The sequence below is a fragment of the Oncorhynchus mykiss genome, chromosome 5, assembly GCF_057628025.1.
Source record: "Oncorhynchus mykiss isolate SJ-2025 chromosome 5, ASM5762802v1, whole genome shotgun sequence".
NCBI lineage: Eukaryota > Metazoa > Chordata > Actinopteri > Salmoniformes > Salmonidae > Oncorhynchus > Oncorhynchus mykiss.
In genome coordinates, this window is record NC_143026.1 from 30,085,522 (window position 1) to 30,229,700 (window position 144,179).

The 144,179-nt window shown below is 41.0% G+C and overlaps 2 protein-coding genes, 1 long non-coding RNA gene and 1 pseudogene across 7 annotated transcripts; 2 read left to right on the forward strand and 2 right to left on the reverse strand.

Annotated features, from left to right (window-relative positions):
* Nucleotides 1-19,530: 19,530 nt before the first annotated feature.
* Nucleotides 19,531-30,763, forward strand: LOC110523583 (T-box transcription factor TBX3). Of its 4 annotated transcripts, none has more exons than XM_036977237.2 (7): nt 19,531-22,184; nt 23,091-23,358; nt 23,793-23,957; nt 25,241-25,317; nt 25,951-26,108; nt 27,073-27,716; nt 28,886-30,763. In XM_036977237.2, the coding sequence occupies exons 1-7, from the start codon at nt 21,793-21,795 to the stop codon at nt 29,309-29,311; spliced, it is 2,130 nt and encodes a 709-aa protein (XP_036833132.2). In that variant the 5' UTR covers nt 19,531-21,792; the 3' UTR covers nt 29,312-30,763. The 4 variants fall into 4 exon arrangements, with proteins under 4 accessions (XP_036833132.2, XP_036833134.2, XP_036833133.2 ...); XM_036977239.2 differs by having other exon boundaries at nt 20,401-22,184; nt 23,811-23,957; XM_036977238.2 differs by having other exon boundaries at nt 20,629-22,184; nt 23,091-23,373; nt 23,811-23,957.
* A 19,198-nt stretch (nt 30,764-49,961) lies between these two features.
* Nucleotides 49,962-74,101, forward strand: tbx5a (T-box transcription factor 5a). Its single transcript, XM_021602422.3, has 9 exons — nt 49,962-50,375; nt 51,271-51,443; nt 52,088-52,182; nt 53,921-54,040; nt 55,527-55,674; nt 61,982-62,134; nt 67,127-67,218; nt 69,884-70,116; nt 70,290-74,101. The coding sequence occupies exons 2-9, from the start codon at nt 51,300-51,302 to the stop codon at nt 70,877-70,879; spliced, it is 1,575 nt and encodes a 524-aa protein (XP_021458097.1). The 5' UTR covers nt 49,962-50,375; nt 51,271-51,299; the 3' UTR covers nt 70,880-74,101.
* A 20,576-nt stretch (nt 74,102-94,677) lies between these two features.
* LOC149983237 (uncharacterized) lies at nt 94,678-95,841 on the reverse strand. Its single transcript, XR_016495977.1, has 2 exons — nt 95,591-95,841; nt 94,678-94,784 (listed from the first exon to the last, which is right to left on the reverse strand). It is a non-coding gene; the product is annotated as an uncharacterized LOC149983237 (long non-coding RNA).
* Nucleotides 95,842-126,667: 30,826 nt separating this feature from the next.
* LOC110523591 (ATP-dependent RNA helicase DDX54-like) lies at nt 126,668-136,326 on the reverse strand (annotated as a pseudogene). The gene is made up of 20 exons (XR_016496444.1): nt 136,086-136,326; nt 135,444-135,573; nt 135,262-135,332; nt 134,990-135,180; nt 134,507-134,556; nt 134,378-134,419; nt 134,039-134,256; nt 133,872-133,933; nt 133,584-133,713; nt 133,267-133,479; nt 132,932-133,066; nt 132,585-132,714; nt 131,002-131,062; nt 130,280-130,405; nt 129,971-130,175; nt 129,677-129,819; nt 129,467-129,571; nt 129,302-129,397; nt 129,075-129,166; nt 126,668-128,762 (listed from the first exon to the last, which is right to left on the reverse strand). The product of XR_016496444.1 is annotated as an ATP-dependent RNA helicase DDX54-like (transcript).
* Nucleotides 136,327-144,179: the final 7,853 nt, after the last annotated feature.

Sequence of the window (144,179 nt, forward strand, 5' to 3'; positions counted from 1 at the left end):
ACGGTAGGATGGGGAAATTTCCCTAAGGTCTCTATGTTTACATGTATTTATTTACATGTTTCCATCAGGAGAAAAGAGGCTAGAACGCTCTGGGTTGGTGGTCACAATGTCTATGCAGTATCCAATCAGAGAGTGGCTTTAATATGTGGCTGTGGGCCTTGATATCCCATTGCTCACAACCACAGCAGAGATCAATTCTCCTGGAGGGCCCTGAACTTGGTCATCCTGTGATATCTTTAGCTTCTACTGGCAGCTCCTGGAAGGCTCCGGGGGGAGATGGCCGGAGAGAGATAGAGAAGAAAAAAAACCTGACTCCATATCAGCGGATCCATTTTCACTGGACCTTGAATATTTCATGTAGCAGGTCTTACAGCAGACACACAGAGGAGATAAATGGCAAACGACCATGTCCGTAACCCCCACTCATCCACACAGACAGCACTCACCCACCCAGCCACTTCACCCCAAGGGCCACGGCAGAAGAATCATGTCTGGATCAGATTTCTGGTCACACTGACCATGTGGTTTATGTAACGCTCTAACACTGTGACATCTGTTAAGATGCACCAGACCAGAACATCCACATGTCCCATATATTAAAAACAAAGTAATGTCTTAAATTTACCAGAGATTATAGTTTCTATACAGTGGTTTAGGCTTAAAGGCTACAAACCACAAGGTTTTAAGATATCATTGTAAATATTAGAATGATACAAATTCAAGATCCTTTTGTTCAGTTCAAATGTTTTACGTCTTTCTGATAGATGTGTGCATAAAAATAACACAAAATGACAGCAATCACATGAAAGGGGGATTTTGGTTGCCAAATGTTTTTCTTTCTAATATTTTCAATATGACACCCTGTTCCTTACATACACAAAACTATGTCCCACATATTTGCAAATGTAACAGAATTTGCCAGCTAAATGCTATAAAATAAAAAACAAATAATTTCAGAGAAGCCAGGTTATAACCAGACAAACCAAGTACGGTAACTATTGAAATTACGCAAAGATGGTATGGGAAAGACCATCCACCCACATACATGCTACATTCAAATATTACTCACTGCAAGAAGTGAATAACTTACCCGCAGGAGCCGACAGGCCATCTTGCATTTCAGGCAAATGCCATATGGGCTTGTCCATTTTTAGCCTAGTGGGCCTGTCTAACTTGATCGTTATCTGGCTAATGATGGGGGCCTCTTGCCTGGCTACCCATCCACATTGCTCCAGCCAACTGACATTTCTTCTCCATGAGGATTCTGGATTTTCTTCCTTTCTGACGATTTCTAGAATGCAAACACATTCTGACCATTCTGATTGGTCCCAGAAACCAATGGATTGGGCCAGAGCCGGCATACATGATGATGTTATCAACGTTGATACTCTGGTTGGTTATATTTATTAGAGATGATCCAGTCGCTGATTCATTTGTTTTGTACAACACCCCTCATTTCGAAGTCACACAAACAACTTCTAGCGTAGCCGTTTCAGACTGAATGTATGTAGCGATCAATAGAGCACCTGAATTCAATTCAGGGTGAGTCGTCAGGCAAGGAGGCCTCAAGGAAAACAATGGACCGGTGTGGGGACCTCGAGGAGAAAATGGGCCAGTGTGTTAGAAATGCCAGGGTCGATTTCTGGTCCCAGTCTGCCCCTGCCTACCCCTGACCTCAAGACTATAGTACAACCTACTATAGCGATGCCGTTTCACTGGCTGCTTCCAAATACTTTCCTCTCTGAAACCGGAACAAGTCAAACCCTGTATTTGTTTATTATGTAAGTATGCTTTTGACCTGGCTTTCTCCCAAGATGGCTGTAACTGAGAGATTTGTTTGTGGAGGCATCAGTGCTGGCTATCAGTGGAGAATTATTTATAGAAATCCTCCCGTCCAAGATAGATGAGGGGAAAGTATAGGTTAGGGTAGATTTTGACAGGATGTCACGAACATCGATGTGAAGAACACCTTCGACATCAATGAATTATAGAAAATGTAAATGTTAGACGTTTAGATTACGGTCATCTCATTGCAAACGTCTTCTATTATATTGGTGTAATGTAGGCCTATGAGGCCAGATCACTCAGCAAGCTTAATAAATATGCGATACACATAATGAAAAGGGCCTGTCAAGCCGACCATGTCTGTGTTGTAGAAAGAAAATACTAATTTCAAGGGGAAGCACAAAACAAAACCTTTAACTGATCAAATCTATTGCATTCATTTGCCAATTAAAACAGAATGTAGGCCTATCATCCATTATGAGGAGAACTGAAGATTAGGAGTATTGACATAACAAACACACACACACACACACACAATGACATCTTATTTAGGAAGTGGGTGTAAGTGACTCTTATGGATAAAAGAGACTCCAAATGTTTCTGATTTAGTTCATAGATAATCTATAACTGCTTTATCAGTTCTCTAACTTTACACGTGTCACAGTTTTAAAAAACTATCCCACTTGTTAAAGCGCAATAGACTCTGTCAGTACATCCTTAAGAAATGTGAAATATGTCTTCTGTATGAAGCAAATATGATAAGCTGCAGTGCATATATTCACAGTGTCTTGGACCTAAAATTCCATAGTGGAGCTCCAGTGATTGCAGGACCCTCTTGATAAGATGTCCTCGCTCTCTTTCTCTATCTCTGCCGTCGGCCATAATAGAATACATGAAGGCCTCGAAATCTGACAAGCCAAAATGTATTTAGTATTGATGTCCCTCCCTGCCAGATTCAACAACAAATCAAATTGGCTGATTTCTCCCCTTTTTCTGAATGTTTTTATCTGCAGCAGAAGGGCCTGGCCATTGTCATTCAACGGCAGAACCATTTTGGAAATCACTGCTCTCTTTGTGCTCCCTCAGTCTCCTTGTCTGTATTCCCTGATGGGCTGCCCTAGATGGAACACTTCCTTTTGTAATTTCCAAGTTATGTATACAAATCCCCCGCTGGCAGAGAAAGGAAAAGGGGAAATGAATGAATGAATGACGGTAAGAAAAGGTCTCAGAGTGAATCAAATTATGGCTTACTTTTTTAGATAATTTTAGTCGTTCTCTCAGCATTTCAAAATAGAATACATGTTGGAGTCTCCAGAATTTACATGACCTGACTTTACATGAATTAGCTATGCCACAAAATGCATGTTCAACTAAAAACTCTTCGATTATCAATAATGACTGATAATTGTGATGGATCTACTAAATCAGCAACACTATCAATCATTTTCTAAGCATGTCAAAACATGCACTTAAGGGTGTAAAAAATAAGAATGAAATAGCAGGACCTCTGCGAATGGTCTGCATAGAAAAAAATATAATGTTTTAACTTTTTTTCAAACTAAACAAACTACATAAAGCTCTGTGATGCATACATAAGTGTGATTTTATACAAAATACAAATACAAATGCACATGACTGACATATGGATAAATCTTCAATTAATACAGGCTTGAACTGGAACCTTAACAGCATAAGCAGACTATGACACTATTACACATGCAGGGAAAGTCTATGAGTCAACGATATCATTGAACGACATCAATAAAAGGGTCAGCTAAAAACACTAATCCATTCAAAGTCATAAAACGTAGTAAAAACTAAAGAGGTTATAACAAAAAACATACATTGATTTTCCTATTTCCTAGAGCCTGCAGTGCATTCAGAAAGTATTTAAACCCCTTGACTATTTCCAAATTTTGTTAAGTTACAGCCTTATTCTAAAATGGATTAAATTGTTACCTTTTTTCTCATCAATCTACACACAATAGCCCATAATTATAAAGCAAAAATAGTTTTTTTAGAAATGTTTGCAAATGTATTTATTTAAAAACGGCAATATCACATAAGTATTCACATAAGTTTTCAGACCCTTTATTCAGTACATTGTTAAAGCACCTTTGGCAGTGATTACAGCCTCAAGTCTTCTTGGGTATGACGCCACAAGCTTGTCACGCCTGTATTTTGGGAGTTTCTCCCATTCTTCTCTGCAGATCCTCTCAAGCTCTGTCAAGTTGGATGGGGAGCGTCACTGCACAGCTATGTTCAGGTCTCTCCAGAGACGTTTTCTTTCTTTTAATTAAATGTTTAAAACATACAATACACTTGTAGTGAAGCCGCTCAACAACTACATCACATTAGTCATCTAACAGCCTCCCATCCAGAGCGACACACAGAAGCAACCAGGGTCAACACTCTGCTCAAGGGCACGTTGACGCCCTGCCCAAGAGCATGTCGTCAGATCTCCAACAAGGTCAAAAAAATGGGACCTGAACCAGTGATCCATCAGCCACCGGCCCAAGCTCCCAACTGCCAGCCCTCCAGAGATGTTAGATTGGGTTCAAGTCCGGGCTCTGGCTGGGCCACTCAAGGACATTCAGAGACTTGTCCAAAAGCCACTCCTGCGTTGTCTTGGCTGTGTGCTTAGGGTTGTTCTCCTGTTGGAAGGTGAACCTTCGCCCCAGTCTGAGGTCCTGAGCGCTCTAGAGCCGGTTTTCATCAAGGATCTCTGTACTTTGCTCCGTTCATCGTTCCCTCGATCCTGACTAGTCTCCCAGTCTGAAAAACATTCTCAAAGTATGATGCTATCACCCTCATGCGTCACCGTAGAGATGGTGCCAGGTTGGCATTCAGGCCAAAGAGCTCAATCTTAGTTTCAACAGACCAGAGAATCTTGTTTCTCATTGTCTGAGAGTCTTTAGGTGCCTTTTGGCAAACTCCAAGCAGGGTGTCATGTGCCTTTTACTGAGGAGTGGCTTCCACCTGGCCACTCTACCATAAAGGCCTGAATGGTGGAGTGCTGCAGAGATGGTTGTCCTTCTGGAAGGTTCTCCCATCTCCACAGAGGAACTCTGGAGCTCTGTCAGAGTGATGATTGGGTCCTTGGTCATCTCCCTGACCAAGGCCACTGTGTTCTTGAGGACCTTCAATGCTGCAGAACTTTTTTGGTACCCTTCCCCAGATCTGTGCCTCGACACAATCCTGTCTCGGGGCTCTATGGACAATTAATTCGACCTCAAGGCTTGGTATTGGCAATGTCAACAGTGAAACATTATTTAGACAGGTGTGTGCATTTCTAAATCATGACCAATCAATTGAATTTACTACAGGTGGACTCCAATCAAGTTGTGGAAACAACATCAAGGAGGATCTATGTAAACAGGATGCACCTGAGCTCAATTTCGAGTTCCATAGAAAAGGGTCTAAATACTTATGTAAATAAGGTATTTCTGTTTTGTTTTTTAAAATAAATTTGCTAAAATTTCTAAAAACCTGTTTTCGCTTTGTCATTATGGGGTATTGTGTGACGATTGTAGAGGAAAACAATAATGTAATAGACTTTTGAACAAGGATGTAACATAAAAAATTGTGGAAAAAGGGAAGCGGTCTGAATACTTTCTGAATGCACTGTATATCACTCCACTCTGCCTTTGATAAGGTATTCATAGATGTGATGATGACTAAACGCTGAAAGTAAAAGACTACAATAATCGTCCTCCTTATTTTTAGAGCAACCTGTTGGTAGGTTATAATTGCTGTCAGATATCAGGGACTTTCACACTGCCTATTACACGTCATGGAAGATTATCTTCATCTGGGGCCTGAAATGCACTGCCTCTTCCTCGCCAGCTCCCTCTCCCTATCCAGCTCCCTCTCTATCGCCAGCTCCCTCTCCCTCTCCAGCTCCCTCACCAGCTCCCTCTCTCTCGCCAGCTCCCTCTCCTTCTCCAGCTCCCTTGCCAGCTCCATCTCCATCGGCAGCTCCCTCACTCTCTCCAGCTCCCTCTCCCTCGCCAGCTCCCTCTCTCTCTCCAGCTCCCTCTCTCTCTCCAGCTCCCTCTCTCTCTCCAGCTCCCTCTCTCTCGCCAGCTCCCTCTCCCTCGCCAGCTCCCTCTCTCTCTCCAGCTCCCTCTCCCTCGCCAGCTCCCTCTCCCTCGCCAGCTCCCTCTCCCTCTCCTGCTCCCTCTCCCTCTCCCTCTCCAGCTCCCTCTCTCTCTCCAGCTCCCTCTCTCTTTCCAGCTCCCTCTCCCTCTCCAGCTCCCTCTCCCTCTCTCTCTCCAGCTCCCTCTCCCACTCCAGCTCCCTCTCTCTCCACCTCCCTCTCCCTCTCCAGCTTCCTCTCCCTCTCCAGCTCCCTCTCCAGCTCCCTCTCCCTCTCCTGCTCCCTCTCCAGCTCCCTCTCCCTCTCCAGCTCCCTCTCCCTCTCCTGCTCCCTCTCCAGCTCCCTCTCTCTCTCCAGCTCCCTCTCTCTCTCCAGCTCCCTATCTGGAGCTGTGAACCAACCAACAGTGTCAGAACTCTGACTGGCATCACAGACCTCTCAGGTCAACCTACTGAGTTAGCACACGCTAGAGGGTTAATACACTCTAAGAAGGGCTTGTTCTAGGGCTTTTCTACAGTCAAACTCGTTAGGGTTTTGGTACAAAGCAAAAAGCTTGTTGTTGCCTGCATGCAGCATGCGCCGTAATCACAATGTTTCATTTGGCATAATGTTGTGTTACTTCAACTGCATTTGGAACTGCTGCACACTCTCCAACATGTCAAGGAAAGAAAACTATAGTATTTTCCCAATGAACCGTCTTTAGACATTTCAATGTGTTATTGGTAAAATAACTACTGTGGAATATTCATATTCCATGTCAAGTAAATTGTCATGATCAGCATTCTGTTAACTTTTTTATTTTATTTTACTTTATTTAACTCTAGGCCTACACCCCTAAGTGATCCCAGAAATATTTGTAAACCCAACAATATTAATGAATAGCCTATATGAAAAATATTAAATGATTGTGACATACAATTTGGAAACCTTAAAGTCTTATCCAGTCATGATGTAGACCTACAGACAAAAGTCATGAGTCATCAGTCATGATGTAGACCTACAGACAAAAGTCATGAGTCATCAGTCATGATGTAGACCTACAGACAAAAGTCATGAGTCATCAGTCATGATGTAGGCCTACAGACAAAATTAAGATTGGCCCCAAAAGGTTGATCTTTAGAATAACATCCATTATAGCTGCATTGTAACAAGAGTATTGATTAATAACTATTTCAATTTCAATTCATTATAATCATGTATTCTTATGAATTAATGATGGTGATCACGTAATTTACAGATTAGGTTATTTGTGAAACATTATACTCAAAGAAAAGCCAGAACACTTGAGCATTGGGGCGCTTGTGTGTGTGTGTGTGAGGGTTGAGCCTTGGGACGCTTCTGTGTGGGTGTATGAGGGCTGTGACTAAATGTGTAGTGTTAGCAAATAGTGATCTCCCTAAGGATTAACATCAGGGCAGCGTAATGACCTAATGATCAGGCCACGTCCTCTATAATCCCGCTAATTGTTTTCACCAGGTTGAAGGATTTGGGAGCCGACCCTGCACCCAGCATTTACCTCCTGAAAAAAAAATCGTAAGGGAGGCGTTACAACCATTTTGTAGTCATGGTAGGATGAGCTAACATGTTGTAACATCCCTAGCCTACATATTTATTAGTCCAGAGCCTAGACCTATGTGCAGGGATTCATCATTTATGTCAGTGAGGACGTGAAGTAGGCTAAATAGGTAAAACTGTGGAAAAATGTAAGTGAAATGCTGACTGGGCTAGATGACTTTGAGTTGCAAATTATAACGCTACCTATAGGCCTACGACATATATTTATATACATATTATGTATATGTATTTTCGACGTTTTTTAGAGAGAAAAGTGTAATCTCGAGTAGCCTATTAGTTCGTCATCCTGCAGTGATAGCCTATATTGTCGATTCCACCAAAATACCCTGATACATTTATTCTCCTGTTAGGCTCTAACCTATGCCCGGATGATTGAGGTATTAGTCTCACGGGATAAATTTCATGATGATGCAAAATTCATTGTTTTTGCTGAAAATGTGTCACCCAATAACTGTTGCTGTGTGTAGGCCTATGTCTGATTAACCAAATTATTCTAAATTAAATGGCATTGATTCCTCTCCGTTAGGGTACTCGTTAAGATTTATGTTAATGCCGATACAAATCAAATAAATCAAATCAAATAGTTTTCGTCACATGCGCCGAACACAACAGGTGTAGTATACCTTACAGTGAAATGCTTACTTACAAGCCCTTTTAACCAATAATGCAGTTTTAAGAAAATACCTAAAACAATTAAAAATAAAAGTAAGAGATAAGAATAACAAATAATTCAAGAGCAGCAGTAAATATCAATAGCGGAGCTATATACAGGGGGCACCGGTGTCGATGTAATTGAGGTAATATGTACATGTAGGTAGGGGGATGCAAATAGTCTGGGTAGCCATTTGATTAGCTGTTCAGGAGTCTTATGGCTTGGGGGTAGAAGCTATTCAGGAGCCTCTTGGACCTAGACTTGGCGCTCCGGTACCGCTTGCAGTGCGGTAGCAGAGAGAACAGTCTATGACTAGCGAGGCCTGAGTCTGACAATTTTTAGGGCCTTCCTCTGACACCACCTGGTATAGAAGTCCTGGATGACAGGAAGCTTGGCCCCAGTGATGTACTGGGCCGTACGAGTTTAGTTATACGAGTTTAGTTATTAGATTATTTATGATTATTCAACAGCTGAACATGGCTGTTACTTTTCATATCAGAAAGCTGCTTTGCGAAGTTAAAAGCCCAGAAATAACAGGTTTGTCAAGAAGTTACTCTGTCTCGCAGAGATTTCTTTTGAAACAAGTGACCCGCAACAGACTGGAGACTCCTAAACCCATAGCCATAACATCAAACACTCTCTACTATTTACACCGCAGCAGGGCGAGCCGGCCGCTGCCCAGCAAAATGAGAGAAGGTTAATGCACACATGTCAGCGGTGGGGTGAACCGACGAGTACAAGGAAGAGAGAACACTGGTCGCCGGCGCTCTGCGATTTGTGCTGCTCCATTTAGATAACTTGCCTTTAAACATGGTAGTGGAGCGCCAGGCACCCAGCATAATCATTTGTTTACAGTGCGTGCGTTGATAGTCATTTTTTAGGGTGACGTTTAATCCAGACTCGAGGGGAGGTGTCTTGCAGAGCCCAGACAACCTGGCTCCACCGGCCATCTCTATAGGTTATATGGCTGTCTATTTGAGGAGACATGGTGTAAATCTCTTTAGCAATCTTTACTTTACACTCCCTGTGACACTCACCTGAAGGTAACTTAATGGTTTATGGCCAATCAAATGAACCACCTTTCTTTCCCTGTACCAAGAAGGACAACATGATACTGCATACTTGGAAGTTCATAATTTTTCAAACGTGTTGGGAGTTATTGATTTTTTAAGTTGGAGTATTCACTGCATAGCTGCTTCAAACTAATATTTATGGTTGTTATCTTGATAATATGGACATTAGCAAGCCAATTGATATTTCATTAGCAATGTATTGTCCATGAGCAAAGTTTATTAAAATTCATATAAGCCTAAACAAGCACAATCCGTTCCACGGGAATTTATTATGGACCAACAACTATTCGTTTGGAAATTTGGAGAGAAATGGTAACTTGTAAAATAGTTTTCTATTATTTAAACCACTATCTACAAAATTAGTCTCCCCATTCAAGTGTGATTAGACCAATCTCCACAGTAATATAATAAGTGAATATGTAAATAAATAAACTAAGAGTTAAATTAACATCTGCAAATGGCTCCACTTTAGGGCATAACATTGTTGTTGCTACATTATATCTCACCCTTGATGATAACTCTAGCACTCAAACACAAACACCACACATGAATAAAGCCAACCTGGACTCAGGGGTAGACATAACATAGTATTGTAAATCCGGGCCCTCTAATCAGTATGATATGTTATGTTTGGTATGGTATGTATTAATGTCCATCATCCATTTTGTATGATATGTTACGATTTACAAATGTAAGGAATTGCAATTCATACAATATGTTACAAATTTGCAAAACGTATGATATGTTCTGAATTCCAATTTGTTGTGGCTAATGTTAGCTAGGTGGAAAACGCTAACATTAGCTAGGTGGCTAACGTTAGCTAGGATAGGTTAGGTTTAAGGTTAGGGTAAGTATTTAGGTTAAGGTTAGGGTAATGGGAAGGGTTAGGTAACATGCAAAGTAGTCGCAAAGTAGATAAAAAAAAGTTGTAAGTAGTTAAAATGCTAAAGTTGTCTGTGATGAGATTTGAACACGCAACCATCAGGTTGTTGGACATTCACGTTATCCACCCACATAATCCCGAAGCCCCCCTACTTTCGTTTTTGCCATAAGTAACCTTCTGTCTCATGTTACCTTACCAATTGTAACATATCTTACTAATTGAGTGTCCCGGATTTACATTTACTATGTTACTTCTATGAGACCAGGCTGATAAAGCATGATCATTCAATTATGTTACTTTTAATGCTTGTCTCAAAAGTGTTGATCTCCTAACTCCTCCTAACTGCAACCGTCTTTATATTGTTGCACCATGGACAGAGAGAGGAACTTGAGTTAGTGTAATATTTACTGTTCACGTTTTATTGTTTATTTCACTTTTGTTTATCCATTTCACTTGCTTTGGCAATGTAAACATATGTTTCCCATGCCAATAAAGCCCCTTGAATTGAGAGAGAGAGAGAGAGAGAGAAGCCCCTTGAATAGAGAGAGAGAGAGAGAGAGAGAGAGAGAGAGAGAGAGAGAGAGAGAGAGAGAGAGAGAGAGAGAGAGAGAGAGAGAGAGAGAGAGAGAGAGAGAGAGAGAGAGAGAGAGAGAGAAAGAAGCCCCATTTCACCCAGTGCTCAGCAAAGTAGGTCTGTGCCACTCTTGATTAGGGATTGTTCTCAAAAGATGGTTTCAGACATGAGATAATGAGGTCCTGATAATGCGGGTCTCCTTTAAGTTTTTCCCATGAATCCGAGCTGTCGCCAGTTCACTAAACGACACTGTACATCGGCACCAAGCTACTCACTTCTAATTTGTTGCGCACAAAAGCTGATCCACCGCAAATCCCTACTAACAAACGAGGGGCAGGGAACAAATCATATAGGCCTAAAGTTCAATCTTCCTCATTTCTCGACTAATTAACTGGAATCCCACCTTATTCTTAATACAGTGACCAATTAATTTGCGATTTATGTCAAAGGTCCAAGGGGCCCAAGTAGGTCGCCAGGAACATTTGTGAAGGCCTGTGGCTTCACTATGGGCTATGGATCTTATTAGGCGGATGACCCTGGTGCGTAAAGGTTACAGGCTTTTTAGTGCCACGGTTTGAAACCTAAGATTTTTCCTAAACGGATTTTAATTGGTTGGTTGAATGGTTTGTGTGCATGTGTCTTGTATGTATCAGATCCATCCGAATACACACACTGACATTTTAGCACAGAACTGAATGTTTGCTTATCTGCACAACAGCACACAACTACAAAGGCCTGGGAACGTTACAGGTTTCACTATCAAATAGGAACAGGACAGGAGGCCTACAACAGGTGTTAACGTAGGCCCATAGTTGTATTTCCAATACATTTCTATCATTGTTTTAAATAGCCTATAGTGGCTTAAACTTATCTATCTTAAGGAATGTGCATGCTTGTAAGCACGTGGTGTTAATGCATGCTCGCAATTGTGTGCCCAGTATAACTTTTGAATGTATATTTTGTAATCACGTTGTTATTAACTCTTTAGGTGTGCATGACAACCAATGATATCACCATAACAGTTAACTTAAAATGCAGTCACATTTTTCCCCCAGCAAATCTTTTTTTCAACCTTTGCAACAGTTAATGGAGACCCTACCCCTCCTATTCTATTTGATGTTACAGTAGATGCTAGTCCAACCAGGTTCAGTTGACGTTCAAACACTCCCCCTCATTACACCAAAAATGCCTTTATGCAAAACATCTGCGGGAACTTCAATAAGGCAAAGCACAACTTCTGATCGTTCAGTTGTATTGTCTGCCTTTGTAAATATGGCCAGCCGCATGTTTCAAATGTCACAAGACTCTGACAACTTTAAATGTGGAAACACCAAGTAAAGATAGCCTATAATATGCAGGGAGCCAATGGAAAATCCGTCTGCAATGTGACTTTTATTAAAGTAATGTTCTATGACTTGAAACGAACAAATCATTAGGCCATTTTAGGATACAAACGAGAAAACAACCATTTTGATTGTAAAATAAATGGTGTTATTTATGGAAGAATTGTACGTGTTTAAACAGTTATGTTTGTCGTGGGGTGGATTGTTAGCATGAAGCATGCATGGACATATGGTCACTAAAGTGGTGTATGAATCTGACTTTAGGATCATGCCACTCAAATCCCCAAATCCCCAAATTGTACACGAGTCATGTCAGTGTTTGCACTAACATAGACCGAATTGTAAATTAAATGTAAACACATTCGATGGGCCTAGATAGGTATATTGTTAAATTATAACTTGTGAGTTGCTGTTTGTAAATGTCAAAAAATATTATAATCACAAGTGGAAGTAACTGTCGCTTAAATGACTGAAGATATGGCAAACACATAAACGAAAGCATGTAAAGACTGCTAGATAGTTTACGTTTTCAAAAGTTTTATAAGCACAGGAATTAACCCTGCATGCCAGCAGCGCTTCCCACACTTTAAAGCGCTTCCAGAACTGAAATCTATATGTGGCATAAGGTTCTGAGTTCCTTATAGAGATAGAGATATGAGTATAGGCGTGTAGCATATGCTTTCTTTTATTAGGCTTCTTCATTATTAGGATGAGCATAACGCTTTTATTAAAACCCATCATATATAGCATTTTTCAGTATTGAGTATTGAGTATTTTTCAGTATTGTGTATTGAACCACTGTTAGCCAATTTAGGCTATACAAATTCATAGATGTTGCTAAAATAGGAAGAATGAGAATATAAACGGTGAGAATATAAACGGTATGTTTGTTCTTGGGTGATATAGGCCTAACCTAAGGCGGGATGCCCAGAGGAATTACCAATAAACATTCAGAAGGCATTATGGCTGAATAGTTTGGAGAGGAATCTATCCAAATCACAGAGGAGCAAGGGATGGATTCAATTGACCGCACTCAACCGTTTTAGTTCGCCGTGTATAGTTTAGATTGTTGTTCCCGCTGCTGACAAACCCGTTAATTCACCTAGTAGCAGAGGCAAGGGAACTGGCAGGCAACTTCCAAAACATTTGGATTTCAACCGCAAACTCTCTACTCAAAATCACGTCTAGCCAATCATGTCCCTACATTATTTTTTTAAATGATAAATATCCTAAATGAATCACGTGTGTTGGAGCCTATATCCTTTACGGTTGGTGGGTGTTGGGGAGAGAGAGCCCCACTGCAAACGGTTGAATGCGCAATGAACACTAAAACTCACACTAAAAGCACGAGATGTAAGCCTATAGGTTTTCACCCTTGTTTCTGGTGAAGCTTTGAAACGTTAAAAACATAAACGACTTGCTTCACAGCATGTTTTTCCAACAGGTAATTTAGTTATTTACAATTAGCCTACTACACTCTAAATAAAAAAATAACTAAAACTTGTTGAAATGAATTAACTTTTTCCTCCAAAATGTGTTTATGCTATTAGATAAAAATATTGTGTTATTAAATGTTTCATAGACTCTCTAGTTCAGCCTTTCATTTGGTGAGGACTTCGTCAATATTTCCCTTTTATCGATTTTGAAGCGCGGTGATGTAGGTAAGCTACATGTTAGGCTATATCAGAAAAATAAACATCGTGGTGATTCCCACTTTTTTAAATGAAATAAAATAGACAGTTGAATTGTATAAAAACACAAATTTGGGACACATTTGATGTAAGATTGCGTCTATTTCTCTAGGGAAAAACATATCATGTCTTAAAATTACTCTACAGCTCACCATTACTCATTTTGTGTCATAACATAGTTAATCAACCATTTCATCTTATAATACATTTGAAAATATCTTACACTTGAGCCTGTCACCAAATAATTTCTAACATACTCATAAATCAGAAAGTTAAACCACAGTATTCATTCTAGAATACAATATTCTTCAATCCACATAGTTTCCTAACAATTACAAAAAAGTGTATCCTTCATATTGTCATCCATTTGGCCTTGCTTGGATGATATCCAACAGCACATATTCCAAAGAACTCTGCTCTGCTGTACACCTCAAATAAATCACACTTTTCAGACCAAAAAACAACAGCTATTGTAGCCATTTGAGTTCATCCAGTTGCCCCTGAAGCCCATGTTGAATGAGATGGATTAAGGGGCTCAGCCCAACAGCCTGGGGAGCTACAGGAGAATCCTCCTCATAATGAAGCAGAAAAACCCTCTGAGAAGGTATGCATAGTGCACCGGAGACATGGACCGCTAGACTCAACCCAAAGCTCCTGGACGGCTAGACTCAACCCAAAGCTCCTGGACGGCTAGACTCAACCCAAAGCTCCTGGACGGCTAGATTCAATCCAAAGCTCCTGGACGGCTAGACTCAACCCAAAGCTCCTGGACGGCTAGACTCAACCCAAAGCTCCTGGGGGGGATGACAAAGTCCTCTCCACAACCTTTTAAGGCTGTCAAGATATTGGGTTCTAGATTTTTTAAAAAAACAATAATCATGTTAGTAAGTGATTACTGAATACATGAGTTAGTAAAAGAGCTGTCTGGAATATGCAGCTGAATACAGAATGGTGTCTTTCAGACTGGTGTTTCGGGAGGGAAATTGTGACCACTAGGATGCATGTTTAAGGCACTGGATTGGATTTAATGCTCAGCAATGTACTTGATATCTACCCAACGACAGGGAGAGAACTCAATACTCAAGTAAATATTCATTACTCAGAATGGTTGATTCCAGAGCATGAAGACCTATTCTACTGTATTCAAGCCATCCATGGAAATCCGCTATAGTCCCCTTAGCCCCTCAGACTACATGGTACTTGCCTTTCTGCCTATGGTTTTCCATTTCAAAGGTCTCTATCTCCATGTAAATTCCAAAACAATGTAATACAATCTGACCCCATTGCACATTTTCCAGAACTATGAGGGGGGGTCCAGCGTTTTGACATGAGCCACACTCTTATCCCACTTAACCTGTTGAGAGTACCCACCCTAACCCAATCCTAAGATTATTTCTGTAGGATTGCAAGCTTTATGCCGTCCTCAACCTAAAGACAGAGAGTCTTGGTTAAATATTCAATGGAAGGGCCCTGTAGGGTCCAGAGGTACTATAAAGCCACACAATCAAGTACTATGCCTATTGCCAAGGCAGAGAACTAAATGGACAGAAGATATCCCCATTAGGCCTTCCTTGTCCCATGCAGCAGGGAACCATACTCAAAAACAATGCACTCCCCATCAACAAAAAAAACAGTCTGTGAAAAATGTTCCTCTTGTTCCTCTTGTCTAGAAACATAGTTGTATATTCTTTACAAGCCCAAGGGCTTATATGAAAACCACACCGCAAACAAACTATATACAATACATACGTACAAAAATAGAAAAGGTTTGTTAGAACAGATAACACATCCTACTACTTATAAATGTATAAATTAATTGATCAGTAATAGAAACCTGTGGTGAAAAATAGATATTATTTCTAAAGCGGGCAAATGACCTGCGGATTGCTGTCTTTTATACACTCTCTAATTGTGTATTGTTTGTAATACTGAATGTGATTCTATCAACAAGAGCAACCTTTTCAGAAGAAAGATCTGAGTTTTGACCAATTGCTGATGAGTGGTGGCAAATAAGACAAAATAAGGTGTTTCACATGAATGGCCCACATCTGAGTCATTTACCACTGGAATGTACTGCACAGCTACAGGGAGTATAGCCTACTAACATACTAATGTACTGCACAGCTACAGGGAGTATAGCCTACTAACATACTAATGTACTGCACAGCTACAGGGAGTATAGCCTACTAACATACTAATGTACTGCACAGCTACAGGGAGTATAGCCTACTAACATACTAATGTACTGCACAGCTACAGGGAGTATAGCCTACTAACATACTAATGTACTGCACAGCTACAGGGAGTATAGCCTACTAACATACTAATGTACTGCACAGCTACAGACATGAATCAATTTGAAAAAAGTGATATTACTTACACCTTTGGGGTAAATAATACATGTTTTTATTTTTTTATTTTACCAGGCAAGTCAGTTAAGAACAAATTCTTATTTTCAATGACGGCCTGGGAACAGTGGGTTAACTGCCTGTTCAGGGGCAGAACGACAGATTTGTACCTTGTCAGCTCGGGGGTTTGAACTCACAACCTTCCGGTTACTAGTCCAACGCTCTAACCACTAGGCTACCCTGCCGCCCCATGTTAACTATGTTGTCATTGCAATACCTAAAGAACAGTTACGACAACTGTATATCGACACATATTAATTTCAAGCATTGCACAACTTAATTGACTAAACTTGTCCCTATCATGTGAAGTTGTGTCTAAATGTTCCAAAAGAACAACAACATTGCCTTTACTCAACCCTGCACCTTAGAGGAATGGAATCACTGGTTACTTTAATAATGGAACACTAGTTACTTTGATAATGTTTACATACTGTTTTACTAATTTCATATGTATATACTGTACTCTACTGTATTTTAGTCAATGCCACTCCAACATTGCTCATCCTAATATGTATATATTTCTTAATTCCATTATTTTACTTTTAGATTAGTGTGTATTGTTGTGAATTGTTAGATATTAATTAACCGTTGGAGCTAGGAACACAAGCATTTCACTACACCTGCAATAACATCTGCTAAAAATGTGTATGTGACCAATAAAATGTGATTTGATTTGATTTGACATACTCCATTCTCAGGTAGTGCCATAAAGTCTCATCCCATTTATCATTTACAATCTGCAAATAAAGACGGAAGCAAAAATGAAACACGGGACCTCCATAATCAATTCTCAGAAAGACTAAAAAGTTTGACTTAATAAACATACAAACAATATACATTACATTAATCCAGTGAGCTATAGCTTTAGTCTCTGTCGGTATTACTAACTTATATCCAGTCTTTAGTTTTTCTGACTGTACAGATCACCTAGGGAAAGGACAGTGTGTATCAAGTGAGAGAAAACACTACTTGATAGTTTATGGGCATTGTACCAACAAAACTTCTGGTTTTGTCCAGCATAGATAACATTAATTATAAACATTGATAAATAGATATACATGATTCATTGACTCGTCTCTCTAAACAAAAACAGTTATTTTCTCTAAAGATTATTTCTTAAAACAACATTGTCTATGCCTATACTATAACAAACACACTATTGATAAACAGTAGGGCATATAAACAAGTCACCTTTGTATTTAACAGGCCCAAACTACTTAGTATCCCTACAGTCTACTACACAGACTGGAAACAAACAGAATGGGATTTCGGAGCCTATTAAACAAATATATAACTTTTTGATTGTGATATACATTATCACTCTAGATATGAAAAGATTGACAACACCACCTCATCAATCAGTTGTGTTAGGTATGCATTTGTATTGACACTTGGGAGTCCCTAATAGCCCTAACCCTGTAAAACTTTATATAGTGTATTGACCGCTCTCTCAGGGCTGCTTAGCTAATTAAGCCTGGTGGCCACAAAGAATGAAAGGGTGCCGCTCTGTCAACAATGCTTCCTATTTGGTGACATCTTACACTAAATTGAAATGTGCTGCTAATAGGGGTGAGTGACCTCTTAAGGACTGGACCCTTTTTTTCAATTTTCGTTAAAATGACATAGCCAAATCTAACTGCCTGTAGCTCAGGACCTGAAGCAAGGATATGCACATTCTTGATACCATTTGAAAGGAAACACTTTGAAGTTTGTGGAAATGTGAAATGAATGTAGGAGAATATAACACATTAGATCTGGCATAAGATAATACAAAGAAAAAAACGTGTTTTTTTCCGATCATCTTTGAAATACAAGAGAAATGTCACAATTTATTATTCCAGGTTATGCACAATTTCAATTTTGACCACTACATGGCAGCAGTGTATGTGCAAAGTTTTAGACTGATCCAATGAATCATTGTATTTCTATTAAAAATGTTGTATCAAGTCTGCCCAAATATGCCTAATTGGTTTATTGATACATTTTCAAGTTCATAACTGTGCACTCTCCTCAAACAACAACATGGTATTATTTCACTGTAATAGCTACTGTAAATTGGACAGTGTAATTAGATTAACAAGAATGTAAGCTTTCTGTAAATATCAGATATGTCTATGTCCTGGGAAATGTTCTTGTTACTTACAACCTCATGCTAATCACATTAGCCTACGTTAGCTCAACCATCCCGCAGGGGGGACTCTGATCCTGTAGAGGATATAGAAGAATAAGCATGTAATCGGCACAGGCCTGACCTCACAAACACAAAGAGGACTATAGACCTACTGTATGTGCCCTTTTAATAAGTGAACAGCATGTTCAGGCTAAGATGACTGGAGGGAAGAGTTTGCCATAGCTTAGTAACCATAGGCCTATAGTTTGATCAATGCTGAATTTGTATTTAGGCCTATTGTGTCAGCAGTTATCTCATTAGTTAGTCCAGCAAATATCAATAAATATTGACACCTTACAATACACAATATATGCTGCCCTCCCCTAATTAGTCATAGAGACACAAAGGATAGCTTGGGGACAGTTTCCCTGCTCTGACATAGCGGCTGACAAAAGAGAGCACACAGGGTGTCACTCCATTGACAATAACTAAGCTACACTCACATATAAAGTCTGGAGAACTGGACAGTGAAACTGCAAACTGGTTGTCCCTAATGATTGCATTCAAATGTTAAAGATTAACTTCATAAATACAACACAAGGAAACTATTTACAAACTTAAAATGAGGATAACCCTACACTGTTGCAGAAATCTGTCATGTATACAGTCATTTTAGGTATCATCAACAGTCAAACATTCTGAAACGTTTTACTGCAGCATACTGTAGATGATGGTGAATTGTGGGAATATTGCTGGATTTCAAATGGTACTGTAATTCAACCCCACAGAAGACAGTACCGTACCCTATCTTTAGAGCGCCAAACACCTATTGACCACTAGTGGGTGCATGGTATTGTTGTTTCTGGCTCATTAACATCTTTTGTGGCACACCTTGTAAGAGGCTATATTTGTTGCACCAATTTATCTCTTCTGTGGTTATAGTGCACCATCAACTAAAATGTATAGGGGACAGGATGTGGCAGCAAATCTTTAAATGGTTTAACATTTTGCCATGTCCTTTTGGTCTGTTTTGCCCTGTAGTTGTCGTCAGTTTGGAAGCCTTTTGTTTAGGCCTCTAAGAAGTGCAAGTGATATAAAACACCAAATATGAATTAATGTGCTGTAATGTGTAAACACTTTACCTAGCAGCCAACCTGCTTGCACCAATCCCTTTCCATACCCAATTCTGATTACAGTAGCATTTACTTTTTTTTACAGTATAATACAGTCAATTTTATGGTATTGTACTGTGTGTCATTACACAGTGGTTGCTTTGATACTGTATGTATTATACAGCGGGTGTACTGTAATGTAAAATACATAACTGTACTTGCCACTGAGCTGCCTGTAAATTACTGTCAAATTCATGGCAGTCCCTTTACATTGTAGGGACAACAACTCTCCTGTCACCAGGAGCTGGTAAGACTACTGGGTATTCAGACACGCAATACACTATGCCTCATGCAACTAACTACCCATGCACTCATACCATCAAATAGTCTACTCAAAGGACCATGTCACCAGCATCTGTCTTATATTGCTCAGTCAAATTGACAGTATAAATAGGTGCGTTTCCCCACTAACAATCGTTTGGTTAAAGGATAAAGAACTTTCGTGAAATAATGGATAGTACTAGTTCAAAATCTAGCTCAGAAGATTGGCAAGTCCCTATAGTTCAACCTTGTAGGACTACGATTGGATGGGATGTTATTTGGTCAATATGGCTGACCACTGCCACTCCCTCTGTAGTTTACTTGTAAATGAATACTTAAATATTTGGCTGGTGCAGCTGTCTAGACTTTCGCTTAATGTGCTTAATGTCCCTTGAATGACCAGATAAAACCAACCTATAAATGATCCAATATCACCAACATATTATCACCACCAACAACGTTTTTAGTGGGTTTTGTTTTCGAAATATCGTTATATCAGTGTGTGTGTGTGTGTGTGTGTGTGTGTGTGTGTTCGAGAGAGTTTTATTCACGCTTTATTCATGTTAACCTGCCTTAAAGTGTGTAAAGCAATATTATCCACAGACAAAACCACACACTACCGGCGCCATGCATTCAGCACACGGAATGTCCCTGTCATCTCTTCACATTCAAGGTAAAATGAATACTGCAATTTCGGAGAGTTAATGTCGAGTGATGCTTAATGATGACAAAATTGGCTATCAAACGCATCACTGTAGGCCAATGTGACAGATTGAATCAACAAGACATATTATATGCAATGAAGTGTCAGCAAACATGAACATGATCGTTTATGTAACGTATTGTCATATTATTAACATGCTAACTGGACATCGGGTCATCGCGCGACAACCGGTCAAAATTCACTATAATATTTCACGAATATGGTGCTGATAATGGTAGCTTGTCGTGTTGCTCAAGCATTCCTCTCCGGTGTTGTAGATCGCTACAACAAAGAACAACGGACAACGGACGATTTCTGTTCATCAAATCAATTCCAAATGATCAAATCAGTGACGATAAATGATGTATATTCATTCACTCCATATAGCCTAAATTAAGCGTCCACGACTTCGCACAAACATTTTGTCAGTCAATATTTTGATGACGGGGCCAACCCTGCCGCTCTGACTGCACACGAGACAGTAAGTACTATCTTACGGACAAAGCAACTGAGACTGGCTACTTTTCATTTGCAGGGTCCCACAGACCGAGTGATCGCACTAGTTCTAATGATGTTGACATATTCACACAATATTGACTGAGGCAGTGGTTTTTCACAGCAGCATTTGAGTTTCCAAACACCTTTTTATAAGTCTGAAGTCTGTCCCCTCCACCCGACCTGTTAAAACCACGCCTACGAAGCCACACAATTGGTCCAAAAGCGTGAAAGAGCCAATCAACAGAGCCCAGCTTCTCGTAACATGCAACACATCCATACAGTTTGAAGCCTATGGGGCACAGAAGCGCTAGGAATATCTTGGTGCTGGGACCTTACCACCTCTCTGCCGTCAAACGACTCCTTTCTCTGCATAAGTCTTTACTGAAATGTGTGTGTGCGTGAAAGAGAGACGAAGAAATAGTGTGCGTGCGTGTGAGGGTGCATGTCTGGAACAAGTAAAGACAGAGGAATTATTCCGCGCTATCGAAATATTTCAACACATCGCTTTTACAGGAGGACTGACGCCAATGAAAGCGAATTCATTTGAAGAGGAATGCCGATGTTGTAGCCTAGACAACAGCAAGAAAATAAGGCAGCAGTCAATTAAAGCGTAGTTACTCACCCGTGTTGGTTTAATTCGAAAATTGTTCGCAAGACAACGCATAGCAAAGTGCTCAACGCCCGTCAATCTCGGAAGATAATCTTTATCTCAACACAATTGAAGACTAATGGAGTGCATTTGTTCATTTCTCATTGCAGACACTTTGTTGGAACTCATAGAACGACAGTAAAGATAATTCATACCATCCAGCCGAACACAAGTGGATGCTTATTTCTGCAGTGGTGACAGTGGACTTCTCAAGACTTCTCAATTTGAGACAGTTTTGCTCGTCAAGAAATCTGCATAGACTGACTATAGTATTCAACTAAATAAATCCATATATTTGGTACCTGCCTGGACTTGGATGAGCTTCCTGATGAGAGATCCAGTCATACAAGGAACGAGTATGGCATACCATCCGTTTTTACCTCACCGGGGTCCGGAATTTGCCATGAGTGCAATGTTGGGTCACCATCCTCCATTTTTCCCGGCCCTGGCGCTACCTCACAACGGCTCCCTCTCTCTCCCGGGCGCCCTGGGGAAGCCTATCATGGACCAGCTGATGGGCGCCGCCGAGTCCGGCCTCCACTTCTCCTCGCTGGGGCACCAGGCAGCCGCAGCCCATCTGAGGCCTCTGAAGACTCTGGAGCCTGAAGAAGAGGTCGAAGACGATCCGAAAGTTCACCTGGAAGCGAAGGAACTTTGGGAAACGTTCCACAAGCGAGGCACTGAAATGGTTATCACGAAATCCGGAAGGTGAGCTCAACTTTGATGTGTTCGAATAAGACATATTTGTGTTCTGCAGTCGAAATACATCAGTATGCATCTTGTTATTATGAAGATCATTCTGATCAACAATACTATGGCATGCCTCTCGAGTGAATTGATTTAATGATGGGTGCTTGGAACTGGACCTCCGCGAATGGTGGCCAACGTTTTGATTTCAAACTAGGGTGGTTATAGGCTACGTGTAGGCTACTGAATAGAATAGCCTAACTTTGTCCTATCGACAGAATCTGTATGGCCACATTGCATGGTCATGTAATCTCAACACGAGATAAAATAAAACCCAACCCAAACTATAAAAATATACAACACATAAGGCTGTTACATTTTAACTTCTTATGACACAATACAACTGTGAGCATTTCTAAAATGTACTCTACAAAACATTTTGTCCACGTTTGTAAATCTAAAATCAGCCCACAATACTAGGCTATGAAACGGAAACATGTATGTCTATATGCCTATTATACCAAAGTGTAATAACAAAATGTTATTATCACAACAAACAAATAGTAGGCCGTACAAATACATTTACACAATGCATGCTGTACATATTATGCGATTTAAAAAAAATATTTCTAGGTGGCAGATATTTGTGGGTGTTTTATGTTCTCGCACAGCCTCTGTTAGATTAATAATTTCTTCATGCACTAAATCGTATGGCTGACGCATATACGTAAAGGCATACAAGTAAATGTAAAATGTGTCATATTTGAGTATTCGCAGTGTTACATTTTCATTATCATAACCAGTATAATAGCAATGTAAAGATAGCTGCTCCATATGTATGTATGAACATAGGATAACAATATTCAGTCACAGTGTAAGGGAGGCCAGTCCACTGTTTTTAAGTGATTTTCTCATTCAATTTTACAGGCGAATGTTCCCTCCGTTTAAAGTGAGATGCACAGGCTTGGACAAGAAAGCAAAGTACATTCTGTTGATGGATATTGTTGCAGCCGATGACTGCAGGTATAAATTTCACAACTCGCGTTGGATGGTGGCAGGGAAGGCCGACCCCGAAATGCCAAAGAGGATGTACATTCACCCGGACAGTCCGGCTACTGGCGAGCAGTGGATGTCAAAAGTCGTCAATTTTCACAAACTCAAGCTAACGAATAACATCTCCGACAAGCATGGATTTGTAAGTTCATCTAATGTATGTTTTTTTCTTATTTGCATGCTTCTCGACATTTTTAGCATGTATTATTGTTATCATGATTGTTATTAGTATTATCAGAGGTATTATTATTAGTAGCCTAATATTAATAAGCCCGTTAACGTTGCCTCTCTGTGGTCATATGGAGTCGAGGGCTGAAAAGGCTTCACCAAAATATTCAGGCCTAATTTCAATTGAATAGGTTTGTGTCCATCATGAATGAGGTTTTAATATTTTCACTGCAACATGTTTCTCCAACTTTTTCCCCAACTGCTTCGGCCTATATAAATGAGAACTTTCCAATACAGTCCATTGCATCAATTAGGCTAGGCCTGAACTACGATTGAGTAAGCTACAAAAATGGCTAATCTTCATCAAAAGTTAGAAATCCGTGTGTGCTTATCTTTTTTTAAATCCAGAATTCTTTCCTGTTCCAGACCATCCTGAATTCCATGCATAAATATCAGCCCAGATTTCACATCGTGAGAGCCAACGACATTCTCAAACTGCCCTATAGCACGTTCAGGACTTACGTTTTCCCAGAAACGGATTTCATTGCTGTAACTGCCTATCAAAATGACAAGGTAGGCAGAAACACACTTTATTCGTTTATTTTCATGAAATTGTTGGATATTTATTTTTCATCCATTTTTAGTCAAACAGTTTATATAGCCAATGCTAGCACTGCGCTATTTGCCATCATAAAATATGAAAGATTTGTTTAATCTTGTTTGAGTGTTGGGCTTACAAGCTATCGTGTTAGATAAATGTAAACCTCATCTCATGCCGTGTTTCCTACTAAAGCAATTGGGTCAGAATTCTCAGGAATGTATGTAATACATAATACTTCATTATATTTAATCACATGGAAAGGATTTGGCAACGACCCAGACTGTGTGTGTGTGTGTGTGTGTGTGTGCGTGTGCGTGTGTGTGCGTGTGCGTGTGCGTGTGTGTGTGTGTGTGTGTGTGTGTGTGTGTGTGTGTGTGTTTGCGAGACATTCAGAGAATGGGGGAGGTAGAGTGTGAGAAAGAGAAAGAGAGGGGAACAGAATGTGCAGTTACTCAGAGAAAAGAGCATTTTGATTTTAACAGGCTGCGCTGGTGGTAACATTTAATTCCACATGTGATACACCGCTAATCAAAATCATCTCTTATGTTGGCTCTTTGATATAAGGGAGAAATGTTAGCTAAATGTTACCTCTGGGCACTTGGGTCAAGCAAAAATGCAGTTAATGTTTGGCAGCCACATGAGTTGAGGAATATTGTCAATCGTGCCAAAATGTGCACTTGGGAGGGGTGGAAAGCGAGAGGAAGTGAGTGGGGGGAAATAATGTGCTCTGCGAGGTTGACATTCAGTATGCATTGCACGTGTGTGTGTGTGTGTGTGTGTGTGTGTGTGTGTGTGTGTGTGTGTGTGTGTGTGTGTGTGTGTGTGTGTGTGTGTGTGTGTGTGTGTGTGTGTGTGGAAAATAAAATGGTCTCTAGTAGCATCAACAAATTTCCAACCATTCAGATGGTGGCTCAAATATGCAATTTCAAAAAAAAAAAATGATTGCACTGAGATGCAGCAACAATTAAGGTTAACTGTTGAACTTTAAGAATAGAAATCGAGGATAAATGTCACTAAATTTACCCACTTCTACAAACATTTATTATCAATTTAATTAGGCAAGTCAGTTAAGAACAAATGCTTATTTACAATGATGGCCTAGTGGGTTAACTGCCTTGTTCAGGGGCAGAACGACAGATTTGACCTTGTCAGCTAGGGGATTCGATTTCGTAACCTTTCGGTTACTGGCCCAACGCTCTAACCACTAGGCTACCGGCAGCTACCTACAAATATTTATAACTTTGATTTATTTCAGATTACACAATTGAAAATCGACCATAATCCCTTTGCCAAAGGATTCCGTGACACTGGCAATGGAAGACGAGAGAAGAGGTAAGGAGAAGTTTAAACTATTCCCTAACTGCGCAACAAACATTTTACGATTTCTGATGTCAGATTCTATAGAAGCAATGGCTGACAGTAATCTTCGTGAATTCCAAAAAGCGGTACGACTGTCTTTGCAATTGCACAACCCCTTCAACCTAAAAGTATGCTATGTAGTTCACGTTTTATTAATGATTTGGCAGAGGTAATAGACATAGCTTATCATGTTGTATTTACATTGTTATGGTTCTACGAGTGCAGAGGTCTACAGAGCAAAATACAATTTTGAAACTCCTACTTTAGAAATAGTGTGGAGTTATTGATAGTTAGCTCTTCAAAAGCTTTTCTTTACCGTTTTGACAACATAATACAAGAAAATGGTTTGGGTGGTGGGTTATTAGTGGTCTACAGTGGGTTTGAATAGCTTGATTTATTCGAACAGATATATATATTGATTTATAAAATGCATCTGGATAATCTGCACTCAAAATGAATTGCAGGCCTGTGAATTTGCCTATACGCAAAGACTGTACATAGCAAGCCATGTCCTATGCCTTGAATAAATGATCCGTTTTCTTATAGATAGTTTTTTTATTACAAAATAATAGTAGTGATGACCAATAACCTGTCTGTATAATGTAGGAAACAGCTGGCCCTGCAGTCAATTCGCTCATATGAGGAGCAGCAGAAAAAAGAGAACGGAACGTCCGACGACTCCTCCGGCGAGCAGGCTTCATTAAAATGTTTCGACCAGGCCTCGTCTCCCGCAGTGTCTACCGTGGGGCCTCCCAACCTGAAAGGTAATGGAGCCCACAGCCTCTGCTTGGGTTAAGATTCAGAACTAGGCCTACACGTTCCGCATCTCACAGACCCACATAGTATAGACACCTACATTAACCTTTGCTTGTAAAAAAAAAAAAGTGTGCTGTGAAATATTTTCCAATTTGCTACATTTTGGATTTAGTTTGAATTCAGTTGGATGTCTTTGTATATCAGTAGACCTATTGTGTTGAATAATTGCACGACAAATTATATAATTTTGTCCAGCACCAACAATAAAATACAAACTATGTAGCCTAACTTTTATGTAGGCTCATTCTTGTAATTCCCATTCACATGATGGGTCTCTCGTGCTAAGCATTTAGCAATAAAATGAATCATACATCTGCCAGAATGATATACTGGATATAAATATATATATATATTTTTTTTTGTATAAAATAAACTTTCGAGATGTAGGCGTAGTCAGTTATCTGAATGACAAAAATCGTTAGAATTGTGAAAACATGACATCGGTTAAAATGAGGAAAATTTGAAGGACTTGATCATATGCTGAAGGTTCATTTAAAAATAAAAATACATCTGTAGCCTATGGATTTCAATGTATCTCAATACATTATGAACACTAGCCTACGTAGCCTAAAGCATTAGGCCTAGTCCTTTTTACCATGATTAGCGTACAGTAGTATCCTACAGATAATTACATCTCATTGACAGCACAAATTACGATCCTCCAAACGAGCATGGATTCAAATCTTGGCATATTTATTTATATGAGATATAATTTTGACGATACTGATTGTATATCTAGTTGTACATTTTTATTTTCATTTTTTATTAATATTGCATCGAAAGTCATGAAGAAAATTTAATAAAGTTGGCTATATGAGAATTTAGGAGAATAAAACCAAAAACTAAATTAATCCTGATTAACTTTGATCATAATTTCTCATGTATCACTAACTTTTGACTCATTCCTGATAGATTTCTGTGAGAGTGATGAAGACAGCGACGATGAAAGCAATGGAAACCTAAAGGATGGGCCGGACTCCAGTAAGATCTCAACCACTACGGAGGATGGGAAGGATCGTGAGGCAAGCCAGACTAAAGGCCATCAATTTGGTGGCAGTGATTCTAACGGCCGGTCTCGGGAAAGCGCCCGGAGGACTGAGAAAAGCCAAGCGGACTCACGACAGAGCCCCATCACGGTGATCTCCAGCACGACTCGGTCCGGAGAAGACTTCAAGAGTCCAAGCCGGGACCAGCCCAACGCGGACGAGTGCAGGTCTATAAGCAAGGAGAACTATATGCCTTTGACTGTTCAAACTGACAGCAGTCCGCACTTAAGCCAGAGTCACATGCATCATTTTGGATTTCCACCGGGTTTCGCGGGACAGCAGTTTTTCAATCACTTGGGGGGGGCGCATCCCTTTCTTTTGCACCCCAGTCAGTTCAACATGGGAGGCGCGTTCTCGAATATGGCCGCGGGCATGGGCCCCTTACTGGCAGCGGTGTCCTCTGCAGGGGTTAGTACCATGGACACGGCCAGTATGGCGTCACCCTCGCAAAGCCTGACGGGAGCTCATGGACTGCCTTTTCATCTGCAGCAACATGTCTTGGCATCACAGGTAAAACCAGTTTTTATTACCACCAGCAGTACATTAATGCCTGTGTAAAACACATGCTATGTGCTCCTGAGTTTTTCGTTACATTTTGACGCATATACTGGACTGTGTAGCCTATTTCATCTTAGGTGTCCTTGTCACCATTACTTTATGTGGAAATGTCAACATGGTGTAGAAGAACAAATAGTATAATTTCCATTTCGTTTTAATAGCCTAGTTTATTCCTTATAGTGTTCAAAACCACAACAGGGCGAGCATAGCCTATTGTAGACAGTCGTGTTATAGCCTAAATAATAACCGAATATGTTTTATAGGGACTCAAGTTTGATTTAGATTTTAGGAAGGTGTGGATATTATTTGTCTCAATTGTTTACAGCATATGTTGGGATTTAGGCAGAGACCACCTAGGCGTTACAACAAAAGTTTTAGGCTAGTGTTGATTTGAACTCATTAATTAAGTCTGTGTTTTAGAGGAACATGGCGAATGAGATGTGCTTAGTTCTTCACTGGTTCGGGGAGTGAAAACAACTTCTCCTAAATACATAACAGATTTGCTGTTTCCATCTAGTTTCAAAACACATGTGTTGCAGAAATAGTTCCTTTTAAATTGCTATTTTATGAGCAACATCATATATAAAGAATGTTTATTTGGATTCACAATTCATTAACTATTTGCAAAGCTACACAAAACCCGATATCACATAGTGGTGGGTCTAGATATCACTTAACACAAAAAAAAAAATCGAAATATTTTGTCAATTTGATTCTCGGAATGTTTTCATGGTTTTACACGTGGATAGCGTTATATATTCCATATTTAAGGCTAAATTCAAGAAAATGTATTGGTAATGGGTTTACACCCATCTATGTATAAAATCAGTACGCATAGACACAGAAAAGCATCATCATGAAAATCGCTTTATGAGAAAAGTGAAAGGAGGCTTACACAGCCACGTAACATTTCCCGTGAAGCTCACGTGTCTGCTGGATTCATTATTCACACTCAGTCACTACATGACCTCAATTCAATATATAGGCCTACATAGACAGTGTACATTGTGAACAATTTAAATGTAGCATATTTTTCCTGTTTTGCTGTGTTATTATGGTGACTAGCGCCTGTTAAATTTGTGCATAGTTCTATTCATATCATTCCCCTCCTCTCTCCCCAGGGCCTGGCCATGTCTCCATTTGGGGGCCTGTTCCCTTACCCTTACACGTACATGGCAGCAGCCGCGGCAGCCAACTCCGCAGCCTCCTCTGTTCACCGACACCCCTTCCTGAACGCAGTGCGCCCCCGCCTCAGGTACAGCCCTTACTCCATCCCTATGAGCGTTCCGGACAGCAGTCTGCTCACCACAGCCATCCCCTCCATGGCGAGCAGTGCGGCGGAGCTGAAAGGGGACGGCATGGCCACGAGCCCCGTCTCCGCCACCCTGGACTCCACCTCGGAGGTCACCAGCAGGTCATCCGGCTCGGTCTCCCTGTCCCCAAAAACTTGCTCTGGGAAAGATTCCATTAACGAGTTGCAGAGCATTCAGCGTTTAGTCAGCGGACTTGATTCCATACAGGACAGGTCACGAAGCGTGTCCCCATAGATTTTAATGTTGTTGTTTTTGTTGTTGTTGTGATGATCATATAAGGACGACGAGGATGAGTATGACGACACCCTTCTAGCGAATGCGGGTTTAGAAAACTGACCTATTGAACAGTTTAGATTTTGAAATGCACTTTGGTTAAATACACATCTCATATGTATATTTCTCTTTTGTTAAATTAAACAACACTTTTGAATTTTTCCTGTTATTTGAATACCATACAAGTATTGAAACTGAAAGGTTGGCATGGATAATACTCACAGATCTTTGATAAGTTGCTGCTGTGTGATGTCCTTACGTCGAGTTACTGAGGTAACGAAATTTGTTTGATTTAATGTGCACTCTGAATTGGTTATAATTATTTGAATTCACTTCTCTTTATCTTATAAAGACTGCTGTGTTTGATGTATTAACTGCATAACTATTTGAAGCATATCATTATGCTTATCGGGGGTAGGTGACACTTTGCATGCCCTACAAAACGCTACATGTCTCTTTTATGACTGTCAGTTTGTTGTTATGATTTATTTTCACGACCAAATTCAAATGATACGAATAAGGCTAAAGGACTGCTTCAGGCTGATCTTAAAACCAATCTGGAGGAGAGAAAAAAATTGCTCCCTCCCTTTTTTTCTAAGGAATCAATCAATTGGTCTTCGGTTATTGATTTTACGAACGAATGTCTCTGTTTGTCAAATTATAAACGCAGGATTATGCTGCGAAAATCCATATGCTGGCACTTGTTTGAAGTATGCCAAAACAGAACCGAGGTTATAAACTTCATGTGCGAGTGGTTGAGACTGTCCTAATTTCGCATGCCGAATCCAACATAAGTATTCAGCTGGCAAAGGGAATCTGAAATACAATTGAAAAGGTAATATTGATTATAAATGTAAATAGTGATATATACAAATATTTATGTAATTATTTCATATTGATATTGATATTGCGTGTAAATACAACGGAGTAGTTTGATTTTAGGGATCTGTCCTTAATTTATTGTCGATACCTGTGTAAAGATAGTTCGTGGGCTATTACCCTTGTTTTTCCATCTGCATTTTAAATCCCCCTGAATACGGATTTACCTGTACCCCAAATATCCACAGAGCTAGTTGTTTTAGCGGACACACATGTGCCATTGTACCTCTAGCCTACCTGTTGTCTCTGTGTGTTAAGTGCTACTGTTCAGACGAATGACAGCGAGAGCACACATCAACAGCTTTCTGAAAAGAAAAAAAAACATTCGTCTAGGTGTGTGTCAAAATGGACGAATTTTCTGTTTAAAAATGCTTTGCAGCCTGATAGTAAAAATGCTGCATCTTATTGAAATATGAAGGTTCCTTTTGTGTTTCTAAAGTTGTCATTGGGTTATGTTGTATTCGGTTTTTGTCTAGTTTACAACACCAACGATGTGTTCTTGAAAGTGTCAATAAAATAGTAAAATGCAGTCTCGATACGCTTCCATGTGTCCGTTTCTTTAGGACTACATGCTATTATTTAAACCATGATGTAAACTCTGTGGATAAATACAAAGTGATGTAATTGCTCAAACTGAATTTGTGTTGCTCCTTCTCTATCATGCAGTCTGGCATAGCCAGTCTTTCTCTTTCCACACTTTGTTCACTTTAGCATTTAGGGATAGAGGCGTCGAGACCATGATCAAAGAGTTGAGAAACGTTATTAAGATAACCTGAGAGAAGGCACTGGGATACTCTCAACCTCATCTATGATACCTGGAATTCCTTCCTGGACGCAAGACCGCCCCAGAGCGAGTCATTGTGCGCGTGTGTTTTATGGGCCTGCTGAGTAGCCTATTGACTAATTGTTTATTTCGGCCAACGTGAACCCTAAAGAATGTAAAATAACTTGATTGCGCTCTCCATTGCGCCTAGAATCATGAGTTTATTAACTTAATATCTTTATTTGTAAATGGTATGGTTAATAAGTAACGACAGTGGCGCTAGGGAATATGAGTAAACATGACACAGAATCTCAATTGCTCTGTCTATTGCTCACCTGGCGCCTTCGATATCTTACTGGATTTTATTGCACGGAAGGCGGCAGTGCGTCTGCAATAGGCTAATGTTGAACAGGATTCTTACGTTGATATGCAAGACGTAACGCCATCTAGTGAACACTGCACAAACTACACAACCACATGACAAAGTACTGCAGGATGATTATTTTGAACAGGGTCAATGCTATTGGGGATCATTGGGACGTCCAAAATCTAAGTCCTAAACCTAACCGTAACTCTACCCTTAACATAACGTTAACCCTTACCTTACCTTAAACATTTTCAATTTCAACTTCAATGGGGGGTAGAGACGTCCCAAGGATATTGGATAGCACTGACCTTTTGTATACTGTGGACTCTGACCTGATGAAGCCAACCAGATATGGAACATTGGAATGGAGAATAGTTATGGCAACTTTTTTGACACCTGAGATTAACCAGACCATTGCTAGATGTGTGGTTTTCTGGAAATGGAGAGAGAATGGGCACAACCAAAACAAATACAACCCAACAGGCCTATAAGAATGGAGAATTGGCATATTAATGTAATTACAGTGTGTTTATAGTAATCATATATAATGTAAAATATGTCACACTTAACGCTTTGCTGATGCCTTTGACCGTAGAAAATTAGAGGAGAGGAAGAATGTCGGCCTACTGCGCTTTTTACGCATGCGTCATGCTTAATTTGTCATTCATTTAGAAGCCTCCAAACACCTAATTCATGTTACGCCTACCTCGCTTCGTTTCATTGTCCAATATTGGTCATAAACTGAATCGATTGCCGTGTTAGGTTCTACATTTGGATTTTGAATCGGACAAAGGTGAAAGCCTAGGAGGTGCATTTCACAAAATGATATAGGCAACTGCAGTATCCACCCCGACTTAATAACCCTATTTTTCTCATTCCCTCTCACTTCTCTCTCTCTCTCTCTCTCTCTCTCTCCCTCCCTCTCTCTCTCTCTCTCCCTCTCTCTCTCTCTCTCTCTCTCTCTCTCTCCCTCTCTCTCTCTTTCTCTCTCTCTCTCTCTCTCTCTCTCAAACACAAACACACAGAGAGAGAAATAGGTGTTTATATTTTCAGTATTAGGCGCATGCAGTGCAAATAGTAGCTTAATCTTCCACAGCAAAGTAGAAGTGTGCCAAACATCTATTCATGTGGATCCATTGTATTTATTCGAGGCAATTGACCTGGGATATCATTTTCAATTCTCTGCGAATGGGGTCAGACCTTGGGAGAGTATCCTTTATAATAACAGCTCCATTACTCAAGCACCTGACAGCTTGGGCGAAGTTCTCCCGTGTCCTTGTTAACACCATTTCCATCACAGCGTGCATGCGACTTTGCTCCAATAAGCACCTGCTCGACGCGCTGAGCACGCGGTACTGGTTGCTCATACCATAGCGCGTTTTAGGACAATGTCATTACAGTTGATTCATGCATAGTACCCATATACTGTGTATGTTGTGCTTTGTCAGTATGTCTTATGTTGTCTATATTTCAGGACAATAACTTTTCAGGACAATAACAGGACAATACTTTTCTATAGCTAGGTCTATGTGATACTGGTCAACGGGATTGAGATGTCCAGTGCCCCAGAGACCTACAAAGGCCCACAGTCTGATATTGGTTTCAGTCAGTGTAAACTAGGCTATAGTGCTGAGATTAGAGTTTGAGTGTATTAAAACGCATGCCACAGTTTTATGCCGCCACTCAGTGGCTATGAAATAAGACTTTGGTATTACATCAAGTCAATGATTTACAAGTCAATTACGTGTATTTATTCAAAAATTATCTATTCTCAATTAAAAAGTAATTAAAATTGAGTGAAAAAATACAAATTACGTTAAATGATTTATCGATTAACGTATAGGCCTACATGTATTGATAGAAATTGCTATACTAATTTCATGACAGAATCACACATTTTGCATGGTGTCTGTCTCCCTCATCAGGTAGAACTGGGATTTACCATAATACTATGGCTCTATTTTGATCATGATTTAAGCATGTAGCACTGGATTGGCCTTAGTAAACCACATACAACACTAACGAGTCATGGTCATCTTGTGTTCATGAGTAATAACAGCTGGTATCACTGTCCCTAATGCATATCATTAAAGTTATGCGGCCTAACATTCATAGTTAAACCTACACAACTGCTATAAAACGCCCTGCAACATTAAACAATAAGAATCACACATTTTGTACTCAAAGATTACATTTAAGAACTGATTTTTACACTGCGATATATATTTTGAATGATACTTTTGTGTGTCTTTTTTTTTGTGTTTGTACGAATGAAAACGCTATATTTTGCAATCTCAAGGAAGTTTATTTAAAGTTATGAATTTTTCTCTGTACATTAAGTAAACCCAGTACAAACCACATGTGCACATATTGTTTCCAATGATTCCTTTAATGTTTACTGGTTGCCTGCCGTAAACATTAACCATCTTTATGGCATTGCTGATAGATGATTCACACTTGTGCACAGAGAAAAAACAAGGGTGAATAGTGATAAACAATGTTCCCTTAATTTTTTTTCAGCACTAAGTAAATGTCAGGTCTGCTGAGCTCAAACTTGAACGTTGTGAAAATTATGTATAATGTAGGCCTACCAGAGTGGCCTACCATCAAAATCAATGGAGAAAATGCCTCCCATAACATTTAACATGGAAGTAGCTGTTCTATCATTCAGCCTACAGTAGCAGCCAATGTGGTGTTCAATGCAAGCCTACATTCCATGAGACTTTGGGGGGGGGGGGACATGCAGGGCTTGACATTAACCTGTTTATCCACTTGTCCTTCAGACAAGGAGGTGACTGAAAATGTTGTTGTGTTGTTGGATGCAAGAAACCACTTTACAAAATAAAATGTTTTTTATTCACATACCATTATTACAGATAATCAGACAAATTATGCTACCCTCTGACTATTGGCTAGCTTATTCAAACCTGTCTCAAAATACAACAACTGCCCCTTTAAGACAAAAAAAAAAGCTCTTTACCTAACTGGCTTTTCGTAGATGTCTAGAAATGTATACATTTTGTGCTCTTGTAGGAAGCAATCCCTCCCTTATTGCTGACTACAAATGATTTATAACTGGGCTAATAACTCACTAACTAGCAAAGGATATAAATAAAATGTGCACATAGGGCTGCATGCAGCTCTCGCTTTGATCTCAAAACAACAGCATCTACTCATGACCACTCATGCTGTAAACACAGTCCAGATCAAAGTAAATGGCAAAGATCCATATATGGCAATGGTCTATTTAAGCAATATGGCACGAGGGGGTGTGGTATATTGCCAATATACCACGACTAAGGGCTGTACACACGACCCAACATGGATTGCCTGGATACAGCCCTTAGCCGTGGTATAGCCATGTACCACAAACTCCCGGAGGTGCCTTATTACTATTATAAACTGGTTACCAATGTAATTAGAGCAGTAAAAATAAATGTTTTGTCATACCCGTGGTACACGGTCTGATATACCACAGCTGTCAGACAATCAGCATTCAGGGCTCAAACCACCCAGTTTATAATTGCATATACCAGTCTGTGTAGAGTACAGTCTGAGTAGGCTGTGTGAATGGAATAGAATCCTACTCTGATGCGTTCTGCCTACAACAAAATCTCTTGCATAGTTTGTTTTGTTTCAGTATATTGCATTGAAAGTGACATATATTGCATTGATTTGACCACAGTAGAGGGAAATGTTGATAGTGATAACAGGGAAAACTCTAGAACAGTGGTCACCAACCTTTTTTGAATCAAGATCACTTTGAATCAAAATGCAGATTTATTTTTAACATGACTTAAAAAACATAAGCCTATGCAACATTAACCAATTAAATGAGGTTTGTGCAGTAAGCTATAGGCCCAATACATTATCAACTCATATCGGCTTTGCTTGAATTGCCCTGCCAATGCACTGTTGTTCGGGCCACTTAAAAAATATGTATTTCAAAATTTGAGGTAGGCTATATGATCACCCCGGTAATAGATCAGTTGTTGTATTACTTGTGAAGCACAGCTGAGTGAGCATACATTTAAATCATTTGCTTTTTATGTTTATTTTATTGGGCGGATGGTGCCTGCATCTGATGGTCAGTCTCGGCAGAGAGAGAGAGCAGCAGACTGAGGGTCCGCCTCTCACCATCCCATTGGTCTCCCTCTCCTCCACTGACACCTTCCAGATGATGGAAAAACTCGAGTCGCACCGCATTAATGCACAAATTCATGTTGTTACTCCTATGAACAGAGAACGTGAAATATTACTTGATATTAAAAAAGACCAAAGCCGATATTAATAACAACAACGCAAGGCTATATATACATTTTCCTACTCAATAATTCCTGCTGCAGTGCCTGTTGTAGCAATGAGTGGAAATAGACAGTGTTGAGTAAGAACTTAAACATTAACTCACTCATAAAAACAGTATATATTTTCTGTATTCGTTGACAGTCTCTACCTTGTCATTGTTTTAAACGTTCTGAAATCTCACAGTATCAACTTTGTTGTAGCTATCTTTTATGCCGTGCTACATTACTGCAGACACCGCCATCTGAGCCATCCATTCTGCCAGCAGTAGATATTTTGTGCAGTTGATTTGCTCTCTGGGCCCGCCCGGGTAGGCAGAAGTTTGTACCTTCAGACACATAAAATGGTTCAAAATGGCAACAGTTCGCCTATCCGACGCACAGGGCAGCTGGATTGGGTCCACATACAGCCAACAGCCGGAGACGAATAACAAGAAATTAGGAACAGAAGGCATTATCGTTGGGTTTTTTACATAAATGTTTGGCGATCGACTAGTAATGCCTTGTAGATCGAACAGTTGAGCGCGATCGACAGGTTGGTGACTACTGCTCTAGAAAGTTGAGTGAAGTTCAATCTCGTGCTTCTCTCTGTGAGTTTATAGTTCTGCTCGGCAGTCCCGGGGGAGCAGCGTGGCAGTCTCGGGGCTACTGCACGCGCCCAGTTTAGAGACAACCTTGGTGAAAAGTGGTAATGTAATATGGTGTTCTAGATGTACAGAACACTGTTATGCAACTGATAGTACTCCTTGCCTTAGGGAAAAAAACAGTGCTTTTGGGCGAAGTAAAAGAACATCAGAGAGAACGTGACGTCAAAGCTCAAGAGTTTAAAGGAACAGACCTAGCGATATGTAAATCAAACCTATGGATGGCAGTGTCACTGGATAATTAGGCCTGGTACCCCATGACGGACCTGGTGGAGAAGATTTGGACACGTTACACGATTTCCTTTCCTGTGCATAACATTAGTTTCTGAATGTAAGGTCCTAATTACATTCACAGTAGAACATATGAAGCGCCATTGTTCCTCATGACATCCAATAAGAGAATGTAGTCAGCAGCACGCCCATGATCCTTAAGACCTACCATAATAAGCTGACGGCATGGCCGTTGGCACACCAGGCAGGAACAAGTCGCATCCATCTTTAAATCATACCTGACATAAATCAATCAATGGAAACAGTAAAAAAAAGAATTGTCACGTTGTCAAAAAACAATTTTAAAAGATCTCAGCAGTAGTGGCTCAGGCTAGAGTCAATCATAGGTAATTTTTACCATATAGACAGTTGTTCTATCTGTATATTGTTTTACATTGTGAATGACTTGTTTAAACCGGCACAGTTCAACTCAATTTCACGCCTGCTTGATTCGCCAGAGTAATAAAAAGCATATTGTGTTATGCTGATTATACTTATTTTCACTAACAAGTACAGAATGGCAAATGTATTTGTTAGTGTGGGTAAGCGGTTTATTGTTTTGGACTTTCTTTCCCTCATAAATACAACCAGAGAAGATAGCTGAGTTGTTATGGTTAAGTTGACATCTTGAATTCATAGTAATGTGATGTATAATGAGCAGAGAAAAAAATACAAATTGGCACCTATAATTAGTGACTCATCTTAATTTTCCTCAATCTTACTGATGAGTGACTGCAATCTTTTCCGTTGTGCTGGCCACTTCATTATTGCCAGGCAATTAATAGAGATGTAGCATTAGCAGACAACTCGAGGGATGGAGTTGATTTAGTATCTAGTCTGGAACAATATTTTGAATGACAATTAAATGTTGAAAGCAACAGGCTTTATCCAGGTGCAACTATGATAAATTGTCATAATTAAAGTTGGAAACAAATGTGGTTATGGACAGTGTAAGGGAGAGGCCTTACACCAGGTCAGTGGTGCTTGGAAGTAAGCATGATAGATCACAATAAGTTATTGGCTAGAATATGATGCCACCATTGAAAAGCAAAGATGCCTGCACTTGGTATTACTGTATCGGACAGTAGGGGGTAGCATTTGCCTTGCTTGTTCACAGTAAATATGATGTGGCCTATAGGTCACGTGTTCTACATTTTGAGCTGCAAACCAATGTCGCTAAACCTTTTGTCCTTTGGTCAATATCCCACTTCAAGAGAGACTTTAATTCAATAAATTAAATCCTAGAGTCCAACCACTATTGTTATTGTATCCATGCTTCAAATATACTACAGAAACACCTCATCTAATTACACAACGTAGCCGGATGAGATTCCTTAAATGAAAAAAATGTAAGCCCATTTATATATACGATGAAACAAAAACATTAGGTAGTAAAATAGTATAGATTTAAAGTAATTGTGATCAGAAACGCTTGTGACTCATTAGTAATACCACTCTAAACCACATGGTGGAGACATCAGTTCACATTTTGAATTCAGGGTCCCAAAAATGTAGTCAAACACTTTACTATATTAACTCAGTCTCTGTGTTTTAAAACAAACATCTGGAAAATATGTATACACAGGTTCATAGACAATCCACGCGATATGGAGACAGAGACTGAGTTAATATTGTAAATGTTTGATTACATTTTTGGGGACCCTGATTTCAAAATGTGAACGGATGTCTCCACCATGTGGTTAAAGGTGGGATTACTAATGAGTCACAAACGATTCAGATCACAATTACTTTAATTTCATACTCTTTTACTACTTCAGGTTTTTGTACATATTTTCCAGATATCTGTTTAAAAACACAAAGTCATGTTACGTAAATATGCATCAAAACGTTTTTGGAATTTAATCCACTGTTTCTCAAGTCAATGATGGGGAACCCTCATTTTTGTTCTAACCCACTACTAACACTAACTCAATAAACCAAGGGTCTGGTGATTGGTTGAGTAGTCTAATCAGGTGTGTCAGTGCTGGGTTACAATAAAGATGTGTACACCATGAGGGTCCCCCAGGAATTCATTCAGAAAAACGTATCTAATCTACCCATCCACATATGGCTTTTTTTATATATATTTATTTATATATTTAGATATATTTAGTCAGTTAAGAACAAATTCTTATTTACAATGATTTACAAAAGGTCTCCAGCGGGGAAGGGGACCTGGGATTAAAATAAATAAATACAATATAAATATAGGACAAAACACACATCACAACAAGAGAGACACAACCCTACATAAAGAGAGACCTAAGACAACAACATAGCAAGGCAGCAACACATGACAACACAGCATGTTAGCAACACAACATGACAACAACATGGTAGCAACACAACCTGGTAGCAGCACAAAACGGTACAAACATTATTGAGCACCAACAACAGCACAAAGGTCAAGAAGGTAGAGACAACAATACATTACACAAAGCAGCCACAACTGTCAGTAAGAGTGTCCATGATTGAGTCTTTGAATGAAGAGATTGAGATAAAACTGTCCCGTTTAAGTGTTTGTTGCAGTTCGTTCCAGCCGCTAGCTGCAGCGAACTGAAAAGAGGAGCGACCCAGGGATGTGTGTGCTCTGGGGACCTTTAACAGAATGTGACTGGCAGAACGAGTGTTGTATGTGGAGGATGAGGGCTGCAGTAGATATCTCAGATAGGGGGAGTGAGGCTTAAGAAGGTTTTATAAATAAGCATCAACCAGTGGGTCTTGTGACGGGTATACAGAGATGACCAGTTTATAGAGGAGTATAGAGTGCAGTGATGTGTCCTATAAGAATTACTAAGCATGTTTAATCTTGTTAAGCCTTTGATGTCACCTTTATAATTTTTAGAACATTTATTTTACTCAACACTTTTTTACAAACAGGAAGTTTGGGGTAGCCTACACATCATTTCGTCATTGCAACATCAAGATTTGGAAATGAGTGAAATTCCAGACTACACTCATGTAATTGCATCATTGCAAGCAACATGTATGTGCATTGCATGATGCAGGCCTACAGTAAATGTACATTTCACAATCAACCAGTTAAATGTAACTAAATGTAAAAATATATATATATATGTTTTTTAAATCATCTACATAATCACCTAAATGAATTATTTATCATGAGAGGTCCATAAACAATAACTAGTAATGCTGCATACTCAAAGAAAGGTTAAAATCTCAACATTCTGGTAAAAAAAATAGTTGTAAATTGCTGAGGTGTAGTCACTTTGGAGGACACAAGCTCAAGTACACAGTACAAATATGATACAAGATATAAAAATATGTAATATTTTATATTTCCTATTCAACAAAGCTGTATGAATAAGGCTTGAAATGACTTGTATGTTTTCTAAATATAGCATAATCAAATTATAAAATGACTAACTAATATTTCATCTTCCTAATAACTGTAAAATTCGTATTTGTGTTTTTAGTGTTAGAGAAAATTTGCCCCCATCATTGTGAAAATATAGTATCACAGAGCTCAAGTTTCCTGAACTCCTTAGGAACTCACCTTCAGTCTCATATTAATCTTGTCCGTTTATGGCTAACAGAAAGTGTTTTTGTTTCACATCAATTAATGATTTCAGATGAAGGGCTATAAATCGACCTCTGAATGTGCTACCATGATGAAACCACTCTCTCCTGCTGCGCTACTATGTAATGATTGAAGCATATGTCTGTGGCTGTGATGTAGGGTTCAGCCAGGAGTTGATGAACAGTTGGAAGAGCCAATTAAATGGTGGGAGGGACATCCCAGTTTCAAGTGGTTTCAGATTTCACATCCTACATCACACAGGCTCGGAAACATACTACTGTGTCGGTGGGAACCAGGGCTAATGCGCAATGCAAGCAATTTCCATCTACGGAATCCACAGATCGATTTATAAGCAAAAATGTCAGTCGGCACATGTAAATGAGCTGCTGGGAATGATAAAAGGCAAATCTCTATCTCCTGAGAGGCCTAATAGACTCCAGCACCAGCAGCACTTCATACACAACCACTGTTTGCAGATTAGAGGGAGTCATACCACACACACACACACACACACACACACACCATGAAAGTAATGTGAAGTGTGTAGCATGACAACAGCTTTGGCCTTTCACCTACCACTTTCAATCAATGACAGATTCCCTGGACTTCCTTCTGTTGAAGGAGCAATGAGCATATACTGTTGTGAAAAATATAATTCGCACGCTTAGTGTATTTCAATTGTCTGAAATGCTTTGAAGGATGCTTATGTTCAACAGAGATCCCTCCAGAGTTAGGGTATGGGTTTACTGCAATAATATACACTGAACTAAAATATAAACACAACATGTAAAGTTTAGGTCCCATGTTTAATGAGTTGAAATAAAAGATCCCAGAACACAACACAACGCCACAGATGTCTTAAGTTGAGGAGGTGTGCAATTGGCATACTGACTGCAGGAATGTCCACCAGAGCTATTGCCAGAGAACTTAATGTTAATTTCTCTACCATAAGCCGCCTCCAACGTAACATTTTAGAGAATTTGGCAGTACATCCAACCAGCTCCACAACCGCAGACCACATGTAACCACACCAGCCCAGGACCTCCACGTCCGACTTCTTCACCTGCAGGGGGTATTTCTGTCTGTAATAAAGCCCTTTTGTGGGGAAAAACTTATTCTGATTGGCTGGGCCTGGCTTCTCCATGGGTTGGCCTTGCTCCCAAGTGGCCCACCCATGGCTGCGCCCCTGCCCAGTCATGTGAAATCCATAGATTAGGGACAAAGAAATGTATTTCAATTGACTGATTTCCTTATATGAACTGTAACTCAGAAAAATCTTTGAAATTGTTGCATGTTGCGTTTATATTTTTGTTCAGTATAGGTGAAACACTACAGTAAAGTACAGGAACAGGAAAGTGTTATTAACCTGACTATTTAAAAAAGTGTGTCTGTGTGTGGCAAACAAGATTTGTTTGCTTATGACCAAATGCACAAGATGGATGTCATGTGCACAAGACTAAAGTCTGCAGGTGTTCACATGGTTTTGCACATGTGTCAGGTGATATAACTGTCAACTTCAGAACTGGGGCTCTAATAAGTCGAGTAAACACATTTTCCTTTCATCTCAAATTTCAACCTACCACACAGACAAGCCATAGAACAATTAGGCTAACATTTCAGTTCGGGCTGGCCTAGTGCAACTTTTTTAGCAAACATTGTTTTGTGCTTGGTTTAAGTGGGTAGCCTAGCCTGCTTTACATATGAACTCATGAATGTTCACTACACCACAGGAGTTTGGTGGCACCTTAACTGGGGAGGACAGGCTCGTGGTAATGGTTCGAGTGGTGTTTCCAGGTGTTTGATGCCATTATGCCATTATATTTGCTCCGTTCCAGCCATTATTATGAGCCGTCCTCCCCTCAGCAGCCTCCAACGCACTACACTTAGAGGCAAAGGTGTTCCTGGATTTCCACGTTTACCTTCTCTTCATTGTTAGGGTTCGGTACAACATTTGGTACAACATATTATGACACCATTCCTGAGAGCTATGACTCTAACATGCTGACCAGACCGGACACTTCGCGTGCGCGAGTGTCGCAAAATAAATGTAGAAATCCATGTTATTCAATTATTGCACCCACACTGCTCGCGCGCGCCAACGTCATATTTCTGACGCAGATCCCGCTGCAAGTCCTGCCTCTCCCATCTCCTCATTGGTTTATAGAAGCAGGTACCCACGTGCCATTTCCTCATTTCCTCATTTCCTCCACTCCACGTGGAGTGATTGAAAGACGAACTGTTTTGCCGGTAGTCCTGGTAATACAATGACAGTTTAGATGCGATCACCATATAAATTAAACGATGAAAAAGCCTGGAAGGAGGAGAGATGGCTAGAAACGATTCGGTTGTCCGTTTTATGTGTGGATTAATTGTCGGAGTAGAGGTCCTTGTGCATTTCAGGTAAAATAACAACTTAATGTTTATATCCCAGGACAAATTAGCTATGAACAGCAAGCCAGCTAAATAGGACAAATTAACGTTAGCTAGCAAGTGCAAGCTAAATTGCCATACATGTTTAATGCTTTTCGATCTGTCCCAAAATTAATGTAATGGGAGGGGGGGCAAAATAAATATATGCACGATAGCGCACGATAGCACACGCGCGCAGCCGGTTTGGGTTCCGTTTAAGAAACACTTATATGCTTTCTGTTTGGTACTCACAAGGACTCCCAGACCCTAAATCCCTGTAAGGACTGCCAATTATGGACCAGACCAGACAGATCAAACCAGAAGTTTCCCATCCCATACCACACCATAAATTTCCCACGCAACTCAATTTACTCAGTCTCCCCTAACTGTGTTCTGTTCTGCTGAAATGGGCAGGCACCATCCGATATAGCTTCCCAAACAACATTCAGGTCAGGGCGACATCCAACCCATATCTCAGTTGTTCCTAGTTTTCAAGTAGGCACCGTATGCACGTGATATTTAACTATTGACTGATTGATAACTGAATACTTCTTGTGATGTATGTAGTGCAATGTCTGCTTTCTCGCTTGATTCTATTGAAGTCGATTTTGGTGCGTCGGTCTTTTCTCTTTTTCACATGCCAATGAAGTGAAGGGCCAATAGAGGGCAGCAGAGGACATGACATGTAAAATAATGTCCCATAATTAAAGGGGAAATTATGTCAGAAGATCAAATCGATTTAAATGATGATAGGGAAACAGGGAATATAAAATATGCTTGCAATTAATACTATTGTAATTACCATCAATATTATTATGATGAATAATAATTAGTTATTTATGTCTGAATCCGCATGTTTGATTTGAGCATATCTGGCCTACAGCTGCAGAGTTCCACTGAGAGCCAGCTGGGGGAAGAGGAGGGCTGTAAATGAGAGGTTGTGGGTAGAGAACGGGATCAGGAAGTTGGAATGTGGGTCCCTGTGTGTTATGTGATTGTTAGCAGAAATGTGTCAGCCCAGCCCCACCACTCCTCGGAGCAGGGCTCCATGCAGCCTGCACAACTCAGAGCCAGGCTAGAGGTGTGGGGGACTCTGCCTCTGAACGCTGCAGTGCCATGCAGCCCCAGATAACTTATCATCCCTGTCTCTAGTGGAACAAGCATAAACCCACAGGGAGGAGGAAGAAGGGGTCTTAGTGGAAGGCTGAGCATAGAGCCATGTGTGGCCATGGAGGGGTCTGCCCATTCTGCGGAGGGTTCGGTGGGTCACCCCCTCTCTTGGAGAGGCCTGGAGCTGGAAGAACCGTGTTGGCAGGAGAAGGAGACTCTGTGATGGGATCTAATCAGGAAGGAGGACACAAGGCACACAGACAAATGAGGCATCAATCAGGACACAACACATCACTTTCTAGTCATTATGCAAGACTGAAAGAGATGGGAGCTACAGTATGTCCATGAAACTTTGGCTCTGACACATTCTTTGAAGGTGCATTTCTAACATACCCTAACACTATTTACTCATTTTACTTTCTTGGAATGTTAGAGGAAAGATGGATGTTTACATTTCAAAAACTTGTTCACAGAAAAAACATTCTCTATAGAATGATGAATGCTGTTATATAGTATATGTTTTGGATTGGACCTAGGTGAACAGAAAGTAGTTTTGCCTAATAAGAATAGAATCACATTTGTGCATATTCATTCAATCACAGAAGGGTCACACAGTCCTGAGGTGAACTAGGTTGATTGAACCCAGGTTGCTTTCTGACATGTCCTGTATCTCTGTCCCAGACTGACTCTTCTGGCCCTATCAATGACAAACTCCATGTCACAGTCACACATGGAAAAGTCTCAGCCTGAAAAAGTCTCAACCTGTTCTTCTTCTTTCTACTATTCTCCCCAGGTCTTGTGACCCAAACCATAGCTGGGTTTTCACCCACAAACCACAGCTGGGTAGGAGCAGCTCTCCTCACCTCCAATTCAGGGGCAGACCTGCAGTTACCCAACAGCGCTTTCACCTGCCTGTCTGTGGGATTCCAGACAGATTCCAGACACTTCCCAGGCCATCCATCACCCATGGGAGCGCCACATGGAGCGGAATATCAGACCACACAATCACCAAACATACTGGATGACCCTGAAGTATAGAACATGCAGAATGTCTCGATGTGTGTCTGTCCATTTTCTCCTCAGGGCGAATAATATGTAGCCAAACCCCTTGCATATTTAATTATGTCTAGGCTTTCCATGTACCTATTATGTGTGCCTCTCTCCACTGGGAAATCAAATGCAAGCCTCAACCTAACATAATATTAGGTATTATTATATATTATAATATTAGGAGATTTTGGGCAACCTGTGATCATTGCATGGGTGCATGGACTTTGTAGTTTTGTCTTTGGAGGGAACTTGCATGATCCTAATTCGTTATTATTAAAGGGGCTACAATTACCAATCCCACAACCAGCGCATTAAAAGTCAGTTGTTAATGCATTATAATTAGCCTTTTAAAGGGAATGAATATAACACACACCCAGTGCACAAAGCATTCGTATCACCTTCCTAATATTGAGCTCACCCCCCTTTTGCCTCAGAACAGCCTCTACAAGGTGTCGAAATGTGTGCCATAGGGATGCTGGCACATGTGGACTCACAGTTGTGTCAAGTTGGCTGGATGTCCTTTAGGTGGTGGACCATCCTTGATACACACGGGAAACTGTTGAGCGTGAAAAACTCAGCAGCGTTGAAGTTCTTGACTCACTCAACCCGGTTTGCCTGGCACCTACTACCATGCTTCCGGTGGCGCTGCACAGCCATTTTTTTGTGGTTTCAGTTAGCTTTTTCTTGTTCTATATGATACCTTAATGTGGATTATTCCCCTTGTGGATTATACATATAATGGACATGATACGAACTGTATCCACATGTGTTGTCTGCTGTAGTTATTGCGAGGGATTTATTTATGTATTTATGCATCTATTGGTGATGCTGTGCTGTTGTTTGTGGGGATGCAAGACACCAAAAGGGACACACATAAAATAATTACTATTACCCCGTTCAAAGGAACCTAAACATTTTGTCTTGTATCCTCCCCTTCATCTACACTGATTGAAGTGGATTTAACAAGTGGCATCAATAAGGAGATCATAGCTTTCACCTGGATTCACCTGGTCAGTCTATGTCATGGAAAGAGCAGGTGTTCCTAATAAGGTTTGTACACTCCGCATATAATACAACATTCAGAACATATTTAGGCCATGCTTTTGATTAAGTTGCGCTCTCGGCTCCCAATGGTCTCTTCTGTAGGTAATAACATGGTAAATATACCTGCATTATGTACGGCCCTAATTGGTGCAAGTGTTCGATGGTCTTAATTTAAACGTTATTGTAAATGTTATGTATATTCTCTCACCACGTGAAGATTAGTTCATTATTTCAACATGAATAAAATGTAGCCAAATGATTTACCTTTTTGAAGATAACCTTTTTGAAAACGTTTGCTGCAAATGTTCACAAGCGTGATGTTTTGCAGGAGTTGCAGTGTGCGTTTGTAAAATATGTGGTGTTAATAATATTAAATGTTTTTCGATCAGTTTTATGAGTAATTAGGCCTAAACTTTCACTATGAATCACAACCACAATTGTTCAGCAAAAGTGAAAATGAGGGACAGTGCCTTAATTCACAAATAATTACAAATAAGTAAATATTTTTATTTTTTTAAATGCAAAAAAGCGTTTGATTTCTAGGTCTGAAATTCACTTCTTGCATACATTTTGCACTTTTCCATTGAGCATTGCCAAAAGGCCCATTTTATTCTGAGCACACCTCTGGCCGTGACCTACACCTTTATCTGGCGATTAATTAATTTGTCAGTTTTGTGCACGTGCAATTAGATACCAATTATTAAGAACAGACTTCGATAAATTCATCGGAATTACAGTGTATTGAAACAAATTCAAATCATACACAAATGCGTCACTATTATCATAGTTTAGGCTACGGTATTAAAACCGTTTTTTGTTATATATTTGCATTCGAAATTAAGCCTGATGCTGACAACCAAGCATAATAGCAAACACATTTGTTGTTGTTTTTTGTGTGGAATTGTGTGGCTCTCATATGTCTAATTCAATCCATATTATTTTCTGATCAGACTTTACATTCAATTCCAAAAAATAAGATGCAGTGCCATGTCGCTTACATTTTTGTTTTTACATCTCGATGCAATTACATGTAGGCCTAATTACACTGTATAATACGTTTTTTCCCCAGTTTCATTACAATCAATCATTATTTATTGTAGGCTGACTCCAAAGGGCCTTGCTGAGTAATGACGTTCTAGTTGTACACGTAGCTAGGCTATAGAGTAACTAACTACATGGCATAAATGTAACCTAATAAAGGGTTGACACTTTATCCGTGGTTTTGAACTACCCGACCATTCTGCGTTGCTGGACCGTTTGATCGTGAGATATTTTCACACTGGTGTCGTTCATGCGTTATAGACAGGCTATCGAACATAACAATCAAGAGGAATTGGCATGTTGTTGAACTTTCAATATCATTCATTGCAATAAAATATGCAGTCAATTAATAACAGTTTTACATTTTAAAGTTAATGTCCAACAGCTATTTTGAAACGACTTAGATGCAGTCCTTTTACACAGCTAAATTGATTGTTGTTTTGTTGTTGTTTTTCGTTATTACTTCATTAAATGTCAGGAATCAGAATGTAGGCAAGCCCATGTTGAAAATTAATTGCTTTATATATATAGTATCATCTCTGATAATGTGATATATCCCGAACTGACAGTCATTAGCCAGTAACGTTCAACGAAAACGTTTGGTCCGTAAAACTACTTCCAGACTAATTTGTCAAACCAAGGGTTGAGTCCCATTACGCACATTACCTGTTGTTGACGAATATGATTATGAGGATAATGTCATGATGATGATATTGAGGATGATGATAAGAATAGTGATGGTGAGGATTGTGATGATGAAGACTGTGATGATTCTAGCAGATTGTGGTTGCACTTTTGGGCATCAGTAGTTGTGTTCTCATGGGAAGTGAATGCTCTGGTCAATCATTTGAAGGAGGAAAAAAACAATATCATGAACATGCTTGTGCATTTCGTCAAATTGGAACCAAATTGGATTTACGCAATCTGGCATGATTAGCCCGATATCACCTCCATGCTAAACGATGCAGTATGAGAGTTTACATTCCAGTGGTGCGTTGGGTGTAATGTTGACACAGAATGCAGTGAGCGGTGCATCACTCCTATAAAGTTGTGTTGCCTAAACACAATTCAGAAGTTACGTTTCCCTTAGGGAGTCGGTAATAATAATGATTTATTTTGTCTCACGCACATGCACTGTGTACGATCTTGAATGGAAATAGTGTATTTGACAACAACAAAAAAGTGCACCGTTGTGTGCACTTTTTTATAACGACTGTCTCCTGTAACGCTAATTTTATTAAATGCATTACTGCTGTTACCTCATGTAACGTCCATATTTGTTTGACAGAAAGCATTGAGTAGCCTAGCAGTTAAATGCCCTCGGGTAATGTGGCGTATTTTTTATTGAATAGTTAGTTATTCGTCACTTGGTTTTAATTTCACGAAGGTCTTACAGTATTAATTATTAGCGGAAGGCTACACTATTTGATTGACCTGCAGTCACAGAAGTAGTAGTAAATGGAATATTGAGAGTAGATCTACAACGACTTACACCAATATAGTATTTTAAACATTGGTACACCTCTTGACATGCATGCGCTCCATAGTTGTCTCGCAAGGTCAGCCTCTCTCATTCAATTAGATTTGCTACTTTATTTTTCTCCTCAGAATTATCATTGTCAGTTCAGTGCATATCTTAAGGAAAACTCTTGCTTTGCCCCCAGCGGCCAAGAACTGGGCTACTTTAGCATGAGTTTCCTGGATCTGCATTTTATCGTTGCAAACAACCGGTTCGCACACAACGGGTTATCATTTGCTATATTAGGCCTATAGGCCTAAAGCTGATGAGTTAATTTAAAGGACATTCATTTCATTACAAACGTTGTCTTTTGGGGGTAGGCCGAATTTCTATTTTGGTGATGTGTAATATTTTGACACGTGTGAATAGAAATGCTATTTATGATGAGTCCTAGCCTAACTGTAGCGGTCACTCGTCACATGTGTGGTGTAAGTGGGGCCAGGGTGTGGGCTACAGGGTTATAGCAATTGCCATAAGAACCACTGACATCTTAGAAGTCTAAATATTGACATCGTGCCACTTAACTGACCCAGAACAGCATACCACGCAGTGTGAGGTGGCTTTCGTCCCATATTGTTTTTGTCACACAGTTCTTCCCATTCGACGTGTGTCACAACGCGCTGTATTAAGTCAGGGAAATTGCCTGTAAACCAAATGTGGTTTTATCAGAGGCAGTGCGCCTGCATTCTGGAACGAAAGCCTCGGGAAAATCAAACCTGATGTAGTGTGCACAGTGCTTATCTTAACAAAAAATCAGGAAGCTCACCATAAAAAAAATCCATGTAAAATAGAGATTTCGGTGCTGTCCACATAAGAGTAATGTCCAGTTAAATACTAGTATTTCGTCATTTTGTGATCCCTGATGCTTCCTGCGAGATCAACGACAAAAGCTCTCTCTATATTATATGACAATATCCCTGCGAACAATGGAGAATCTTCCGTGTAATTTTGTATTCAATATCGATTTGTACGATATCAGGCCTTCAATTAACATTATAGGCTTACTCATCCTCGTGAAAGTGAGGGCATAGCCTATACAATTGTGCTGTGCTATATTGTAAAGGTAATTCACTCAATAGAATGTTTCTCTATGAATGTAAAGCTGGGCTGCCGTGGCCCACTCCATGTTCACCTAATGTTACACATTCACACATTGCATGGATATTTTCTGTACAATCCACATTTGTTGCCTGTTACCCACATGCACTCCCATTTGCCTATGCTTTTGTTGGCCATTGTTTTTAGATCGTCCCAAAGTATCCCATCACAAAGTGTACTTTTCGGTTATCTGATGCAGGATGCCCAGGCCAAATTTATAAGCACATACCATTTTTTTCAATATGATGGATGTGCTCTCATACATGTCTGTATCTGTGTTTGTCTCAATTGACGGCGATTAGTTATTTCTGTAAACAAAATCCCAATGGCGAACGTTACTGAGTCTGCTCAATAGCAAAATATATCCGGAAGACTTAGCAGTAAAGGATAGGTTTTGGAGAGAGGGCGGAAGGGGTTGAGGGACGCGGGAGGGGGAAGGGGGACCTGAATAAGACTATTCTTGGGGTAGACCATTGCTGTTCAGGCACTGGATAGGCAGAGGACAACCCAAACTAGCCTACGCTGCTCGTCACAGACTCAGCGCTTCCGCGTCATAACGCGTACTACTGTGGGCCATTGGTGCGTAGAGAGAGAGAGAGTGAGAGGAGGGAGGGGAGAAGGTGGTGACGGATCTGCTCCTCTGTAAACTTGCTATACTGCTATGTGCTATCAGCAGGGAAGGCTTCCCGAACAACGGTCATCGACTCTAAAATGTACAATAAAGTAACACCGCGTGGTTATTTTAGCCATCTTTGCTAGACTCCTGAATCTTCCTTCACCTGTGCGTTTTCGCTTGGTCACCGTACATTTGGACTTGCACTGAAGATAGAGAAAATCCATGGGGATATTAGATAGCCTTTTCGGGCTACACATTGGGATTATACATTGAATTGGGTGGACATTTTTCGCAAACACTTTGCATTTTTGAAGAAACGACCTCTGCTGTGCCATATCTTCACGACATTGAAAGTGACGTATCTGGTTACAAGGTAAATCCGTTTTTACTGTGCGGAGTATTCCGCGTTTCTGTGGTCAGTGGTTCACTATTGTCGTTGTTATCGCAGGTCATTTTAGTGTAGGACCTCGTAGTGGAAGAAAATAGTCTGTTTTTGAATGGAGCCACGTCGTGCTCTCTGTTTTTATGCCTACAGATACATGTATATGTTTTTCAGTGATGGTTGTTACCAACACCATCTATGGTAGGCTATTGTTTTTTGTTTCAATTGGCATTTTAGGAATACACAACCTATAGGATCTGTCCCGAATTTATGTTTTTTTTTGCGACCAGTTGTCTATATTCTCTACAAATACGAACAATGTCAGCATAATCAAATTTAGAAACCTTCAATGAGTGGTGTCCTTGCTATGAATATATCACAATTGGTATGTTCATTATAGCCTAGCCTACTTTTCACAAGTAGCCTTCATCATTCGTCTTTATATTATTATTTATTGTGGGCTATCAGTTATAATGAAACGCACGTCATTTGTCCAAAGGGTGAAATGTATTAGAAGAATAAAGACGTCCTTATCCTTATTAATAGTTCTCTTTACTGGTAATTAAGTTATATTTTAAGGAAAAATATTGACTGATATTTTCACAAAATTAACCTAAATAAGTTGTGTGTGTGTGTGTGTGTGTGTGTGTGTGTGTGTGTGTGTGTGTGTGTGTGTGTGTGTGTGTGTGTGTGTGTGTGGGTGTGTGTATGTGTGTGTGTGTGTGTGTGTTGGCCATGTTAATAGCAGGCCATGTTGTCTAATGATGGCTACATTTTATTTTGGCCTACAACTCATTAAAGACGGCCAATATCACATCAAAAAGTTATGCGCATATTCAGGACAGAGAATGGGAGGTTGAAATGCGCTTTTGTTTCGATCTGACAGTTGGGGCCTTGGTCTCCGGAGCTCCAGACATGGCAGACCAGAAGGAAACATTTGGACTGCAAAATTCGCCCAGCGGGTCAGAGTCAAAGGAATTACACACTGAGAGTAAAGCAGAGAAACAAAATGGAACTTCGAGCAAATCTCCATCCTCCCAGACGACATATATTCAACAGGTCAGCTTTACACGCTATTTTGAGCCTATGTACTTCAGGTCTCAAGTCACTGCCTAGGTGTTGTTCTTGACCTGTATCTAGGCCTACGTATTAAATATGGATATCTGTAAACGACTCATAAGAGAAGTACGTGCACTGCAAACTTTTCAGACCTTAATGTGCATAAAAACGCAGAATTACCATTGTTTTGAACTATAGCCTATGGGCTAAAAAGTTCCGTGAAATGATCGTGTCAATCAACTTGATTAATCGCTTGGTAGTTGGTTACCGTAGTCTAGTCCTGCAATTATTGCAGTTTCGTGTATTTTCTTTGTGAGATTTTATTATCTGCCTATTTATAGTCAAATCACAGAATTTATAGGCTAGTTATATAATAGGCTTAATGGGAAATGATGGTATACTATTTCAGAATAGTAGCCTATTGTTTCACGAGGTAGCCCAATGTGAATGGTGGGCTAATATGAAATTATATTATGTCTAGGTTTTTGTTAAACTATTATTGAATTTATACCACAGTGCAACATTTATCCTGTATGAATGACATGACATATGCATAATACTAACTGGGCTAAATAAGCTTACCAATTGGTCTCCACTGCAAGAAAGGTCATATTGATATTCCTCTTACTTGTCTAATTTTGAAGGGAATGGAGGGGATAAAAGTGTACCTGCATGAGAGGGAATTGTGGGCGAAGTTTCATGAGGTGGGGACGGAGATGATCATCACCAAAGCGGGAAGGTAAGAGAGCAACGACTGCTTATACTGGCATTAACGGATTATGCGAATACGTTTGAGAAACATACAATTGCATGTGAGGTTATGTTTTAATCATTATTAGTAAATAAGAATGGTCAGCATTTAGTGGTTTTAGTTTTGACAGTGCTGTCTGAAAAAGTTATTTCGTCCATACTTTGCTGTAGACCTATGTCCACGGAGAAAATAGATTTTTACAAATCTTTTTGTGTTGCAATAGTGATAGCTATACTGATGCTGTACTCGTTTTCTGGAGGGAGGCCTACTGTATTTACACTTCATTCTTTACCAATGTACCACGGCATAGTTCCCTAAATACATCTAAAGGGATATAGTCGGTTTGAGACTAGTTTTTGGGCAGATAAATGTACACGAAACATGCTTTATAGCCTATATATCCTCAATTATTTTAATCCTGTCATTTTTTCCACCCCTTTGTTGTCCTTTTCCAAATTGGATGTATGATATTACTTTTTATTTATTTATTATTTCCTTATATTCTTCACGTTTGCCATATTGAAAGCATTATCGAGTGACTTTTCAAGACAAAAAGGCCAACACGGCAATTGGGCTTATTGGGTAGACCTGTCCTGCTCAGAGTCTCTCACGGAATATGGTTGAGATATTCTTCTACCTCAACTTAGTGTGAACTTGAATATGCATGATGGTCGGTGGTCTCTGCTCATGTTAACAAATCGTGTTGTGGCTCTTAGGTAGCCTATTTATTATTAATTTCAGCTATGTCTCAATATCCTTCCAGTCTGCACTAGGTTCGTGTTTTTTTCTCAACTGCATAAAGCAGTCTTTATATTCTGTCCATTCATTTTCCCGTTATTGGCTTGAGACGTTATTATCCCTCCCGCCCTCATTATTAACCAGCCCTTACCCCTTTCCATCACCTCGCGGCTGCCTCTTTATTCAGGCAGGTCACCCGTTTGAGAAACAGCTTGTAGGCCTGGAGGCTTGTATCCCAGTCGGCGTGCGACAGCAATTTCTGACGTTTTTCCAACCTGATAGACCCCATTTCATCAGGGTACTTGTGTAAAAGTTCTGAACATATGCACGTATGTTACCATGCATCTGGTTACCATGCATCTGGTTTTAGTGACGCATTTGATGCAAAAGCAGCTAACGTTTATTTCACCGTGAAACTATAGGCTCTTCCTTAATACATGTTTTATTTTGTTGAAGTATGCATTCGCTTCAGTTGTTGCATGTGTGAAATGATGCAGTCGTTTCCAAACGAACAAAATATATATTAGGCTACCTAATTCCCTTACATTTTATTATGTTTGATTGATTGTTGTTCTACCTTTCATTTGGTTATGCATTGGCTATCTGACGTTGATAGCATATACATGCATTGTGAACCAGTGGGTTCACACCCTGACCCACCCCAAAAGACGTGCAGTGTATGCATAGTTGGTCATATTGACCTTTTAAGATAGCTAAGTTTGGAACAAGTTGTGGGCTTCTATGCAACGACTGTGCGTCAAGGTCGTATAATTTCCTTACATTTTACAGTGTGATTTCGGAAGTAATCAATTTATATTAAATTGAGTTGAATGTCGACTCTTGTCCATAAATGTGATTGCATAGACTGTAAATAATCAGAAATGTCCTTAAGGAAATATACGGTAACTTCAATCACCAATAGCCTATAGCAGGCATAATGTATTCATGTATGCACTTACATTGTGTAACTATATTGTTCCATTTGCAGGCGAATGTTTCCCAGCTTCAAAGTGAAGGTCACTGGATTGAACCCTAAAACGAAATACATACTCCTGATGGATGTCGTGCCTGCGGACGACCATCGCTACAAATTCGCCGATAATAAATGGTGTGTAAGACTTTAACAAATAAAGTTCCTCTGGGATCGCATCAGAGCTAATGTCCACAGCCTTATGACAATAAGTAGCCTACCTGTATACAAGATATGAACATGTCATATGTAGCCTATTTTTGACCCAGGATGTTTCACCTTGTAATGAGGTGTTTTCTGTTTGCAGAGTGCAACACCCCTACTGAGTTTTAATAACTTTACAATGCATTTCTGGAGCATATGGGTCTATAGCTATCAGGCTATTGCATATAGATAGAAGGAAACTGTAGTCAATGTGCAATAAAGTAGCCTAATATTAGGTCGTGTCCAGTTTATGTAAATAAAGCATTATACTTCACACATTGGAATGAGATTTATAATCAGTCCTGGGACTAAAAACGTGTTTTATTGAAATTAGGTTGGCCTACGATTTATGGCTCAGATTAAATTCGAGGGCATTTACTGGTTCTTTAGCAAACTATTCATTATAGCTCAAATGTCGAAGCCTTAGCCTAAGTACTAAACGTTTACCAATTCTGAAGAAGAAATAGCTTCCGTGTGGTGTAGGGGGATCCTTGGCAAATGCTGGGGAGTTGTTCTGACTACCGACTAGAGGTGGTTTATGCGAATTAATGAACTCATATTTGTGTTGATGTTTCCTTTGGTGAGGGTGTAGATCTCTTTAGACAGCTCTGAAATACAATCTTCACCATCAGCGAAACACAGCCTATAAACACTAGTTGTTAGTGTCATGTCCATCTGGTCAAGAATGCCTTGTTTGGGTCAGTGGTTTTCAATGGCGAATACCGCCGATAATGATCCGTTCAGCGCATGTTGTGGAACTAATCTGCTTTTGGTCAAGTAGTTTAGGTTACTGTAAGAAAATAACGTTCGCCCTTGCAAAATAGCATGCAGGTTATTGGTTATGCTAATTGGGCTGACCCAACCCAACTGTCCTCGTAGCACGACACACCTAATGTAGACTATTAAATAAAAAATATATATATATATATTTTAATTATTGTCGCGCAATAGCCATTTTTACAATACTTCGTCATTCTTATTCCAACGGGTTGAGAGTACAGGCTAAACAAAATTAGGCTATAGCCTACGCGGACAATACTACAAACCAAAGGCTAGGCTACAACTAAAGGCATTTCTCAAACCTTACATTTCATTAACTGGATAACCTTGTTAAAATCTCCAGTTTTGGAACAAACCCCAAGCCTACTTCCAAATAGCCTAACTGAATTTATTTCGAAGAAGCCTTGGCTACATATTAGGCTAAACCACTATTTCCGATGAAAGGGGAAAGGGAGCCTAAGCATTTTCATGAACAGCATATTTTAATTGCGATAAAGTATTTTTCATGAGTGGAACAACTTTGTAGGTTAGAGGTCGCTTTTATCTGCTCACATAAGCGTAGGCCTATCGTACCATTTATAGTTGGGTTAATTTAGCTGTGATTTGAGTGTAAAACGCTGACTTTGGTTCTGTGATTCAGGTCAGTGACCGGGAAGGCCGAACCTGCCATGCCCGGGAGGCTCTACGTTCACCCGGACTCTCCTGCGACGGGGGCGCATTGGATGAGGCAACTTGTCTCTTTCCAGAAGCTGAAACTGACGAATAACCACCTGGATCCTTTTGGACACGTATGTGTTACTTAACTCTTCATATGTTATGGCTTTGTCTGCAAGATGCTTGATGAATTTCGTAAAGGATTATAATGATTAACACATCATCTGCATGCATTAGTACAGACAAGAGGTCAGATGGCATCTGCTTCTTTCTTTTTAACGAACTATTATTATGAACTCCCAAGACCCCAGATTTTGTGATCCATGTCGGAAACAAAACAGCAAACAAAAACATAAATTACATCATCTATTTTCTTCGTTGTTAAAAATTGTGATTTTGGCTAGATATTTTATGGGGTCGGGGGGTGTGGGTGACATTTTGGCCAAATTACACATCTCAACAGAGAATGCAGGATTGGACAGATTACAGTAACATACAACAGTCATATCACGTATAGGACATAACAACAGCACCATGCTATAGTTGACAATCCCAAAAACAATAGTGGTTGTTATATAACTTGAAATAAGGAAGTAGATTATGCACAAATATACCAATTACAAATTATATAAAGCTAAGTGATAAACTTCCTCTATCCATCTCTTGAATTATAACAGGCAGGAAAGTAATATCAATATTGGTCACTTCCTTGTTACTTCTAATTGTATGAAGCTGATAAGAATTGCAGTTGGTGGAACCTACTCTTTCTGCCCAGAGTGAAGCAAATATGTGATATTACTTCAGCATAACACACTGGGTGCAAACTAAAACACTATAAAAGGTCAACACAAAATCAGTCACAGATTTAATAGCAACTTGTAGTCATTGATGAACGCTGTAGTAGGGAGTATGTTGATTGGAAATCATTTTGTATTGTTTGCATGTGTTGAAGTCAGTAATAGGCCAGATTTTACTCACTTTGACTATCACTTACAGCACTCTCTTCTGCCTGATCACATGACTCCATTGGCGGTGTGTGAGAATTGATAGTGATTGTTGCCTTGCCAAAACCCAGCTAGTAGAATGAAATTGGAGCTCAGTTCAGTTGGAATGTGAACGGTGTTGTAAATTTCGCGGCCAGAATGCATTTTTGATTGGTTGCAGTGGTTCCTGCTTGCCCTCTTTCGTGTCCAGGAAGTACCATGGGATTCATAAATGAAATACTGGTGCCGAGCCAAAAAAAAAATCCATCAGCTTGTTGGTCCAGCTGGCTGAAATAACTTTTAGACGATTTATAATTACTAGCTTGAGCCAGGAGGGACCTGAAATGTCTGGAAATTAGACAGAGCAGAGCAGGACCTCACCTCCTCAGCCAGAGAGCATGCTGCTATAGACCAGTCTCTCCTATAGCGTTTTGAAACCATTTCCATTGGTTGAAATTCATGTTTTTTATTACTGTATGTTTGGAATTGACTATGAATGTGAGTTTATTGAAGGGATTTCTGATATTCCTATGATAGATTTCTACAGTTAATTGTATATGGTCAATGTTAACATACATCTTAATGACTATCTATATATTTTGTTTCTTATTCTCAATCATTTAGATGGTATAATCTCAGCTATTTGGGTTACATGTTGCTAATTGAGCCTTTCGTGTCTATCTGATACCAATAGTATGCATATAAACATACAGTATGATTACCCATTTTCAATTTAGCACCTATGGTTTATCCAACACAACACTTATCACAAGCCTAAACTATGGCTTTGATCTTCCTCTAGACTTGCGAAACATTTTTCCACGTTATTCATCTTCTCCAAAATGTGCTGGCGCTGGTGCGCTCGTCCAGTCCTCCCCACACATGTTTTTGCCAGCTGGGTGGTTTGTGGATATCTCACTGTTTATGTTCGAATGGCAGTGTGAGATGAGCAATAGATGATGGTGTACAAATTCTGCTAATCCAAAGTCTTCAGAAAGCTCTCTGATGTGGAGGAACTTGAAAGGCAGACGCAGGGGACCCAGGGTGATCCCTCACTATCATTAAATACTATCATACAGAGTCGGGGGGAATGGAGATGCAGAGAGCCAGGCAGCAGAGAAGGCGTGTGCTGGAGGCCTAGTGGGTGGTCTGGTCTGCTCTACTCTGGTCGCCCCTTCAGACAGACAGACAGACAGACAGACAGACATGCAGGGAACCAACCCACAGTATGTCTGTCTGTGCTTCTTGTTGTTGTTTTTGTAAGAAATTAACACAATACTTTTAGTGTATTGGTTACATGACAGACTTGGGAGTTAATTGTAACCTTGTCTTCTAACCTACATGTTGTAAATCAAATCATCCCAATGGTTTGTATCATTGTGAATCTGTTAGCCAGATAAAGGGAAAAGGGGACACCTTTCAGTTGTTCAACTGAATGCATTCCACTGAAATGTGTCTTCCGCATTTAACCCAACACCTCTGATTCAGAGAGGTGCGGGGGGATGCCTTAATCGCCATCCACGTCATCGGTGACCGGGGAACAGTGGGTTAACTGCCTTGCTCAGGGGCAGAACGACAGATTTTTACCTTGTCAGTAACTTGTACATTTGCAGTGCAGGTGATATACGCTGATGTTCATAATTTATTTGTAAGTCCCCAACCAACCTTCATTGAAGGCTTTGTGATGGGATTGGTGAATGTGAAGATACAGTGCCTTCGGAAAGTATTCAGACCCTTTGACTTTTTCCACATTTTGCTACTTTACAGCCCTATTCTAACATTTATTCAATTGTTTTTTCCCCCCTCATCAATCTGCACACAATACCCCATAATAACACAGTAAAAACAGTTTTGTTAATGTTTGCTAATTTATACAAAAATAGAAAACTGAAATATCACATTAACATAAGTATTCAGAACCTTTACTCAGTTCTTTGTTGAAGCACCTTTGGCAGCAATTACAGATCGAGTCTTCTTGGGTATGACGCTACAAGCATGGCACACCTGTATTTGCGGAATTTCTCTCATTCCTCTCTGCAGATCCTCTCAAGATCTGTCAGGTTAGATGGGGAGTGTTGCTGCACAGCAAGTCCGGGCTCTGGCTGGGCCACTTAAGGACATTCAGAGACTTGTCCCGAAGCTACTCCTGCGGTGTCTTGGCTGTGTGCTTAGGGGATGTTGTCCTGTTGGAAGGTAAACCTTTGCCACAGTCTGAGGTCCTGAGCACTCTGGAGCCGATTTTCATCAAGGATCTCTCTGTACTTTGCTCCGTTCATCTTTCCCTTGATCCTGACTAGTCCCTCAATCCCCGCCACTGAAAAACATCCCCACAGCATGAAACATGCCACCACCATGCTTCACAGTAGGGATGGTGCCAGGTTTCCAAGAGTGACATGTGGCATTCAGGCCAAAGAGTTCAATCATGGTTTCATCAGACCAGATAATCTTGTTTTTCATGGTTTGAGAGTCTTTAGGTGCCTTTTGGCAAACTCCAAGTGGACTGTCATGTGCCTTTTACTGAGGAGTGGCTTCCGTCAGGCCACTCTACCATTAAGGCCTGATTGGAGGAGTGCTGCAGCGATGGTTGTCCGTCTGTAAGGTTCTCTGATCTCCACAGAGAAACTCTAGAGCTCTGTCAAAGTGATCATTGGGTTCCTGGTCACCTCCCTAAAGAAGGCCCTTCTCCCCTGATTGCTCAATTTGGCCGGGCGGGCAGCTCTAAGAAGAATCTTCTTCCATTTAGAATGGTGGAGGCCGCTGTGTTCTTGTGGATCTTTAATGCTACACACACTTTTTAGTATCTTTCCCCAGATCTGTGCCTAGACACAATCCTGTCTCGGAGCTCTACGGACAATTCCTTCGACCTCATGGCTTGGATTTTGCTTTGACATGCACTGTCAACTTTGGGACCTTATATAGACAGGTGTGTGCCTTTCCAAATCATGTCAAATCAATTTCATTTACCACAGGTGGACTCCAATCAAGTTGTAGAAACATCTCAAGGATGATCAATGGAAACAGGATGCATCTGAGCTTAATTTCAAGTCTCATAGCAAAGGGTCTGAATACTTACATAAATGAGATATGTTTTTTATTTTTAATACAATTGCAAACATTTCTACAAACCTGTTTTCGCTTTGTCAATATGGGGTATTGGGATTTTTTTTACATTTGATTCCCTTTTACAATAAGGCTGTAACATAACAAAAAATGAAAAAGTCAATGGGACTGAATACTTTCCAAAAATATTCACACCCCTTGACATGTTCAACATTTTGTTGTGTTACAGCCTGAATTTAAAATGGATTGGTAGATGGGTAAACAACAACAACAAAACAGACATTGAATATCTCTTTGAGCATGGTGAAGTTATTAATTACACTTTGGAAGGTGCATTAATTAATACACCCAGTCACTACAAAGATAGAGGCGTCCTTCTTAACTCTGTTGCCGGAGAGGAAGGAAACTGCTTAGGGATTTCACTATGATGCTGCCATTAACAACATTGTAGTTACTCCACAATACTAACCTAATTGACAGAATGAAAATAAGGAAGCATTCCATGCAATGCATCCTGTTTGCAACAAGTCACTAAAGTAGTACTGAAAATACAAAGTGTTATGTTTGGGGCAAATCCAATATAACACATTAGGGAGTATCACTCTCCATATTTTCAAGCATAGTGGTGGCTGCATCATGTTATGGGAATACTTCTAAACGTTAATGACTGGCGAGTTTTTCAGGACAAAAAAAGAAACGGTATGGAGCTAAGCACAGGCAAAATCCTAGAGGAAAACCAGGTTGAGTCTGCTTTCCACCAGACACTAGAAGATTAATTCACCTTTCAGTGTGACAATAACCTAAAACACAAGGTCAAATCTACATGGGAGTTGCTTACCAAGAAGAGAGTGAATGTTCCTAAGTGGCCGAGTTACAGTTTTGACTTAAATCTACTTGAAAATCTATGGCAAGATCTGAAAATGCTTGTCTAGCAATGATCAACAACCAATATGACAGAGCTTGAAGAATTTTGAAAATAATAAGTGGGCAAATGTTCCACAATCCAGGTGTGGAATGTTCTTAGAGACTTACCCAGAAAGACTCACAGCTGTAGTAGCTGCCAAAGGTGCTTCTACAAAGTATTAACTCAGGGGTGTGAATACTTATTTGAATTAGATATTTCTGTATTTTATTTTCAGTAAATTAGCAAACATTTCTAAAAACATGTTTTCACTTTGTCATTATGGGGTATTGTGTATGAGTCAGAAAAATATATATATTTAATCAATTTTGAATTCAGGCTGTAACAACGAAATTTGGAATAAGTCAAGGGGTATGACTGAAGGCACTGTAGTTCGTTTTCTCCCACAGTATTTATCTGATTCAGTGTTTTATAAATCTCAAAAATACTTCAGCTTTGACCCATTGTATTATCATGTAGAACATCAACCTAAGTCATAATGTATTTCCAGTGTTGGCTGTTGAAAGACGTTGACCCATTTTTGTTAAGAAAACAATCAATTTCATTGTACACTGACCTACTATCAAGGTGCTTTTGGAAAATTCACAGTGGATCCCAATTTACTCTCTATTTTGAGGTTAAATTGTTCCATCAGTTGTGAGAATCCATTGAGGCCATGTCTTTGTAGTCAGCGCATCCTCTCCCTTTTCTCTGCAGCGTGCTTGAAAGGCACAACAAAAAACCTACAGATAACAGATAGGAGGAATACCCGAGGGGCAAGGGTTCCTGAGGAGGTGAAGGAGAAAAACACTGTTTTGTTATCTCTAAATTTAATGAAATTAAAAACCATTAGATTGCTCACGGCTGATGCCCATGACTCCATAGTATGTCAGACCAATTAAGACTAAAGCCTGAGAAGAGTTCATCGCTCAAGTTCAACTGGGTGGACCGCCGTCTTAATGTCGCCAGCCTAGCCAGTGGTAGTAGTCATCGCTTGGCACAAACTAGGTCAGGGGTCAGGGGGAAAGCATGGAAAGAGAAGATGTTCACGTGTTACAATGGGAACTCATCTCTTTTGACATATGTGCATTATCATGTAATGTAACCAGCGTTGTATGTATGTATTTATTTATTGCTGAATGCATTACTGTCATACCCTTCAGTGATGGGCTTGTAGAGTTAGGCAACATATAAACTATGCACACATTTAGATTTTGACTGTACATTCTATCGTCAAATATATTTACATGCTTTTTCTTCCGAATTACTATGATTAGGCCTATTGGTATATTCACGGTTTTATGAAATACCTTGCATGTTCTATATTAGTATGTTTTTGTTCGAAGCAATAGCAATAATATTTTGTCTTTATCTTCATTGTCTTGAATGGGTTTGGATTTATTTGAATGGGATTTTGATAATATCAGAAGTTGGGTTTTGGCGGGAGAAATTGTAAAAATACAAAAGGCGCTTAATGGAATACATTTCTCTCTTCAGATTATCCTCAACTCCATGCATAAATACCAACCCAGGATTCACATCGTGAAAGCGGATGAAAATAATGGCTTTGGCTCCAAAAACACGGCGTTCTGTACCCACGTATTCCCCGAGACTGCCTTCATTGCGGTAACATCTTACCAGAACCATAAGGTAGGCCTAAGCCTTCGATTTTGGACATATTTACGCAGTGGTATTATGTATGTAAGAATAGCCTAAATTGGTGTGAATTTGCAAGTGCATTATAAATGTATAAGACTAATTACAATCAGTTTAGAACGAATTAAAACTTTTTGGCATATGGAGATATCGAATTGTTGCATTGCCCTTGCCTTCTCAATTAAAAGTAACAACGTCACAACACATATAGTCTATAAAATCACTTCATGGATAAATCGAAATCAGTTCCTGAACATCAGAATGTAGGCCCACATTGCTGCTAAAGACGTGCCGGGAAGATGGAAAACTGATGAATGGGCTGATTATCAAAGATTGAATAATAAAGCGGATGGAGTGTATCCTTTCGCCACAAATGGAGTCTGACGTAGGCCTATGTCACCATGAGCAGTGGCAGAAGATGAGGTTCACGTCTGATTATCACTGATATCATATTCAGATCATTGACAGATGTGAATATGGGTCGGGGAAACCGCATGTCCGAAATATTGGACAAGGCACGACCTCAATTTCAACTGGTGCAGTTCCATTAAATTTTAGTGAATGATACGGATTGCAGATAAGGCTCATGGAGTAAGTATAACGTCCATACATTTTGAACGTTTTATTATATGCTTATATGTGCTTTATTATGTTCGAGCTTTATAAATAGTGTATTATTAACAGGCTACTACAGTTATTATTATGACTATGCATATTATTTATAATATTAGAGAAAATGTAGGTGTTAGCCTATAGCCTATAAGAAATAAGCCTAAACCAACTTGTTTTTTTTTAGCCCGAAGTTGCAATAAATCTCGAAATAGTATATATTGTGATGAATATCGATTACAAAAAATATATTTATGCATGCATGTATTTTATTTGTATAATGTACATGTAGACTAATAATTCACAGGTTCGAACATGATTTCGCACATGAACGAAAATATTAACTGTTTAGCGTCCTGCTTTCTTTAAAAAATATTTAAAGTACAATTTTGTCACTGAATTAAGAGCATTTCAGTATTTAATAATATTTATTCGTCTTTATGAAATTAATGGTTACGGTTAGACACAATCCGTCTCCCATGGTACGCTCAGGGTTGTTAATTAATCAGAAAGCCAACTTCCTCACTTGAATATATTTTTTTACTAAAATGTGATGTAGGTCTATATAAATTATTTTCAAAATATTTTTAGACTGAAATGAAACCACTAAGAAAAATATAGGCATAGTCTATTTTACAAACCTGCACTTAAATCCCTGGAAGATAAATGGTTAAAGTGTTGTAATTTACTTATTAAGTAAGTTTTAAATTCAAAAGTGGGTATATTTTCAATCATGTAGTGTGATATTGTCCTCTATGAACGTTCAAACATGCAACCACCTGTTGCATGCGCTTTATTTTGGCTGCGCATTGGAATGTTTATTTACAAAGAGAAGACAAAGAGAGATCATATCAAACGATTACATTTTCCTCAAATCCGACCAGGCATACGCATAATCTTAGGAGTGTTGCCCAATCATTTCTGCGTCCGTTTAACATCCGTTTTTAACTATGTCTGAGTCAGATTTTACTGTGGGACAGAGGAAATGTGCAGAGGGTAAGGACCCTTAATGTGTCCTGAGCCAATCCGAATTCTGAGAAACAGGAAATACAAATGACTGAAACTCTGAAGAAAACATTAATTAAAATCAAGGAGTTTGAGGGCTCTTGAGAATGCAACATGGGCTAATTATTATTATTAGGCCTGCCAGACTTCCAGACAAACAGTCTATTCTGATTTCCTCAACTTTTACCACGAATACCTAATCAAAGAATGTTACATCTGCCAATTAAGGTAAGAAAAAGTTATCATGCCATGCATTTTGGGGGAACTCGCACCACCTGTTAATAGTTTATTCAGAACGGCCAAACTTGCCCATAGCTATACTTGAATTGAAAACAAAACATTTCCTTCTGAATAAACTATTTCGAAAACAACTCGCCTTTTCATATCTTCTGTTCTCAAATTAGTTAGTTCTATACAGGCTACAGAAAACACAGGGCCTAGGCCTATGAATCTGAACGTATTGGCTAACTCTTAAAAATTATATTTGCATTATGGTAAATAGCCTGATTAACAAATGCAGTAATCTATTATGGCTGAATGTTTGTCATGATTGCTATCCTTGGTAGTCAAGGCAAGTAGGCTATCTAACGACCCAGCATTGGTAACAACTTGCTTTGTATTTAACGGGGTGTTTAGGCCTATAAATGTCTCCAGAATTGTTAGGAAACTGTCGCCCCAGGCGTGTAGTTTTTTTCACACGAACAGGGTTAGTTCATGCATGGCGCTTTCATGCAACGGCACACTATACAATATTTATACCTTTGGGCTCAGTTTGGAAAAATTCCTACATTTGTATAGTCTGGTATGAATTCGTCCAATTGTAAATATACTGTATGTAACCTGGTTGACCTGCATTAACATTTCGTGCCATTAACATTTGCATTTACTATGCTATTCAAATTTGAAGATAGCATTCTTTTTCATGCCACCCTTTGTAATTCATAGGCCTTTTCACCTGAAACACCTTAAATTATCCTGCATAGGCCTAATTGGTTTACAATTAGATAGGGATATTGAGCGATTAAATATCAGTTAGACTTTTAGGTAGACCTATAGCCTATTTTGTTGAGCCATGTGTAGGCTACAAGTTGTTTTTGCAAACATTTTGTACCACCAACAGTTATTTTCAAAATTATTGCTTTTTTAATAAGCTAGTTACTTTTTGAGAAATCATTTTGAGAATCATGTTACTGAAATATGGTAAGATTTAATACCCTCATACTCCTGTATTATCCACACTTTATTCTACATTTGCTTCCCAAAGAAAATCTAGACTTTTGCCAAACGCCCAGTGCATTAACGAGAAGCTAAAAACGTGTATGTCTCAATGAGATATATTTTACAAGGTTTGGTAGAAAGTGAAAGCCAGCGCGTGGACAAAAATACAGTCTTATTGTGAGGCATGAAACACAGCAGACCAGCCAACTAATTAGGCCTACCTGCCAGAAACCGCGTGCCCTGCATTCTGTTTAATCTCAAATCGTATTTTTTGCGGCTGTTAGAACTTCATTCCATTATCCATTATCCAAAATCTATGGCTTTGGTCCAATCTGGAAAATAATATAATTGTTTCCTAGATGGGCTACTTGCTCTCTACACTGTAAAAAGTAACTGCTTAACCCATTAAAGAAATTGAGTAGTGGCTACTAAAATGTATCCAGTAGTCATTAAAACTCAAATCGTACTAACTCATATGTCATTACGATTTCTTATCACTTAATATTTTCGAGTACTGTTTATTATTGAGTAAATAACTTTGTGTTCTGCTAATATAGTTCGTTTTTACAAATTATGATTAATTAAGGTTTTAAAGTCAATCTGGCATTTATTAAATAAATTGTCCTTTCTTGATTTCAATGTTTTACATCTTTACTTAATATAATAAAGTAGTAGTCAGACATTGATCTTTGAGTAAAAACACTCGATTTATCTGTGTTTTTCTGATGTATAATTATTACATTTTTGCAAGTTATGAATTCCTAATAGTGCCATGTGGCTCTGTTTTTAGAGGATTGTGGGTAATTCAAAATGTTTACACTTTATGATACTTCTACACAATGTTGTATGCATGTTTGAAGAAAGTAAATTATATTTCTAAAATAGTATTAAGCAGTATGTTGTGCTGAGTTGTAATTGATCATGATGAACACATATCAAAACCATCAGACAAATTGATGTTCAATATTGAGACAAGTCATTCCTACCGTCAACAAGGTGTGCAGCACTCTTAATGAGAGGTATAGCTGTAGTGCTCACAGCTCTACCTCTACCTCTACCTCTACCTCTACCTCTACCTCTACCTCTACCTCTACCTCCACTTCCACTTACTGCTAGAGGAATGAGTACTGTGCTCAACAATGCCTGATAAGGTGGGTTAAAATACGAAGTCTTCAAATAGATACACATTTTAAACATGAAGACACGATCACTCAAAATTACCAATCAGAACTACTTACGCTTGAAAAAAAAATGCCACAAAGGTAAATCATTTAAGTAGAAGGGACCCTAAATGTATATGTTCACTACAACAAAAATTAATGTTCAGGTAATGTCAAAAGTTATAGTTCAGAAAACAATACAATTTACTGTCAAAAAGTTCACACAAAAAAAACAGTTAAGTATTTTACAACTTAAAAAATGAAGTTATAAAGTGACATCACCATATATGGTTAAGTATTGAACACTGAAATACTTTGAGTTGGGTTACTCGAATGGTTCTAGGCAAGGGTTTCCACACAAAAAAAAAATGTTAGCAGGACTAATGACCTTTTACAGTATATAGCTCCATGGGAAATTACGTTTCTGGCATCAACTTTAGATCTGTAGCCTGATCCACTTTAATATTTATAGAGTTGTATAGTACAGCAAGCTAATGTTAGATGATAGAAAGTTTTCATATTTACATTAAATTAATGAAATATGTTTTTCAGAATTAAATTGTGTGCTTAATGGTCTGAGCACATGGTCATTTAATCTACATGTTAATAACTAAACCAGGGGCACAGCAACCAACTAGTACAGTAGGCCTATTATGCCAATGCTTTGGTGAGGTTTCTTTCCTTTTGAGTGCTTATTTGAAAAGTTAAGATTGTCATACAACTACTGACCAGCGTGTGTGTGTGGACCTATGGCCAATGTTTCATCCTAAAACCATCTTGATGCTTTATGATGTTCCACATGGGAGGGTGAAGAAGCTGGTTTTGAGTGAAGATGTCTTTGAAGAGGCTTTGAAGGACACAACAAGTCCTTCTCACAGAATATAGGAAAAAGGAAATGTGTATGACATTGGGATGTAAAGTTTTCTTTTTACATAAAATTGTAGGCTAATTGACGGTTGAATCACTTATGACAAATGTGCGGTCTGTTTTGCAGATAACCCAACTTAAGATAGAGAACAACCCGTTTGCCAAAGGCTTTCGTGGGAGTGATGACATGGAGCTCCACCGGATGTCCAGAATGCAAAGGTAGGACCTATTACAGTCACAAAGATACCCATGATCGCCAATGGCTAAGCTTTGATTCAGTGGTTGACTTTTCTAACTCTAATAATCCAATATTACCATCATTAGAGGTTGTTTGGCACACTATATGGTAAACTGGAAGCATGCATTAGACAATGTAACCACAATTAGATAAGGATTACTGACATTCTAATCACAGTGTCACTTCACAAGCACCATTGTAATCCCTGAATCAGTGAAATGCAAACCAGATGAGTGTTATTTTCAGTGAGACCCACCACCCCCTGCCCCCCTCTCCCCAGCTGAGTAAGTGTAGTTCTTGAGCAGGGGCCAGTCTTCATGTCCCAGGGCTTTTTATGGCTGATCTGGCAGGGCCTTCTGAACTAGCGACATCTCCCTCTTTACCGGGAGGGATATTCCTACCAGTCGTCTGTGCATTGATGATATGGCTGGTCCAGCATTAGCATCGACCACATGGCTCTTTTCCCTATTCACTCCAGATGAGTACTTTCACATGCATCCACACAGTGTGGAAAACACATTTTCAAAGAAGAAAATCTGGTATGAAACTTGCCCAGATCGGCCAACAAAGGCGTTGCAAGGGCTTTCAAACAGAGGATTCCTAAATCTGAGAAAAATGTTAAAGGAGTTTGGTTTACCATGCGCAAGTGACACTTTGCCTCCCATACATTTGATTTGGAATGGGAGAACAGAACATTCTCTCTAATTAGCCACTGCAGGTGAATCTAATTTTGGTAGTTTTGGTTGACTATGATTTTCCACATTGGGTGATGTGGTACACATTTAGCTAATTTTATAGTGGAATTAGTGAGAGAAGACAGAACAGTTTGGATGTTTGTCCTTTTTCTCCAAAACTATTTTACCTGCACACATAATCCATTTTTTATTCATCACTGGGGTGTTCACAAATCTATATTGTATATTTAATATTGGGTTATCTCAGTCAGATGTTGATTAAGTTGGTTTATGTCACAATATAATACTTCTGCAAGTGGGATAGTTATTTTGTATAGACATTTGTAAATTGATTTCAATTGGCCAAAGGCCAAACCACACCATAACTCCGACATGCCACTGTCCTGTCTTGCCAAGTACAGTAAGCTCAGCACATCTGGTCTTTGTTAATATTTCCAAGGGAGAGCTTATTGCAAGATGAGGTCACTGGTTCAAAAGAAACAGTCAAAGAAACAGAAGTAGCAAAAATGGTCCATTCATAGATCCTCTAGATTAATGCAACTGGAATAAATGCCTTTCTTTCCACTGGAAACCAATCCTCCCGAACACTTTCTCAGTGGATCCTAAGTGGGTGTGACTCATTGATAGTCCGTGTGGTTTGTTAGTATTGAGAAGGGTATCAGATCATTGGATGAAAGAGACAGTGTATACAAGTCAGCCATGGTTAATGACTTAGGTCAGGGGCAGTTCTCAAGTAACATATCTATCTTCTTTTGCATGTGAAAAACCATGATGAATGAACAAATACTAAAGATAATTAGGATGATTGATTTGGGATAATTAGGTGATGATTAAAGGTCCAATACAGTCATTTTTATCTCAATATCAAATCATGTCTGTGTAACAATTAAGTACCCTACAGTGATTGTTTTCAATTAAAATGGTTAAAAAAAATAGTTTTAAATAGCTTCTTAGCAAAGAGCAATTTCTCAAGCAAAAATTGTTCTTGTACTGTCTTGGAATGGTCTGAATGGGGAAGGAAACCAAGAAAACTAGTTGTTTGGAACTCTATTTCTTATTGTCTATGAACTCATTTACATTTGACAATTTCACAGGATTATTCCAACCTCAGTGTGGAAATATATATAAAACACAAGAAAATCACATTTGACTGCACTGGGTCTTTAATAATCACTACTATTAGTAATAGTAATGGTAATTATAGTAGTTGTAGTAGTAGTACTAGTGGTGGTGATATATACTGTGTAGAAAACATTATTTCCATGACATGGACTGACCAGGTGAATCCAGATGAAATGATCTCTTATTGATGTAACTTGTTAAATCTACTTCAAATCAGTGTAGATGAAGGGGAGGAGACAGGTTCAATTATTTTTTTTCAAGCCTTGAGACAATTGAGACATGGATTGTGTGTGTGCCATTCAGAGGGTGAATGGGCAAGACAAGATGTTGAAGTGCCTTTGAACGGGGTATTATAGTAGGTGCCAGGTGCACCGGTTTGACTGTGAAGAACTGCAACGCTGCTGGGTTTTTCATGCTAAACAGTTTCCCATGTGGTCCACCAAGAATGGTCCACCACCCAAAGGACATCCAGACAACTTGACACAAATGTGGGTAGCATTGGAGTCAACATGGGCCAGCATCCCTGTGGAACGTTTTTGACACCTTGTAATGTCCATGTCCCGGTGAATTAAGGCTGTTCTGAGGGAAAAGGGCGAGTGACTCAATATTAGGAAGGTGTTCCAAATGTTTTGTACACTCAGTGTAAATTGAAGAAGCATACAGTACGATAAGTGTTATGATCATTTCGTAACCCTGTGTGTGTGTGTGTGTGTGTGTGTGTGTGTGTGTGTGTGTGTGTGTGTGTGTGTGTGTGTGTGTGTGTGTGTGTGTGTGTGTGTGTGTGTGTGTGTGTGTGTGTGTGTGTGTGTGTGTGTGTGTGTGTTTGCAGCACTAAGGAATACCCAGTGGTCCCTCGCAGTACGGTGCGCCAGAGGGTGGGCACCAGCCAGAGCCCATTCAGTGGGGAGGTGCAGGTTATGGTCACTCCCAGTGGCCTGGCCTCCCAGTACACCCAGTGTGAGAATGGGGTCACCAGCACCTCACAGGACCTCCTGCCCCAGTCTGGCTGTTACCCCCTCCCCCACGAGCACAGCCAGGACTACCATTGCATTAAGAGGAAAGGTGGGCCAGGCTATCATGATATATGCATGCCAATGGGATGGGTTTTTGGAAGCATATAAAAGGGAAAACATAGTTGATTACTAATGTATAAAGATATCAATTGTTTTGCTCAGCTGATTAGTCTACAATATCTGTAAATACTGCAGCTGTAACTGTTTCCTGTCTGTCTGTAGTGGATGATGACTGTCACTCAGGGGAGCACACCTACAAGAAGGCTTACCTGGAGAGCTCCTCCAGCGAGGACGACCATTACTACCGTCCCGTCAGCTACCCACAGAGCCTGGGCCTGCCCGGGGGGCCCTACAGGACCGAGTCTGGCCAGAGGCAGGCCTGTATGTACGCCAGCGCCTCCCAAGGGGCTGAGCCCGTCCCCAGCCTGGAGGACATCAGCTGCAACACCTGGGCCAGTGTTTCGCCCTATGGCAGCTGCTCCGTCACCTCCATGCAGCCAATGGAGCGGCTGCCCTACCAGCACTTCTCCGCCCACTTTACCTCGGGGCCCCTGGTGTCCAGACTGAGCGGGGTGGCAAGCCACGCCTCCACGCAGCTGGGCGAAGCCCACCACGCCATGTACCAGGGCCCCATGGCCCACCAGACACTGGGCCGCCAGTGTAGCCCTGGGGCAGGCATCCAGTCGCCCACCGCAGGTCTCCAAGGCAACGAGTACCTGTACTCGCATGGGATCCCGCGCACGCTGTCGCCTCATCAGTACCACACAGTGCACAGCGTCAGCATCATGCCAGAGTGGAATGAGAGCAGCTAAAATAACTTTCTTCATAGGAAAGGATGGAGAAGTTGGATAAAGAAAAGGCCCTTGATAAGGTTGGGCTTTAGATAAATCTATATTTAGATTTTTGAAGCAGTACAGTACGGCAGTGCAGTCTCATGAGATTAATGAGGCATGACCGCCTAGAGCATTGGACTTTGGTGCTTAGAGGAACTGCGTGACTGTCTTTGCAGTTGACTTCTTACTGTGCCTAAAGGCAAACATCATGAGGATGGGCAAAACAAGGTGGAGAAAAGCATTGGTCATGAAGGAGACTTATAAGGAAACTAAACAAGTTTAAAAACCCAATGCTTTTGCATGAGTAACAGAAGCACAGAAGTGGCTTCATCGGGAGACCCCTATTTTAAAACTGTTCTGTTTTGATAGTGTATTTTACATCTTGGTGTTGCATTATCAATGTTTTTTTCTGCTGCCAATAGAAAGCTCTTTTACCTTTATCCTGTAGATTTGTAAATTTAACATTTTGTGAAAAAAAATACCTCCCAGTTTTCATTTTATTTGTTTTTTTTTGTTGTGAACTGCTTACCTTCTATATTGAACAAAAATAAACGCAACATGCAACAATTTCAACGAATATACTGAGTTACAAGTTCATAAAAGGAAATCAGTCAACTGAAATACATTTATTAGGCGCACATCTATGGATTTCACATGACTGGGCAGGGGAGCAGCCATGGGTGGGCCTGGGAGGGCATAGACCCACCCACTGGGGAGCCAGGCCCAGCCAATCAGAATATGTTTTTTTTCGCACAAAAGGGATTTATTATAGACAGAAATACTCATCAGTTTCATCAGCTGTCCAGGTTACTGGTCTCAGACAATCTCGCAGGTGAAGAAGCCAGATGTGGAGGTCCTAGGCTGGCGTGGTTACACATGGTCTGAGGTTGTGAGGCCGGTTGGATGTACTGCCAAATTTTCTAAAACGACTTGATGCGCCTTAAATAAGCCGACTTGATGCGGCTTATTTAATTCACTGGCAACAGCTCTGGTGGAATTTCCTGTAGTCAGCATGCCAATTGCACGCTCCCTCAGAACTTGAGACATCTGTGTTATTTTGTGTTATGACAAAACTGCACATTTTAGAGTGGCCTTTTATTGTCTCCTCCACAAGTTACACCTGTCAGGTGGATGGATTATCTTGGCAAAGGAGAAATGCTCACTAACAGGGATGTAAACAAATTTGTGCACAACATTTTGAGAGAAACACACTTTTTGTGCGTATGAAACATTTCTGGGATATTTTATTTCAGCTCATGGAACACTTTACATGTTGCATTTATATTTTGTTCAGTATAAAACCATTCTACAGAAATTCAGAGGCTGTGATTATTTTTTGTGGCTCTTTTGAAAAAAGTACTCGTTGAATTAATGGGTGATTTGTCAATCAACATTTCTAAGAGTAGAAAACATACTAGATACTTACGAAAAACATTGCATTGGTCTGCATTAGTTTGAATACTATAGCAGAAAAAAAATTGTCCTTAGAGTGACTTTATGTACTGTAGAGGAAGTGTGTATTGATATCTTCTCTAACCCTGGCATGTAGCAACACACACTTTGACATGGAAACAGTTTGTTATTTGCAGTAAGTCCAGGAACAGTGTGTGAAAAATGGACCCAGTATTCGCCTGCAACAACCCGCATGAAAAAATACTATAGTATATTATGGCATGAATACTAAAAGTATTCACTAGTGTTTTTGCCAACTTCACTGTAGTATTTGCAGTTAACTACAGTATAAATACTGTAGTAAAATAACTAGTGTATATACTATAGTAATTAATGTAGTGTTTTTGCAGATTGTAGTATACTGTAGTATTTACTGTAGTATTTACTATAGTGTTTTTCTTTTATTATCTATGACATAGAAATGGAGGATTTCTCCTAGAGTAAACCTACTAGAGAAATATTAAAAGGCCAAATTTTCCACAACCTGTAGGTACGACTGGGGTCTGAACAGATAGTTCAGAGCTCCTGCTCTTCTCTATAACCTGAAGGGAACACATTATATGGTCTATACTTGGAATGTAGGTTTCTCACTTATGAGTGGCACAAATTGGGATATGGGGAGGGGAATGCTAAGGGTATATGCAATTAAATACTTTAGTATTTACTATAGTTAAACTGTAGTGTTTTTGAGGACTGTAGTGTTTAAGGATATTGGTGAAAACCACAGTATTTTTTTTGTGGATAATACAGTAGTATTTACTATAGTATTATACACTATGCTACCAAATTCTACAGTAAATACTACACATGATCGAGGGATACTACAGTGTGTAGTATAGTATTCTACAGTATACTACAACATTCTATAGTAAGTACTACTCATGATCGTGGGATACTACAGTGTAGTATAGTATTCTACAGTATACTACAGTTTACTGCAGAATAATATAGTAAGTACTGTAGTATTATATAGTAAACTGTAGTATTTTGCAATGTGGAGAAAGCTAAGAAACAAGAAACCTTCTCAAATAGCAAGTATAGTTCTCATTCAGACACGGCCCTTATAAGAGATTGAAGCCAGCATTGCTGAAAAGGTGATTGCATATTATGAAAACTTTTTTTAATCCAATTTTTATTAGTTGACTTATTTTCATTGTTGTACCGAGCAAATGTGTTGTATATCAATATTTTCATTTATGTTTTGACAACTGGCACTTCTCCCATGACTACAGTCATAAACTCAAACTGAGCAAACAACAAAGATATGTATGGTATATATGATTTAACAATGTGGAATGTAAAGGACGAGAGGCACAGATTATTAATGACAAACAATGATAATATAAAAGCATGGTCACTGCAGAGATTATACACGATCTAAACATGCACATCAATACATACATTCTGCCAATATATGGAAGTCATGGTATATGTTAAAGGTGAGTTTGACGAATGTACAAAGACTTATTTTTGAATTACTTGTAGTCGATAGAATGCTACTTGTCAATAGTATTTATTTTTTTCCCATATTCTAAATCAACTTGCTCCTGTTGTATCAAAAGTTAAACCTGTTATTCGCTCCTGTTCTTTTTGGTACTTTGTTATTTAGGCTCCTTTTATTTTCTTTTTTAATCATACTGATTTAGAAATCAGGACATTCATTTAGAGGTCAAAAGTCTAAGAGAGAGAGATGGATTATGTTGCTGTAAATAAACACATGTAAATAGAATAAAGAATACTTGCAATACATTTAAGAGCATTCTGTCTTTTCTCATTTGACCTCTTTTTTTATGATGCTTTTTGTCCTTTGTTTACATACACATCATTTGTATAAAAACAACAAGTTGAAAATCTTGTCATCACAGTGTAGGTGGCAGCAGTAACTAATTGTGCCTAATTGTCCCTAGCATCTCTTGATTCAACTGATAATCCTGAGGATTAAAGGTCTGCTGTCTGGCCAACCCCTCTGAGCCCCTCATAAATTGTGTGTGTGTGTGGTGCTGGTTCACACCCTCTAGTCAACCCCTTGGGTGCAGTTGACCGGTTACCTTAGACATCGAGGACATATTGACCAGAGTGGACCACTCCTTGACCACTGTTTCAAACCACAGCGTGATGCACACGTTGTATTCTTTTACAGATTAGTTTGTTGTTGGACAGTCTAAATCAGGCTTGGAAGGTTCTCACTCACATTAATTCACTTCATGATCAGGACCATTTATGATGAAGTGTCCTCTCTTACATAGCACACAGTTTTTAGAATGATCTAATTGAAAGCTGTATCAATTCATTATGCTACAAACAATTTCTGTAAAAATGTGGATGTGGACAAGTTTGATGTTGCAACGGGTAAAGAATGAGATGCAGCGCAGGGAGTGGCAAAGCTCTATCAATCAATGTGAAATTATTTTCTTGGTTGGGTTAGTGGAAGTATACAGATGTAGATCTTAATTTGATCACTCTTTTGTTGCCGAGAATGTTTGCTGTGCTGCAGGAAGAGCAGATGAGCTTTGTGATTTGCATAAATTCACTGTAAATCCACACTAAACAGAGTTATATTAACAGTAATCCACTTTTCATGTAGCCTCATTTTGACCAGCTAATAGCCTAACCACTGATCAAGTAACTATATGGAGTAAACGTTCAAATCCTGTTGCTACAGGATTATTTTGCTGTGACAATACAGGTCAAATTAAGATCCAAAACCTGTAACAGTTCATTTCACATACCAGCACACAGATGTGTCACTCGGTATAAGAGGATATCACATGATGATACATTACATGACCAAAAGTATATGGACACCTGCTCATTGAACAGCTCATTCGAAAATCTTGGGGATTAATATGGAGTTGGTCCACCCTTTGGTGCCATAACAGCCATAACAGGGACTTGCTTCCATTCAGCCACAAGAGCATTAGTGAGGTCGGGCACTGATGTTGGGCGATTAGGCCTGGCTCGCAGTCGGCGTTTCAATTAATCCCAAAGGAGTTCGATGGGGTTGAGGTCAGAGCTCTGTGCAGGTCAGTCAAGTTCTTCCACATCGATCTTGACAAACCATTTCTGTATGGACCTCGCTTTGTGCACAGGGGCATTGTCATGCTGTTACAGGAAAGGGCCTTCCCCAAAATGTTGCTACAAAGTTGGAAGCACAGAATTGTCTAGAATGTCATTGCATGCTGTAGCGTTAAGATTTCCCTTCACTGGAACTAAGGGGCCTAGCCCAAACCATGAAAAACAGCCCCAGATCATTATTCTCCCTCCGCCAAACTTTACAGTTTGCACTATGCTGTCGGGCAGGTAGCATTTTGCTGGTATCCGCCAAACCAGATTTATCCGTCCGACTGCCAGACGGTGAAGAGTGATTCATCACTCCAGAGAGCGTGTTTCCACTGCTCCAGAGTCCAATGGTGGTGAGATTTACACCACTTGTAAGGGGTGTCCATTGAAATGTGTCCAGGTCTTCTGGGTGTGCTCTCTCAGGTACTGAACAGATGACACTAAAGAGAAAAGGACAATGAACTTGTAAATAAAAAAACATGACAATCATTGGGAGCCTGGGACCTGAACTGGACATCCACATCCATCAAAAGTCAAAGGACAGACGGATACACTATCTAGAACCTTCTCGTGGATCTGGTAGGACAACATGGCTTTGGTCCTGTGCCCAATTTGCAACACTGTTTTTGTTTCCCCTGTGTAAGATGCTACAGGCAAACTAGCTGTCTACCGGTAGCTAGCTTGCTAGCTCGTACAACAATTTCAAGTGTGACTAAAGTTACTGGCGAGCTCATCATGCTTATAACATTATGTTAGCTAGCTATCCCCAGTTTAGATCATTTGTTTTCACGTCGCATCTGCGCCTGTTGCGTTTTCCTTGTGCTTGTCCGATGCACTGTGAGCTGGCTGATGCTTGTGCCTTGTTCTAAAAATAGAGCACATTAGCAGCGGCGGTGATTTTGAACAGGCAAATGTGAAATAGTCGTATTTATGCTACGGTTCAAATGCACAGATCACTTTCTATAGAAACCAGGGAATTTGAAAACATTATATAATAATTCTGTCATGTGCTTTATTGACTGGCCTCCACTCCACTGCTTACCACGTTATGCATCTTGATGCCCACCGCCACCCCACAGCCTGTGCATCATCCCCACAAGCCCGGCCAGGGATGATGATGCAAAAGGCTCTTTAAACATTTTAAGAAAGTCAGCTTTCAAAGGGGGGAGCCAGAACTGTTGGCCACTGGTTCAGTCATCATGGTCAGTGGTTGAAAGCAGAGAGATACGTTGAAGGGAGAAGGAATGAATGTCTAATGAACCAAAAGACTGAATTATTAATGAACACTGATACTGACACTTATTTACATGACCACCGTATAGATATGGAGAAAAGGGAGAAAAAGTATTAGGTAAAATAAAATAAAAACAATGCATACTTATCTTCACTGATTTGTGCCATGAGTTGTGGCTTTTCTTCTCTTCAATTAACTCAGGTAATTTTTTCCTTCCTGTTTGGCCCTGTCCCTGGGTATCATCGGATGGGGCCACAGTGTCTCCTGACCCCTCCTGTCTCAGCCTCCAGTATTTATGCTGCAGTAGTCTATGTGTCGGGGGGCTAGGGTCAGTTTGTTATATCAGGAGTACTTCTCCTGTGTTATCCGGTGTCCTGTGTGAATTTAAGTATGCTCTCTCTAATTCTCTCTTTCTCTCTTTCTTTCTCTCTCTCGGAGGACCTGAGCCCTAGGACCATGCCTCAGGACTACCTGGTATGTTGACTCCTTGCTGTCCCCAATCCACCTGGCCGTGCTGCTGCTCCAGTTTCAACTGTTCTGCCTGTGATTATTATTATTTGCCCATGCTGGTCATTTATGAACATTTGAACATCTTGGCCATGTTCTGTTATAATCTCCACCCGGCACAGCCAGAAGAGGACTGGCCACCCCTCATAGCCTGGTTCCTCTCTAGGTTTCTTCCTAGGTTTTGGCCTTTCTAGGGAGTTTTTCCTAGCCACGTGCTTCTACACCTGCATTGCTTGCTGTTTGGGGTTTTAGGCTGGGTTTCTGTACAGCACTTTGAGATATCAGCTGATGTACAAAGGGCTATATAAATACATTTGATTTGATTTGATTTAGTTAATCTTCTAATAGTTCTGTAGAATTACAGTTAAACATAAATGCAGTACAGTAGAGAACCCCACAACACTGTAGATCCAGTTGGAGAGAATATTTTAAAAGCAGAGTCAACGTAGAGTGAGTCATGGCCTGAGCCAACCTTAAATGTGAAACCAAAACAAATCACAGCCAGGGCATGACAAAGGAGAGGAGCGCAAGAACAAGAGCATTCCTACCGGGAGAAAAACGAGCAAGGGATTACTTTATTAAGCTTTACTGAAAAGCTGTTCGCCAAAGATAGATGGAGCAGTTCAAAAAGCAGGGTTTTGGGGAGAAACAAATCCATCTCGTTTTGGAGACACACATCTGCTTTGAAAAGACAGCCCGAGCCAAACTGTAGCAGCTTCAGAGGCATCATTCGAAACTGGGAGCTATTCCTATTCTGACAGCCCCTGGACAGCAGTCTGAGACCACAGTGTCAAAGGGCTCTCCATGCCTGTAAAGAGAGAGAGAGAAGCTTCATCTCACCAAGGGGCTGAGCTTCTTGTCACACCCCAATCTGGAGGCTTGATTCTGGGCTTCGGCACAGGGAGGCCTGTGCTCCCGTCCACACACGGAGGCCTGGGCTGCCATGCACATGCGGAGTAGAGGGCTCGCTCTACTCTGTGCTGGCAGGTAAGAGAGGCGAGTTGCGATCTCTTGGCAGGATCCCAGGGCACATGCTGGAGGCCAGGCCTGGAGGTGGGAGTGGGGTCTGGAATTAGGAGAGCCCTCCATCAGATAACACATTTTCTGGTTCATGTAAAGACGTTGGGCGTATCAACAGAGACATGCATCACCCTGATGGGTCTCCAGCATGTGTACGAAGCCTTGGGCTCTGGCTCTGTGGCCAGCCAGTGCTGAGATGGGAGCAGAGGCCCTCCAGCTCCCACCATTCAGTCTTTCAGCACCAGCCTTTGTCAGAGTCTGAGGAGGGGGGCTCCTCTCTGGGCGAGGCAGGGAAGGAAGGTGGGGTGTTGATAGGGTGAGAACCAGAGAGTGTCGCAGCGCTAAGAAAGAGGGATAAAGCTGTTAAGCCTGGACGTACAGTAGCATTGAGCTTTCAACTCAACTCTTGCCAGGGTGTTTCCTCCAGTACATGGCAGAATCTGAACACTAACACATTTCCATACAGTACTGACAGATCAAATCAAAGTTTATTTGTCAAGTGCGCCGAACAGTGAAATGCTTACTTACAGGCCCTAACAGTGCAATTTGTAAGTAAAAAATAGGTATTAGGTGAACAATAGATAAGTAAAGAAATAAAAACAACAGTAAAAAGACAGTGAAAAATAACAGTAGCGAGGCTATATACTGTAGCGAGGCTATATGTAGCGAGGCTATATATGTAAGTTGGGCTAATTGAGGTAGTATGTACATGTAGGTATGGTTAAAGTGACTATGCATTAAATGATAAGCAGAGAGCAGCAGTAGCAAAAAGAGGGGTTGGTGGGTGGTCTTTGACAATTTTTAGGGCCTTCCTCTGACACCGCCTGGTGTAGAGGTCCTGGATGGCAGGCAGTTTAGCCCCAGTGATGTACTGGGACGTAATCACTGCCCTCTGAAGTGCCTTGGAGTCGGAGGCCGAGCAGTTGCCGTACCAGGCAGTGATGCAACCAGTGTTGCAGCTGTAGAACCTTCGGAAGATCTGAGGACCAGGCCAAATCTTTTTAGTTTCCTGAGGGGAATAGGCTTTGTCGTGCCCTCTTCACGACTGTCTTGGTGTGTTTCGACCATTATAGTTTGATGGTGATGTGGACACCTAGGAACTTGAAGCTCTCAACCTGCTCCACTACAGCCTCAGTGAGAATGGGGGCGTGCCCGGTCCTCCTTTTCCTGTAGTCCACAATCATCTCCTTCATCTTGATACTGTTGAGGGATAGGTTGTTATTCTGGCACCACCCGGTCTCCTCCCTATAGGCTGTCTCGTCGTTGTCGGTGATCAGACTGTTGTGTCATCTGCAAACTTAATGTTAGTGTTGGAGTTGTGCCTGGCCACGCAGTTGTGGGTGAACAGGGAGTACAGGGGGCACTGAGCACGCACCCCTGAGTGGCTCCAGTGTTGAGGATCAGCGTGGCGAATGTTTTGCTACCTCCCCTCACTATCTGGGGCGGCCCGTCAGGAAGTCCAGGATCCAGTTGCATAGGGAGGTGTTTATTCCCAGGGTTCTTAGCTTAGTGATGAGCTTTGAGTCCCAGGATCCTTAGTGATGAGCTTTGAGGGCACTATGGTGTTGAACGCTGAGCTGTAGTCAATGAATAGTATTCTCACATAGGTATTCCTTTTGTCCAGGTGGGAAAGGGCAGTGTGGAGTGCAATAGAGATTACATCATCTGTGGATCTGTTTGGGCGGTATGCAAATTGGAGTGGGTCTAGGGTTTCTGGGATAATAGTGTTAATTTGAGCCATTACCAGCCTTTCAAAGCACTTCATGGCTACGGACGTGAGTGCTACGGGTCTGTAGTCATTTAGGCAGGTTGCCTTAGTGTTCTTGTGCACAGGGACTATGGTGGTCTGCTTGAAACATGTTGGTATTACAGACTCAATCAGGGACATGTTGAAAATGTCAGTGAAGACAACTGCCAGTTGGTCAGCACATGCCCGGAGCACACATCTTGGTAATCCGTCCTGCCCTGCAGCCTTGTGTATGTTGACCTGTTTAAAGGTCTTACGTCGGCTACGGAGAGCGTGATCACACAGTCGTCCAGATCAGCTGATGCTCTCATGCATTCCTCAGTGTTGGTCACCTCGAAGCAAGCATATAAGTGATTTAGCTGGTCTGGGAGGCTCGTGTCACTGTGCAGCTCGTGGCTGTGCTTCCCTTTATAGTCTGTAATAGTTTGCAAGCCCTGCCACATCCGACGTATGTCAGAGCCGGTGTAGTACGATTCAATCTTAGCCCTATATTGGCACTTTGCCTGTTTGATGGTTCATTGGCGGGCATAGCAGGATTTCTAATAAGCTTCCGGGTTAGAGTCAGCTCTACCCTTTAGCTCAGTGCAAATGTTGCCTGTAATCCATGGCTTCTGTTTGGGGTATGTATGTACAGTCACTGTGGGAACGACATCCTCGATGCACTTATTTATGAAGCCAGTGACTGACATGGTTTACCATCGGAAGAATCCCAGAACATGTTCCAATCTATGCTAGCAAAACGGTCCTGTAGTTAGAATCTTTTTCATAGACCGAGTCACTGGTGCTTCCTGCTTTAATTTTTGCTTGTAAGCAGGAATCAGGAGGATATAATTGTGGTCAGATTTGCCAAATGGAGGGCGAAGGAGAGCTTTGTATGCGTCTCTTTGTGTGGAGTACAGGTGATCTGGCATTTTTTTCCCTCTGCGCATGTAACATGTTAATAGAAGTGAGGTAAAACTGATTTAAGTTTCCCTGCATTAAAATCCCCGGCCACTAGGAGCGCCCCCTCCGGTGAGCGGTTTCCTGTTTGCTTATTTCCTTATACAGCTGACTGAGTGAAGTCTTAGTGCCAGCATTCGTCTGTGGTGGTAAATAAACAGCCACGAAAAGTATGGATGAAAACTCTCTTGGTAAACACAGAATGCGGTAGAGTACAGTAGGGGAATGGGTAGCAAGGGGAATGGATGGAGTGGAAATCTAAATCCTATTCTATTTTCATATCTATCTGGATGTGGGAAAATGTGTTGGTGTCACTAAAAATAATGTTGATAGCGAGATCATACTGTGGGTATCTGGATGCAGATTGTATTTGATGGACAAATCCTCCATTATTTGTATTTTTTTTTTTTTACATTGCAATTCACGAACCTTAGCTATTTATTAACCTAATCAGCTCCATCGGTGGAATGCCAAACTTTATTATTAGATTATATCTCATTTGAACTGTAAAAGGTTTGGATTAATAAAGAGAAAGGGATACACATCTATTGATCATTTACTTAGTACATCTATTTATCATTTAATCAGTGGAATCTTAGTAATGATTCATTTTCAACACAGTAAATAATTCATAAAATTTTAACATGAGGCTTTCATCATACAAGAAGGATTTACAAAGACTTGCCATGACATGGGCAGCGCTCGACTCCAACGGTGAATGCTCTGTCTACGACAAAGAGATAGCCAAGAATGAGTGAAATAATGGCATTTGTGCAGAAAGACATTCATATCAGATTTTAATGCATGGCTAATGTCAGAGCGGTCCCATCCGTCCTTGTCATAGGGAGTGTGGGTAGGACAGGCCATGGGGGTTTCAAAACCTAATCTGGACCAGGCCTGAAAATGGCTTCCAGCTGTCTCATCATTAGAGCTGATAAGGCACCCTGGCTCCCTCCACTCTCTGTCAGAGGTGGGAATTAAAATTAGAATCCTGAGGTAAAGAGAAGCACACAGCAGAGTACAGTCCCCTGTAAGTCTGTTGGGAATTAAAATTAGAATCCTGAGGTAAGGAGAAACACACAGCAGAGTACAGTCCCCTGTAAGTCTGTTGGGAATTACAATTAGAATCCTGAGGTAAGGAGAAACACACAGCAGAGGACAGTCCCCTGTAAGTCTGTTGGGAATTAAAAGTATGCCTAGAGTCCTGACGTTGCTGTTTACTTTTTACATTTGAGCCTTTGTGTAATAATAGTAACACATTAGATTTCTATAGGGCTTTTCATAGAATCTCAAAGTGCTTCAAGAGGAAAAAAAACAATCAAGCAATATTTCATGACAGGTCAACAGATAGAGGCGAAGTGTTTGAGAGTTGCATTCTCCGAAAATGGAGAGGTTCAGTTCATAGCTTGAGCGGAGACAGCTGGTCAGAGGATGGTAGATGATGGCGATGGAGTCTGCTGATGATCTTGTAGAGGGTAGGTTTGGGAGGACTTCTCCCCTTCCACTCTGTGTACCACCCACTTGGGTGATGCTTCTGCAGCTCTGGGCACCAGAAACTCACCACACAAAGTTCAGAATAGTAGCCAGTCGTCCTTACTAGTAGCCCTCTGTCCCAGCACTGCTGTATTGGATGTCGATTAAGGCAGCCCCCCGCACCTCTCTGATTTAGAGGGGTTGGGTTAAATGCGGAAGACACATTTCAGTTGAATGAATTCAGTTGGACAACTGACTAGGTATCCCCCTTTCCCTTATTCCTAAATTTCCTCTCACGCTTCTGGCAACTCTTTAAATTATGTTCTCAGAAGATCATGAATTTTCACTACTTAAAGTGGTGTTGTCACTACAAAAAGAGCTAAATTGTCATTATTTTCATCAAGTCTTTTGATACTGGGTCTGTTTTGTCTGGAAGGGACTGTTAAGTCTCACACCAAGTAAACAAACAGAGGTCAACCGGGGTCAAATAATTGTCTGCTGTGGGAATGAGCCTTATGATGCCTATAATTTCCATTCAAATGTACTCATACTTTTTTCTCGTTGACCTGGATTCAGTTTGCATTTTTGACAATAGCAGTCCATGAATCGCTATTGACAAACATACGACATATGCACTTCCATAGTATTTTGATTAAGGGGCACTGATTTCATCTCATTCGAAGTGACAGAATTGATTCAAAGTGGCCTGTATCGGAAAAGCTCTCAATACACAGTACATAGGTGGGGAGGAATAATCAGGGCGCTGATCACATCTAATCTGATGCCAGCAGGACACATTGGGTGGAAGTAATCTGGTCACGGAAAGCTGTCGATGGGGCAGGATTGTGACAGGCGTGGCCTGTGCCCTCTTGCAAAGGCCCTGTAAGACATGGTGCCCCAGCTATGGGATACCCTAGGAAGGGGCCACCAGGCTATTGGAAAAGCACAGCTGAGGATAGGGAGCTCTACAGGGAGCCCTGTAACCCCTGCCTAGGGATCAATTGTGTACCTGCAGAGTGGCGGTGCCCAGGGGAAGCAGAGGTGTGATGGCATAACCTCACCCAACAATCTGAGCCCACAGAGACACAGACAAGGCCCCAGGTCAATGAGTCAATGAGTCTGGGGGCAGCAGCATGGGGCCTGCATGTTTTGGGCAGCATGTTGACCCACTATGGCAGCCTTTTCACCTGGTATCCATCACCAACAATACATTTCTTGAAAGAGCACATTGTGATGTCTCAAAACAAACAGATTTCCTTTCAGTTGAAAGTAAGTGTTTTCAAGAATTGAGTATGTGTTTAAGTATTTATTTCCAAGAAATGTGTTTCAGTGTGAAAATTATTAACATTTAACACAATCAAATGTGGTACAAAAGCTCTATTCTTACACGTTGCTTTTTTATTTAGAAGAAACGTGTTTTAATTGTGTTGGAGGTAAAGAATCCGAAATAACCAAATAACTTAGAGTGGACTATATCAGGTCATGCTCATTCTATTAACACCAGTGCTCAGTCGATACGGACCTGTCTCCTGGGAGGCCCTGAGCTGTTAGTTGAGGGTTATTGATCTCCCTTAATGCAGGGGCCTCCATGCTGATCTCTGAGGAGGAACAACGTCCTGCTATGGCTACCTCTGCCCCTTTCCTTCTCCTTTCCTCTCCCTCTCTCCCTCTGCCCCACCACACTAACAGGGCCAGCCAGAGCCTCCTTCACCTCCACAGAGGCCAACGTGTGACTTGATGCCATCAATAAAACTACCGCCTGAGATGGACCTTGGTCACGTCCCTGCACAGTGAGACAGGCTCTCTACAGTGACTCAATGGAGGACAGCCCTCTAGGAGACAAACACTCAATATCTCACTGGCAGGTCTGTTCTCTCGGATCCATACAAGTTCATGTCTCAGTTTTTTCCCCTCCCTGTGTTCTGGGTCTTCAGGGTTTGGGTTATTGGTTAGCGCCACTTTCATAGGAGAAAATCTGGAACTATGCACGTCCAAGGTGAGCTATGGAAGGTAGTCGTGGTTACATTGGGATCTGGGAGGTAGGGGAACAAACATGACGGCATACTACAGACTATGAATTAATAAACTGCTGTAATTGGCAGCTGTTTACCACATTTCATCACAACCAAATAGCATGTGATTTGTGTAATGCTCAGATAATGACATTGCAGTGGAGTGACAATTCATACTCAAACAGGAAAAGTCACTCCACTTTAAGCTTCAATTGAAGTGTCCAGGCTTTAACAGAAATATTGAAATGATTGCTCAGTGTTTCCCTGGATTTTTGTATATGTTTTGTTCATGGTGGCAGAGGTGGCAGAGGGACCTGCCATTTGTTCATGGTGGCAGAGGTGGCAGAGGGACCTGCCATTTGTTCATGGTGGCAGAGGTGCAGACTGACCTACCATTTGTTCATGGTGGCAGAGGGACCTACCATTTATTTATGGTGGCAGTTGCAGAGGGACCTGCCATTTGTTCATGGTGGCAGTTGCAGGGGGACCTGCCATTTGTTCATGGTGGCAGAGGTTGCAGAGGGACCTGCCATTTGTTCATGGTGGCAGAGGTTGCAGAGGGACCTGCCATTTGTTCATGGTGGCAGAGGTTGCAGAGGGACCTGCATTTGTTCATGGTGGCAGAGGTTGCAGAGGGACCTACCATTTGTTCATGGTGGCAGAGGTTGCAGAGGGACCTGCCATTTGTTCATGGTGGCAGAGGTTGCAGAGGGACCTACCATTTGTTCATGGTGGCAGAGGTTGCAGAGGGACCTACCATTTGTTCATGGTGGCAGAGGTTGCAGAGGGACCTGCATTTGTTCATGGTGGCAGAGGTTGCAGAGGGACCTACCATTTGTTCATGGTGGCAGAGGTTGCAGAGGGACCTACCATTTGTTCATGGTGGCAGAGGTTGCAGAGGGACCTGCCATTTGTTCATGGTGGCAGATGTTGCAGAGGGACCTGCCATTTGTTCATGGTGGCAGAGGTTGCAGAGGGACCTACCATTTTGTTCATGGTGGCAGAGGTTGCAGAGGGACCTACCATTTGTTCATGGTGGCAGAGGTTGCAGAGGGACCTACCATTTGTTCATGGTGGCAGAGGTGCAGAGGGACCTGCCATCTGTTAATGGTGGCAGAGGTTGCAGAGGGACCCGCATTTGTTCATGGTGGCAGAGGTACAGAGGGACCTGGCATTTGTTCATGGTGGCAGAGGTTGCAGAGGGACCTACCATTTATTCATGGTGGCAGAGGTTGCAGAGGGACCTACCATTTGTTCATGGTGGCAGAGGTTGCAGAGGGACCTACTATTTGTTCATGGTGGCAGAGGTTGCAGAGGGACCTACCATTTATTCATGGTGGCAGAGGTTGCAGAGGGACCTACCATTTGTTCATGGTGGCAGAGGTTGCAGAGGGACCAACCATTTATTCATGGTGGCAGAGGTTGCAGAGGGACCTACCATTTGTTCATGGTGGCAGAGGTTGCAGAGGGACCTACCATTTGTTCATGGTGGCAGAGGTTGCAGAGGGACCTACCATTTTTTTGTAGAACCATTGAGAAAGTCAGTTCTGGTGACATTTTAAAATGACATTCTGCTCAAATTAAAACATTTAATTAAATAAATATACCGATGCCGACACCATCAAAAATAGTCAAGGTGTCTGAATATTCCAAATGTACTGTAGGTCCTGGATGGCAGGAAGCTTGGCCCCAGTGATGTACTGGACCGTAGGCACTACCTCTGTATGCCACGCAATTGCCATAGCTGGAATGATGCAACCGGTCAGCATGCTCTCAATAGTATAGCTGTAGAACTTTTTGAGGATCTGGGGACCCATGCCAAATCTTTCCAGTCTCCTGAAGGGGAAAAGGTGATGTCATGCCCTCTTCACAACTATGTTGGTGTGTTTGAACCATGATAGTTTGTTGGTGATGTGCACACCAAGGAACTTGAAACTCTCGACCCTCTCCACTACAGCCCCTTCAATGTGAATGAGTACAGGAGGGGTCTAACCACGCACCCCTTAGGGGCTCCCGTCTTGAGGATCAACATGGCAGACGTGATTTTGCCTACCCTTACCTGGCTGTGGCCCATCAAGAATTCCAGGATCCAGTTGCAGAGGGAGGTGTTTAGTCCCAGGGTCCTTAGCTTAGTGATGAGCTTTCTGGGCACTATGGTGTTGAATGCTGAGCTGTAGTCAATTAACAGCATTCTCATCTTGGTGTTCCTTTTGTCCAGGTGGGAAAGGGCAGTTTGGAGTGCATTTGAGATTGAGTCATCTGTGGATCTGTAATGGCAGTATACAAATTGGAGTGGGTCTAGGGTTTCTGGGATGATGGTGTTGATGTGAGCCATGACCAGCCTTTTAAAGCACATAATGGCTACCGACGTGAGTGCTACGGGGTGGTAGTCATTTAGGCAGGTTATCAAATGAAATGTTATTTGTTACATGCGCCGAATACAACAGGTGTAGGCCTTACAGTGAAATGCTTACTTACAAGCCCTTAATCAACCATGCAGTTCTAAGATAATCCCCCCAAAAAGTAAGAGATAAGAATAACAAATAATTAAAGAGCAGCTGTAAATAACAGTAGCGGGGCTATATACAAGAGGTACCGGTAGAGAGTCAATGTGTCAATGTGCTGGGGCACGGGTGTTGAGGTAATTTAGATAATGATGTACATGTAGGTAGAGTTAAAGTGGCTACGCATGGATAATAACAGAGAGTAGCAGCAGAGTGGGGGGTGCAAATAGTCTGGGTAGCCATTTGATTAGCTGTTCAGGAGTCTTATGGCTTGGGGGTAGAAGCTGTTTAGAAGCCTCTTGGTCCTAGACTTGGTGCTCCGGTACCGCTTGCAGTGTGGTAGCAGAGAGAACAGTCTATGACTAGGGTGACTGGAGTATTTGACAATTTTTAGGGCCTTCCTCTGACACCCCCTGGTATGGAGGTCCTGGATGGCGGTAAGTTTTGCCCCGGCGATGTAATGGGCCGTTCTCAGTACCCTCTGTAGTACCTTGCGGTCGGAGGCCGGGGAGTTGCCATACCAGGCAGTGATGCAACCAGTCAGGATGCTCTTGATGGTGCAGCTGTAAAACCTTTTAAGGATCTGAGAACCCATGCCAAATCTTTTCAGTCTCCTGAGGGGGAATAGGTTTTGTCGTGCCCTCTTCACAACTGTCTTGGAGTGCTTGGACCATGTTAGTTTGTTGGTGATGTGGATGCCAAGGAACTTGTAGCTCTCAACCTGTTCCACTACAGCCCCATCGATGAGAATTGGGGCGTGCTCGGTCCTCCTTTTCCTGTAGTCTACAATCATCTCCTTTGTCTTGATCAGGTTGAGGGAGAGGTTGTTGTCCTGGCACCACACGTTCAGGTCTCTGACCTCCTCCCTATAGGCTGTCTCATCATTGTCGGTGATCAGGCCTACCACTGTTGTGCCATCAGCAAACGTAATGATGGTGTTGGAGTCGTGCCTGGCCATGCAGTCATGAGTGAACAGGGAGTACAGGAGGGGACTGGGCACGCACCCCTGAGGGGCCCCCATGTTGAGGATCAGTGTGGTGGTCACCTTTGTTTTCTTGGGCACAGGGACTATGGTGGTCTACTTGAAACAAGTAAGTGTTACGGACTCAGTCAGGGAGAGGTTGAACATGTCAGTGAAGACACTTGAAAGTGGTCCACACATGCTCTGAGTTCATGCCCTTGTAATCCATCTGGCCCTGCGGCCTCGTGAATGTTGACCTGTGTAAAGGTCTTGCTCACATTGGCTACGGAGAGCGTGATCACACAGTCGTCAGCTGGTGCTTTCATGCTTGCTTTATTGTTGCTTGCCTCGAAGTGAGCATAGAAGGCATTTAGATTATAGGTGCCGGATACCGATCCTGGGAGGTAGGAGTGACAGGGCCAGAGAGGTAAGGGATGGAGAGAAATAGACAGAAATATGGTCTGAAGAAAGGTACCACATAGCTCTAAATCCACAGATGAAGGTTTTTGCTAAGGTGTGTTTCATATTGTCACAGAGATTATTCTCCAATGCAGGGCAGTGAATCAGCTGCTCCTTTTATCTTATCCGTGACAGGTTGTTTGGCTTTTCTAGCAGCTTAGCTATCGCCCGAACAGAATAGTCCCTTTCTTCTTCTTATGTGTATAGGCAACGTGTGTGTTTGTGCGTGCGTGTGCATGTGTGTATAACATTCTCTGGAGAGGGTTTGAAGGGTCCATTTTATCTTGTTGGTGGTCTGATTCTCCCACACACTTCAAAACAAATGGTCCCTGAGACAATATAAATGATTGTTCTGTGTAAAACAAAATGTTCAAGGGCTATCAAAAGATCATCATCTTAACGATAGCTTTTCTAACCTATTCATTACTTTGACCGTTTTTTGTTTTCTGTTTGTGTTTCTAATAAAAGAGAGTGGTTTAAGAGTCCCCATTTGTCTCACTGACAGTTAACTCACGTCTTGTTCTCTCACTTCACTGTAGTATGTCTAGATTGATCCTACTTCTATAATCCAATTAGTTAACAGCATTGATTGATAGTTAGAATTGCTAAACTAACACTTGACAGGTGACAATAACAATGTGGAAGAGAGCCCACAGCCCCATATCTTAACTGAGAGCCCTATCAATATAGATTGGCTTGGCTGGACAGTGGATGGTTAGACAGCTATTGATAGGAAAACAAACAGACAAACAGACACCCAGACAACAGCAATGATAGGCAGGACTCTGGATGCCACCCGGACACACAGCACTGTTATACCAGTCATACTGCATTGATGTGTTCATCTTCAACATCATACCTCAATATGACAAAAGGGCATTTTAGGAGAAGCTGTAGGTTCACCTTCTTCCCTTCAATCTCACTATCATTGAAGGGTCAATATAGTAACTTCCTACACCTTATCGTTTATTTTATTTTACATACAGCTGTTAGGGTTCAATTGTAACAAAATGTAAGCTATGTGATCCCAAAGAAAAAGGGTGTCTGTTCAAAACATTTACACTTACAGGTGGACAACACATCCATTTGCTGGAGTTTATACAGGCTTTCTTGTTCAGCCCCTAGACTCCAGGTAACTTACTTCTGCAGTGTTTGGGTCTGGGAGAAGGCCCAGAAAACAGTGGAGATGGATGAGTGTGTGGCTGCGTGCTACTCTCGCTCTCCCAGGGAGGCTCCGGTCTGCGGCTGGGCCCGGCTGGCTGTGTGTGTGTGTGTGTGTGTGTGTGTGTGTGTGTGTGTGTGTGGGTGTGTGTGTGGGTGTGTGTGTGTGGGTGGGTGTGTATGTGTGTGTGTGTGTGTGTGTGTGTGTGTGTGTGTGTGTGTGTGTGTGTGTGTGTGTGTGTGTGTGTGTTCGCTGTGTAAACTCACCCAGAGGGACGCCAGGCCCGTGGGAGATAAAGAATTCTCCCAGAATGTAAACAATGTGTGAATTGGCAAGGGGGCAGCTGTAGTCACACACAGACACGTTTGAGAAGACTCCCAGCCGGGTCAAGGTTAAACAGCGCTCTGTTTCAGGGCCCACTTTCCCTCTTAACCTTTCTCGCCGGGGTGCATGGATCTGTGGGGAGGTATTGTGATGACGTGAAGGGTGCCGAGATCAGGGAAAGAAAAGTGGAATGTTCAAAGTATGGTATGGCCTTTTATGTCTATGGAAAAGCAGCGATGGGGGAGACTTCTTAAGAAACTTGTTATTAGGTCATAGTGTGTGTGTGTGTGTGGGGGGGGGCAATGATCTTTGTCATAGGCATCATCATCATCATCTTTGGTGGCAAATGTTTGATGTCTTCTGGACAGGTAGATAGATATCTGAGGAGATGCACGACTTGTACAAAGATCTTCCACCATCAGTCTGGTTCAAGCAGCGGTTGAGGACTGACTTCCATAACATGTTTCCAATGACAGAAGCAAACACGCTAAATATTGTTATTAAACCAAAAGAGTTCCCGTCCAGTTGTGGAGTCATTACAAAAGAGGAATCCTGAATTCAAACATTGTCGTAGAAATGTTCACATGGGTTTATTGTCATATGCTAAGACAGGGGAACATGCTTCATTCATCATGCATGCATATTTACACATCCGTTCCACCTACAGCGCAACTGAACTGAGCCTGTCATCTTAACTACACATCACACTGAGAAGTGTCTCTAGCTGTTCACACTTGTCCAACATGAAGTGTGTTGGCATGTTGAGGGTTAAATTAGTCATAGTCATAGAGACATGTTCATAATGAGAACACGGGCTCTAGTTGTAATATACACAAGGCCTCTTGAGGGAAGGTTAATGTTCCCTTCTGATCAAAGTGGTGAATTATGTTGTCTGTTCTGGTCTGGTCTCCTCCCACACGTTCTCCTTCAGTCATCCCCCACAGGACATGACAGGCACGCTCAGAATGGACCATCACCAGGGCAATGTTTGTGTGTACAAAGAATAACACACTTAACAACTACTTAACAAAGTAGCTTCTGCCCAGAGAAAGTGCTGTGAAAGATGAGGGGGGCTGGAATGGATCGGTGGTAATCTTTGCTCCGGGGCCATCTTCATTATCTGAGCCTGTGGACAGAAGTGGATCCTCGGGTAAAAATACCCTGGCCTGCTTCTCATCTCTGTGAAGGGCTTATCTCTTATCTCAGCATTTGAAATACAGTTGGAGAGTGAGACAGTAATGAATGGTTCCCATGCTGCCATTGTGTTTCAGCATCTCTCTGTTTGATCATGTGTTAATGTTTAGTATTGTGAAAGAAATGTTTTCTGTACATTTTGAGAAGAGATAGAAAGTTCAAGTACATCATTTCAATTCCACTGAATATTATATTCATTTCAATCTAAGATCTCTGCACCGAAACAATATTCAATGGGTGACGTACATAAGGATTTCCAAACATGATATTTAAAAAAAAAAATGTTGATCAGGTAACTAGAAGCTTTATACAATAGCCGCAATAGCTACAAGTTGATCTCTATACAATAGTTACAAGCTGGTCTGGTACAGTCAACTGGGCTGCCGGTATATTCTCTCTATCGACAAACCTGGTGGGTTAACTATGACAACAGCCTTGAAGCGCAACAGATATCAATCCAGCACACAAAGACATGGGGGAACATTAGCTGGGTTTCACCGTGACAAGGTGACAAATGGAAGCTCACAGCCCAGCCCAGCCCACTATGGTTCCACTCTAGTAAGCTATTGATTGTGTCCTCGACTTCTGGAAGGCACTCTCTGGACTCCTCCGGGAGGCAGAGAAAAAGGATGTTGTCTTTTGACAAGGACCTCAAATGTGTGGCGAGCCAGTCAAAGAACACCTCTGGAGATGCTGTCACTGTTATTAAACTGAGTCTGTTCAGTCCGGCTGTGGCCGTGTCCCTGGACGACCAACGCTACCGAGAGTCAGTCAGGGGTGCAAAGAAAAAAAGGGGAAAAGAGGGATTAAGAGTATGAACGGAGAAAGGATATACACGGTAGTCCTTCATACACGTACATACACACACTAGGCCAGGCTGAGTTAGCAACATGCAATGAGAGGTGGAGGGGGACAGGGGCACTCAAGCAGTAAGACCACAGCAGCCACCAACATATTAAAAATCAATAGCCAGACAGCTTGGCTTAACAATGCAGGGTGCGATTCTCTACCCATCACCAGCCAACTGAACCATAAGCTGATGTGTTATCCTCAATGTCTGTTTTTGTTGACCTGCTGAAATATAAAATACTCAGCGATATTGCTATGAGGCCAAGAAAGTAATCTTGATTTGGTTGATGAATTTTGGCGGCAGGTTAGGAGAACATCAGTGGGTTTGACTCTCTAGTAGTGGGCCATGCATTGAATGTATGTATTCACGTGTCCAATCAAATACGCATGGGTAAAAAAAATATGTTAATTTTGGAGATAATCATCTAAGAAAACCAGTGGTCCAAACCTCATGTCTCTATCTGTTCAAAAGTTATTGGAGTTTTTACCCTTGTAGGATAGTCAGAATTAGGGTGACTAAATCAATGGAGGCCAGAGAAAAAAAGGGGTCAACAATCAGGAATATCGCGTCAGCTAGACTGGATTCTGTGTAAGAATTAAGGCTGCTGGCTAACTAACAGGCTCACGTTCCCATTGAACTTGTCATCTTTCTTCTCGAATCTGCAGGACATAAAACAATATGGAGGCAAGGTGGACATCGATTTTGAGACATGACATGAAGTATTTTCATATTTTAGTTTACGATTTTCATATTCATCTGAAATTCCTTTTCTTTTTAGAAGATTTCTCACAATAACGAGCGTATCTGTGAAATGGCAACAGAGCACTGTGCGTATACCAAGCGTTTTCTTTTTAAAGCCTTTTACACATAATTCAGCTCGTGTCATGCTAATTTTGTTTTTTGCAACCATCAGAAACAACTTTGAAGACGACGACCACAACATCTAAAATCCTTAAAAGTTGTTTTACGATGAACCTGCACCGCTATGTCAGAGCTCGGTGCTTATTTTCAAATGTACTAGGTTACAAAATCCAACTTTTTGGATATAATGTTAATGACACATTAGAGAAAGACCCCACTGAACGATTCAGAACATGAATAATATATTTGTCTCGTTAAAATGTATTTTCTAGCATAAGGAAATTAAATTTCATCAGCAAAGCGTGTTTTCACCCACTGTGGGCAGAGTGGGGGGAATACCCTACTTTAAGTCACTTATAAAGCATCTGCTTACTGACCATATACAATCACAATCCTCTCATAGATTACAGAGATACATTAAATGAGTATGCCAATAATAATGATCAGTCCTGAGTCCTGATCATCCATTTTAAGTGGAGAGAAAACCGTACCTTTTAAAATTAATGTCATGCAATTTTACACATTTTGCCAATGGGCGGAGAGAAAATGTTGCAATTTTATGACACATTTCATGCAATTCTACTAATTTTGCCATTGTGCAGAGAGAAGAAATTTGAAGTTTTACATGTAATTGTGTGAAATTCTACATATTTTGCCATGACTTATGCCATGAAAATGCTATCTAAGTGAGAGTCACTTATAAAGTCATTGGTGACCCACCAGAGGTCAGGGACCACACGTTTAGATAGCTGGCTAGACTTAACTTAACAATCTAAAATATTTTAACTGACATGGCTGATTGAGTGACCGTCAGTGACTGACATAGCAAGAGAAAAACTGATAATGCACAACTAGGGCTGTTACGGTGACCGTATTACCGCCCACACTGACAGTCACAAGTCATGACCTCAGTCAAATTCCATGTGACTGTTGAGTGACGGAAACTACACTTCTCCAACTGCATGGTGATGCCGCTGGTGGTCATTAGTAGCCTACCAAACTTGCTAACGGCCAGTCATTAACAGGCTGGTACTCAGCGCTCTATTTTCCCACTATTCACTCTGATATCAATACAAATGCAATCGAAAATCAAATCAAATACTTAATGAGAGCCCTTGCATTCAGAGTTTGAGTGGAAAAGGATCATGGAATGAAATGTGTTCCTATAAACTCATGTTGTGCAACATTTCAATAGGCTATGTAATTCCGTGAGAAAACAGAGCTTTGATGGCCTCTATTAAAAATAGGAGGATCCCATCAGTTTTCTATAAGCTAGGCCTACTATATGTATTTGTCAACTTTCCTGATACTAAGCACATTGCTTCAAATCAAATGAAATTGTATTTGTCACATCCACCGAATAAAGCAGGTGTAGAGCTTACAGTCAAATGCTTACTTACAAGCCCTTACAAACCAACAATGCAGTTTTAAGAAAAATAAGTGTTGGGTAAAAAATAGATCAATTAGAAATAAAAATAACAAATAATTAAAGAGCTTTGCTTTCCAATCAGACTATCCTACCCGGTTGGCATTAAAATGAACCACGGGAAAAGCGTCCTCCATTTGCTTTTTTCCCCCAGCCCGTTCTGACAGGTGCATGATGATGGCCCAATCTAAATCAAAACTAATTTCACACATACAGTGATTTCCAAAAGTATTAGGAACACATTTTTGTTGTTTTGGCTCTGTAGTCCAGTACTTTGGATTTGAAATCATACAATGACTTTGAGGTTATTAAAGTGCAGACTGTCAGCTTTAATTTGAGATATTGCCATTCGTATTGGGTGAACCGTTCAGAAATTACAGCACTTTTTGAACATAGTCCCCCAATTTTAGGGGACCAAAATAATTGGGACAAATTAACTTACAGTACCAGTCAAAAGTTTGTACACAACTACTCATTCCTGGGTTTTTCTTTGTTTGGACTATTTTCTACATTGTGTAATAATAGTGAAGACATCAAAACTATGAAATTGCACATATGGAATCATGTAGTAACCAAAAAAGTGTTAAACAAATTAAAATGTATTTTTTATTTGAGATTCTTCAAAGTAGCCACCCTCTGCCTTGATGACAGCTGTGCACACTCTTGGCATTTTCTCAACCAGCTTCATGAGGTAGTCACCTGGAATGCATGTCAATTAACAGGTATGCCTTGTTAAAAGTTAATTTGTGGAATTTATTTTCTTAAAACCTCTTGATGTAATGGCAAGTTACGTAGTTCAGAATAAACAAGATCAAGCACACACAAAATAACCTTTTTTTATTATTATTATTGATGCCCAGAGCTGGAAACACATCAGATGTCTAACCACAACATGTAAACAATATCAGAAAAAAATGGGATTGATAGACCTAACAACTAGAAATGGGCAGATGTTTAGTAAGTGGTGTCAGGTGTGGTCACAGGACGTTTCTATGTGTCTATAAACCTCTCCAACGTGGCATATGTTTGTAAATTAGATAATTCCAGTGCTATTACATAGTTGCTATACCTAAATGCTATTTGTTCAATATAAAAACACAATTTCTACCATATCAACCTCACTCAAACATTGTGGTGTTATGGGGTATCCAGGGTACATTCAAGTGTTCTTTCAACCTCTCCAAAGTGTCCAAATGTGGTAATTGCACTGTTTTTGCGCACTGGATGTGCCTAAAAGTCACTGTTCACTATAAAAACTACATTTCTACAACACCAACCTCTCTCAAACATTGTGGTGGTGTCGGGGTACATACATGGACTATCCAAGTGTTCTCATCATATTTTTCATTTGCAAAGAAGTCACTCGGAGGACATTCGATGTTACCATTAAGTCATACATCATTAGATAACATTGGCAATAGGCTAGATTTGTTCCTACCAACCTAAGGATTAATTTCATACCCTCATGTAGCTATAGCTCAAACACAGACCACATCGAAGCTTACCTTGTAAGATATTTGCTGTTTGGTAAAAACGTTGTGTAAAATAAACATTTTGACTCTCAGGGCTGGTCATCAATAAAGTTAGGTCACAGGCAGACAAATAAGACATTCTCGTGATCTGTGGAGTCCTGACTTTTGGTGTGAATTAACGAATTCCATGTTATTTCATTTAAAACACAGAATACGTTAACCGGAATGTAGGTAGCAGCCATCTTGAAATGAGATCATCGGCATGGCCTTCCCTTACACATTCATATGCCTATATATGGTAGTAAGTCACACCAAATACTTTAAGGCAAATATCAATAGCCAAGATACTCAGCTTTCCGCAGACACCCTGCTTTTGCATATAGGGGGTACCGCTCTCTACCAGACTGAAATTAATACAAAAAATCTATTAGGGTCCCCAAATATGAGGACTTTACATTTTAGAGGTTAATCAGTTGTAGGGGTGGTATATAGAAGATAGCCCTATTTGGTCAAATACCAAGTCCATATTATGGCAAAAACATTTCAAATAAGCAAAGAGAAACAAAAGTCCATCATTACTTTAATACATGAAGTCAGTCAATCCGGAAACTTTCAAGAACTTTGAAAGTTTCTTCAAGTGCAGTCGCAAAAACTATCAAGCGTAATGATGAAACTGGCTCTCATGAGGACCGCCACAGGAAAGGAAGACCCAGAGTTACCTCTGCTGCAGAGGATAAGTTCATTAGAATCTATTAGAAATCAAAACATATAGTGCATTCGGAAAGTATTCAGACCCTTTGACTTTTTCCACATTTTGTTACGTTACAACCTTATTCTATAATTGATTAAATGTTTTTTTTTTGTCAATCTACACAAAATACCCCATAATGACAAAGCAAAAACAGGTTTTTCAAAATGTATTACAAATAAAATACGGAAAATTTTAATTTAATATATAACAAATATAACATAAGTATTCAGACTCTTTACTCAGTACTTTGTTGCAGCACCTTTGGCAGCGATTACAGCCTCAAGTCTTGGGTATGACGTTACAAGCTTGGCACACCTGTATTTAGGGAGTTTCCCCCATTCCTCTCTGCAGATCTTCTCAAGCTCTGTCAGGCCTCTCCAGAGGTCGGGTTCAAGTCCAGGCTCTAGCTGGGCCACTCAATGACACTCATAGACTCATAGTCCCGATGCCACTCCCGCGTATTCTTGGCTGTGTGCTTAGGGTCGTTGTCCTGTTGGAAGGTGAACCTTTGCCCCAGTCTGAGGTCCTGAGCGCTCTGGAGCAGGTTTTCATCAAAGATCTCTCTGTACTTTGCTCCGTTCATCTTTGCCTCGATCCTGACTAGTCTCCCACAGCATGACGCTGCCACCACCATGCTTCACCATACGAGTGGTGCCAGGTTTCCTCCAGACGTGACATGGCATTTAGGACAAAGAGATCAAGCGTGCTTCTGTCTGGCCACTCTATCATAAAGGCCTGATTGGTGGCAGCAGAGATGTTTGTCCTTCTGGAAGGTTCTCCCATCTCCCCAGAGAACCTCTAGAGCTCTGGCAGACTAACCATCGGGTTCTTGGTCACCTCCCTGACCAAGGCCCTTTTCCACCGATTGCTCAGTTTGGCCAGGCGTCCAGCTTTAAGAAGAGTCTTGGTGGTTCCAAACTTCTTCCATTTAAGAATGATGGAGGCCACTGTGTTCTTGGGGACCTTCAATGCTGCACACATTTTTTGATACCCTTCTCCAGAGCTGTGGCTCGACACAATCCTGTCTCGGAGCTCTACGGGCAATTCCTTCAACCTTATGGCTTGTTTTTTTCTCTGACATGCACTGTCAACTGTGGGACCTTATATAGACAGGTGTGTGCCTTTCCAAATCATGTCCAATCAATGGAATTTACCACAGGTGGACTCCAATCAAGTTGTAGAAACATCTCAAGGATGATCAATGGAAACAGGATGTACCTGAGCTCAATTTTGACTCGCATAGCAAAGGGTCTGAAAACGTATGTAAATAAAGTATTTCTGTTTTTTTATTTTAATTTGGGCTGCAATCTGAGGTGCAAAAAATGGAATACAAAACTGTTTTCACGTTGGCATCATGGGGTGTTGTTTTTATTTAATAAATGTTATTATGTGGGTGTAACGTAACAAAATGTGCAAAAAGTCAAGGATTCTGAATACTATCCCGAAAGCACTGTATTGACTAAGGTTTGTATGACAACTGAAGTTGCAAAAATAAATCTAAATTAAGCATATTGGGGGACCTGTTTCAAATGATCCCTTACATGTGCGCACTCCCTTGTAAATCGTTTTGGAAAAATATGTTTTATTCAACTATGTTCAATTGTATTCTTCTTACTATAAAATAATGCCACAGGAATTATAAGCAAATCTTGTCTGCTCAATGAACTAGCTTAGCCCACAGGCATATGGCACAGACAGATCAGGGCTCAACAACTACTCAGAACCTACTATTCTGTTCTTCTTAAATAGGCTACATTTTCTTCATATCATAATGTATCTTTAGAACTTCTTAAAGTTAATAATGGATTTATTGTGATGGTGTAAGGCAGGCTACATTAAATGGATGTATTCGACTTTTTAAAATGTAGATGTTCCATAGGTCCGCATCAGTGGCTTGTAGGCTATTTGTGGAAGGCTGGAGATGCTAAACTTGTTTATGTTAATTAATGGTATATTACCATGAGCCCTGCAGTTATTTGCATGACAATTACCTGCTGACAAAATTGCATGACCGGCACAGCCCTATGCACAATCCAATTTAGAAATTGCACCTTGTGTATTTTACTATTCTAACTCTAGGCGAGCCCTATGTCACACACCTATGCCTGGGGCCAGCCCTGTAGGCTAGGTTAAGGCAGACAGGCTGCAGGCAGATAAAGAGGACTCTTCATTAGTCTCGGCTCATTGTGCCACCCTGATCTCCGTCTGGGCCCTAATTGGCTGGCTTCTCCCGGCTCGGCGGCCATATTTCAAGTTAAAGAGAAAGGCTCAACAGGTCAGTGGAATAAAAGGGTCCATTGGACAGGTCAGCAGGCCACTGTCTACAGCGAATAACATGGTCAAAGGTCAAACTAACATCAAGATATGACAGCGTGGGTCAGCTTCGCCGGACCAGCAGGGTGACTGGCTAGACCCACAGACTGGCTGTTATGTTATGATGTTAACACATCATTATATTATATTACAGTATGTAATATTGTATTGTGTAATACAGCAATTCTAGATGTGTTATAGTGGTTGTAGCATTAGCAGGTAGTAAGTTTACACTCTGTTGTGTTGGCTGAATATCAAAAACAAGCAAGCCTTTACTTTTTAGAAGAGTCAAGGGATTTAAATGACACTATTGAAGTCTTATCCATTTTGTTCATACTGCTATTTTGTGTTCATGTGAGGAATAGCAGTTCGCTAATTCATTAATGCTATTGACTGTCTGTATTCAATTCAAATCAACAACAGATATGGTACATGAAATGAATGCTTGAGACACAATGGCTGCCCAAATACAAAACCTGGGATTAATGAATTAGTGAGCTCTCTAGCCTTCGTCCCATCTTCCCAGTCCTTAGTCAATGCAATTAATCCCTGCCCGATTCCCACTCCTCTACACGCGCGCGCGCGCGCGCGCGCGCGCACGCACACGCACACGCACACACACACACACACACACACACACACACACACACACACACACACACACACACACACACACACACACACACACACACACACACACACACACACACAGAGAGGACAGTCTGCCTGGCACCAGACAACAGCACACAGCCAAGTGAGATGTGTGAGAGCCCCCTGCTGCCAAGAGGCGGACAGGAAGAAGAAACAAACCCTTTCAAATGGAGACATGACATGCTCGCCAGGGTGGAAACTCAAACAAACGATTAATGGCTCATGGAGCCTTCAGTACACCTCCCCCTTTTCCACTCCCCCCCCTCTCAATCCCTCCCTTCCACATACGCCCATGTAGGTCGGGGTTCAGAGGCTGGCATTTCAAGACCCAGGCCACTGCACAGAGACTACATATTTCTGCCAACCCTTTCCCCCTCCGCTTTGTGTTCTGTGGAGCCCCCTGAACCGGCAGGGTAAGGACAGAGGAGGAGTGAGCGATGCTACCATGCCACAGCAGCTATTTCTCAAGGACATTATGTAATATGTACTACAACAGGTGTCAAACCAGATTAAAATGTTTCCACACAAAGACATAGCATGAACATAATGAAAGCCATTTGTATTGAGCTACAGCCTTTGGGTCTTCTATGGCTACTGTAGCCCCATGTCAATCAAATGTGTTGTCATGGCCGCTCATTGTGGACCTATCAGAGGACCAGATTGAATGCATGCGTGTATGTGTGTGTGTGACACTGTACAGTCATCCTGGCGTCTCCCGAGTGACACATTGACTTAAAACACTGCATCTCAGTGCTTGAGGCGTCACTACAGACACCCTGGTTCAAATCTAGGCTGTATCACAACTGGCCATGATTGGGAGTCCCATAGGGCGGCGCACAATTGGCCCAGCGTCGTCCAGGTTTGGCCGGTGTAGTCCATCATTGTAAATAATAAATTGTTCTTAACGGACTTGCCTAGTTAAATAAGGAAGGTCGGACAGGTCGGACAGAGGAGGCTAAAAGGTCTCCCCTCATCCAGCCAGTCTCCATCCAGCCTTAAGAGAGTCGTCTCAATCCCTCGTGGAGCGCAGGAGCTCAAACTTGTTTGACCACGCTCGGGTGGAGGATGTGACCTAACGAGGCACCAGTGGTGCAGGTCCAAATGGGATTAGAGAGGGTTTATTAGACCACAGCTCTGCTGGGCCTCCCTGGCCTGGCCTCTTGGCGCTGTGCTCTGGGGAGAGGCACTTCACAACCTCCAAGGCTGTTCCCATGCTAATTACATAGACACAGTAGCAGTGTTAAACATAACGGACCACATAGAACAATGGGTAAAATTGTACATTTTTTATGTTAAATAAAGAGAAAAAAGGCTATTAGTATTTGACTGATCAGACATACTGTATACAGTTCAAGTCGGAAGTTTACATACACCTTAGCCAAATACATTTAAACTCAGTTTTTCACAATTCCTACATTTAATCCTAGTAAAAATTCCCTGTCTTAGGTCAGTTAGGATCACCACTTTATTTTAAGAATGTGAAATGTCAGAATAATAGTAGAGAGAATTATTTGGGTTTTTTTTGTCCATTTGGAAGACCCATTTGCGACTGAGCTTTAAATTCCTGACTGATGTCTTGAGATGATGCTTCAATATATCCATATAATTTTCCTACCTCATGATGCCATCTATTTTTTGAAGTACACTAGTCCCTCCTGCAGCAAAGCACCCTCACAACATGATGCTGCCACCCCCGTGCTTCACAGTTGGGATGGTGTTCTTCGGCTTGTAAGCCTCCCCCTTTTTCCTCCAAACCAAACAATGGTCATTATGGTCAAACAGTTCTATTTTTGTTTCATCAGACCAGAGGACATTTCTCCAAAAAGTACAATCTTTGTCCCCATGTGCAGTTGCAAACTGTGGTCTGGCTTTTTTATGGAGGTTTTGGAGCAGTGGCTTCTTCCTTGCTGAGCGGCATTTCAGGTTATGTCGATATAGGGCTCGTTTCACTGTGGATATAGATACCTTTGTACCTGTTTCCTCTAGCATCTTCACAAGGTCCTTTGCTGTTGTTCCATGATTGATTTGCACTTTTCGCACCAAAGTACGTTCATCTCTAGGAGACAGAACGCCACTCCTTCCTGAGCGGTATGACGGCTGCGTGGTCCCATGGTGTTTATACTTGCATACTATTGTTTGTACAGATTAATGAGGTACCTTCAGGCGTTTGGACATTGCACCCAAGGATGAACCAGACTTGTGGATGTCTACAATTTTTTTTCTGAGGTCTTGACTGATTTCTTTTGATTTTCCCATGATGTCAAGCAAAGAGGCACGGAGTTTGAAGGTACTGTAGGCCTTGAAATACATCCACAGGTACACCTCCAATTGCCTCAAATTATGTCAATTAGCCTATCAGAAGATTCTAAAGCCATGAAATCATTTTCTGGAATGTTCCAAGCTGTTTAAAGGCACAGTCAACTTACTGTATCACAATTCCAGTAGGTCAGAAGTTTACATACACTGAGTTTTAAGTGAAATAATCTGTCTGTAAACAATTGTTGGAAAAATGACTTGTATCATGCACAAAGTAGAAGTCCTAAAAGACTTGCCAAAACTATAGTTTGTTAACAAGAAATTTGTGGAGTGGATGAAAAACGAGTTTTAATGAGTCCAACCTAAGTGTATGTAAACTTCCGACTTCAACTGTAAGTGTAGATTTATCCCAGACCAGCTAACGCTACAACAGCTCAAATACTATTGGAGAGTCAGATTCTCAAGCTAGCAGTAGTCTCCCATCAATCTAGCAGTAGTCTCCCATCAATCTAGCAGTAGTCTCTCATCAAGCTAGCAGTAGTCTCCCATCAAACTAGCAGTAGTCTCCCATCAATCTAGCAGTAGTCTCTCATCAAGCTAGCAGTAGTCTCCCATCAAGCTAGCAGTAGTCTCTCATCAAGCTAGCAGTAGTCTCCCAATCTGACCAACACTAGGAGGGAGACAGGACGGATGGGGTGGGTGAGTGGGGGGGGGGCTCCTCCTGTTCTCAAGGGGGCTGTGGAGGTCCGGCTGCCCAATCCAGTAGTTGCCGCCTCCTGTAAAGCCGGACTAAGCCCAGCGAAGTGTAGCGAAGCCAAGGGAAGGGAAGAGAAGCCCTCGAGCTCATGTGTTGTGATTAGCAGGTAATGATCTTTGATCTAATGCGCTGACTGGGAAAGTGCGGCTCCCATTGAATTCCGATGGATGCTTGGCCGACCTGGAGCCAGTGTCACTTCTTGTTAGGGCCCTGGGATCCGTGACCTCCCCGTCTCCCGGCCTGCCCCCCCTCTCAGCATGAGCGCCCCGCGTAATGATATCAATAGCAGCAGGGGTACAATAAATACAAATCTAAATGCAGGATGTTTGGACAAGAATTCGCTTCCACCCTCCTCTTCTACCCCCCACCCTCTTCCATCTCCCCTCTCATCCTACTCGGACACATTTGCAGATTATTATTGACCATAATTTATACAACAAGAAGCTACCGGAAAGTCTCTTATAGTCCAACACTTTACCTGACTCAATTACATTATATCAGGTTCCATAACATGATTGTTTTCTCATTTAGAATAGGACATGGCCATACCTGGGCTTCAAATAGTTAACCTGCTACACCACTCAGACTAAAGATTTACTTTTAACCTACATCTCTTACATAACTATTAGCTAGCTACTCTACAAACATCACAGCCACATAATGTTATGGAACTTCCGTACCTCCTCTTTAAAATATATAGCCCTATCACCAAGTGGCTGACGGGAAATTAAAAGACATAGTTTTGATCCTGAGCAAAGTGTCAGTGATCAGCCATCCCCAATCAGACACACTGTCCAGTGTTAGGCCAATCGTGGGAGAAATATGATTTCAGTCCCTGGTATTGACACAGCCGTAAGGGAGCCCAACCGACGGTGCCCATAACAAAAGCATGTTCATGGAGCAGTCAGCGAGCCCCAAGGAAAGAGACCTGTTTCTGTGTCCGAATTAACAAGACTGGAAAAAGCTATAAAAACGGCAAGAGACCTGTTTACTATAAATTACAGGTGCACAATGCAGTCACACTGTGAACATACATATGCTGCAGCCATGTGCAAATCCTTTAGGGATCACATGCCATGAACACACTGACTGGGCCCCTAGCTCTAACTGCAACACTGCCCAGAACATGGCTCCTTCTGGATTATACAAATCTGTCAATTATTGGTCCAATATGTAATGTAGAAACGTCAGCAATAACCAATAGGAAAAGTATTATTAAATCTATTCCATTATCTTAGTTAACAGGCATCAGCATGGAAGGATAGTATTTGCATAATTACGAATAATACATTTAGTTATGCCAGACACTACAAAGATTTTAAATGAAATCTTGAAAAATACAATCAAAACCAACAAAAGAGCAAAGTGTGTGTAAAAAAGAGAAAGGCATGCAAATAAGCGAGAGTAGCCTATGAAAAAGTATAGGCCTATTTAATGATAGAAAAATAATATGATTTTTGAACAAATTCCCCAAAGTCAGTTTTCAACAGTTCTGCTACAGGATTCAGTTCTGTTCAGTTCTGTTCATCTACAGGATTCTGTGGTATGTCATTTATCAAAACAAACAACATCTAAAGTCATTAAGGATGAAGGCAAAAGCTTATGACCCAACACAGCTCACACTAGCGGTTTGGGGGCTCATAGCGCACTCTCTAATTAAATGTCTGCACCCTGTCCGTCTTGTCACACAGAGATGGTTGACAGACATTGTTTGGTTACCCAACCGGGAAACATTGGCTCGCCACACTTCTACGGAGATTTCTGGCCTGTGGCTTGTCATCCGCGAAGGACGATACCGCTGAAACCGTGCTAATTGTAAACAAACAAATGGGGCATGCCCTTTCTCTGTTGCCATTCGAGGACTGTAGGCTTATTGTGTCACATGATAATACACTTGTAGGCCCAGCCTGGTCTCATAGACTAGATGTAACATAGTAAATGTATATCCGGGACGTTCAAATTAGTATGATACATGTTTGGTATTGTCACATAAAACAGATGATTACTTAAGGCATAAACGAAAGTAGGATGATTGGTCGGGGTGGATAGATGGGCGTATAACGCAAATGTCTAGCAACCCAAAGGAATGAAACTCTCCTATCCTTGAGACCAAGAATAAATATTGGATATTTCTGGGAATTAATCATGTGTAACAATTCTATCCCTAATTCTTCTCTTCCTCTCGGACATGGTTTTTGGGTATCACGTTTGTTGTTCATGGGAAATAAAAAATAAAAAAAAACAGCAAAAACAGGTCATTTAGAGGCCTTTTAACACATTTTGTTTTGCCAAAATTATTGAAGTCCCTTTTTTTCTCTTTATAGTGGATAATTAGATCTAGGAAATCAGGAGATATAATTGAAGTCTAACAAATAACATTACCTGCATAAATTGTAATCCCCTTTTTATATCTAAATTATTATTTATTTATTTTTCATTATGCCCCTACACCCTCTCCCCTGGTTGGAGGATTTGGTGAACACGTTTTACCATCTTTATGTACAATGTCATTCATAAACATGATACATGATAATTGGTCTTTCCTCTATCAGTGCTTTAAAGATTAGCCATATTATTTGCTGTAATATTTGTTTTGCCACATCAGGAGGATGAAATTGAAATTAGAACTAACTCTGTATGGCTTAATTTAAAAAGAAGGATAGGCTACTTTAAACAGGGATCCATTGTCAATCCAACTGAAATGGTTGCTTTTAATCTGTATAATGGCGAAAACCTTTTGAATATTAGATGTGCCTCACTTAATAGCCTGCTGGAAAACCAGTTTGGATTCAAATATAATTGAGGTATAATGGAAGCTTTAAGAGAGAGGTTTAATGCCTTAATATGTAATAGTTGTAACCTTCCAAACTCATGTTGATTATATAAATATGCTCGTTTAACTTTATTTGGTTTGCTATTCCAAATAAAATGTTATATTTTTTCTTGCATTATTTGATAAAGGATTCTCCTGGAGTCGGTAGAACCTTGAATAAATACGTAAACTGCAATATCACTAGAACATTTATCTGGGTCATTTTCCAGTAGATGGACAGGTGTTTCCCTCTCCATGGTTTCAAGATCCTTTCTATTTTGCTACATTTTCTATCAAGTTAATAGTTGTAAGACCAACTTTTCTGGGATATGTCCAAGCACATCAACTTCGCCATTCGCCCATTTAACTGGGAGACCACATGGCAATTTAAAGTTTGTATCTTTTAGAGACCCAAAACGTAATATAATACATCATAGTTGGGTTTTAGTCCAGAGAAACTAGAGAAATTATTCAGCTCCAGAATAACGTTACTTTTGTCTCTAATCCATAAATATTTTGCCCCTTAATGTTATCATTAAATGTGATTTATCTAGAAAACAATTCAATGGCCAATATCAATAAGTATGGTGACAGAGGGCAACCTTGTTTTAATCCTCTTGACAATTCAATGTTCTCAGAGAATTAACCATTATTTATTATTTTACACAAAGGATTTTGTACATTTTATGAGAGATTCTCCAAAGTGGAAAAATTCCAGCCATAGATTCTAGACATACCGTATCAAAGGCTTTCTCAAATCTTCTATGAAAATAATACCTGGTTTCTATACATTCTCATAGTTTTCAATTAGTTACAGTTGTTGTCTAATGTTGTATCCAATATATCTTCATTTTAATAATCCTAGATGATCATAATGAATAATGTCTGGAAGGACCTTTTTAAATCTATGAGTAATACATTTTGCCACTATTTTTGCGTTGCAACATTTTTTAGAAACTGTACTGTCCCCCTAACTCCTGCTTCAGTAGGACAGATATCAGTCCCTCTTTTTGTGTGTCCAACAATTTACCATTTAGATACAGGTAATTAAAACATGATAGTAATGGCTATTTCAGTAGTTCATAAAAAGTTTGATATATCTCTATTGGAATGTCATCGAAGCCAGGGGTTTTCCTTGTCAGAAAGGAATCAATTGCCAACCATAGTTCGTCCTGTGCAATTAGGGATTCACAAGATCTTGTTTTATGTCACAGATAGATTTTTTGGGAGAAGGATATCACAAAACTCATTGTCGAGTGAGGTTGGAGGAACTTGACAAGATAACACTTGTTTAAACCATTTTCCTTCCTCATTCAGAATCTCCTTTGTTAAGATAAGGATTTCTCCATCTAATGTAATTATTTTATGTAGGTTCGTTTTGGTTGCCTTTTCCATATTGACGGTTTAGGAAAAACTTTTCGCCAGTGTCCATCCAATTTTCTTTGTTTTTTGGATAAATGAAACTCGATCTTTCCTGAATAAATTCCTTAAACACATTTTATTTTGTATCTAGATTATAGATTGCTCCTGTAGTATAAATTCTCAACACCATTGATGTATAATGTTAGATTTTCTACTTATGTTGTAAGTCTTTTCTCCGTTGACCGATATCGTTTTGGGGATGAGAATTGAATGGCCTCTAAAGGCACATTAAACGAATCCCATACAATAAGTGGGTCCGGTGAACCTGTATTCTTACAGTGGGGCAAAAAAGTAGTTAGTCAGCCACCAATTGTGCAAGTTCTCCCACTTAAAAACTATGACAGACAAAATGAGAAAAAAAATCCAGAAAATCACCATAATTTGCAAATAAATTCATAAAAAATCCTACAATGTGATTTTCTGGATTTTTTTTCTCGTTTTGTCTGTCATAGTTGAAGTGTACCTATGATGAAAATTACAGGCCTCTCTCATCGTTTGGAGGAAAAAAGGTTAGGCTTGCAAGAACACCATCCGAACGGTGAAGCACGGGGGTGGCAGCATCATGTTGTGGGGGTGCTTTGCTGCAGGAGGGACTGGTGCACTTCACAAAATAGATGGCATCATGAGGTGGGAAAATTATGTGGATGGAAAATTACGTGGATCTACTGAAGCAACATCTCCAGACATCAGTCAGGAAGTTAAAGCTTGGTCGCAAATGGGTCTTCCAAATGGACCATGACCCCAAGCATACTTCCAAAGTCGTGGCAAATTGGCTTAAGGACAACAAAGTCAAGCTATTGGAGTGGCCATCACAAAGTCCTTACCTCAATCCTATAGAACATTTGTGGGCAGAATTGAAAAAGTGTGTGTGAGCAAGGAGGCCTACAAAACTGACTCAGTTACACCAGCTCTGTAAGGAGGAATGGGCCAAAATTCACCCAACTTATTGTGGGAAGCTTGTGGAAGGCTACTAAAAATGTTAAACAATTTAAAGGCATTGCTACCAAATACTACTTGAATGTATGTAAACTTCTGTGAGATGTGATGAAAGAAATAAAAGCTGAAATAAATCATTCTCTCTACTATTATTCTGACATTTCACATTCTTAAAATGAAGTGGTGATCCTAACTGACCTAAGACAGGGAATTCTTACTAGGATGTATTTGGCTAAGGTGTGTGTCAACTTCTGACTTCAACTGTAAATGTAAAAACAAACTTGCCAAGTATGCTGGGTGTTCTAATGACCTCCGCCCCAAAACAAGTACACATTTGGTGCGGACAAGATCTAAATCTGAACGAAGCATAGTTGTCTAGGCTATGTTTCACAAGTTTGAACATCACCAGTACAGTACGGCACAGTTTAGTACAGTAGAGCACAGTACAATACGGTATGGTGTGGTACGGTACAGGACAGTAGTTGTATTTAGTAGAGTACAGCACATTACAGTAGAGTTTAACTCGTTGGTGTAGAGTACAGTAGAGTACAGTACAGTATAGTTTAATTCAGTAGAGTATAGTACAGTACTCTACAGCACAGTAGAGTTTAATTTAGTAGAGTAGAGTACAGTACAGTACACTACAGTACAGGATAGTTTAATTCAGGAGAGTACCGTAAAATACATTGTTTAATTCAGTAGAGTACAATACAGTACAATGCAGTTTAGTTCAGTAGAATAGAGTACATTAGAGTAAAGTAGGGAACAATACAGTACACTATTCTTAACTTTTCTTGATTTGACTGTGCTCCAGTCTGCTTTACTGTATTGTACTGTAGTATACTCTACTTTTATTTACTGTACTGTGTAATGTACTGTAATCTGCTGTACTGTGATGTACTCTACTGTCCAGACTGGATCAAATCTGAACCAATTATAGACGTCTATGTTTGGGCTAAATCAAGGCCGGTCTGTATCGGACCAAAAATCAACATCTGTAGACGTTGAAATCAAGGCCGGTCAGGAAAATAAGACATCCAAATGAAGTCGCCTGACGTCAAATGCTCCTTAGGTAGTGTCAGTCAATAAACCTTGGTTATATTTCCAATATCCCTGTCCTCGTGGAAAGTCTGTCGTAGTTATATGGAGGGATAGAAGTTGTTGATCTGAATGCATTCGATCCTCAATCAACACCTTTTTTACTTTTGGCACCATAGAAAAGGATACCAGAAAATAATACATCTGACTAGCTGGATTAAGCCTCCTCCAAGTATATTTTACGAGATTCGTGGTTTTAAGTCTCCAACATGTCCATAATATTTGTAGTCTCTTTAAGCGCCAGACAGTGATAGTTGGTAGTATGATAGTTGAAAATACTTAAAACTGTAAAACTATCCCCCTACCATTATAATATAGTTATTTGTATCTTGGAGACTAATTTGATTATTATAAATATTGTCAAATCAGTTTGGATCGTCATTATTTAGTCCATATAGTTTTATGAGCCATATCTGTTTATCATCACGTTGTATTCATTTTCATTCAAATTAGTTTTTAACATAAAGCAAGAGAAAAGCCTTAACTCCTTATCCTCGCATTGAGAAAGCAACCTGGCGTATCTGAAGGGCTATTTTGGATGCTTTTTCAATGCTGTGATACTGTATGTTCTTAATTATTGTGTATTATTTGTGTATACATTGAGGGGAATGTGGTTATACAATCTCCATTGTTAAGCATACCTAGCCTATTCAACAAAAAAAACAATTATGTTGTTTGAGTGAATTCCCTGAAAATAAAAGTACCTTTCAAATGTTTCATCTGTGTTGAAAAATGATCTGGCGTCCAACTCAATCTAAACTCAAAGAGAGGACAGATGAAGATGGATAGATGCATCTGTGTCTCAGTGAAACTCAAAGGGAAGTCTAGATAACCAGAAAGGGCCCGGTTATTCATCAGCAGCTAGACAGACTGCCCATACAGAGCTGTCATGCACCAGAAAAACAGAGAGTGAGCATGGAAACTCACTAGCAGCACATAGCACCTGCTTACCATGAACAGGACACAGACGGCAACTTGGGCAAACGTGTGTGTGTGTTTGTGTGTGTGCATATGAGTGTGTTTGTGTAACTGTCTATCTTTCTGCCTGTCTGTTTCGGAGTATGTGTGTGTATCTCTGTAGTGTTTGTTTGTCACTTTGGGGTCATTGCAATAAATGGCGCTGATCCCCCTCCCCCTCAGAGATAGACAAATGAACAGTTTTGTTATCTGTGATGCATTTGTGTCTTTGATGTGGCCAATACTGGCCCCTGATTCATTGGGCCCAGCGCTGAGTTTGGGTCCTGTCAGGAGAGGGGAGAGAGGTAGGAGGTGAGGAGCAGAGAGGAGGAGGGAATGGATTGGCAGCTCGGCTACAAAAGCCTGGTCAATGTCTCCTATCATCCAGACCCACAGTACCCCACACACCCCTCCATCCCTCTCTCCTCTCCTCCTCTCCACTGCTTTCCTCAAGGGAGTAGCTTTTCCATGGGCCCTCCCTGCCATAAGTCGCAGAGCCTGTACTGTAGGTAACTCACAGCAGACCCCAAACCTTGTTTTCAGTCTATGCGTCTATCTCTTTCTTTCTTCCACCAATTCCGTCTCCATCGCTCTCTTTGTTCTTGCTGCATGCAGTCGATGGTCCATAACTCAACTGGCTCCTGGTGTTTGATGTCTCTACTCTGGATATCATTCCATCCTGTTATTACAACACTGACAATATCTGCTGCCTCATATACACACACACACAGACACACACACACAGACACACACACACAGACACACACACACTCACTCACAGTAGAAATCTACTACTGCTGATCAATCTATAGCTGGAATGGGGATAAATGCATAAATGTACTGAATAGAACCAACATTGAGCTTCAATGTCTTTCGTGGCGTTGCTCTGCATTGCAGCCTATGGATGGATATATTAGTGTATGTCCTTAGGGAAATACAGGTTCAAACACCATCCTTGCAAGACATTAGCCTTGACCTATTATGTCAAGAGGCAAGGCAGGGTCGGAGAGCAGAGAGCTCAGTGGTAGTGCGGTTGTCATGTTTTCTAACGTGTAGCAAAATGTATTGCCGGCAGTCGGCAGAGCAATGCAGGGAAGATAGTGACTCTTTACTGCACACTCATTGCCTCATGAATGAATGATGTAGGATTACCTGTAGGAGACGAGGTGGGCCCTCCCGAGTCACAGGATGACACTTTATCAACGGCACTAAAGACTGGGCTCCCCTAAGTGACCGTAGCCAAGGTGACAGAGAAAATCCCTCTCTCTTTCTCTCTTTGTATCTTGTTTCAGCTGAACATTTTTTCAAACTGTTTGAACAGAGAGCAGATCTCATCAGACTTCTATTTGCTATGCGGACACCTGCTGTGAATATCTGACCTGACTTGTGCCTCATGCATTTATGTATACTTCAATCTGAAATTACAGTCAGGGTTTTATCTTAATGGTATTTTAAATTAAAGTTGGCATCGTAGGATTTCATGCTAGGATCACTAACCAATATATCAAATTCCATTCGTACCCCATCTGAACCACACCCCCCATTTGACGCCAGCCATATTTGTAACCTAACCCTATTTGTGCCCCAGCCCCATTTGCTCCCCGGCCCCATTCATACTGTACCCCAGTCCTATTCATACCACAGCCAGTCCTATTCATACCCCAGCCATCCCAAATCATACCCCAGCCAGCCCTATTCATACCCCAGCCATCCCAAATCATACCCCAGCCAGCCCTATTCATACCCCAGCCAGCCCTATTCATACCCCAGCCAGCCCTATTCATACCCCAGCCCTATTCATACCCCAGCCAGCCCTATTCGTACCCCAGCCAGCCCTATTTGTACCCCAGCCCTATTCATACCCCAGCCAGCCCTATTCATACCCCAGCCCTATTCATACCCCAGCCAGCCCTATTCGTACCCCAGCCAGCCCTATTTGTACACCAGCCCTATTCGTACCCCAACACCACTCAAGGAGAACAAGGTCCAGATGGCCTCTAGGTCCGACAGTCTCCCTCTTCCACCAGCCCGCTTATCTCCAGCCTCACTTCACTTCAAGGGACCACTGACAGCCCTGTTAATTAGCACCTTGAGCCTTTTTCCCATGAATGACAGAAACCTAGAGCGGCCCAACCAAATTTTCCCAACCTCTGTCCGTTTGTCTGTCAAATATATGCAATAGTGAAATATCAATTTCTTGACAATAAATTCCCCTCCTTCTCAGTTCTCATATCATTCCTCATCATCACCACCATCATCATCAATAACAACGACATTCCCTCACAGCTGCATGATAGCCTTACAGTGGTGGCTCTGGCCAGTCCAGGCCTTCTGCCCTTACCGGAACTGAGCTCCTGACCTTGTGGTCATTTGTCCAGGGCCCTACCTCCTCTCCCTGAACCCCTGAACCCCTACAGAGAAATTAGTCTGCCCCTTTGATCTCCTCTGGCTATGTAGTAAGTGGGAGTCATGAAGTCACCCTGCTAAATTACAATGGGCTTCAAAAGAGAAATAAATAAGCAACATGTCCACCAATTACAGGTGGCTGCCCTACATAGGTCACATTCTCCAATTAAGCAGGAGGACAAAAAACTAATGGATTAATTACAATAGATTAAAAGTAGCAAGGAATGTATATACCATTCAAGCAACTATGGAAATAGCATCTTCAGCATCCCATGATATCCAAACTAGAAAAATGACATGTGGTGTGATATGCTCTCCTTACTATTGTCTGGATAAGATGAATGGAAGCTGAAGGGGATGTCTGTCTTTTAAAGCTTTCTACTTTATCATCTATAAATGGATGCTTGGAATGTTTGTATTGCTGGACCCATAGGTCACCATTAAAGATAATGATTTACAAGATCACCAGGAGTTGTCTCATGAAATAAAGACCAAATAGAAAATGAATGTTACCAAGTCACGGTGCGTAACATCTCTGCCTGGCTGAGGCTCTCCTTGGATCTAATCCTCTGTGTGTTTGAAGTGGTGGGCCATGGGCGGGGCCAGGGGTGTTGATTGATGGCTCCTCCTCCTATAGGGCAGTGGGCTTCCTCCGGTGGGTCACGTCCTGTCTGGCCCCTGTCCACTACACACTTCCAGAACATGTCCTGGGTCTCTGCCCTCACCCATGCGGTCTCGACCCCCTCACCCCTCCACCCCCCCGGCGCCATGCTGTACCGGTGGTCAGGGCCTATGAGCCACCCGGGTCTAGGGAGAAGGGGAGAGGAGGAGTGGAAGAAGGGACAAAAGGGAGATGGGGAATGAAGCCAGGGCACTTGCAGGAACTAAGCTTTAGTTCCTTCAACTGCTGCAATGTGTTGCTGGTGATGTACCCCTCCTTCAGGGGGTTCAAAGGGTTCAAAATTCAAGATTATTGGAAATGCAGCACAGTGCACAGTGGGTAAAGGTGTTGTTGGCATGGTCTAATCCCTGATTAATAGCACATTTCAAAAACCTTTTCCACTACAGCTTGTCGCGATAACGTCACATTAACAAACATCGGAAATCTGAAAACGAGGACACGAGGAAAAAAGGTCAGGAAAGCGGAGGCTGAGCCAATGACTGTAATGCCACCTCATGGAGACAAAGAACACTGCAGTTCACCAGTCAGTCCAAAGCAGCAGTGAAAGCATGGCCAGATGTAAAGGTGTCCGCATACTAGGTTGGGTTGGCTCCTAGCAGAGCTCGGGTAGGCAAAGCGAATGTCTGTGCCTCGCATACTACCTTTAGATACCTTTGGTTGAACATTTAGAAAAAAGCCAATATCCACTTCCCAAAATAGTCTGAATTAATCTAATATAAATCTAGAAATCTGTAATCAATTTTGACGTTTTTGCCGAGGAGGTCTTAGTCACGCATTTTGACATCTAACTAAGATGTTTGGTGCAGTATTTCTCAAGTGAAAAAATGTGCATGGAAACTAATCGTCTCTCGTTGAATGACTCTCATTGATGAATCCCCACTGTTGACCAATCACAGACGAAGTGTGTGCTCGAACAAGTCGAAATGCTGCCGAACACTAAAACGAACAAAAAACGTCACAGAATTGCATCATAATATATGCTCAAACTGTTTTGACTGGGAAGCATACGGTAAGCTTAAAAACTCATTAGGATTGGTGGGTCCCTCACTGGATGGTTGAGCTAACATAGGCTAATGTGATTATCATGAGGTTGTAAGTAACAAGAAAATATCCCAGGACATAGACATATCTGATATGGCAGAAAGCTTACATTCTTGTTAATCTAACTGCACTGTCCAATATACAGTAGCTATTACAGTGAAATAATACCATGCTATTGTTTGAGGAGAGTGCACAGTTATGAACTTAAAAAGTTATTAATAAACCAATTAGGCACATTTGGGCAGTCGACATTTTTGAACAGAAATGCAATGGTTCATTGGATCAGTCTAAAACGTTGCACACACCCTGCTGCCATCTAGTGGCCAAAATCAAAATTGCAACGGAGCTGGAATAATACACAATGGCCTTTCTCTTGCATTTCAAAGATGATGGTACAAAAAAAATACAAACAAAGGAATGTTTTTTTCTTTGTATTATCTTTTACCAGATCTAATGTGTTATATTCTCCTACATTCATTTCACACTTCCACAAACTTCAAAGTGTTTCCTTTCAAATGGTATCAAGAATATTCATGTCCTTGTTTCAGGTCCTGAGCTACAGGCAGTTAGATTTGGGTGTCATTTTAGGCGAAAAAAGATTATTGCACCGCGTAAGACCACTGAGTTCCCTGGACATCCTAATGTTTAATAATTACTGTATAACTGTAATTAATGATGAATTAGTAACATAATTAGGGTTAGGACTAGGTGTGAGATGTGGGATCTCAGTGGTAGAAGTAGTGACCATGTTGAAACACCTTACTCTTTTAGTGTTCACAGTATAGAATCCTCCTCAACAACACTGATTCCTAGCAACCACAACATAAAATATATATATGAACTTTCTGTCCACAAAGAGTAAAGTTTATAAATGACTGTAAATCTTTAATGTCTTGACTTAGACTTTTCTAGTGGGCTCTATTGCAGTGAGCCAGGACGTCTTGTTATCTTGGCATTCTGTCTTTGTTGCATTACTTCTACCTGAAGTCAGTGATTATTTTGATTTCCAGTGCCTCTCTGATCCTGGGGAAGACAAATGAAGTGCCTAACCACGGAGCGGCAGAACGCTCTGAGAGGGTGAAAAGAGATTCTGGGAAAACATTCCTCAGAGAAGAAAGGAGGGATTTAAAAAAAAATAATAGTAACAATAGATGTATTTGTATATATTGCAGATTCAAGTAACATCAAACTGAGATTATTTATATTATATATATAAATAAGTAACACACCTACAGTGTGTTTACTTTTCTTGAATTAATATTTTTAGAAAAATTATTTGTGGTGCAAAGGTCTAGGGAAGCAAAACTGCAGTGAGCTGACTGATATTAACCATAAATATTCATACACGTTTGATGGCCTTTGTTTTCCTAGGAGATTAAATACATTATAATAGAAAATGAATAAGAGGAAGAAGTCACTTTTATCCCTGTGAAAGTTTCCTGAAGTAATGACAGAAATAACTACATCTTCCATGCCACATAATCAAAAGAACAGATGGCTGACGTTCTAACTAATCACTCTCACACAGAATGTGTCCGTCCAGGAGTAGAGGTTTGCATATCTCAGTTGTAACAATGATTAAGACTCCCCAAAGACTGGAAAACCATTATTAACCTACTGGCTACTCCATGATATGGCCAAGCCAAAACACACTTGGCCCTTTATTTCTCATAAATAATACAAAACACATGAGGAAGAAGGTGGAGAGAGCGAGGGAGGAAGGGGAACCTTGTTTGTTCCCCAAAGCACTTGAGTAGAATCCGATGTGTTCGGAGTGCTTGGGAAGCCAAAGGGTCGTTTTAGGAAGCCGGGGTCGGCTCTGCCGGAGAGGGGAGGAAGGTGTTGACTAGATGCAAACGAGATGGCCTTGTGAAGAGCGACAGTGGGATGATAACCCACTTTCCACCCATTGAGAGGGACGTCTTTATAAGGGCTTTCTCATCAGGCCCCAGGCACCTGAGCCTCCCCCAAAATAACCACCTCTATGCTGCATGGCTCCCTGCCAGCATGCCGTCCCTTCCTCCAGCCCAGCCTCCCAAGGCCCTATGTCCTATTGCACAACCTCTCCTCTAACACTGAATACATACAACTCTACATCTCCAGAATACTACAGGGCCAATCAATGCAAATGTTCAGTCAATGAGAGAATCATAATAACATTTAGATTTATTCAGGTTTCTTGTGCTTTTTGTAACTGCATGTCGCTTTTCATTTTATTTTGTGATGGTCAGCAATATAGAGTGACTCAATTGTGTGAGGGGGGGGGGGGGGTCGATTTATGTGGAATGATTTAAAGTAGAACATTTAGCATTTATTGTGTATTATATTGTGAAACAGTGAATGACAAAATTACGTGTATTTCACCACCCACAAATACATTCACTCACATGCAACCTTAGGACAGGCCATAGACTTACTTTAGGACCTCCCAAAGCTCACAACCGTCCCTCAAGAGGCTTTTAAAACCTTGGCCCTCTCAGCGACTGAACACATAATGGAGAAGAAGGAGGGTAAGAAAGGAGGACAAAAAAGGAGGTGCAAAATGGGCCCTAAAAAGGTCTCTTTGCGTGCTGAGTCTACTTCCCAGAAGAGGCAGCAGCACATTCCCCTGCAGTATGGTGTAACTAATCGGCTTTGCGGAAAATACTCTTTCCTGTCTACAAGAGAGTGCATGGAGATTTACTACATGGGGACAGAGACTCAGGCAGGTCATAAAGCAGTCGTTTCTACAGTAGGGCCTCGGCCCACGGCTCATACGTCACTGACAGGTGGTTATGGTGGTGCCTGGACAAAGGGTTTTATTCCATTCTGCTTTATTAGGATGGATGGGAAGCATTATACTGTCTGTCATCAAAGAAATGGGAGGGGCGTAATGTAATCAGAATGTTAAGTGGCAATGTTACCAACACTTTTGGTCTGCAGTTGTTGACATGTTAGAATTATCATCTTGACAAAGCCATCAGATGAATACTAAACGCTCCTCTCATGCCAGCGCATGCACTCCACCCCTTCACAGAGCCTCCCAAACCACGGTCAGTGTCTGGAAGTCAGGACCTCATTTGGCTCCAACAGAGGCCAATCAGCTCTGCGGTAGCATCTGGCGTTCCTGTGTAGTGGGTGGGACTGGATGTGTTTAGGTGGACAGACAGACAGTACTGTACCAGTCTACCACATCTGAAAAAACGAGGGTGTCCTGAGGTCCTAATTAGTAAAGCCCAGTAAGGCACACCAGGGTGCCAGTGAACTAGGGACTTACAGGGGAAATAACAGATTAACTATGGGAGGTGAGGTGGTAAAAATAGCCACAGTTTCTGGATAAGTGAGGAATTCTTGGAATATGCTTTTGTTTCCCACTACCCTTCAATGCCACCTCTTGGTAACTCCAGACAGATTTTAATGTATGACCGTGGACACAAACACGGAACCCAAACCGGCAGCGCGCGTGCGCCATCGTGCATAAATTTATTTTGTCCCCCCACACCAAACGCGATCACGGCGCGCAGGTTAAAATGTCAAAACAAACTCTGAACCAATTATATTAATTTGGGGACAGGTCGAAAAGCATTAAACATTTATAGCAATTTAGCTAGTTAGCTTGCACTTGCTAGCTAATTTGTCCTATTTAGCTAGCTTGCCGTTGCTAGCTAACTTCTCATGGGATATAAATATTGAGTTGTTATTTTACCTGAAATGCACAATGTCCTCTACTCTTCCAATGAATCCACACATAAAACTGTCAACCAAATCATTTCTAGTCATCTCTCTTACTTCCAGGATTTTTCTTCTCTTGACTTTATATTGTGATTGGCAACTTTCACAAATTACGTGCATTACCGACACTGCCCTCGTTCGTCTTTCAGTCACCCACATGGGTATAACCAATGAGGAAATGGCACGTGGGTACCTGCCTCTATAAACCAATGATGAGATGGGAGAGGCAGGACACACAGTGCGATCTGCGTCAGAAATAGAACTGATTTCTATTTTAGCCCTTGGCAATGCAGACGCCCGTGACCAGTATGGGTACAATAACTGAATAACATAGATTTCTACATTTATTTTGCAACACTCGCGCAAGCGATGCGAGCGGTGTAGTCAGCCTGTTAAGGAAGAGCAATAGTATTCGTACCAATAAAACAATTATAATCAACGGTGAAGGTTGTGATAAAATAATAATAAAATAGTAGTAATGTCATTTGCCCAACATGCCTTTTGAGTTCAACATAGTCATTGACTAAAATAAACTTTGTATGAATAAATGAGCTATTCTCTGTGGCAGAACCGAGGACTTCTCTTCATGACTTCCTTGCTACATTAAAAGTGTCCAACAGTTATATCTTGCAGTTAGGAGACAATTTGAGACAATTTTAAAGGCCTGTGAAGAAGGTGTCTAACTGTGTTCCTACACACCTATATCTAACACACAGCCAACCTAATTACAACACAAAGTTCAACCAAACTAACACCGCAGCAACCCAAGAGAACACTGAAATGTTTCACTCCACAAAATCCTCCCTCAAGTGAATACTACATAACCATATGCAAACATATATAGGAATGTCCACTGATAATCCCCATAGGTAATGTGTTGCTGTAAGAGGTTTTGTACATTGGAGACTGCAATTGCTAAGGCAGCTGCTGTGCTGTCAGTCGTGTCTGTCCTGTCATTCCAGGAGTGCCCTTTGCCTTGTGAGCAATAGCCTGAGAAATAGCAGCCATCTTATCAACGTTTGGAGCCCCCTTAGGACAGTCTGCAGACCGTAGAGCTATAGGACATTTGGCTGGCTAAAATAGTACACATTCAAAAGTATGCATATTTACACAAACATAAACAGCTGTTAAGTGAAAATGGCAGAAAATATCAAAAAGGTTTCCACATGATATACATATAGTATTTGTCTGGTGTTGAGAAAGAGAGAGAGCTGTGTGTTGCTGACAAAGATTTTTTCCTTATCTGACCAGATTTATAGAGAACAAAAAAAAAAAAACTTGGCCTGGCCGAGACAACCACCAAGCCCTCCTCCTCAGTAACAGTAGCCGACTGTTTAGTGGGGAGTGGTATGGTCAGTCCTTCTCCGCTACGATCATCTCCATACGTACACAAGTGGATGCTGTGCCATGGCCGGGAACACAGATAAGCCTGCCGTTCTTAGTCAACTCCAGAACCACTGCTGCACTGCAATGGACTGGCTTAGAGGGGGGACGGAGTGGCCATCTGATAGTGGGTAGGCTGAGGAGAAGCCCGACTGGCCTGTATCTCTACACTATGGCTGCTATTCAATCAAAAAGGGAGGATACTGGGTCTCTAGGATAGTTTCTGCTCTGCAAGAAGGCCCGTACAGTACAAGTAGGCAATGTCTGGAGGTGTGTAGCCTACTCAACAAAAGGAAAAATGACAAAGCATTTGAGGCCAAAATTTGAAGCTATGCCTTCGGAAAGTATTGAAATGCCTTGACTTTTCCCACATTTTTTTTTACATTACAGCTTTATTCTAAAATGTATTCAATTGTTTTTTTTCCTCATCAATTTACACACAATACCCCATAATGACAAAGCAAAAACAGGTTTTTAGATTTTTTTTCTAATTTATAGAAAAATAAAATGAAACGTAAATATTGCATTTACATAAGTATTCAGACCCTTTACTCAGTACTTTGTTGAAGCACCTTTGAAGCACGGTTGGATAGGAAGCATTGCTGCACAGCTATTTTCAGGTGTCTTCAGAGATGTTCGATCGGGTTAAATTGTGGCTGCGCAACTCAAGGACATTCAGAGACTTGTCCCGAAGTCACTCCTGCATTGTCTTGGCTGTGTGCTTAGGTCGTTGTCCTGTTTGAAGGTGAACCATTGCCCCAGTCGGAGGTCCTTAGCGATCTGGAGCAAGTTTTCATCAAGGATCTCTCTGTACTTTGCACCATTCATCTTTCCCTCAATCCTGACTGGTCTTCCAGTCCCTGCCTCTAAAAAACATCCCCATATTATGATGCTACCACCACCTTGCTTCACAGTAGGGATGGTGCCAGCTTTCCTCTAGCTGTGACGCTTGGCATTCAGGCCAAATAGTTCAATCTTGGTTTCATCAGACCAGAGAATCTTGTTTCTCATGGTCTGAGAGTCCAAGTGGGCTGTTCTAGGAATATTTTTTATTTATTTAACCAGGAAGGGCTCATTGAAATTTAAAATCTCTTTTTCAAGAGTGTCCTGGCCAAGATAGGCAGCACCAAGGCATTACACAAATTACAGACAAACAACATGAAAAACTACAAGTAATCTAGTAAAAACCATAGAATTCACAAGAGTATAACAAAATCATAAACAGCTAATTAAAAACATTGACAGGTCAGGAAATCAGTCTCAAGATCATACATTAGTGATTTAAAAATACCAATCGGGACAAGTTCTTCCAGTTTAAAAAGTATTTTGTAGATAGTCTTGGTGGTTCCAAACTTCTTCCATTTAAGAATGAGGCCACTGTGTTCTTGGGGACCTTCAATGCTGATCTATCAGTTACACATACATGTCAGTACATACCACACAAGTAGGTCACATGGGGAGAGTCGTTGGTGCTGTGAGGTGTTTTTTTTATTTTACATTTTAAACCAGGTTTTCTGTTCACTTGTGCTATATGCGAGGGAAGGAATCCCATACACTCATGGCTCTATATAGTACTGTACGTATACTTGAATTTGTTCTGGACTTGGAGATCGTGAATGGTGGCATGTCTATTTGACAATGCAAACAATTCATCTTTTGAACTGTTCATCCCAGACACCATCCAGAAAATCATTCTGGACTGCACTAATTTGGAGGGAAGGCGTGTTTTTGTAGAGAGATGGTAGGTGATGGACCAAACTCATTTACATGTATACTTTGGGTTTCTTATCCTTGCTAGTGTTTTCAGATCCAATGGGGAATCCACAGAATCCCTGTGGGATGCAGAAACTGGCAGAGAACTTTTCAGTGCAACAATGTCTCTGGAAAACTGTCACATTATTTCCAGGATTATCCCCTTCAATAACCGTGACACCAGACCAGCTCGGTGGCAGAGAGACAAGCTAGCTGCAATCAGGTCAGTGTGGGACAAGTGGGTGGACCGCCTTCCCATTTTTACAACCCTGGGCCCAACGTTACTGTTGATGAGCAGCTTATGCCATTTACGGGCCGCTGCCCCTTCTAAACCTGCAAAATATGGAATCAAGATCTGGGCTGCCTGTGATGCTGCTTCATCATATGTTTGGAACTTGCAGGTGTATACGGGCAAGCCAGATGGAGAAGCCCCCGAGAAAAACCAAGAGATGCTGATTGTCCTGGACGTGACACAGGAACTCCATGACCACAACATAACATGCAATAACTTTTTTACTTTACAAGCTGGCAGAGGAGCTTCTCAAGAGGAAGCTGACAATGTAAGGAACAGTATGAAAAAACAAGCCAGAGCTCCACCTCAGCTGTTGAATACACGGAACAGGCCTATCAATTCCTCTAAGTTTGTGTTCACGGCCGACACGTCCCTAGTGTCCAACATGCCAAAGAAAGGCAAAAATGTGGTACTCATGAGTACGCTGCAATAGGTATGGGAGAATCTGTGGCCAGGAACATCAGAAAACCGAAATCATAATGGATTACAATGCCACAAAAGGAGGGGTGTACAATTTAGACAAGCTGGTGACTGGCTACAGCTGCTAAATAAGAACCCTATGCTGGCCACTTGTGATATTCTTCAACATCTTGGATATTTCGCCGTACAACGTGTTTGTCATCTGGATGGCATTGAACCCAGATTGGAACAGAGGGAATCTCCAGAGAAGAGTCTGCGCTTTCTCGAGGATCTGGGCAAGGCATTGGTAAGACCTCAAATCCAGAGGAAGCAAGATATCCCAACGACCCCAGCTTCTGCAGCCATTGTGAGGAGGATTCAGGAGGAGGATGCTGGTGCCCCATCCGCCCGACCCACATAACCAACAACTCCAATACCAGAAGTAAGTGTGAGTATTGTTGTTGCATGTGTGTGTCTGATTCTCCTACCTTGGCCTGCTGTAACTATATATGCGCGTGAATGAGATGTTCGTAAAATTCCTGAACTCAGTGTTTTCATCATTCTAGATTGCAGCCGGTAGCAAAAAGAAGAAGCGCTGTGATGTGTGTGGACCCAAGAAGGACAGGAAGAAACAGTACACATTTATCAAATACATTTGCAACACACACACAGTAAAATTCTGTCCCTCGTGGTGTGTAGACCAGCCTTAATTTGTGGTCAATGGGAACTCAATTATAATTTCCATAAAATACTGTATGTAAAATGTGTCCTTCCAATTTCTTCAGCTCAAAGCAATACACATCAATAGTGATGCAAACCTTCATTTATATTTCTTCAAGATAAACATGATTTATTCCACTCATGTCTTGACTATAATAGATTTTTGTTTACATAAATGTATTGATAAATGTGATCTAGCAGAGAAAAATGGCAAATATTAAGCATGTATGCTGTCTATATTGCATGTAATTGATTAAGTCAACATCTAAGTATTACGTATTTTTATGTAAATTGTTATGGCTGTATTGTTATAAAATCCAATAATGTTTTTTTGTCCGATGGTAAGCTGCATGACTGTTTGCTAGCACAGACTGGAATATGTTCCGGGATTCTTCTGATGGCATTGAGGAGTACACCACATCAGTCACTGGCTTCATCAATAAGTGCATCGATGATGCCGACTATGTACATACCCAAACCAGAAGCTATGGATCCGCACATCCACACTGATGTGTGGATGCCGCTTTCAAGGAGCGGGACTCTAACCCAGAAGCTTATAAGAAATCCCGCAACGCCCGCCGACAAACCATCAAACAGGAAAAGCAGCAATACAGGACTAAGATCGAATTGTACTACACCAACTCTGAAGCTCGACGGATGTGGCAGGGCTTGCAAACTATTACAGACTACAAAGGGAAGCACAGCCGAGAGCTGCCCAGTGACACGAGCCTACTAGACGAGCTAAATAACTTCTATGCTCGCTTTGAGGCAAGTAACACTGAAACATGCATGAGAGCATCAGCTGATCCAGATGACTGTGTGATCAGGCTCTCCGCAGCCGATGTGAGTAAGACCGTTAAAAAGGTCAACATTCACAAGGCCGCAGGGCCAGACGGATTACCAGGAAGTGTACTCAGAGCACGCGATGACCAACTGGCAAGTGTCTTCACTGACATTTTCAACCTGTCCCTGACCTAGTCTGTAATACCAACTTGTTTCAAGCAGACCACCATAGTCCCTGTGCCCAAGAACACTAAGGCAACCTGCCTAAATGACTACCGACCCGTAGCACTCACATCTGTAGCCATGAAGTGCTTTGAGAGGCTAGTCATGGCTCACATCAACACCCTTATCCCAGAAACCTTAGATCCACTCCAATTTGCATACCACCCTAACAGATCCACAGATTATGCAATCTCTATTGTACTCCACACTGCCCTTTCCCACCTGGACAAAAGGAACACCTACGTGAGAATGCTATTCCATGACTACAGCTCCGGGTTCAACACCATATTGCCCTCAAAGCTCATCACTAAGCTAAGAACCCTGGGACTAAACACCCCCCTCTGCAACTGGATCCTGGACTTCCTGACGGGCCACCCCCAGGTGGTAATGGTAGGTAACAACACATCTGCCACGCTAATCCTCAACACGGGGGCCCCTCAGAGGTGCATGCTCAGTCGCCTCCTGTACTCCCTGTTCACTCATGACTGCACAGCCAGGCACAACTCCAACACCATCATTAAGTTTGCCAATGACACAACAGTGGTAGGCCTGATCACCGACAACGACGAGACAGACTATAGAGAGGAGGTCAGAGACTTGGTCGTGTGGTGCCAGGACAACAACTTCTCCCTCAACGTGATCAAGACAAAGGAGATGATTCTGGACAGGACCAGGTAGGACCGAGCACGCCCCCATTCTCATCGACGGGGCTGTAGTGGAGCAGGTTGAAAGCTTCAAGTTCCTTGGTGTCCACATCAGCAACAAACAAACATGGTCCAAGCACACCAAGACAGTCATGAAGAGGGCATGACAAAACCTATTCCCCCTCAGGAGACTGAAAAGATTTGGCATGGGTACTCAGATTCTCAAAAGGTTCTACAGCTGCACCATTGAGAGCATCCTGACTGGATGCATCACTGTCTGGTATGGCAACTGCCCGGCCTCCGACCGCAAGGCACTACAGAGGGTAGTGCGTACGGCCCAGTACATCATTGGGGCCAAGCTTCCTGCCATCCAGGACCTCTGAACCAGGTGTGTCAGAGGAAGGCCCAAAAAAATTGTCAGACTCCAGCCACCTTAGTCATAAACTGTTCTCTCTGCTACCACACGGCAAGCAGTACCGGAGCGACAAGTCTAGGTCCAAGAGGCTTCTAAACAGCTTCTATCCCCAAGCCATAAGACTCCTGAACATCTAATCAAATCCCCCCCCCCCCCCCCTCCCCCTCCCTCTTTGCTGCTACTCTGTTAATATATCTGTGCAGTCACTTCAATAACTCTACTTACTCTACTTACGCTTGTAAGTAAGCATTTCACTGTAAGGTCTATTTATACCCGTCGTATTCGGCAGGTATATTTTTTGTAACTGTTTCGGGTAATGCAAGTTCTTGTGCTGTTAGGGGAATAACCTGTGTGTAAATGTAGTCTGTTGCTGTATTTCTTTGTGTTACCTGTGATGGTTTTGTTTGTCTTGTGTAGTTTCTTAATCATTGTACCTAAACTGTATGTGTAAACATGTACAGTTGGGCAAAAAAGTATTTAGTCAGCCACCAATTGTGCAAGTTCTCCCACTTAAAACGATGAGAGAGGCCTGTAATTTTCATCATAGGTACACTTCGACTATGACAGACAGAATGAGAAAAAAAATCCAGAAAATCACATTGTAGGATTTTTAATGAATTTATTTGCAAATGATGGTGGAAAATAAGTATTTGGTCACCTACAAACAAGATTTGTCTCTCACAGACCTTTAACTTCGTATTTATGAGGCTCCTCTGTCCTCCACTCATTACCTGTATTAATGGCACCTGTTTGAACTTGTTATCAGTATAAAAGATACATGTCCACAACCTCAAACAGTCACACTCCAAACTCCACTATGGCCAAGACCAAAGAGCTGTCAAAGGACACCAGAAACAAAATTGTAGACCCGCACCAGGCTGGGAGGACTGAATCTGCAATAGGTAAGCAGCTTGGTTTGAAGAAATCAACTGTGGGAGCAATTATTAGGAAATGGAAGACATACAAGACCACTGATAATCTCCCTCGATCTGGGGCTCCAGGCAAGAGGGGGGTCAAAATGATCACAAGAACGGGTCAAAATGATCACAAGAACGGTGAGCAAAAATCCCAGAACCACACGGGGGGACCTAGTGAATGACCTGCAGAGAGCTGGGACCAAAGTAACAAAGCCTACCATCAGTAACACACTACGCCGCCAGGGACTCAAATCCTCTAGTGCCAGACATGTCCCCCTGCTTAAGCCAGTACATGTCCAGGCCCGTCTGAAGTTTGCTAGAGAGCATTTGGATGATCCAGAAGAAGATTGAGAGAATGTCATATGGTCAGATGAAACCAAAATATAACTTTTTGGTAAAAACTCAACTCGTTGTGTTTGGAGGACAATGAATGCTGAGTTGCATCCAAAGAACACCATACCTACTGTGAAGCATGGGGGTGGAAACATCATGCTTTGGGGCTGTTTTTCTGCAAAGGGACCAGGACGACTGATCCGTGTAAAGGAAAGAATGAATGGGGCCATGTATCGTGAGATTTTGAGTGAAAACCTCCTTCCATCAGCAAGGGCATTGAAGATGAAACGTGGCTGGGTCTTTCAGCATGACAATGATCCCAAACACACCGCCCAGGCAACGAAGGAGTGACTTCGTAAGAAGCATTTCAAGGTCCTGGAGTGGCCTAGCCAGTCTCCAGATCTCAACCCCATAGAAAATATTTGGAGGGAGTTGAAAGTCCGTGCTGCCCAGCAACAGCCCCAAAATATCACTGCTCTAGAGGAGATGGAGGAATGGGACAAAATACCAGCAACAGTGTGTGAAAACCTTGTGAAGACTTACAGAAAACGTTTGACCTCTGTCATTGCCAACAAAGGGTCTATAACAAAGTATTGAGATAAACTTTTGTTATTGACCAAATAATTATTTTCCACCATAATTTGCAAATAAATTCATTTAAAATCCTACAATGTGATTTTCTGGATTTTTTCTTCTCATTTTGTCTGTCATAGTGGAAGTGTACCTATGATGAAAATTACAGGACTCTCATCTTTTTAAGTGGGAGAACTTGCACAATTGGTGGCTGACTAAATACTTTTTTTGCCCCACTGTATATGCAGGACCCAGCTGTAAAAGAGACCTTGGTCTCAGTCTGTGTTCCTTGTTGAAATAAAGGAATAATAATAATTTTAAAATTATTGGATTTGTCCCAAGAAAAACAATTGCTTTGCTACATTTGCCAGTATTACATTTGTGCCTTTTTGGAAACAGGATGCACATTTTGGAATATTTTTAATTTGCTACAGGCTTCCTCCTTTTCCCTGTTAACTTGGTTAGCAGTGTGGAGTAACTATGTTGTTGATCCAGCCTGTTTTCTTCGATTATAGCCATTAAACTCTGTAATTGTTTTAGTCACCATTGGTCTCACGGTGAAATCCCTGAGCAACCGGTTGGTTACCTTATACTCTCCGGCAACTGAGTTAGGAAGGACGACTTGTATATTTGTACTGACTGGTGTATTCAGTGTAATTAATAACTTCACCATGCTCAAAGGGATATTCATTGTCTGCTTTTCTTATTTTTACCCATCTACCACTAAGTGTCCTTCTTTGCAAGGCATTGGAAAACCTACCTGGTATTTGTGGTTGAATCATTACAATTAAACTTACAGATAATTGTATGTGTGGGGTACAGATATGAGGTAGTCATTCAAAAATCACGTTAAACACCATTATTGCACACCGAGTTAGTCCATGCAACTTATTAAGCACAATTTTACTCCTGAATGTATTTAGGCTTGTCCTAACAAAGGGGTTGAATACTTATTGACCCAATACATTTCAGCTTTTCATTTGTAATTCATTTGTACAAATGTAAAAAAAAAAAAAACATTATTCCACTTTGACATTATGGGGTATTGTGTGTAGGCTAGTGACTTTTTTGGTAATTGAATACATTTTAAATTCAGGCTGTAACACAACAAAAAGGTGGATAAAGTCACGGGGCGAGAACATTTTCCAAAGGCACTGTACCTAGCAGCCGTCTTCATTTTCCTTGGAGAAAATTCACAAACAGAAATGGAAGCCACAAATCTTCATTCGGGCAGAGCTGGCCTACAGATAACTTTGACCATAGATAACGTGTGATAGCATGTACACATATCATCAAACAACTTGCATCTAACCACATCCAGATGGAGTGGGTTTCTCCAGTCACGTCAGCTCCCTTGCTCTGTAGTACAATGGCAGGACTTCAAAACACACTGCATCTCTGACCCTGTTGTTAGGTTTAGGGTAAGTTACATATATATTTTTCCTGTAAAGTTGAAAAAGGGACCACAGCAAATAGATTTGGTTAGTTTGTTCAACTTCACATATTCTGTACATAAACTATGCTGTATGTAAAGTTCAGTGTTGGCTACAGTCAACAAAAACAATTGGATATGGATGATCTGCAAAAAACATTCTGACTGTATTTATCTAATGTATGTTTTAGTGTATTCATTTATGAAATGAATACTTTTGTAGTATATTAAAATGTAACAAAAAGAATAAAAAAAAACGTTTTGAAGAAAGAGTTTTGATCATGTCGATTACTTCTCCCTCGACTATAAAGCCCTTTCCCAAACATGTCCTGTTAAGTATTTAGAACACAGCTATCTTATAGCCGAGCGATGGGAGGCGGGACGTTGGCTTTGTGGCTCTTTGCTGACAGAAACGTTCCCCAATTCTCCTTATTCTAGTGAACCTCCATCTCCACCCCACTCTTGTCCCGGAGTCAATCTCTCAACACCCCTCTGGTTGCTCCGCTGTCAGCTGGGTCAAATGAATACAGATGTCTGAAATGAAAACATGTTGGTAGTGACCCAAGTTCCTCTGGCAGACCTCTCTCTAGGCTTTACTGACACCTTCTGGTAGACTGGCAGGTTATTCTTTGCACAAATGTGGTTGACCTCATCGAACTGTTCGACTGCCCAGAAAAAACAGAAATTAATTTCACACTGCACAATGGGCAGCTTTGTACAACCTCGTGTCACGAGTTTCTCTGCTCCTCCTAGGACTTTATAATAAAGAATGACAGTCACAGATAACACAATCACACTTTAGCTTTGAATTAATAATATACACAAACAAATATATTGACATGGCAATCCATCTGGATAGGTTGATGCAAATAGATCTGCAAAATACAAGTTTCAAATCGCTCTAGCCCCGTCATGCAGTCCACACCCAGGCTAGGGGCACACAAAATGTGGACACGGATCTTCCCATGACACCACACTGCAGTGCCATACACAAAGCTCTGCAAGCACCCCTTGGGCTGCATCTCAATAGTCTCAAATGGCTTTCTCGGCGTGTTTCTCTTCCTACATATGCACTGACCGACCAGTCCAGATGTAGGGGGGTCATGGAGAGAAAGGCAACTTTAAACTATTGACATCCACCTTCCATATCCCTCCAACTTGGGATCCAAAGCTTCTCCATCCATTGCCTCATCTTCTCGTCAATTCTTCCAACTCTCACTACCTCTTTTTCCACATCAATCATCTATTCATCACCCCCTCCCTCAGAGTCTCTTCATCTGGCCCTTCTTGTGGACATCAGGGCTGAAGCCAAACTTCTTCTGGTCATTGAGGCGCTGCTTGCCCATGCCCCGGAGCTTCTTCAAGCCTCCACTCTGCAGGAACCTCTGTTTCTCTGTCTTCCAGCGCTGCTTTAGGATCTGGTCACAGCTCTTCAGCTCTGAGCGCGGGCCCCGGTAGCCACCACCTCTGCTGGCCTGGGGGACCCAGGGGCTGGGAGTTGGGCCCCCGGGATGGGCAACCTCAGCCCTGGTCTGGCCTGCCTCGGCCTGGAAGAGAGGTGAGGGAGACAGGGTTAGAGAAGAGAAGGGAAGCATTTCAATTGTTTAGCATTATTTTATCATGATGTATTGAAAGAAACATGGCAATTTTGAAAGTACATCAAACTGGACATTGCTCTAGTTTTTTTCTAAGTGTTTTGGAATAGATCTTAGGTAGTAGTAGAGCCCAAAGACTGGAGCTTGGAGAATGTCCCAAAGGGATGCATCAATGTCTGCTTTACTTACAGACCCCACATCATACCCATCACAAACAACTGATCCAAACTCTAGCTAGAGCCTTCTGATGAAGTGCACTCCTACCTCCACACCTCCTTCCTCTGCCTCCAGCCTCTCCATCTGAATCTCCACCCCCTCAGTCATCCACCTTGTACTTCTTCTTCCACTCTTCATAGCTGAGAAACAGGGTCAAGGAGATGGAACATCCTTAGAATTACAAGTGAGGACTTACCGGTAAGCTGAGGGTGTTGTCATTTCCTTTTTAATAGCTTTCATCAGTAAAGACCAGTTTGTGATGACAAAAAGGATACAAGTTCTTCTTGATCATCTGTCCCGTCTCTGTTCTCATCTTCTTCTGGTCTGCCTCCTTTCCTGTTTCTTTGACAAAGCGCTTTCTCTAGCGATCTCTGCAGAGAGATGATTTATATGTCAAGTGAGGTTGCATGGTGTGTGTGTCTCATGGTGTTCCTTCTTACCACTTCATCGTGTGTTTGTGCTGGTTGAGTCTGTCTCCTATCAGGTCCAGTACAGCAGTAGAAGCCTGCTGCTCAAACGTTATGCCTTCGGTTCCCAGGCTCAGTCTGCAAACAAACACCAAGTTATATCACCATTATCCCACATTCACAGAATGACTATTTAGGTATTTTGTAAAGCAGAATGGACTGTGTAGTCAGCCTTCCTCATACCCTCTCTCAGAGTTGAAGTCTTTGGGTCTGTAGGGGATGTAGTTCTCACCGTGGCCAGTCTGTTTGGCCTTCTTACTGTCTGGCCTCTCCGCCTCGCCCTGGGGCTTCCTCCTCTTCCCCCCCACTACCTCAGAGAACACCCCCTGGTGGAGAAATGACAGAAGTACAGCATAATTGGTAATATGATACTACTTTGTCTGTGGTGGTGCTATTCACTATTATTGACTTGCAATGGAACACGTACATGCTAGGTTTTATACCATGTAGATGGATACTTAGAGTATTAGTGCTAACCTGAAGGTCCTCCTCTTCACTGTCCTCCTGGTCTGTCGTGTGGTGTGTGGAGGGCAGAGCAGTGACAGGAACATGATACCTGCCCTCTGCAGCCAGAACCACCACCTTCTGGGTGAAATTATCCACCAGCCGTGTCCCTAGAACGCTTGGCTCGCATCCCCACGCTGGCGTTGGTCTTGCTGTTCGAGATGATCTCAAAGATTGTCTGGAGAAAAGGTGCTGTGGTCGTTTAAACAGTATTACTACAGGTTAGTCATTCATTCATTCATAGAGAATGGCTTCCAATATACATTTCCGATGTAAACTCACAGCTTTAGCCTTGTAGTCCTTAATGCAGTCCACTATTTGAAGGCGCTACAGTTCCATTTTCTCTAAGCCTGACCCTGAAAATAGACCAAAGCAATGTGGGTTAATATCATAGCAAGAGTAAGGGAGCATATGTGTGTGATTTTCATGAGAACCCTAGATCTGATGAGGATCCACTGAGACAGTAACTTCATTGATTTAAAATCCCACATTAAAGTGCACTGGTAAAGTAGTTACTAGGTCAGTCATCTAAAGGCTTCCTCATGCGTCCTTACAGCTGGCGCCTAGCCCAACGGGTGTGCTTGAAAAACATCTTGCGATGCCGTAGCCAGTACATACAGTGCCTTGCGAAAGTATTCGGTCGGCCCCCTTGAACTTTGCGACCTTTTGCCACATTTCAGGCTTCAAACATAAAGATATAAAACTGTATTTTTTTGTGAAGAATCAACAACAAGTGGGACACAATCATGAAGTGGAACGACATTTATTGGATATTTCAAACTTTTTTAACAAATCAAAAACTGAAAAATTGGGCGTGCAAAATTATTCAGCCCCCTTAAGTTAATACTTTGTAGCGCCACCTTTTGCTGCGATTACAGCTGTAAGTCGCTTGGGGTATGTCTCTATCAGTTTTGCACATCGAGAGACTGAATTTTTTTTCCCATTCCTCCTTGCAAAACAGCTCGAGCTCAGTGAGGTTGGATGGAGAGCATTTGTGAACAGCAGTTTTCAGTTCTTTCCACAGATTCTCGATTGGAATCAGGTCTGGACTCTGACTTGGCCATTCTAACACCTGGATATGTTTATTTTTGAACCATTCCATTGTAGATTTTGCTTTATGTTTTGGATCATTGTCTTGTTGGAAGACAAATCTCCGTCCCAGTCTCAGGTCTTTTGCAGACTCCATCAGGTTTTCTTCCAGAATGGTCCTGTATTTGGCTCCATCCATCTTCCCATCAATTTTAACCATCTTCCCTGTCCCTGCTGAAGAAAAGCAGGCACAAACCATGATGCTGCCACCACCATGTTTGACAGTGGGGATGGTGTGTTCAGCTGTGTTGCTTTTACGCCAAACATAACGTTTTGCATTGTTGCCAAAAAGTTCAATTTTGGTTTCATCTGACCAGAGCACCTTCTTCCACATGTTTGGTGTGTCTCCCAGGTGGCTTGTGTCAAACTTTAAACTACACTTTTTATGGTTATCTTTAAGAAATGGCTTTCTTCTTGCCACTCTTCCATAAAGGCCAGATTTGTGCAATATACGACTGATTGTTGTCCTATGGACAGAGTCTCCCACCTCAGCTGTAGATCTCTGCAGTTCATCCAGAGTGATCATGGGCCTCTTGGCTGCATCTCTGATCAGTCTTCTCCTTGTATGAGCTGAAAGTTTAGAGGGACGGCCAGGTCTTGGTAGATGTGCAGTGGTCTGATACTCCTTCCATGTCAATATTATCGCTTGCACAGTGCTCCTTGGGATGTTTAAAGCTTGGGAAATCTTTTTGTATCCAAATCCGGCTTTAAACTTCTTCACAACAGTATCTCGGACCTGCCTGGTGTGTTCCTTGTTCTTCATGATGCTCTCTGCGCTTTTAACGGACCTCTGAGACTATCACAGTGCAGGTGCATTTATACGGAGACTTGATTACACACAAGTGGATTGTATTTATCATCATTAGTCATTTAGGTCAACATTGGATCATTCAGAGATCCTCACTGAACTTCTGGAGAGAGTTTGCTGCACTGAAAGTAAAGGGTCTGAATAATTTTGCACACCCAATTTTTCAGTTTTTGATTTGTTAAAAAAGTTTGAAATATCCAATAAATGTCGTTCCACTTCATGATTGTGTCCCACTTGTTGTTGATTCTTCACAAAAAAAGACAGTTTTATATCTTTATGTTTGAAGCCTGAAATGTGGCAAAAGGTCGCAAAGTTCAAGGGGGCCAAATACTTTCGCAAGGCACTGTACTTCCTCAAACTAGATAAAATAACAAGAAATCAGTCATTAATTCTGACGTTTATTAATTCTGACATTTTTTGCCGAGATCTTAGTCGCGGAATTTTACATCTAAGATGTTTTAGTGAAGTATTTCTCAAGTGAAAAACTTTGCATGAAAACAAGTAGTCTATCATTGAATGACAACAAATACTTGTTTGAAGAATCCCTACTGTTGACCAATGACCAACGAAGGGGCGTAGACTTGGATACCGAAATTTGGCTTGCCTAAGAAAAGAAAAAAATTGTACTCGAACAGTCCGAAAACGTCACAAAATATGCACAAACTGTTCCGAAGTGTTTCTGATGCCTACTGCTTGTAGGCGTTGTCCTCTATGCGGCGCAGGTTCTGCAGTTCATGAGAGCTCTAATGGGCCGTGATCAGCTGGGACTCCTCATCATCCAGGATGCTCTGGGGAACACGACCAAACACACCGTCCGACTCTGGAGGGAGAGAAAAATAGAAATTAAGAGGAGATGGAGAAAGAGAGTGATAGAGTGAGTGAGAGGCATGAGGAAGGGACAGAGAGAAATATATGAAAGTAAGCAAGAGAATTGAGTATCCATGACAGAAAACAAGTGTGATAAAACAATTGCAGGGGTGAGCAATGGCTCCATTCCCCCACACTGTGTATGACATGTTTATGTCCAGTGCTGGTACCTTGCTGATGGTCAGGTGTATCCAGCTGAAGGGGTCTCCCTAGGAAGAGATGGAGGTCAAAGACAAAAGGTATCTCATCTGTACACACCAGGCTGTAGGCAGCGCCACCGCGGCCTCCTGCGCGTGCAACTCGACATGGGGTTGAAAAACCACAGATGAGACAATGGTGAGGAAGGTGAATTTCATTTAATTTCATTACACTATATATCATTGACTCAGATGGTTGTCATTGGCCTTTCTTTCCAACGTACATAAGTTACAATTCAAGATAACCTAAAACAGTATGTTGGCCATATTATAGTTCTAATGCTCCCCCTGTTGTTGGTGTTACCCACCAACTCTATGCAGGAAGAGCTTGGCTTTGGAGGGGAAGTTGTAGTTGATGACGTTGTCCAGCAGGGGGATGTCTATACCACGAGCAGCCACGTCTGTAACAACCAGCACCATGGCCTTGCGGGGGAAAAATTTACCAATGCTGATCTTCCTGGCAGTCTGGTCCAGGGCACTGTAGATGTAGGCACACTCCACGCCCTCAGAGGACAGCAGCTAACCATAGGGTAACACAGAGTTACATTCAAAACAAGGTACAAGGCTGAGGACAACCAAACCTTATTCAATGACTAGATTCTCCTTCTATTCACGAGGCTCTCACCTCTGAGGTACTCCACATGGTGTTTGGTGGCAACAAAGACTACTGTCTGCTCCTGGGGCGTCGCCACATTCCTCAGCAGGTGGAGAAGCAGAGCCGGCTTGTCATCCATCCTCAGGTGGAAGAACGACAGCTGGGAGAGGAGAAAATACAATGTTATGCTACAACTTTTATATTATGTCATTGACTCAAACACAGGTTTCACATTTCAACACATTAAGGGAATCCAACTGAGTGTAACCAAACTTCAAATTGTATGAATGTGGGTTTTAGCGAGTCTATTAGCTTAACCTTCAGCAGCTCACTCAGCTTGCTGTCCACTTCCAGACGAATCAGCACTGGCTCCGCCAACCCTGCACAAAACACAATCCTTTCAGAGCACTACACATCTTGCCTACACAACTCAATATCAAAAGACTTCACAAGAACGCATAGGTTGTGGGTGGGCTTTAGATTGCCATTGATGGGAAACTCCACCAGTAGTTTGGGCAGGGTGGCGGAGAACAGCAGTGTCTGTCTGTTGTCTGGAAGCCTCCGGATGATCTCCTGGAGCTGGTCAGCAAAGCCCATCTCAAACAGCCTGTCAGCCTCGTCAAACACAACGTACTCCACGCTCTGTAGCTTCAGGTTCATCTCCATGACAACATGCATCAGACGACCTGGGGTACCAATAATTCTGTAGGCAGAAGACATAACTCAAATCAACAGCACAGAACAAAAACTACAACCTTATTATAACTTCAAATTGCATTATAGCAAATTACAGCAGTACATTGTGAAAACCATAGTGTACATACATGTCTGGGGTCTCATGAAGTGCAGCAAACTGATCATCCATTCTGAAAAGAAACGAGATGTACAGTTGATGCTTGTAAGCACAAAAACAATTTTCAACACAACAAGACTGAAGATTTAATTAATAATACCTGTCTCCACCAAGGATCAAAGCAGTCTTAAGGCCAGTGAATTTCCCCAACTGAAACACAATAAAATTAATAGTTACTATTTTCTGGTACTGCCCAACGAACAAAACATACTGTCCCTAAAAAAATGACAAAGATTAACCCCATTTACATTTATTTTAAATACAATAGGGCTGTGACGTTACCAATATGGCAATATTTTTTTCAATGCAAAAATGAAAACATGAAGCAGACAACTCTTTGGGCCTTTAAAAACCCGCTGTATGTAAAATATTGTGCGCTATAGCTTGGAAAATGGATCATGCTTTTCCAACATTATGGCTGTTTTCCTAAAGAAGTGAAATCCGCTTTGTGGATTGTTTCCTTGTCACGATACTAATGACTATCGCAATACGGTTATCGTCTTGGCCCTAGTTTATGTACAAATATGTATATTATAGTGTAAAATGGTGGATGAAAAATAGACTATGAAAAGCCTATCCTGACCTCTTTGGTGAACTTCATGGTTTGCAGCACCAACTCTCTGGTGGGGGTCAGAATGAGAGCCCTGGCCCCTGTCTGGGCCTGGGGGGCCTTTGTACATTCTCAAACATGGGCACCAAGAACGCAGCTATTTTCCCACTGCCTGTCCTTGCCATGGCAACCATGTCCTTTCCATCTAGAATCACTGGGCTAGTCTGAAAGGAGGAGAGAGAGGTCTTGTAAATAATCTACCTGATATATCAGTGAAATGTAAAGATCCAAGGGCAATTGCATACCTTTCTCTGGATTGGAGTAGGGACTTTGTACCCCTTCTTCATGACCCCTTTAAAAACTGGGTAACTGAGACCTGCAATTACCAAAATATGGAGGTTAGGACATACACAGGACACATTGCTGTATAAAATCTGTAATTGTCTCAAAAAGATGGCCTACAGGTAAGCCTACCACAATTTCTTACCTATGGACCGGAAGCTCCCAGACTTATTTTTCTTCTTGTTCTGAGCTCTGACCAGCTCCCTGGTGTCAGGTTCCACATCAGACAGACACTCTGATGAAGCTCCAGGGAACCGAGGTAACTGTCTTCCAGGCTGAAAAACATATTACATAAAATAACATTGTCATTATGGAGATGGATAAGCTCATAATCATATCACACTCAAAACCAAATCTAGCATGACTTTAAAATTCTCATGTAATTGGCAATAAATCAATTCTAGACCTGACATTACAAAGACCCACAAAAGAGGCATATTTATTACGCTGATTCTGGGTCGTCACTAGTTTACACAACCACAAATGGCTAAACCCCACCTATTACCACAATCTCTCTTCATACAATCTGATTTTAAACATAACCCTAGAATTAACCCCAACCACAATGCTAACCTTATGCCTAAGCTTAAATACTGACCCCCCAAAAATATTTGTTTTCATTAGTTTTTACCAAAGACAATTTTGACTTTGTGGCAACTAGTGACAACCCCGATGGTCTCTGTTGCTAAACGTTTATTAACGGAGGTAAGCGGAACGTTTGTTTACCTAGCTACAATAACATAAACATGAAATGGTTCTATTTTAGCAGCAACTTCGAAGTCCCCACCATCCGACTCGTCATGCTCCCGGTGGCCAATGTGTATATTTTTCTTCATCAGCTTCTTCTTTCTTTGAGCCATTGCGATAAGTTCTGCACCGTTAACTTGTTTAACTTTGTTCAACGCTTTGATATTGTTAGAATATTTAAAAAAAAAACAAATGGTGCTTGCCAATAAATCAGCAACTCAGCACATGACAACAACACAGAAAGCAGGCATTTTGAAACAGGTGAGATTCTTCACGTCAGAATCCTGCGTCGGCGCATGACGTGACGTCATTGTGTTTTCTCTTGACGTTTCGTTCTTGGGGGGGGGGGGGTAAAAATGGTCCAATTTGGGGATAAAAATGGTCCAACTTGCAGTGGTGTAAATTACTTAAGTAAAAATACTTTCAAGTACTACTTAAGTAGTTTTTTTTGTGTCTGTACTTTACTTTACTATTTTTATTTTTGACAACTTACTTTTACTTCAGTACATTCCTAAAGAAAATTTTGTATTTTTTACCCCATACATTTTTCCTGACACCTAAAAGTACTTTCGAATTCTTGGCAGGGCAGGAAAATGGTCCAATTCACGCACTTATCAAGAGAACATCCATGGCTCTGATCTGGAGGACTCACTAAAAACAAATGCTTTGTTTGTAAATTATGTCTGAGTGTTGGAGTGTGCCTCTGGCTATCCGTACATTTAAAAAAAAAACAAGAAAATGGTGCCATCTGGTTTGCTTAATATAAGGAATTTTAAATGATTCATGCTTTTACTTTTGATACTTAAGTACATTTTATCAATTACATTTACTTTAGATACTTATTTATTTATTTATTTAACCTTTTTTTAACTAGGCAAGTTAGTTAAGAACAAATTCTTATTTACAATGACGGCCTGCCAAAAGGCAAAAGGCCTCCTGCAGGGACGGGGGCAGGGATAAATATATATGTATATATTTTTAAATATAGGACAAAACACACATCATAACAAGAGAGACAACACTACATAAAGAGAGACCTAAGACAACAACATAGCAAGGCAGCAACACATGACAACACAACATGGTAGCAACACAACATGACAACAACATGGTAGCAAGGACCCATATAATAGGCAGTGTCAGAGGAAATCCCCCAAAATTGTCAGACTCCAGACTGTTTTCTCTGCTACTGCACGGCAAGTGGTCCCGGAGCGCCAAGTATTTAACCAAAAGGATCCTTAACAGCTTCAAGCCAGCTTCAAGCCATAAGACTGCTGAACAATTAACCAAATGGCCACCAAATTATTTACATTGACAACCCCCCTCCATTTGTTTTTCACACTGCTGCTACTCACTGTTAATTATCTATGTATAGTCACTTCACCCCTACCTACGTACATGTTGAAATTACCTCGACTAACCTGTACCCCCGCACATTAACTCGGTATCGGTAGCCCCTGTATATAGCCTCGTTATTGTTATTTTATTGTGTTACTTTTTAATTTTTTACTTTAGTTTATTTGGTAAAAAACGTCTTAACTCTTTCTTGAACTGCACTGTTGGTTAAGGGCTTATAAGTACGCATTTCACGGTAAGGCCTACACATGTTGTATTTGGCACATGTGACAAATACGATTTTATTTTATTTGAAATAAGCATCAACAAGTGGGTCTTGTGATGGGTATACAGAGATGACCAGTTTACAGAGGAGTATAAAGTGCAGTGATGTGTCCTATAATGAGCATTGGTGTCAAATCTGATGTCCGAATGGTAAAGAACATCTAGCCGCTCGAGAGCACCCTTACCTGCCAATCTATAAATGTAGTCTCCGTAATCTGGCATGGGTAGGATGGTCATCTGAATCAGGGTTAGTTTGGCAGCTGAGGTGAAAGAGGAGTGATTTCGATAGAGGAAACCAAGTCTAGATTTAACTTTAGCCTGCAGCTTTGATATGTGCTGAGAGAAGGACAGTGTACCGTCTAGCCATACTCCCAAGTACTTGCATGAGGTGACTGCCTCAAGCTCTAAACCCTCAGAAGTAGTAATCACACCTGTGGGGAGAGGGGCATTATACTTAAATAAACTTACTTAAGTATATTTTAAACCAAATACTTTTAGACTTTTACTCAATTAGTATTTTACTGGGTGACTTTCACTTTAACTTGAGTCATTTTCTATTAAGGTATCTTGACTTTTACTCAAGTATGACAATTGGGTACTTTTTCCACCCCTGCCAACTTGAACATACATGTCGACTGCATGAACACTATAAAAATCATGGGTTCAAAGGTCATGATGTTTTGAATTCATTCTATTGCAAGTTTCTGCAGTTGCTCTTCACAAACTTCATCCTGCAGCCATCACCTACATTGTTGGAGGCTCTATCATTAGGGTGTTTTTGTTTTACCCACGCAAACATAACCAAAGACGTGACTGAAACAGGAACCAACTTTGCCTCAATTCATGTATATAGTGGATATGTACAAATGAATATGATATTTGAGGCCTTATCTCTCACAAATTGATTGTACAATATACACACTTATATTTTCAGTTTGTGAGTATGTGATATGGGTGTTGGAGACATGTTTATTTAAACATTATAAAGAACAACTTTTATAAACAATGGCAACACTGCCATGTTGCGCTGAGCCTTGCTGTTGGAAAACATCAGTGTCCGACTTTCAGCTGTCACAGATGCACCTCCCCCAACTGCACTCCTTGACTCTCATCTACAGTCGGTTTCTTTTGCCTTACCGCTCAAACGAGCCCACTCGTTTCCATTTAGCCCAGTGGGTGGTTCTATATGTCATGGTGGGATAGATTTCAGCAAGCAAATGAGTGCATGAATGGGTTGGACTGCAACCTTGACTCAGGGGTAGACGTAACATAGTAAACCTACATCCGGCAGTATGATTAGTATGATATTTTATGTTTCGTATGGTATGTATTCATTTGTGGCTGTCTGTCTTCCATTTCATATGATATGTTACAAATTACAATTTGTATATGTTACCAATTGCAATTCGTACAATATGTTGCAAATTTGCAAAACTTATGATCTGTTACAAATTAAATTTGTTGTGGCTAACATCAGGTAGGTGGCTAATGCTAATGTTAGTTTGGGGGTAATCTTTAGCTAGGATAGGGGTTAAGGTTAGGAGTTAGGTTAAAGGGTTAAGGTTAGGGGGAGGGTTAGCAAACATGCTAAGTAGTTGCAAAGTACCTAAAAAGTAGTAAGTAGTGGAAAAGTTGCTAATTAGCTAAAGTTGTCCGTGATGAGATTCGAATACAACCTTTGGGTTGCTAGATGTTTGCGGTATACGCCCATCCATCCACCCTGACCAAAAACCCTACTTTTGTTTTTGCCTTAATTAACCTTCTCTCTATTGTAACCATACTATGTTACGTTTAGTCAGTGGTGGGAAAAGTACTAAATTGTCATATTTGAGTAAAAGTAAAGATACCTTAATAGAAAATAAAAGTAAAAGTCACCCAGTAAACTACTACTTGAGTAAAAGTTTAAAAGTATTTGGTTTTAAATATACTTAATTAAGTATCAAAAGTAAATGGAATTGCAAAAATGTACTTAAATATCAAAAGTAAAAGTATTAACATATTCAAATTCCTTATATTAAGTCAACCAGACAGCACAATTGATTTGTATTTTTTATTGACAGATAGCCAGGGGTACACTCCAAAACTCAGACATCATTTACAAATGAAGCATTTATGTTCAGTGAGTCCATCAGATCAGAGGCAATTGGGATGTCCAGGGATGTTCTCTTGATAATTGTGTGAATTGGACAATTTTCCTGTCAAAATGGGTACTTTTGGGTGTCAGGGAAAATGTATGGAGTAAAAAGTACATTATTTTCTTTAGGAATGTAGTGAAGTAAAAGGAAAAGTTGTCAAAAATATAAATAGTAAAGTAAATGACAGATACACCCCAAAACAACTTAAGTAGTACTCTAAAGTATTTTTACTTAAGTACTTTTACACCACTGCCTTTAGTTTATGAGACCAGGCTGGTAAATGTGCCTCCAGGATAATATGGTACAATTAACCTCATGTATAGGCCCCTGAACAAATAAATAAAACCAAGGACATGCAAAATCCATCAGATTAACAGCAACGCAAACAATTAATTTTAGTGATTGACAATATACAGGTATTATTAAATGTTGACTAACTAATCAGAGCGAAATTAGATTAAATCTAGTCACGATCACTTTCAGATATTTTATTCGGGTGAATTTAGTGGATTGAATTGATAGCTGCATTGACGTTATTGGCTCAGAGCGAAATTAGATTAAATCTAGTCACGATCACTTTCAGATATTTTATTCGGGTGAATTTAGTGGATTGACTTGATAGCTGCATTGACGTTATTGGCTCAGAGCGAAATTAGATTAAATCTAGTCACGATCACTTTCAGATATTTTATTCGGGTGAATTTAGAGGATTGACTTGATAGCTGCATTGACGTTGTTGGCTGAATAGCAAGCAAAACTTCATGATACATACACATCGTTCACTTTTGAGAAAACTGGTCCAGCCACTTGGTAGCTAGCTATTGTTAGTTCAAACGAAGCAAAATGATGTAGTAATATGAACGTGCAATTGTAAACTATAAAGTATAAACCCTAAATTAATGAATTAATGAGGTCCCAGGCAGAAAGTTATTGGTTGAACGCGAACAAGCATCACAGTCCTTACACCCACGCCCAACTTGACTTTTAGCCGTATAGCACCGCCACCGGGTGAAATGGAGGGAAAAGAGCGTGTCCCTTTCTTGTGAGTAGTCTGGTATCCTAGATAAATGTATCAATGTTTTACTTTTATTTAATAATCAGGGTTTGGAGCAGAACAAAGTGTACATAATGACTATTATATATAGTAAATATTTCATGCATAAATGAAAGTGGGCTAAAGAAAAGAAAATATTCTTACTTTTAAAATTGAACTTTATTTTAAAATGCTTTATAAAACAAAAGGTAAATCAAAGCAAACCCCAAATGCCTGTGAATCCTTGTCTTTTTGTTTAAATGTGTATACCCCTATGTATAAAGTTAGTATTTTTTGTGAGAAAAAATATATACTAAACCATTCAAGCCATTTAAAGTCATGTGCCATGCCATCAGATACTTTGCTGATATACAGTGAATAAAAAATACATAGTGCTTAGATTACACTATTACTGTATATTATGTATGTACAGCAAATTGACTTAAATAGATCTAGTCTAGACCTACCATCTGACATGTGTTTTTATTTGTATTTATTTTACCAGGTAAGTTGACTGAGAATACATTCTCGTTTACAGCAATGACCTGGGGAATAGTTACACTGGAGAGGAGGGGGGGATGAATGAGCCAATTATAAGCAGTTGTGTTGGTCATTGGCACAGTTTATGAAATCAGAGAAGAACCAGCAAACAATAGATTAAATGAATAGACTGGAGAGGGTCTCTCTGGAAAACATGGAATGTGCCAACATGTAATTATTTACTAAAACCTGCAATCTCTCCTATGTCATCTGGAAAGGCCATATGTTTTTTAATGGTCCTTCCAAAAACCCTCTCAGACAGCCTACTGTATTTGATTATAATTTGTTTTCCCTAGCTGGCGTCTAGATGGGACTACACCATCTGTGGATTATAATGTATTCCCAGTAGGCCTACAATATTATCCAATAGTGATCAACATGGTGTGTTACCACATGGGTCATCTTTGTACCAACTCAAATGAACAATAAGCAAAGGCACATTTAGGTCTTTCAATATAATACACAGATTTAATTCCACTATTGCCTTTCAGTCTGTAATATGATCAAGATTAACACAACCAACAACTGTATTTCCAGGGCTGCTCTTTGACCTAGGATCTGTCCTTATTCTTATTCTCCAAGGTACAAGCTTATTCTCCAAGGTACAAGATTAGATACAAAATGCAATTACTTTTTCATACCCACATGAGAATATGCAAAAACAAAAATTTCTCAAGGGTTGTCCTGTGGTGCATTTCTTGCTTCAATGACAGCCTCTGAGCAGCAGGTAGGCATTTATTGTCATGAACCTTGTCCTGGAGGCAGCTCTACAGAGTGGTCACTAGCTGGCACAGCCACAAAGTCATAACATTAGATTTGAACCCTAACCTTAACCACACGGCTATCTTTACCTTAAATTAGGACCAAAAAGCTCATTTTTGTTTTCATGAATTTTTATAATATAGACAATTTTGACTTTGCAGCTTCCAATCTAGCGGAAATCTCTCAGTTCTGCCTTCAGGGCAAGATTCATAACAATAAAGGTCATGTCTTTGAGTGGGACCAGTGCTGAAACTGCAGTTATAGACCTTTCTTATTCCTATAATGGTCAACTGAAGCTAGAGGTCAGTGTAGTACTGACTAGGGATCTCTCCAACCTGCTTGAGTCTTGCCTTTGACTTTGTTTTGTTTGATGTCATCAAGGTATTCTACATGCACTAGCTATGGGACTGGCTCCTGGGTAAAGTTTCCACTATTTGCAGATCTAGGATCAGCATCCCCTCTCCAAATCCTAACCTTAAACATTAGTGGGAAAAATGCAAAACTGGCCCAAGATCAGCATTTACTTTTAAGTTCACCCTACACTAGACCAGCTGCTGCTCACAAACAGCTGTGTCAGACATCAAAACCCCATTGAAGCCTAATGGTTATTTGCTCATTAGGGCCAGCACAGGAAGATGTTGCCACTTGCAACCACCAGGTTTTCTGCCTGTTCTCCATCTGGTGGACATGTTTTGTTTGTCTTCACTTGAGCGACTGGAACACAACATCTCAACAAATGTTACAGTAGATACAGTAATCTCGGTTAACCCAGAACTAAAATTTTGCGTAATAGGGTCAGATGCTCGATATGTTTACGTAGTCTGCCCATGAGAGATTATACGTACAGTAATGATATCAATAAAGTGGAATACCAAATGCAAAAAAAGCTGGTTTATTTGAAGCCAGTGTAGTAAATAAGTTAACACCATGGCATCATCCAGGCCCTGATCCCATTCATATTCCATCACAGAGGGTTGGCTGGCGGTTGGAAGTTTCCAGGTACAGTACCTACCCTGATGGAGACACACGGTGTAGAGGGCTAGCTTACTCACTCGCTAACGTGGAGCTATTTCCCCCACCTTTACTGGTGGTTTAGAATATAAGGCCTCGGGAACTGTCAGGGGGCGCAACATTTCTGGGTCTGCCCAAGGGCATTTGGCAGACTGACACCCACAGCATATTAGCTCCAACCTCCTTAACTCACAGTCTCCGTTCACTGTCCGTCAGTCCAGCCCTGGATCGAAAACATGTCACTCAATCCCTGCCTGCATTCCCTACCTTGTTCTTATATTTGTATTATGATGTGCATTCATTATTCATGAGGCAGCTAAAGTTTTCATGCTCCTGTGCGTCATACAGGATGTCTCTGGGCATGCAGCATGGTTGCAGCTCATTGCCACTGTTGTGTAAAGCTTCACCTCTGTTATTCCCACTAGATCCGGAGCATTGATAATAAATACTTACAAATAGGTTGCCTTATCAGTGAGTCAGTCAAACATTTACATTAACATCTGTATTAGTGTACATAAGGAAACGATATACATATGGTGCTGACTGATACTGGAGATAGATTGCAGCATTAGTATGGTAGGGATATGGCTTGTGGTTCAGAAAGCAGTCAGTCAGTGAATTTACATTCAATGAAGGCCATTAGGAAGACAGATGTCAACATGTCTCTGGTTTTATTTCTTTAATGAATATGTACCCAGACAGTGTGTGGTGCAGATGTTGACTGTACTGTAAGATTTGGAGAGTAGATGAACGTTAAATCGATGGTTTAACTAAGGCTAATGCTAACCCTGTAAATGAGAGCTTCGGTTCAACAGAGATCGGCCATTTCTGTGTCAAATGTAATTATTTAAAAGCCAGGCCTTGCGCTCAGCTAACCTTTATAAAAATAGACAGACCATCCAATTAGCATCACGAGCCAAGCTTGCTGGCGAATCAGACGGGCGTGTTTACTGGTAAAGCATCAGACACTGTTATAAGACACTGACGATTCGTCTCAAAATCTCACTCCAGTACCTTCAGTGAAAATCAAGTT

Bases quoted from the DNA above. Each gene is read 5' to 3' on its own strand.
- LOC110523583 (XM_036977236.2), top strand. From the start codon at position 21,793: ATGAGCTTCCTGATGAGAGATCCAGTCATACAAGGAACGAGTATGGCA. The intron at 23,958-25,240 runs GTAGGCAGAAAC...GATTTATTTCAG, and splicing joins CTGCCTATCAAAATGACAAG to ATTACACAATTGAAAATCGA. The intron at 26,109-27,072 runs GTAATGGAGCCC...CATTCCTGATAG, and splicing joins GGGGCCTCCCAACCTGAAAG to ATTTCTGTGAGAGTGATGAA.
- tbx5a (XM_021602422.3), top strand. From the start codon at position 51,300: ATGGCAGACCAGAAGGAAACATTTGGACTGCAAAATTCGCCCAGCGGG. The intron at 52,183-53,920 runs GTAAGAGAGCAA...TTCCATTTGCAG, and splicing joins ATCATCACCAAAGCGGGAAG to GCGAATGTTTCCCAGCTTCA. The intron at 55,675-61,981 runs GTATGTGTTACT...TTCTCTCTTCAG, and splicing joins ACCTGGATCCTTTTGGACAC to ATTATCCTCAACTCCATGCA.